This window comes from Macrosteles quadrilineatus, unplaced genomic scaffold (genome assembly GCF_028750875.1).
Source record: "Macrosteles quadrilineatus isolate MER2022 unplaced genomic scaffold, UCM_ALF_1.0 Scaffold_2__2_contigs__length_208266976, whole genome shotgun sequence".
NCBI classification, from domain to species: Eukaryota; Metazoa; Arthropoda; class Insecta; order Hemiptera; family Cicadellidae; genus Macrosteles; species Macrosteles quadrilineatus.
The window spans coordinates 169,412,170-169,556,348 of record NW_026542595.1 but is presented as its reverse complement, the minus strand read 5'-3'; the positions used below and the strand labels follow the sequence as shown (position 1 = coordinate 169,556,348).

The 144,179-nt window shown below is 34.3% G+C and overlaps 3 protein-coding genes across 6 annotated transcripts; 1 reads left to right on the top strand and 2 right to left on the bottom strand.

The window, feature by feature from the left end:
* Window positions 1–46,684: 46,684 nt before the first annotated feature.
* On the bottom strand, window positions 46,685–53,081 carry LOC128987277 (neuropeptide F receptor-like). The gene is made up of 5 exons (XM_054408036.1): window positions 52,872–53,081; window positions 50,535–50,827; window positions 49,893–50,010; window positions 49,214–49,466; window positions 46,685–48,226 (listed from the first exon to the last, which is right to left on the bottom strand). The coding sequence occupies exons 1-5, from the start codon at window positions 53,049–53,051 to the stop codon at window positions 47,868–47,870; spliced, it is 1,203 nt and encodes a 400-aa protein (XP_054264011.1). The 5' UTR covers window positions 53,052–53,081; the 3' UTR covers window positions 46,685–47,867.
* A 22,268-nt stretch (window positions 53,082–75,349) lies between these two features.
* Window positions 75,350–111,810, top strand: LOC128985836 (nuclear factor related to kappa-B-binding protein-like). 2 transcript variants are annotated; one of them, XM_054405763.1, is made up of 28 exons: window positions 75,350–75,437; window positions 76,454–76,595; window positions 83,602–83,873; window positions 85,130–85,323; window positions 86,224–86,468; window positions 87,447–87,670; window positions 91,669–91,821; window positions 92,997–93,169; window positions 94,152–94,366; window positions 94,668–94,776; window positions 95,718–95,959; window positions 97,115–97,398; window positions 98,160–98,334; window positions 98,557–98,764; window positions 98,886–98,976; window positions 101,569–101,766; window positions 102,120–102,800; window positions 106,160–106,259; window positions 106,871–106,998; window positions 107,291–107,515; window positions 107,670–107,819; window positions 108,679–108,819; window positions 109,003–109,135; window positions 109,400–109,555; window positions 109,929–110,032; window positions 110,461–110,649; window positions 111,002–111,227; window positions 111,611–111,810. In XM_054405763.1, the coding sequence occupies exons 3-28, from the start codon at window positions 83,622–83,624 to the stop codon at window positions 111,733–111,735; spliced, it is 5,121 nt and encodes a 1,706-aa protein (XP_054261738.1). In that variant the 5' UTR covers window positions 75,350–75,437; window positions 76,454–76,595; window positions 83,602–83,621; the 3' UTR covers window positions 111,736–111,810. The 2 variants fall into 2 exon arrangements, with proteins under 2 accessions (XP_054261738.1, XP_054261739.1); XM_054405764.1 differs by lacking the exon at window positions 76,454–76,595 and having other exon boundaries at window positions 75,375–75,437.
* Window positions 111,811–119,483: 7,673 nt separating this feature from the next.
* LOC128986199 (serine/threonine-protein phosphatase 4 regulatory subunit 4-like) lies at window positions 119,484–142,936 on the bottom strand. 3 transcript variants are annotated; one of them, XM_054406407.1, is made up of 22 exons: window positions 142,802–142,935; window positions 142,328–142,407; window positions 139,203–139,308; window positions 138,687–138,828; window positions 134,826–134,899; window positions 134,431–134,537; window positions 133,503–133,729; window positions 132,116–132,238; window positions 131,006–131,106; window positions 130,393–130,590; window positions 129,771–129,929; window positions 128,795–128,974; window positions 127,102–127,204; window positions 126,883–127,005; window positions 125,742–125,876; window positions 125,000–125,082; window positions 124,174–124,264; window positions 123,926–123,956; window positions 123,304–123,407; window positions 122,498–122,585; window positions 120,969–121,676; window positions 119,484–120,605 (listed from the first exon to the last, which is right to left on the bottom strand). In XM_054406407.1, exons 1-22 carry the CDS (start codon window positions 142,865–142,867, stop codon window positions 120,569–120,571), a joined length of 3,066 nt encoding a protein of 1,021 aa, XP_054262382.1. In that variant the 5' UTR covers window positions 142,868–142,935; the 3' UTR covers window positions 119,484–120,568. The 3 variants fall into 3 exon arrangements, with proteins under 3 accessions (XP_054262382.1, XP_054262383.1, XP_054262384.1); XM_054406408.1 differs by lacking the exons at window positions 142,328–142,407; window positions 142,802–142,935 and adding an exon at window positions 139,911–140,270; XM_054406409.1 differs by lacking the exons at window positions 119,484–120,605; window positions 120,969–121,676 and adding an exon at window positions 121,988–122,132 and having other exon boundaries at window positions 142,802–142,936.
* Between the last annotated feature and the right edge of the window lie 1,243 nt (window positions 142,937–144,179).

The window sequence follows — 144,179 nt, the reverse complement described above, 5'->3', positions numbered from 1 at the left end:
TGCTTATATGTGTAAAATTCTTCACAATGCCAATAAAAAAGCAAACTATTCAGCACATTATTAAGACAAGATATTTGCCATTGTTTAAAAAAATCTGCATTTGGAAATAAAAATATTGACGTCAATCATTTATCTTTCGAAACACTATAATGCAAATGCGTTAAGGTCCATATTGTATACAATTTAAAACTTAACGGTTTCTCATTAAGTAGTTCAAGTCTGTCTAAAAATAATAGCTATTGTTTAGCAATTAGGTAATATCGTTTTTTTCTTAAAACTGTTAGACCTGTGTAGGTATCCAAAACTGCCAAATTTTTATACAATATTAAATACCAAAATGATCATATACAATAGGCTTAAATCAGATTTTTCAATAAAATATTCTAAAACTAACGCTGATTGACGTAAAACATGAAAAATGAAAGTGTTTTTTCACGTAAAAATTATTTCCATCTGGAATAAAGGTATTTAGGTTAAAAGATAGGTTAAAAGATATATGCCAAACGTCTTAAATGTCTTAAATAATAATCGAGGTATAATAAATATAAGGTTTTTTTGTCCTAGGACGCTAGGCACGAGCCCGGAATTGTTTTTCACAGTACTTCAGGCTAGACCTAGGGGTTACGGCATTATACTTAGATAAAATCCATTGGTGATTTGGCGGGATTTGAACCCGGGACCCCAGGAACCGGAGTCTCGCGCTCTAACCACTACACCAGCTCGCCCCCCAATAAATATAAGGTATAACCAATAGATGGTATACTTTATACAAGGTATAATCAATACAATGTATAATCAATACAAGGTATAGTCAATACAAGGCATAATCAATATAAGGTATAATCAATATAAGGTATAAGCAATATAAGGTATAATCAATACAAGGTATAAGCAATATAAGGTATAATCAATACGAGGTATGATCAATACATGGCATAGTCAAGGTTTAAACTACTGCGTTTTTATTGAACCAGTGTTATTGCCCATATTTGTTTGTACCAGGTAATGGCAACATGAAATGGGTGTATTGAAATGTTTTATTAAAATTCCCCTGTTTCAGTAAACAAACAACGGAGCAATATAATAAAAGAAGTATTTTATAAAAACAATTTGATTCCAGTAATTAAATTAAAATTTCATCTGTACGATTGTTGTATTCAATGCAAATATGTTTTTCTAGTAAACAATTGCATGTATTTGTTATATTTATTTTTTGTTGTTATTTGTCCAATACTGCGAAACACATTTAATGTACTAAGATTTTATTTCATAAACAAAAACAATAATTGGATGTTAATCATAATGTATTTGACTTCTGTTTGTACGACTTCCAAAACTGTTTACAGACAGTTTCACTAGCTTGGTAACCATTTGATAAAATTTACATTTTTATTCATTGATTTAAAGTAAAAAAATAATGGATTAATATACAATAATGTTTAAATGAATTTGAAGATCATTGTTCATTAGGTCTTGAAAGTCATTTTCTTTATACTTAAAATTTATATTTTTTACGAGTTTCGTTCTGCTGTACGGTGAAGTGATGCAAAGGTTAGAGTTAATCTGAGGGTAAACCTATAACTCAAGAGAGTCATTTACATGTAAATTAGTTGACAAACTCGAGCAAAGACAGGATTGACAATGTTTATTGCCTTCCCATTTAATACAAGACCTTCACTGCAGCAAAACACCAACCTGTGAGATTCTAGATAATTTTATTTACGGATTTATAATAAAGGGGAGCTTAGACTTACATCTTCGCCGAGTATTAAAAGTGTTGGCTAAATATTCACTAAGTCGCATATTAAACAAATATTATGTTACATTCAATGGTTTACAACAAAAATAAGAGATTGAAATGGATGAAGACTTAATACATACAAACAAGCATGAAGACATTGCACTTAAGTAGCTCCTGCTTGTAATATACTGGTAATCAAATAGCAATAAAAACATATCATACTAAATATTTTTCCTTATAAAGAGATTTTAGTTTTGAATACAAGTTTTGTCAAATTTTGAGAATTTACATGTATTGTAGGTATATACACGATTATTGTAGGTACTTCATATTAAAAAAATAAAAGATCATCCTATCTTAGTATTGGTGAAAATGTGAGGACCCTTGCCACAAAATGTTCCCCGTTGAGTATAGTGGATCAAGAGTATAGAGAAATCCGAGCAGTTCCCTGTCCTGTTAGAGAGAACCGAGTAGTACCCACTCCCGCTAGAGAAATTCCGAGCAGTACCCTGTCCTGTTAGAGAGAACCGAGCAGTACCCACTCCCGCTAGAGAAATTCCGAGCAGTACCCTGTCCTGTTAGAGAGAACCGAGCAGTACCCACTCCCGCTAGAGAAATTCCGAGCAGTACCCTGTCCTGTTAGAGAGAACCGAGCAGTACCCACTCCCGCTAGAGAAATTCCGAGCAGTACCCTGTCCTGTTAGAGAGAACCGAGCAGTACCCACTCCCGCTTGAAAAATCCTAGCAATAGGCCTACCATTTTCCAGTACTGTACGGTCCCTTGGGGACAATTATAACTATCTGAGCCATGTACCCCCTTTTCCTCAAAACTAAGACCGACTTCAGACCTCTGGAAAGATCACAGCACACTCATGGAGCTAACCGCAACACAAAAATACCGGTTACACGTGAAGACTGAACACAAAAATATTTATGACAACAAGTAACGTTTGGAGGCAAAGTAAAAAAAAAATTATAACTTTATTTACCTTAGCATAACTCTATCTAACAATATTACATGTTTTTGTCTATTCTTAAATTAGTTTTACACTCTCCCCGTTTTATAGCATTCGCTGTATCACGTATATCAAAGTACTGCTGGTATTGACCTGAACACGTCACTAATCCATCACTCTTAATTGCCTGTGGATAACGTTTAAAAAGCCCCACTGTAATTGACCTAACCTTGTCACTGTTAGTCTTTACATCACTGTAATAAATACAGGTAATCTTTATAATTTTAGCGAATTTCCCATATAGGGAATAAGCTATTACCGTAGGTCTCATGGTAAGTCCTAGACCCGGGACCGATTTACTTTTTCATTTTGAGGTCCCCAGAGGCCTAAAACACCATCCGTTCAAATTCATATATATATATATATATATATATATATATATATTTATATATATATATTTATATATGTGTCCGTTAGCGCGATAACTCGAGCAAAATTGATCCGATTTTGATGAAATTTGGTACAAACGTGTAAACCTACATTTATTCGAACGAGTTCGCGAACCAGCGTAATCGGACCATGGGATCAGGGGTTTATGGGGTGTTTTATGGGGTAAAAATGGGTTTTTCTCATTTTTGACCCTAAAAACATTAAATTTCTAAATTTCTCTCTAGACCATTTTAAAGAGCTTAAAAAAACAAATAATTTAGTATATTGTAGTGTGTTTGAATGTTCATTGACTACGGAGAAAATTAAAAAAATTGTAAATTTAAAATTCCCATGTTATTTTTATGGAGAATAAATAAACTGTTCTAGTTTGCTTGTTTATGGATATATTTTAATCAAATTTGGCAATTTGGTTTATTTTATACTAAGCTATCAATATTTCAATTGAAAAAGCACACCTCAACATCTTCCCCGTAGCAGCAAACCTAACTACTCACTAAAATTAATGTTATTTAAATAGGAAATAAATCTGAAAATTTATAGGGAATATTTTAGTAGAAATCAAGCCGGGTAAATGGAAATTCGCTTAGTATGCAGGTTTGCTGCGACGGGGGTATTTGTATTATATCCGTATTTACAGCAGGTTTAACAAAACATCAGTATTGTTAAAGAAGAAAGTAATATCATTAACCTAAAGTTTTCACTTAATTTTAAATCAAGTTAATCATACCACCAGTTTTGATCAAGACATGCCACTATAACACACCCTATCTATATCATATAAGCACTGGTAATATTGACTCAGACCTCTTCTTCATCGTCACTATCAGCTCATCTATCATGTTACATAAAGCCCTGGTGTTATTGAGACATGAAACCTCTCAATCATTAACAGTGAATATTGCAGGATTGACGAAGGTGCAAACCTTTTTTTATATTTTCAATATGTTGTGTTTGAACTTTTTGTACTGTTACTGCTAAAAATATTTCATAAAAGTTATCAAATGTTTGGAAACAGAATCAAGTGCAGTATACTTGGTAGCGCAGTGGTTATAGCGATAAATGTAGATGGCTTGACTATCAGAAAATTTTGTAAATAATAAGTAATACCCTAATAGTATGTAACCCTATTAATAAATAGGGTTGTAAACTGGACCTAAGCTGTGTCCTTGAATGTTGGACAAAAAATGGTCCTGGCTAATGAAACAGCTGATCTAAGTCAGTAACAAAGCTACACAGATCTAACTTTATTCAACACTCATCCTTCACTCAGTACTGTATTGGGTTCTAAAATACGCACCGAGGTTGCGTATACATCTAATTAATTATGATAAATGATTATAGTGCATCATTATTCGTTTCTTGTAAAAGTCTGTAGTTAGTAGTAATATATCATATATATAATATAATATATATGATATATATAAAATATATAATATAATATATATATATATATATATAATATAATCATATATATAATATATAATAGTATATATAAATATCGCAAAGCTAAGAATTAAGTCTTAAGGAAAAATGTATATGTTTGCAAGTAAGATAAGAGAATGCTTACATGACTGACGTTGAAGATCTATACATGAAGTGTATTTTGTACCATTTGCTGTAAGTTTTAAATCTGAAATGCGTGTTTTAAAGTTCTGATAAAATATAATTACCGTAATTTTTGTTTAAAATCTTAACTTTTAGTTTTTTACGATAAAATATTGTATGTTTGTGTCCATTTGTTTGGAGCAGTTACGATAAGTCGTAAATAAATTAAGTGTTTGAATTTAAAACGATAAAACAACCTAACTCACATAATCATCACTACAAGAAATAGCCTAATTGAAATTCTAAAGCAAAAGAGGGTTGTTAATGAGTCATTAAATATTCAAACTGGTAATGGTATTGGACAAAAAATATCATTAGCTTAATGCACAATTTGGTCAAGGAAAGTCTGATTTTAACAGTCAAAAAAGATAAAAGAAATGTCGAAGCTTTTGCACAAGTTATTTGAATAGATAAAAAGTATATTAAACTGCATTTTAAAAGTTAGGATCATACTTGCTTGAAATTGTTGATGAAAATAATGAAAAACATAATTCAAGTTTTACGATGGTCAATAACAAAATAGTATTTCATTTGATAAGAAAGTGTGAACAAATAATGTAAAAATACGTTATATTAAAATTAAAAAACGTGTTAGTTTACAATAATTTAGTGGGATGTGTTTTTTTTTTATAATTCTCTTAGGATTACTACAAATTAGATAGTTGCTGCTATAAAAATTTGCATTAAGTGCTCTTGTTTTTTATCAATGTTTTATTTTATAAACACGACTTTGCTTTGTCTTTCGAGAAGTTTTTTTAATAAATAAATATAAATTATTGAGAAAATGAAACATGTTTAGTTCATATCAATTATCATTTCGTTAGGCTTTCCAAAAATGATACCTATCTTGTAATCTTTTTTAACAATCTCTGTCCCACGTTAATACACAGTGCTTTACTTTAGTGTGTTTGAAAATTCTTGTTAGGATAATATTTCCTGAACGTATCACATATACCACGAAGTATCAAGTGCATTGCTACTAACCTTTCACAAGAGTATATATTATCAGTAATTCAATTAACTCGAAGCTCATTGGGTACAATCTTCCCTTATAATCTAGTTGAAGCCACACTCAGGTATTTATTGTGCAATGCAATCTTGTTCTTTATTATCTGATTACATCCTCCACCTTACAATGGCATTTATTTGGCCAATAAAGATAATCCTAGAAATCCGTAGATGGTATATGAATATTAACATAGTACAGAAGATTTTATTTTGTAAAAACATATTCAGTATACAACTATGATATACACAATAGCTTTTGCCATAGACAAAAAGAATTAAATAATAGACTGTCAGCCGTGCTGCGGTTACCATGGTTACCACAGGTTCTGACGCACACCGATGGGAGCGCCGTGTAGTTAAGTAGCACGTACACCGTAACTACATTGCGCTCACAGCGGTGTATGCCAGAACCTATGGTAACCGCAGCACGGCTGACAGTATATATTTAATTATTTTTGTCTACGCTTTTGCTTATTTTAAGATTTCGTTACCCCCCCCCCTTCTTACTTTCAGTTTACAATAAATTTATAAACATCGTATATAAAACTGATTGAATGGTGTAATAATACTACCTAGCTTAATCACCCTATGCCGTTAAGTAATCGGATAGTTATTTTGTGTAACTAGTGTTTAAAGAGACTTTGCGCTCGTGTTATACATTATATTTTTCCTACATTTACTATAAAGCGTAAATTATGGGTAGTATGGTTATAACTTACAGATTAACTTTTACTATGCAGTTTCGAATGTTAACTTATTCTAAATAAATGTCTCACAAACAAATCGAAACCTAAATGATATTGCTGTACCTGTCTGGGGGTGTGAAAGCCAAAGGACTCAGTCCATATTCAAGCTTCAATAAAAACGCTCCCCATGTTATTCTTATGGAGAAAAAACGCCTATAGTGAGGTGTCTTCCTCATATTGCCTCTATTTTACATTTACACTTGTATGGGTCAATAAATAAAAAAAGTAGTTTCTTAGCTTGATTTTGAATATATATAGGGAATAGGTGACGATTAGTAATATTTATAAGGTTGGACAATTATATAGGGATATGGAGGCAAAGATCAGGATTTTTCCTATAGTGGCTAAAAAATTACCCCCATGTTATTATTATTGGGAAAAACGCCTAAAGTGATGTCATATTGCTATATTGTCCCTACTTGAGATGATAAATGTTTTAAACACGGATACATTTGCTTTTAATTTCAATTTTCTAAGGAAGTAAAAAAAGTTATAAAGTATACAACGAAAAGTAAACAGTTAAATTAAAAACAAATTGCTTTCAAATTACTACTATATTATCCTCTGTAATAGTTTCAAGAGAACAAAACGTATCCATACTTGTCCATGGATATCTTCTGAAAGGTCAAGTAGCTACACTAAACATTCGCTAGCAGTTTTCTCATACTCTATGAGATATCTTTTCAAGTGTCGTTGTACAACATAGTGAAATTTCAGTTTTCAAGAAAAAAGAAATCCTAGAAATACAGTACTCCTCAAACCTTTTTTGATGTTCAGATATAGCAACATTACTATGATTCAGACATCATATCGTCTCAAAATCAATCAATACTTCCTTGCAAAACATTTTTCTTTACAAACTTAGGATGGTAAATCATGTGTTTAGTTTTTTAATTCATCCATATTTAGCTTAACGTACTGACACGTAGACCTAATGTTCCATGAGCGACGTTTGGAATGGCCTGGCCATGACTGATCAAGGCTGAAATTGATGACAAATTATGAATCAGGCTTAAAATGTGTTATTTTTTTCGGCTCAGAAGTGATTTCGTTACCTTTCAAAACGTAAAAAAATGCCTCTGGCGTAAAAACGCACAAAATAAAATAAAATAAAAGAGTGTTTATGTGCCTTTACTATGATGCAAGTACACTCAGGTTGCGGTGAAAATACGAAGAAAAAACAAAATTTGTAAAAAAGAATGTGTAACAAAGAATTTTTGATGTGTAACTAACCAAGGTTAAGTAGGTGGCTGATGTTATTCATATTTATTTTTCGTTTGCTACAAGTGTTCATATTTTCCCAACATACTTGGCCTGAAAACAGTGTGTACTTGTGCACATTGTAGAATTATTACAGTAAAAATATGTTTTGACCCAAAAAAAATTAGCACAACCGGGGAATTTGGTACAGATGTTGGGTGTACCTTCCTTTTGAACATACTAAAAGTCCCCTAAAATTGAAGCTGTGCTACGGCCGCCATATTGGAAAATGGTGGCATATTTCTGTATTTTTCGCTATAGTGACTTTATTTTTAGAGATACAAGAAAACGCTAAATGTACAAAATGTAGGTCATCTAAAAATACACATTTTTTGTATTTACCCTTTTTCTCTAAACCCAACGGTTTTTGAGTTATTTGTTATTAAGTATATTTAGTTTTTTCTATTTATCAAAAATAGGTGAAACACATGGAAATTGACCGTTACTTTCAAGGATTATGATAATTTATCCTATTTAGTTAAATAGTGCGATACTATAAAATCTAAAAATTTAAGCTTAATTTATGAGTAAAACAACTCCACCACAGCAAACCTGCAGACTCAGCAAATTTCCATTTGATTGGATGTTTTATTTAAATAAAATTAGATTCAACAGGTACCTAGGTTTGCTGCTACAAGTAGGTTTTTATAGTGTGTTTTTTTTTTTTAATATCAATACATTACTATAAAATAACTAATTTTCCAAGTTTGATCAAAATATATCAATAAACAAGCAAACTGCAACAGTTAACTAATTCATAAGAATAGCATGGGAGTTTTAAATTTGCAATAAACAAATTTGAATATACAAATTTTGGTTGTGTTTACTAAAAAGATGGCGATTAGTCACGATTAGAATATTAACCAAATGGGGTTTCAAAAGGAGATGGAGCCTGTTATTTAAGTAATATTAATTCGTACCAAGCACCGAAAATATTGTATGCAGTAAGGTGATCTACCATATTTTGTAAAGTACGCAATAGTCATATTAATATTTTATCTTAATTTTTTACCCATTTAATAGTTAAAATTTTAGTATTTTGATAGCACCACCACACTAACTATACTTGACATCCCATTGTAAATTTGGAAGGGTGTTTTTCGTGTCTGGTTCATGTTGGTGACTAATTAAGTATGGTATAGTATAGTTAGTTTTATTTATCAAAAATCGGTGAAACCCATCGCAATCAACGGTTACTTTTCTAGGTTTACGACAATTATTCATCCCACTTAGTTTATATCAGAGTGATAGTGGTAGTGCCATCAAAATATTAAAATGTTAATTTATTAAATGGGTAAAAAATTTAGATAAAATATTAATATGACTATTGCGTACTTTACAAAATATGGTAGGTCACCTTACTGCATACAATATTTTCGGTGCTTGGTACGAATTAATATTACTTAAATAACAGGCTCCATCTCCTTTTGAAAACCCATTTGGTTAATATTCTAATCGTGACTAATCGCCATCTTTTTAGTAAACACAACCAAAATTTGTATATTCAAATTTGTTTATTGCAAATTTAAAACTCCCATGCTATTCTTATGAATTAGTTAACTGTTGCAGTTTGCTTGTTTATTGATATATTTTGATCAAACTTGGAAAATTAGTTATTTTATAGTAATGTATTGATATTTTACTAAAAAAAAAACACACTATAAAAACCTACTTGTAGCAGCAAACCTAGGTACCTGTTGAATCTAATTTTATTTAAATAAAACATCCAATCAAATGGAAATTTGCTGAGTCTGCAGGTTTGCTGTGGTGGAGTTGTTTTACTCATAAATTAAGCTTAAATTTTTAGATTTTATGGTATCGCACTATTTAACTAAATAGGATAAATTATCATAATCCTTGAAAGTAACGGTCAATTTCCATGTGTTTCACCTATTTTTGATAAATAGAAAAAACTAAATATACTTAATAACAAATAACTCAAAAACCGTTGGGTTTAGAGAAAAAGGGTAAATACAAAAAATGTGTATTTTTAGATGACCTACATTTTGTACACTTAGCTTTTTCGTGTATCTCTAAAAATAAAGTCACTATAGCGAAAAATACAGAAATATGCCGCCATTTTCCAATATGGCGGCCGTAGCACAGCTTCAATTTTAGGGGACTTTTAGTATGTTCAAAAGGAAGGTACACCCAACATCTGTACCAAATTCCCCGGTTGTGCTAATTTTTTTTAGGTTTATGGAATTTTTCTCTTATTTTTACTGCACTAAATGTGTCGGTAATATAAAAGCACTTAATACTCAGTGAACGGTTAGTAAAACAAGTTTTAAACTGTTAACTCCATCAAACTTGTCAGGGCTTCACAACATTGCTACAGTCCTTCCACTAATGGTAATTTTAGGCAACTCTTATAACATAAACACATTGTGTGATACTAAAAGGATCAAAACAAAACTGCTCGTGTAAAATGTCGTAATGTATTACTACTGTCATTTTAAAAACCTTTAAAAAAAAATATTATATTCTTTAAGTGTATGATAAGGAATATTGAAATCATCAATAAGGTATATTGAAATTTTCCTGAAAGCTTTCTTAAGACTCTTTTCTTAGTGAATACCGTTGTCTGCAATGAATAGACACCTTTCCATAATTAAAGAATTTCCCATATTTCTATCACCTCACAAAGTAAAAAATGAGTTAAGTGTTTACCAAGTTCAGCAGATATAAATCTTATAATTAGTTTTACAATTTTGTGACTCTTTTGACCCCTTATTAGTATAAGTATTGTTGTAACTTTACTATGATCCTTTCGTGTTCGTCATCGTGCAAAATTGTAAATTTTAAAATAAAACTAATTTGAGCTTGGAAATATTATTGGGTTGGTGGAGTTAAAGATTCTTTTTCGTAGAAAGAAATTTTAAAGTGTAGAAAATCATTCCTTTGGTAAATATATCTTACGAATCGATTCTTCCATATCTGAGAACCTTCAAAGAAACCGTTACAAACAATACAGTATGGGATTACATAAAAAGTAATAAAACTCAAAGCTTTAATATCTCGTTAAAGTTACCACGTGTTCTATCTTATAGGATTATTATTATATTTCTAGCTTCTTCAAGTTTATTTATGAAAATATTTTGCTAAGTTATTTATTTGGTTGTTTGATGCATAAATATTTCACTGTGATGATATATTTGTTTATGGTTATTGGGATTGTGGCTACCTCGTACTTTTAGCAGATTTCCACCTTTTGGCATAAACTTATTGAAAACATTTAGATTTTTAACATAATATATTATTTATCTTATTTTGTAATACATGAATTTGGCGTTTACTGGTTTAATGTAGTTTTTAACACATGTGAATAAAAAGCGTCCTTCATTAAACATTTTTCGAGACTGAAAGTCATTGTAAATAAAAGTCTAAGTAAATTACACCAATAACTAAAAGTGTGTGGTGTTTATTTATTCTATGCATGTAATCCAATTACGGTGAAATTTTCTATGTAGGTACTAATCCATAATATCTCCAGACATTTTTTAATTCTTTGAAATTTAGATTTTTTATGTGCATTGTTCCATAAAACCCAATTAAATAAAGACTTTGATAAAAATTTAGTATGTTGTAGTCCTTTAAATTCTAAACGAAACTGTACAAATCCTATTACTGTAAAAATTACGGTTCCAAGGTTATTGTAACGTATGGTGTTTTCCAATAAAAATCCGATAAAATTACCAAAAACTGTATTTTAGAAAAAAGCCAGTTTTGATTAATATTAGTATGTTATGGTCCATTAAAGTTTTGAAAAAATTTTACTAATCCCATTTCCGTAAAAATACAGTTCAAAAGTTATTGTAACTTATGTTATAAAATAAAAAACGTAAGATTTTAGGAAAAAACCTGATTTTGATTAAAAAAAATTTGTCTAGTCCTTATGATTGTAAAAACAAAAACAGTGCAACTACCCATTCTTGTAAAAATTAATCTTCACAAGTTAATGCAACTTTTGTGATTTCCCCTATAAAATATCATAGTTACTCACACAGCTTATCCTTGATAAAGGTCGTTAACAAGCTAATGGGATAAAGTATGTGTCAGATTGCTGATATCGTTTATAAGCAATGTGTGGGTATCCATGATCCTGTACGTTGTCGATAACATTCACTTAATCAACTAGGCATCTAGATAGTGTCTGAATTGTAGTTATGTCGCAGAAACAAGAATATAAATCATGCTGTAGAGCAAACTAATAATTTCCAACAAGGTGGTATGCTTCGTGGTATTTATATTTAAGCTAGCTTGGATGTTAGACACCTGAGGTTTGAAGAAGCTCTTGCATTTCTGAAATGAAGTGCATCTACTTTATTGGCCCATTTTAGCTGCTCCATAAAACACCGTCAACAATCATAGTAAAACTGTTTCCATGATATTGCTCATCATGTATTAGAGAATCGCTAAATAAGTAGTTTTCAAACTTTAATATTACGACTTTTACTAATGGTGTATACATAATCATTCTAAGATATAGAAATATACATGTTAAATTAAACTTTTACAAAAATTATTTTTAAAAGTAGTAGAAATAACTATCAGGTAATACCAATGTTAAAATATAACTTTTAATGGGGAAAGTTTTAGTTAGGTTTGATTCTAGCTTGTGTCAAGAACTAAACACGTTTCGACGTTTGCCAAACAATAATTCTATCATCAAACACCTCAATTTGACTACAGAGTTTAGTTGAGATTTTGAAAAATTTAAACTAAAAACTTGAAAAACAAAAAATTAAACAAGACAAAACTAACCCAAAGAAGTATGTTGATTTTATGAACATTAAAACCAAAAACATATCTTATTATTTAGATTCTAAAATACTCTTCCTTATTGAACTGTTAGAAATAAAACAAGTACATGGATATTCTGAAAAATTACCTATCGTATTTAAACTCATAAGAAAAGTTAACATTGGTCACATAAGATCTTCCGTTTAGTTGTTTGACTAAAATTGTTTCACAATTTATATTTCTAAGTTTAAATTTAATTAAAAGATATTAAAAATGTACAACGGTTTGAGAGAATGCCTTCCCAAAAATATTGTTACGTTAATTATTTTTGTATTTTACTGATACGGTCACAGAAAACATGCCGAATAAGTGAAGTTATATTTTCCTGAATTGATTTTCAATTAAATCTATTTAAATAACATTATTTGCCCTTACCGTTTGGCTAAAAAGCTAGTTTTTAGTAAAATATTAACAGCTTAGTAAAAATTAAAATAAATACATTTGCCAAGTGTCATTAAAATATATCCATAAACAAGTAAACTGCAACATTTTACAATATTCTCTATAAGAATATCATAGGAATTTTAAATTGATAGGTTTTTAATTTTCTCCATAACCATTAAGCGAATGAAAACACTTCAATAAACCAAATTATTGGTTTTCTAAGCTCTAGAAAATGGTTTAGAAAGAAATTAGAATTTTTTATGTTTTGAGGGTCAAAAATGGGAAACAATTTTTACCCCATAAAACCCCGCTCCCGTAGTCCGATCATGCTGGTTCGCGGACTCATTCAAGTTTATCCTGCCTTGCACATTATAACTAAATTTCATCAAAATTGGACAGAAAATACTCAAATTATCGCGTTCACACACATACCTAACGTTTTGAACAGATGGTATTTTTTGACCCTGGTGATATCAAAATGAAAAAGTGAATCGGTCACGGGCCTATAGGTCTTGCCGTGCCAGCTACACTATAGGGAAATTCGCTAAAACCAACACAAACATAGACAAAAACTCATTCCAGCATGAAATCGAGTATTTGTCCATTTCTGTCTGAAGAAATTAATGTAATAAAGACCGTGACATTGTTTCCAAAGCTGTTAACATCGCTGAGATGTTTGATAACTTTGTTACTTAGTTTGAATCATGTTGACGTAACTGATGTTAAATATTTGTCTTAGAAATAATGAATTTTTCACTTCAGTTATACGCTTCCGTTAATAATATACTTCCGATAATACTGATTAGTCCTCTCCCTTTTAAAATGTTTTTACCATAAATTCTAAACATAACACAGTTTTTAGAGCTGAAGCACATTCATGGCTCCTCACATTACATAACAAGACGGCAAAATGAAGACATAGGAAGGATTACAATGAAGATTTTATGTTATTCATGCTATAAATGAAAATGTGTTTTAAAAACTTTAAAATAACTCTTATACATTACTTTTAGCACAATAGATTGTGTTGCACTTAAGTGAGACTTATTGGCATTCTCTAACATAGTTAATAACATTAACACTTTCTGGAACACGTGTTGGACGGATGAGAATTTAGTTCTAGAAACAAAGCAACAAACTGTCTCGACACGTGGCTGACTGAGCTGGTGTCAGTCAACTAATTTACATGTAAACGACTCTCTTTAGTATGTTAACCTTTAGCTTAACTCTAAGACTTCACTTCAACTTACGGCAGAAAGTTAATGGTATAGCAGTGGTATGTGGAATTTTCTTTACGTCTCCCAACATTATACATGATCTCTTTAAAAGATTAATAACATGTCATAGTCAAGCCATCCTGTTACCAAACAACATACTGTGTTTGGGTTGTATCGGCCACATTCTAAAGTTTAAGTTTAGTTGTAATGTTTACCAAGTTTGTCACCTGAATGATCTTAACGTAAATAAATTAAGAATTGTTGACTATCATACTCAATGGACAAGTTTGGAATTGCTTCCTTGTTTTCCGATCTTAGTTCGTGTGATATTCTTCTTATAGGACAAGTAAATCACATCGACTATCAGACAAAATCCCCTCAGTTAACGAACTAAAAGTCATTTAGGGTTGCAATCCTTCAGGATTGCTTGGGGGTGAGAAACACTATGCTTGAAGATGTTGTCGGGAAAACTAGGATGTCAGTATTTTGGCTATTTATGTTTAACTTCAAATAAATTGAGGCTATAAAGGTATGAAATGAATATTGAACAAAATGGTGCAAATCCCATTTACGTAAAAATGATGGTTCAAAAACTATTGGAACTTAAGTTATTTTCCCATAAAAAAAAACTGTTTTAGGAAAAAAGCCGGTTTTGATTAAAATTTACGTGTTATGGTCCTAATAATTAAGAAAAAATAGGGCAACCCCCAATCGATGTAACAATTTCGGTTCAAAAGTTAAGAAGCTTTTGTAATTTTCCTTATAAAATATCATAGTTACTCACACGGCTTACCCATGATAAAGGTTATTGACAAGGTTATGGGAGGAGGTATGACAGATTGCTGATACCGTTCAATAATTGTAATTTAATCGCTGTAGAATTTTTAATCGTAACATGATTTTTTTCCTGTGCGTGGCGCAATGAATAGTGATAATATCTTATTTTTGTGATCGTTGGTGAAGCCACTACAGTTAATTATTTGTAATGGTTGTAATAATCTGTCTATTTCTTATGCTGTATAATATTTATGGTTATACCATCGCAGGCGAAGCTATGAGTACAAGCTAGTTGGTGATATTTGAAAGTAAACTAAATTATTTGGAAGCTTTAAGTAGAAGACAGCTTCTATACGACATAACATGACAAGATGTTAAGTGATAAAATCAGGCCACCGCTTTACTCGAGTGAGGTTAAAAGGCTGAAGTAACCAGACGAGATTCTCAGTAAAATGTTATGGAACGGAATTGTTAGTCAAATTTATTTTATTAGCGAATTTCCCTATAGGGAAGTAGCTATTGACGTAGGTCTCATGCTAAGACTTAAGCCCGAACCCGATTTATTTTTTTCATTTTGATGTCCCCAGAGGCCAAAACACTATTCGTTCAAATTTGGCATATATATATTTTTTTCCTTGAACGCAATAACTTGAGTAATCTTTGACCGATTTTGATGAGATTTGGTTTGAAGGTGTAATGCGTAATAAACTTAAAAGGTTTCGTGAACCAGCATGATAGGGCTATGGGAAACGGGGTTTTCCGGGGGATTTTATGGGATAAAGATTGGGTTTTCTAATTTGTTACCACCAAAACACAACATTTCCCAATTTCTCTCTAGACCATTTTGAAGAGCGTAAAAAGACAAATAATTTAGCATATTGAAGTGTTTTGTGTGGTGTTTTTTACGGAGAAAATTCAAAAAGTTGTAAATTTAAAATTCGCATTCTAATGTTATGGAGAATGTTGTCAAATGTTGTAGTTTGCTTGTTTTTGGATGTATTTTGATCAAACTTGTCTAATTTATTTCTTTTATACTAAGCTATTAATATTTTGTTTAAAAACCCACTTTATTTGCCTCCCTGTAGCAGCAATCCTAGGTAATCGTTTAACCTAATGTTATTTAATTAGATTTTAAATGTATATCAATTCGGACAAATGGAAATTCACTGCAGGTTTGCTGCGGGGGGTATTTTTATTTCTTATCGTACCTTATATTTAAATATAGAACAAATAAATACAAAGTAATAATTGTAACAATGAAAATCGATATATTTCTGCTACAGTGATATTTTAGTAAAGTTCTGTTATTTTAACAAACCTCCAGTTTTAGTTGGGCTAATTACTGATGTAACAAGAGACGAGTAGTAATAAAGCAAATCGAGAAATATAAAAAAAATTCTAGTTTTATGGAAAATATCAAACAAAATGTTTTTAAGAGACAAGACCAATAAATATAATCAAAGAAAATCATTAAAGTATTACTTTACTTTTCCATAAGGTCCAAATACGTACGTACGTACCTGAGGACCCAATGGTTGTCGATTTTGGGGGTTGTCGAGTTATCCAGAACATTGGAAGTTTTAATGGCTTGCAATACATAAAAACATAACAGACTAAAAATGTTCAGAAAAATTGTTTTTTTTAGATGCACTCTGTCAACTGTCGACTATCGAGTAATTTTAGATGCATGAGCGGTTGTGAACATTTTTAATACTAATCTATACATATCTTATTTATTAAAATTAGTATTAATTGAATCAAGATGTGTCCGCATCAGCGTAATAGTGCTTAAATAATTCGTTTTTTTACGAAAACGTTTTAATTCAACAAAAATCAGTTTTAAATTACCTTATCCTTCAGATTTGCTATTTTATCAACATTCATACAATAACACACACTTGTAAATTTCCAAAATGTTTAGAACATTGGTAAACAATCTGAAATTTTGAAACTATTCAAAAGCTTAGAGCAACGAAATAGCTTTGAGTACTGAAACCGCCTACACTAAATCTGACTCACACAGTTCAATGGTGTTTGGAAATCTCATAGACCATGGAATCACAGTACTTTAACATTTTCAATATTGGTTTAGATTGCTTGCGTAATGGTAGATAATGTTCACCAACACGCTGTCACAATATCACCCTTAATTACTGTGCAACCAAAGGGTGTTGTTTTACAAAGGAAACGTTGGACAAGAGTGATTAATTACAGTTCTATATCATCGTGCTCTAACTAGCTCTAAAGATTGACGAAATCAAACTTGTTGCCCTTAATATGTATGGTTGTACACAGATGTTAGTTTTAAAATAAATATGCTTTTTAACCGACTATATATCACATTTTTATCACATAAATATGGATAAGGGGTTGATGTAAGTACAATCATAGACAAAAAGAATTAAATATAGACTGTCAGCTGTGCTGCGGTTACCATGGTTACCATAGGTTCTAGCGCACACCGCTGGGAGTGCCGTGTAACTACACATAACTACATGGCGCTCCCAGTGGTGTGTGCCAGAACCTATTTAACCGCAGCATGGCTGAAGTCTATATTTAATTCTTTTTATCAATGGTACAATACATAATTAAAAAGAATTCGTTGACACAATTGTATTTGTCACTCATATTTATTTGGCAAAATTTTAAACATGATCAAATCAATGCGAGCTTGGCAAGATGTATTTTTGTACTATTGTTGCCTACAATCTACAATACTCTGCTTGCAACTTTATAACTAAAAGACATTGTTAAAAAATGTTGCCCCTTTGTGAAAATATATCAGGACACGTGTCAATTTATATATTATTGAACAAAATATGTTCTTTGTGTAAAAAAAGCGGCTGTGTTGTCTGTGGAAAAATAGTCCAAATATTCCAGTACCTTGCGTTGGCCATCAATAATACTGTCTCATATAATAGTACAGGTAAAATTATACTAAAAAACCAGTAGAAAACATAAAAATTAGTCCATTCATGAAACTTGCAGGAAACGTAGTAATTACCATTAGGTTTTGAAATCTGAAGAGTCCCTAGTGATCGTGGGGGTGGAAGTACCATTTTATGGGGGTTAAAGTTTATGGGGGTAGTGATTTTGAGAAAATTTTTATTTATGGGATCCAAGCAAGTGAGGTGTCGTTTTCTATGTTTCTTAGGATGCAGAATCGAAAAAGAACAAAATAAAAGCAATACAACCGACAGTTTACTAGAAAAAGACTAATTTATTAATGAAAAACTAAATATGACAAATTAATTAAGGTAAAATAATCCAGTTAATATCAATTACTGTATTACAAAATTGACTATGAGTCTGTGTCAAATGTTAAAGTTGTGAGGAAAATTAACCAAGAAACTGGTAGTTTCGCCTCTTTAACCACCACGTGTCATATTGTTCATCAGCTACTTATGCATTATCACCATCCATGGAATGGTCAGGGTCTCTAAGAAGAACAGCTCGTTCTTCTCCATCGTCGTCTTGGCTTAACACTGACGGCTAAGTATGGGTAGCAAAAATATTTCCGTTCTGGCGGTGATCCTGCAACTTAGGGTGAAGATAATATATAAGACCAAGAATGTAAACCCGCTCGGACCCCAATTTTTAAGGACCTTTGTCGCCCGTAATGACGTCATCAATATGGCGCTCGTAAGAGGATCCTGGGTCGCTATGAATTAATAAATGCCTGAACCGATTTTAATCAAATTTGGCATACAAGTGCTTGAATAGGATATCTAATCCCAGTTTGTCAATGGTCGAGTTTATTTCAAATCATTTTTTCAAATCAATTTTGGTCATTTCAAAGTGGCTGCCGTTAATCACTAAAATAATTTTAAAATGTTTAGTGTTTTGTTTTATCAACTCTCTCCAGAAATCTGCAGCAATCTTTCATTTTTCTTGCAATGACAGGTTGTGATGCCGTTTCTGCATATCATGGAATAGGCAAAATACCCCCACCGCAGCAAACCTGCAGATTAAGTGAGTTTCCATTTGCCTGACTTGATTTTCAATTAAATGTATTTTAATTATCTAAAATTTAATTAGTGTTAACTAGGTTTGCTGCTACGGGGAGGGTAATAAAGTGTGTTTTTAATTAAAATATGAATAGGTTAAAATAAATAAATTGTCCAAGTTTTATCAAAATATAACCATAAACTAGCAAAATATCCAATCATGGTATTCAAATTGGCTTAGAGAGAAATTCGAAAATTTTACGTTTAGAGGGGCAAACATGAGTAAACAAAATTTTTACCCCATAAGTCCCCCATAAAACCCTGTTCGCATGGTTCGATCATGCTGGTTCGCAAACTCGTTCGAGTAAACGTAGGTTTACTAGTTTTTACCAAATTTCGTCAACATTGGGTCATTTTTGCTTGAGTTATCGTGCTAACGTTCTTTAAAAAGTACACGTCTACAGTCATTAACGCTGTTAAAGTTTGATGTTATGTCATATAGAAAAATACAAAAAAAATCTTTAGATTGATTTTAACGAGTTCGCAATTCAGCATGATCAGACCATTTGAACGGGGTTTTTGGGGGATTTATGGGGTGAAAATGGGGTTTTGTCATGATTAACCCTCCACACATAAATTTTCCAATTTCTCTCAAAACAATTTTGGATACCATGATGATTTTGAATACCTTAAAAACCAATAATTTTGTTTATTGAAGTGTTTTTGTACGAATATTGGTTACCTACCGAAAACATTGAAAAATTGTAAATTTATCATTCTCTTTTTATTCTTAAGGAGAATAAGTAAACTGTTGTAGTTTGCTCGTTTAAGGATATATTTTGATAAAACTTGGCAAATTTATTTATTTTGACCTGGGCTATTAATATTTTAATAAAAAAAAACACACTTTATTATCCTCTCCGTAGCAGCAAACCTAGGTACTTATTAAACTCAATTAAAATATATTTAATTGAAAATCAAAACAGGCAAATGGAAACTCACTTAATCTGCAGGTTTGCTGCAGTAGGGGTATTTTGCCTATTCCAGGAAATACAGAGACGGCATCACGACCTATGATTGCAAGGAAAATGAAAGATTGCTGCAGATTTCTAAAGAGAATTGATAAAACAAAACACTAAACGTTTTTAATTATTTTAGTGATTAACGGCCGCCATTTTGAAATGACCTAATCAAACTCGACCATTGACAAACTGGGATTATATATCGTATTCAAGCACTTGCAAGCCAAATTTCATTAAAATCGGTTCATTCGTTTTGGTATTACAGTATAACCAATTCATCGCGACCCAGCACCCTCTTACGAGCGCCATATTGATGACGTCATTACGGGCAACCAAGGTCCTTAAAAATTGGGGTCCGAGCGGTTTTACATTCTTGGTCTCATATATTATCTTCACCCTAAGTTGCAGGATCACCGCCAGAACGGAAATATTTTTCTGCTACCCATACTCACTTAGCTGTCAGTGTCAAGTCAAGACGACGATGGAGAAGAACGAGTTAGAGACCCTCGCCATTCCACGGATGGTGATGATGCATCAGTAGCTGATGAACAATATGATACGTGGTGGTTAAAGAGGCGAAACTACCAGTTTCTTGGTTAATTTTCCTCACAACTTTAACATGTGACAAAGACTCATGGTCAGTTTTGCAATAATTGATATTAACTGGATTATTTTACCTTAATTAATTTGTCATATTTAGTTTTTCATTAAAAAATTCATCTTTTTCTAATAAACTGTTGGTTGTATTGCTTTTATTATGTTATTTTTCGATTCTGCATCCTAGGAAACATAGAAAACGACACCTCACTTGCTTGGATCCCATAAATAAAGATTTTCTCAAAATCACTACCCCCATAAACTTTAACCCCCATAAATAGGTACTTCCCCCCCACAATCACTAGGGACTCTTCAGATTTCAAAACCTAATGGTAATTACTACGTTTCCTGCAAGTTTCATGAATGGACTAATTTTTATGTTTTCTTAGGTGAGTTTTACCTGTACTATAAAACTATTTGAACCCATTGTCGTATTGTTGTAAAACTACATTAACAGATCATACCATAGCCTTCTCTAGTACAAAGGAGAAGGCCACCTCTAATTCTGTGAATGGCTATGATGGTGGCTATGATCATACACGAATGCACGGCCCGGCCTTAAGAGTCCTTGGAGTCTAGCGCCCTAGCGGACATCTTGGATAGTTTCAAACAGCTGCTGAATAGTTAATTATCATAAAAAAATAGTTTTTCAAACACGATGTTAATTTCGTTATTTTTAAACAGCCGCTGAAGAGTTATTTACCATCTCAAAATTTTTCAAATACCAAAGTGATTGTAATTTAAATAGGTAGTATACTGTGAGATTGAAAATTGTCTTCGTATTTTTTAAATGGTTTTATGTCATAGAATGTATAGGCTCCAAGGACTCATAACACGCTATTACATAACGGACACAGAGCAAACGCTTACAGCCAAACTTCAATTCAGCTGCTGAAGCAAACTCTTATATTGTACATGGTTAACAGTAGATGTTATCTTATATAACTTGTATTAGATACTTTTCAAGCTATGATTTAAGAAGAAAAATTGTCAAAGTTTGACATAAACTATGACTTGCCTTTACACCACCAAATCTATAGCCTTACCACCTATAACTATTGCCTTAACCTATAACTATCATGAACTGTTTAAAACCTAAATCTAACGCTGATATAGAAAAATTTTCCATTTTCATTGTGTAGGTACATTATCAGAATGTTATGTCTTATCAAGATTTTCTTTTCAAATGAGCATGTTTGGCTGCATTCCCACCCAAAACTGGTACTCTTTATTCCAACCTGACAGAAACCCTATGGTATATTTTGTTATTTTTTATTTCTTAACAATTATATCACCTATTCATATCATAACACATGCAAAATCGGAATTTTCAGCATCACTGGGCTACTGGTAATACATACAGGTTTGCTCTAGTAAAGTGTCTCAATTATTTGCCATCATAAGAAGCCTATAAGCTGTTTAAAAAAAAACTCAAACTCTTGGGAAAAATTATTTTTATTTGATCACGTACTTAACTCAAATAACTACAGTTTAAGTCAATAATGCAATACAAGAAAGATTACTAAATTTAGCTATAACTTATTTAAATTACATTCATAAACAACATTCTCATGACTTTGACAAACAGGTAACAATTATTTTCAAATACATGATAAAACATTTTGACAATTTAAGCTAGAGCGGAAACGATAATACAAGAAAATTGACTAACTTTTATTGTAACTCGTTAATCTGCCTTAATGTTAGAAGAGATAGAGGCAAAATAAAATAATTTAGATCGTATAAAGAACGATGAACAATTGACCAAAACCACAATTTTGAGAAAGTAAAACTGTGATGTTTATATTTTTCGAAATTCAAAACGAAAATAGCAGGGTTTTACATTTTGAAGCCAGAGAATAACGAGAACTTATTACACTGCTAATGAAAAGTACCTGGGGACCGAGCTTTGCTCGGGGGAAATCATTAGTCCACTCTGAAAGCAGTCTTAGTACTGTATTGGAGACACATAGATCCATTCCCAAACTCCACACGGCTTGCCTTTACTACGTCCTACACCATTTCCTACGTCATGGACCTGTTTCCCTCCATTTCCATAGCACTTTAGGATTGTAGATAAATTAATCTAATCGTTATTAACAGTTCCCACACTCCGGACAGCTCGTCTTTACTACGTCCTACACCATTTCCTACGTCATTTACCTGTTTCCCTCCCTTCCCATAGCATTTCAGAATTGCAGATACCTTAATCTAATCGTCATAAACAGTTCCCACACTACGGACAGCACGCCTTGACTACTTCCTTCGCCACTTCCTACGTCGCGGACCTGTTTTCCTCCCTTCCCATAGCATTTTAGGATTATAGATACCTTAATCTAATCGTCATAAACAGTTCCCACACTCCGGACTACTCGCCTTGACTACTTCCTTCACCACTTCCTACGTCGCGGACCTGTTTTCCTCCCTTTCCATGGCATTTTTGGATTGCAAATACTTTAATCTAATCATCATAAACAGTTCCAATACTCCGGCTACTCGCCTTGACTACTTCCTTCACCACTTCCTACGTCAGGGACCTGTTTTCCTCCCTTTCCATAGCATTTTTGGATTGCAAATACCTTAATCCAATCATCATAAACAGTTCCCACGCTCCAGACAGCTCACCTTGACTACTTCCTTTACCACTTCCTTCGTCACGGACCTGTTTCCCTCCCTTCCCATAGCATTTTAGGATTGCCCATACCCTTATCTAATCGTCATAAACAGTTCCCACGCTCCGGACTACTCGCCTTGACTACTTCCTTCACCACTTCCTACGTCGCGGACCTGTTTTCCTCCCTTCCCATAGCATTTTAGAATTGTAGAAACCTTAATCTAATCGTCATAAACAGTTCCCACACTCCAGACAGCTCGCCTTGACTACTTCCTTCACCACGTCCTACGTCACGGACCTGTTTCCCTCCCTTCCCATAGCATTTTAGGATTGCCCATACCTTTATCTAATCGTCATAAACAGTTCCCACACTCCGGACAGCTCGCCTTGACTACTTCCTCAACACCTTCCTACGTCGCGGACCTGTTTTCCTTTATTCCCATAGCATTTTAGGATTGCTGATACCTTAATCTAATCGTCATAAACAGTTCCCACACTCCGGACTACTCGCCTTGACTACTTCCTTCACCACTTCCTACGTCGCGGACCTGTTTCCCTCCCTTCCCATAGCATTTTAGGATTGCAGATACCCTGATCTTATCGTAAAAACAGTCCCCACACTCCGGACTGGTCGCCTTTACTACTTCCTTCATCACTTCCTACGTCACGGACCTGTTTCCCTCCATTCCCATAGCATTTTAGGATTGCCCATACCCTTATCCAATCATCATGAACAGTTCCCACACTCCGGACAGCTCGCCTAGACTACTTCCTTAACACCTTCCTTCGTCACGGACCTGTTTCCCCCCCTTCCCATAGCATTTTAGGATTGCCCATACCCTTATCTAATCGTCATGAACAGTTCCCACGCTCCGGACTACTCGCCTTGACTATTTCCTTCACCACTTCCTACGTCACGGACCTGTTTCCCTCCCTTCCCATAGCATTTTAGGATTGCCCATACCCTTATCTAATCGTCATAAACAGTTCCCACACTCCGGACAGCTCGCCTTGACTACTTCCTTCACCACTTCCTACGTCACTGACCTGTCTCCCTCCCTTCCCATAGCATTTTTGGATTGCCCATACCCTTATCTAATCGTCATAAACAGATCCCAGACTTCTCACTGCTACCCTTGACTACAATCATAGACAATGTATCGAATAATCTTCAGTATAATCTTTGCTAAATGGTGTATTTCCTTTTGTACTGTATTTGTAATTTGCTAGTATACTGTGGGTAGTTGGCTTATTATGAACACATGCTACAACTTCAAGTCTTTTGTTTATTTTTTCCTTGTTATTTAATTCAGCCAACAAGGTTACCTAGCAACCCATAAGACTAATGTTAAAAAAATGTGATTTTCAGTTTCATTTTTCTACGTAATTAGATTTTTGTTGGCTGTTCTAACTGCAGTAAACTCGTTTTTAGGCCAGAATTATACTATTTACAACATTTGAAGAAAATCGTCGGAACCGTTTTCGAGATCTTTGTGCAAGCAAGCATACATACATACAAGCAAACATTGCTCGTATTAGAGTATAGGATATATTGAAACAAACCCCGTTAGCTTAAATCTTTTGTTCACTCCTTGTAACATAAAAACTCAATGGAAAACAACTGTATTTGTAATATTGTAGACGCTAATTAGCTTGTTATCATCATTATTATTCATTTTTATTTAGTTTTTATAGTCGAAATTACTGATTTGTTACCTTCTCTTCAGGATTTGCAGAAATATTGTTTAAAAACAAACATAACCCGTCATGTATTTAAAATTGATAATTAGTCAGAGAATTGGATTTGTTTATTATTTTTGCCCGTGCTACGATATAAGACTATTTAGTTTTTAAAAACGTTTTATTTGTAATCTAATCAATATTCATTATAAAAAATAATTTACTGTTCACAACTCTCCTTCTGATTTCAGGCAGAGAAATTATGTTTACGTAAGATTTGGGGGAAAAGCTAAATGTATATAGACTGACGTAAACCAGAATAATTTATAAAAAGTCTTATCCACTTACTGAATGAAAACTAAGTGTACTGAAAATATGTGAATAAGTGTGTCTTGTCATTGTTTATTTCAGATATTCAATAGATATTTAAGAGAACAAACAACAATATTAAAATGTAATATTTAGCCTCTGTGTCCCCTTGGGAATGTTACAAGCCTGGTGGAATATTTTACAGAGAACTTGAAAAAGAACAACTTATTTCTTTTCTCATCCAAAATTTAAAAAAATACTTATAAATTTCAATTAGTTTTACAAACGATCAGAGGCTATATATCTCTAGCGAAAATTGCAGAATGTTCGTGTGTGATTTTTTTATGTTGTTGTGTGGAGACAACTCAAAAGTTAAAAACATATTTTCCTATGCATCAGGAATTAAATAAAAATATACAACGACATTGAATCGTTTTGATGAACTCACATAAAACTGTTTAAAATGTCGATTAGGATATGTTTGCGACAGTTCCGAGTATATTGGTGTCAAATATACATTGATTTTAGAAGCCTATGTAAGCTCCTAGCTATACCACTCATAAGCAAATATATACAATATACAATCGAAATAGGTAAAAAAAATTAAGTCTGAAAAAGTAAGTTTATTTCACACACAGTTACTGTTTAGGAAAATAGATGCAAAATTGGGCGGAAAGTGTTGTTTTCGTGTTCTCATTCTGTTTCTTATAGACACGCATTTGTCTTCGTTTTGTGCTTGTCATGTTCAGTAGTGTTTTCCAGCCATCACTAGTGATGTTGCTAAACATTTTGTTTACTCCTTTCAAAGCAACTAATGTATGTGTTTACTTTTAATAGTATGTACTGTATTAAAAAATATTATCTCTATGTTTATTTTACGTAGATATTTATTTCGTCCAAAAATTTAATGATAGGGTTTGGAATAAAAATATGTAGATGAGGTAATTATTGATAGAAGTGTAAACAACTTCGCAAATTTATTACTAAAATACTCAATTAATTAAATATACAAATATTGACGAATCGTCCTTATAGATTTATATGTGCGGAACATTAAATACTTTAGGTTTAGTGGTTGTTTACGAAGAATATTTTCTTATATGAATACTTTCGGTTTCTATGTCATAGCTTTACGGGATACGTACAAGACCCAATAAATTGATTGAACTTAACTAACTGAACCGCAATCGAAATTTAAAAAGTATAAATACAAACAATTACGTAAATCATCCAAATATAACTGTATAATATCATAAATATTAATATACGAATACACAAGGTGTATTGAGTTTAAATATAATTTGTAAGTATTTATCTTGAATTTAATGCCGTAGTCCAAATTTACCTATGTGCGGGTTTGGGTATAAATAAACCAGGAAATTAAATGCCTTATCACCACTTCATTGGGACTTTTAACTTAAACTTTGAAACATCTCATATTCTTATCTATATTTTACCAATTTGACATGTGCTATGTATCTTGACATTTTTTATTTTCTCACTTCCCTAGAAGTTTTCGTTGGTAAAAAATTGATTTTACAGCAATAATAATAGTAGTTGCAAATTTTTACAAAAGTAAACGTGATTAATTGATTTAGGAGGATATATTTTTTTTTATAAGACGACACTTCATTAATTACTTTGATCACTTAAAAACCTCAATTTACATACTGATCAAAAATTATGTCTGAAACTTGTAATGTATGTTTACAAGAATACATTTATGTAATCCATGTGTTTATATTTTACTAGTTATTATTTTGTAGCTATTCAGAGTTTGTAAAGGATGTGCAAGATTATTTTTAATTTTCGACGATATTATACTCACTGCTATCAGATTAATGGAACCTGTTTTTTACATCGAAATGCTCTCTCTCTTGGACTTAAGCCAGTCCGTAAGCTGCTTTTAGGTTTTCAGTTCCCATCGTATTTAAGTATAGTTTTAGACATCTCAAATACGGCAAGATCAAATGTGAAACGTGGTAGAAAGTTTTAAACAAAGAAGTATTTACAGTCATCAATCATGTGGGATATCCATTAAATAAGTTTTTGTTACAACAGTTTATAGTATGAAACTTAATGATAAAAACAAGAGTTTAAAAATATATTTTTGTGTTTTATTATACATAATAATTTTTTATTGGTCTAGTTTAACAAGCAAAGACTTATGTAGTTATTTCTATATAAATAATAAATTAAACGGCTCAATTTATATTAACATATATAAATACCCCCGCCGCAATAAACCGGCAGACTAAGTAAATTCCCATTTGCCTGATTTGATTTTCAATTAAATCTATTTCAATAGCTTTAGGTTTAACGAGAACCTAGGTTTTCTGCTACATGAAGGGTAAAAAGTGAGTTTTTTTTAGGGAAAACATTAATAGCTTAGTATAAAAAAATAAACTTGCCAAGTTTTATCAAAATATATTCATAAAGAAGCACAACTACAACAGTTGATTTATTCTCCATAAGAATAACATGGGAATTTTAAATTTACAATTTTTTTCAATTTTATCCGTAACCATTACCGTACAAAAACACTTAAATATACTCAGTTATTTGTTTATTTTAAGTTCTTCAAATGTTCTTGAGAGAAATTGGGAAATTTTATGTATTGAGGGTGAAAAATTTGAAAACCCTATTTTTACCCCATAAATCCCCCCATAAAACCCCGTTCCTATGGTCCAATCATGCTGGTTCGTGAACTCGTTCGAATAAATGTAGGTTTACACGTTTGTACCAAATTTCATCAAAATCGGATAGTTTTTGCTCGAGTTATCATGCTAACGGACACACATATATATAAATATATATGCAGTATAAATATATATATACTGTATATATGTATATTAATTTGAACCGATGGTGTTTTTGGCCTCTAGGGACATCAAAACGAAAAAGTAATTTGGTCTCGGGTCCAGGTCTTACCATGAGTCCTATGGTAATAGCTTATTCCCTGTACGGGAAATACTTTTTTTACAGGAAAGTATTTTTAAGTCGTAATGCATTTTCCATAGTATAAAAATCAGCACATAATGAGCAGGTCTTGAAAACAGATTACCTTTAACTTTAAGTAACTTGCACTCAACAGCGATAATAGGCTGAGCAAGCATTAAAAAGTGGCATTTGATTTGAACTTTAACCATTTGCTACTTTTATTCCCGGAGTAAACGAATAAGCAAAAGCATTATTGCTGTAGGGGAGGTTAACAAAGTAACTTCTACACGTTAAAAACTCTTATTCGGTAAAGTTTTAAGCCTTTCGACGAATAATGGTTGTATATTTTACACGCCAAGCGGTATTCTTTTTTCTAATTACCTGCCTTCCCCCTCCCCTATGAAAGTTTAACTTTAATAAACTTTGAATTACAGCAGTGGAACTCAACTATTTATTTACTTAATCAAATATATTAAAATGAAAAATATCATGTTAGTGAGATTTTGTCACAGAAGGCATATAGGTTGATTTAATTATAGGTCTTGGATCAAAATGTTGTATGATACATACCGATAAATACAAACTGATTTCATTTTTTTTAATATTTAATTTAGAACACCTCTTAGTACTGATATTTTAAAATGCACTTAATTTATTCGTTGAGCAAGCAACTGTAATTCCAAACCATCGGCAACAAGTTTTTTTTTTTTTTAGAAACCCTCCTTCTCTCTTTTTCTGACTAATAGAGACAAAAAGTGATGCATCATCAATATCAGTAACCTAATAGCAGAATGTTATCGCCTCTGATATCATGAATCATATCAAGGCCTATCGATCATAAATCATAAACAGCTGACGCTACTTCAAATACACGTGGTTAGAGGGGAAACTAACTTCACCTGTAAACTCATGTTTAGTCCAGGCGTAAATACATGTATAAGTTTAATTTAGGCAATTTTCGTATGGATTCTAAATAGATCTTAGTGGGTGATATGTAAGTAGGACGTATGAAATAGCATAACGTCTTTCATTGTACTTTTTTTTGCTACTATTCAAAAGGCAAAAATAGTTCATTTAAGCTGATGTTACATCAACTTCATAACTGTGAGCCTAGCTATGGGGGATTGTGATCAAAAATCTTTACAACTTTCAGATAGCTATGGATTTGTATTTCGACATGCAAAGAAGTTGTCAATCTACCGCCAAATCTACTGCCAATAGAGGGATTTCGCTTTGGGTTTTCGTGCTGCCGTGGCAGACAAGGTCTTGGGGAGAAACGAAGAAGGATTCATCATTGAGGACTGAGAACAAGGAGGCTCTACTTCACTGGTACTTATTTCAAGCTCGGAGGAACGATATCTTCCTTCGATCCCCAGTTCTAGTTACCCAGTGGATTTCACAATAGTCAGAGCATACATCCTGATTGATTTTACTGTATAATCTGAAAGCACAAAAGATACGTCAAATAACACTTATAATAATATATGTACACTCATACTGTTTACTCACAAGACGGTAAATACATATAAATTAAAAACTTGTATATGTATTTACCGTCTTGTGCGTAAGCAGTATAAGTGTAGATATATTATAAGTGTTATTTGACGTATCTTTTGTGCTTTTAGGTAAATTAATAATACGTACGATGCTGATCAAGAAGTTATTTTATGAATAATGAAAAAAAGTGTAATTGTTTATTTATTCCCCTTCATAGGTCGATTTAACTAATTAAATATTAACGACTTATAATGTACAGTTCATGATAATATTAATGGCAGTTAAATCAACAGGGATTGCCTCGTTAAATTATCAGTGTTAGGACATTCTGATAATTGCAAAGTGAAAGTTTCCTAAGTTTTGGGAATAATGTATGAACTTTGTTTGGTCAAACCTCTATTCAAGCTGAGCCAAGATGAAACTGTACTTTAATGGTACTGTATGTATCATTTGCTCATGAAAAAGAGAATAATAAATTGAAAATGTAGTTTGAGAATTAATGGATTCCCCTGAGATAAGTTCAGTACGGTGAATTTGTATATTACTGGTGGGTATTCTGGTGTTAACATAAATAAAAGAATCAACGTCCATTTAATAAAATATGTACCCAAAGTTTTCACGATTTGAATAAAATCTGAACTTTACATCAGGTTTTACTGATAAAATACCACACGTATTGATTTAATAAGTTTGAGTTAAAATTTGTTCTCATTATTACTGTTGTTAAATAAATTTAATTTTGATGTATAGCTTAGTCAGGGTCAATTCAGGGTATTAGAGGTTAAGCAAACAATGTTTTGTAAAACTTGTTTGTAAAAAGTTAGAGGAACGCTGTTGAACCGCGTTCGTCGCTTCCTAAATTAACACGATTTGCAGTGTTTGCATACACAGGGGTTGGAAACATCCATCAACCCCTCTTTTCGTTTTTAGCCTTAACCTTCGTAAGCATGTATTACGTACCTAACATTAATATACATGTTTAAGTTGAACAAATTAAAATAGAGCTGAACTTCATGTTTTATATAGAAATAAAGAGAAAAGTTCAAATGTGAATGTCTTCGGATTTTATGTAAATCCCTATTTCTGAATCATGGTAGAATTGATGCGTCGATGCAGTCAAGCAGCCTTTATTGAACAGTTGTATGACCTTTGTATAGTTTCGTTTACTGTATAACATCGTATTTCAGTATTGCACCTGAACTAAAGCATACATTGTGTGGGAAAAGCAATAACAGTGTTTTATGTCACAATTTTTGGGTACTTTTTCACCGTAAGTATAAAATAAAGTTTATTTTCAGATGTCTGATTATGAACTAGTGGAATCATCACAAAATGTTCAAGAATCGAATAACTAACTTACTTTTTCTATTTAACTTCCACACATTTGCACATTTGCTAAAGTTTTGTAAGGATTTTATGTTGCTCAGCGATAATCGTGTTAGATTATTTGCAACGTGAGGAAATTATCGGAGATGGCTTTCCCCTTAAGTGCTTTTATGGAAATTCCAATACCAATTCCGTACTCATCTTTGCCTCGAACGTATTTTGTTTAGTTTTTGTGTTTGGCAGCACTTCACTCATAGACCGACAGTGTGCTCAGGGAAATAATACTTACTATTGTTGTGCTATTAGTTATTTATGTTTAAAAGACTAGATGAACTGATTATTTTTTATTATAATTTACCTTTTGTTTTGAGAAGAGTTGTTGAAATTACTAGAAAAAATACTGTTCCAAAAATGTTCATTTTGATTAATTAAATAGTTTCTTTGCACTTTTAACATTACGTAATATTATAATAAACTTTTGAGATCAGAACTTGTTTATAAAATTGAAAGCGCGTTTAAAAATAGTTCCATAACATTGTCTTAGGTCAAATTTATTCATATACTATGCACTCATTAGGGAATAGATTTAAAAGCTGTACTGTATATTGGAAATAACTAAATGCCGTTTTGAATCAAAAATTTTGTATTTAGTACAATCTAAAATATTTGTTAACCCAACTGCAATATTTGTCAGATTGCTTGTGAACTAAAAACTCGTTCGAGTTCTTTTAGTCTAAGTTTGCGCTTCTATGAAGATATATTTTGAATTAGCTATTTTATAATTTGTACATTTCCAAGCTGCCACAATTTTGTCAACGTCAGAACCTTCTGTTACTAGCATGTATATGCATGGTGGATTTGGGATATAACACCTGTAAGGAGAGATGTATATCTCTATTTTTGTATTTGTATGGTGATTGTTTTAGTTCTTTCAGCGTGGCTAATCATTGCTGAGGGGTACTCGCCTTAAAATCTGAAGGTCGCTGGTTCGAATACAAGCGAGATTGTTTCCAGACCCAGATTCCATTTGTCATTTGGGCTATGAATCAATGATGATATCTAACAAAAAGGTCACCGTTAGATGGTAACAAGACCAGTGTTTCCCTTTCAACACATAAAAAATACCACTGGCGTAAAAACACACAAAATAACAACAACAAAAATAAACATGAATAAATAAAAACGGTATCATAACAATTATCGGGGTGCATGTATTTTCAAATCATTTAAGCTGATGAAGGATGGACAAAAAGGTGATTCATCTAACTTAGCACCTGTAATCCGAATCCACCAAACTACCACCATTAGGTTGAGTATTCAACATATCCCAAACTGTTCAATTTGTTTAAAGAAGCAATAATTGTTGAACATACTCATTTTACAAGGATTGACCATCATAAACCATTTCGCCGCAAAATTAAAACGAGTAATATCAACACCTATTCCATAATTAAATCTACGTTACAAACAAAATTAATTACATATTTCTGAGAAAACTTCAAAGTAACATTACATTAAAAGTCAATTCATGTTAAGTGACTTGAGAACTAATTACAACTAGTTTCGTGTCTTTGATATTGGATCTTGCGATAGTTCTCAAACAGTGTGTTCTTTTAATATTAAATAACATCAAACTACTATTAATCGTTTCTTAGTTCGAAGTCGCCGAGTAATCTTTTAAAGACAATTTAATGTTCATAAAAAACCTGGAATCTCCTGATGAATTATTGATTCTCATTCTTAAAAAGTATTGACTAACAAAGTTGTTTGGATATTTTAGAGCTAAACAATAATTATAATGTACAATGTTTGATCATTTGGGCTTGTATTTTGTGAGTTGATTGATAGTTAAATTACACGATCTATAATTGTTATTGTTTCGAACAAAAGGTAGTTTATGTTGTTGAAATAATCCTGGCGCATTTTTTCTATAATTCGCATGTTTTTTTATCAATTATATTTATAAATTGTAGATAAACTATGAATATGGTTAGACTATGAAAATGATTAAAGAAGTAGAGTCTTCACTTAAAATTAAACCACATTGTGAAGGTTTAAACCTCCATCAAGGCACTTTAATGGCCATAAAATACACTGTAGGAGTTAATGCGTTGTTTAAGTAAACGTGTAGTGGTTTTCTATACAGCGTTTTCAAAAAAAGGTGAGGACATAATTACCGTAGTAATTCCTTGGGTCAAAATACTGTCAAGAGAAAATCAAGAATATATTTCCCAAAGTCGCTTTGTTAACCAGATATCCGCCATTTTGTATTTTTACATACACTTTTTTATCTTAATTGCATCTTTAATTGCACTTTTTTCGTCTTTATCTAACGTCAGTAAATTTAAATACCCTAGAAGGTTGGGTAAAGGGGAAACTAGATTTTATTGGTAATTTAGTATGGTCAGTTTCTTTGGCTGGCTTATTACACTAACTTATGATCAATACACTATTTTCATATTCTATAATCATAACTATAACTATAAGAGCTCTATTAATGTGAATGTATAACACACATACATTAACTACATTACCACATAACTATACTAATGTTTAGTGGAGGCAAATTCTTATATAATACAAATTAATTTCAACTAAAACTATTGTAATAATTATTATTTATATTTTCTACTATACTCCACACTATTACTGATGAACTTATTATATTTTCAAGGTCAACAGCTGAAAGGATTTCAAGTATGAATGATGGTTGATGCAACAGGCAAAGTAATAGAAGCCGCAAAGCCAAAGTATAATATATCTGGGAAATTGGATTGTGCAAAACACCTTGTCGCAGTCGTGGTCAGACATTGTAATTGAAACACATAACTGACATTCATTTCAGGAAACAACAGATATATTGTATTGTACTGTGGAGCAAAAATTTTTACTTCGAGTAAAACTAAAGGTTTAGCTGTCCAGAGGGTTTTTTAGTATTTTACAGCAAAGGAGTAAAGAAATGTTTAACATTCTGTGTATAGGAGAAAATACAAAATTTAATAGCGTATGGCATAAATATTTTCAAGCTTCTGGTATATAATTATGTTTTACTTTTTCCCCCTATACATAATATATGGAGAAAGTATTGTTTTTGTCAACATTTTTGATTTTCAGTTTTGAGTGTCTGCCTGTTTCTATGTATGCGTGGATGAGTGCAGATATAGTCCGATTCTGATGAAATTTGGTATCCTAGGTATCTCCATGGTATCTCTAGGCGTTACATTTATAGTTTTTAAATTTTTATTTTTAACAGTGATTTTTTCATAAAACCCATAACACGAAACGGTTTTAACGAAAACCCGTTTTTTTTCTTTCGAAAAGGGTCAAAACGATTATGATGAAGATTTAGAATGTTTTACCCATTTAAATTCTAAACAAAATGTAAAAATTACGGGCTAAAAGTTATTGTAACTTATGTTGTTTTCCCATAAAATTAAATAAGAGAAAATCGGATTTTGGAAAAAAGGCCAAGTTCGATTGAAATTAGGGTGTTATGGTAATTGTAATTCGTAACAACATAGTGCAACCCCAAATTGCTGTAAAAATTACGTCTCAAAAGTTATAGAAACTTAAATGCTATTTTCCCATAAAAACCCACGAAAATGACAAAATTGATTAAAAAAACTTGTTCTAATTGAAATTTGTCTGTTTTTATAACTCTAAACAAAATAGTGCACTCCCCCATTCCAGTAAAAATTACAGCTCAAACGTTAATGCAGCCTTTGTGATTTAACATATTAAATATCAAATTTACTCCCACGGCTTATCTTATAAAAGTGGTTGACAATTTAATGAGAGAAAGCATGTGTCAGATTGCTGATACCGTTTATTTTAATAGTGAAAACACGGAACAGGATTACAAACCACTGAGTATAAGAGATGGATAATTAGAATCCATCCAGCTGTGATGAACTTCGATCGGTAATTTCAAACATGGCTACACTTAATGACAAGGGTAATATATTTAAGGTAGGTCATTGCACTTTAGGGTCTGATCTTGGCCTTAATTAATAAATAGAAATACAATTAAGCACCTATATATGAAAGAATCGAGTATAAAGCCTATATTTACAAATCTATTTACCAGTATTCATATTTTTAGTATTGTACGAGTAAGGTGAGGGGTTAAGAAAGATCTAAAAGTATAAACAGGTTAATACTTTGATGATCAACAGAACATTAAACACCATGCTGTGAAATATAACTACTGTAAAAGTTATTGACGGTTTTCTAGAAATAAAATTAATAATTATATTTTCTAAGGGTGTGTTTTTACACAATAACCACGAGCACAAGCAGTATAAATTGAATGTTATTACTTCAAGGCTTTTCCGCAGAGGAAAACCTTTTAAGCAAAGCACCAATTTTCCAAACCTCCAGCAAATGACTTGACCAAATGCTAATTGAGTACAATTCTGCTCTTGCTTTCCTCTAACTTTTTACCAGTAAAATTAAAAAATGATTTTAATATTTTATCTTAGAAAAAAAAACAAAATAAACCTTTAGAATAATTTGTTGCTTAAAAATCATACTCCAAATTAAACGCCAATCGCAGCACATATGTGCATTCAGAACCTTTAAATGCTCCTATATTAAATATGCAGATCTCTGTCAAAAGGACACCGGCCCAGAGGGTTTTAAGTTACAGTGTTACTCAGCGAATTTCAAATCAATATTTTAATGTTTACCACACGAACAAAGATCGAATATGAAATATCAATTACTATTATTTTATATTTCAACAATTAATTGTTTACTAAACTTAGACGTTGCTCTACCTTTAGTGACAAATTTTCATGTACTATGAACCCCTGATGACGACCTTAACGCGTGCCTAAAAATTCTTGGTTGTACTACGTTGAAAAAATTGCTCTGTACATTTACTGTGTTCTGTACATTTAAATGCGTGTACATTTACTGAAAGAAATGGTTAGAGAAACATGTTATAAACAGCTATCAGGCATTGGGAATAGACAAACCGCAAAAGATATGTTTTACAAATTTGTAAACTGCTACCAAATATTAAATATGTTGTAGAAAATGCATTCACAGACTTATCAACCTAATTCAAAGATGTGGCTTTGCGATTGTGAAATTTAGGTCCCTAAAATTATTATGTTAACAAGTTAAATCAACAATTCAACTGAAATTTGCACGGAGAGTTACTAGAATATAGATCAATTGACACAGTAATGGATGCGGAGCAAGTTTTCAACCATCCTATCGAATTTCTAAACTCAATAGAGCCACCAGGAATGCCACCACACTTACTGTCATTAAAAGAAAGAACTCATAATACCAATGCAAAACTTAAATCCACCCAAGCTGTGCAACGGAACCAGACTAACGATTAAAAAATTGACACGAAACTTGATCGAAGCAACAGTAATCAGTGGTGAGTTCAAAGTAGAAATAGTCTTAATTTCAAGAATACCGATGATTTTCACCAAATACGCTTTGAATTCAAGCGACTACAATATCCTTTGGCTTTGCTTTCGCAATCACCATTAATAAAGCACTAGGGCTTCCCTGACTATTGCCGGTTTAAATTTAGAAAATCCCTGCCTTTGACACGGATAGCTGTATGTTGCGTGCTCATGTGATGGTACCTACCCCTAAAACTTATATAGGTACCTAATGAAAAACAACCAAAACACATTGTTTATCCACTGGCGTTAAAGTAAAATACAACAAAATTATTTAGTAAGATTTGTTGTTTAAAATCACAATAAATTGAAGGAACGTCTGAAAATAGCATAGGATAGGGGTAAAAAAGGCGTAACATTTTGCGTATTGAAAAGTACAAAAACTGATAGCGTACGGTATTAATATTATCAAACTTCTAAGAGTAAATGTAAATCTTTTCCTATGGTTTTTGATTTTTCAGTAACAAAATTAAAAGTGAGCTTCTTCCTTGTAACATAGATTTTACCCATTCGTGTTAAATAAACGTATTCATCGATTTCATATAAACACCAACATTTCCATATTATGACCTAAAAATTCAGAAGTTGGCGTGTAATAGGTTCTGCATACTGAGAGGTGTGCAGCCCATATATAACGAAAATACAATTGGAATATACTACAATTTTTATAATTATATGAACAATTACCGGAACTTTACAACCTATGATTGTAGGTTTATACGCTTATCCATCGTTAGTGTACATGAGATCTTTGGGGGTGAAACTGCAATTAATTACAATAGTCAGATTGTTCCTTTGTAAAGTAACACCCTTTGGTCGTACTCAGTAGTCTAATCGTGCGAAGTATTTAACACGAAAATTGGTGCAGTCAATAAGCATACACATCCATACAGCCTGTGAATTAATCGTCAACTTATAATATTATCATAGTTTTAAAGCAAAGATTGGCCCAAAAGAAAAAAAGTATTTTGAAACTTATATAATTATAATTACTTGTTTTCCTACAGAAAGATATTTCGTACGGATTATTTTCTTGGTAAATCTGGACAGGTATTCATTTTCTGTAAAAAGTATGCATGTTTCATTGATCAAACCTTATCACGTTTTACCTTGTAGGTTTTGATAGGTAAAATTCACAAAGAGACTAAGAACCTATGCATTTTTTATAGGTTTTGATAGGTAAAATTCACAAAGAGACTAAGAACCTATGCATTTTTTAAGGTTAAAAGCCTGGTCATTAATTTATTTAATTAACAGATTTCCCCATTGCGTCTGATCTTTACAACTATGATTTTTCGGCTATTTATTTATCGATTTTTATGAACTTAGTGTTGTTTGATAGGAAATGTATGCAAAATAGTTTTCTTGACCTCTTTGAAAAAAACTAAACCTTATTTGTTTGATTACACAAAATAATTGACTGTCGTTTTAATCAATAAAGATTTTTCTTTTTGCAATTTGGTCCTATACCAAGTTTTATATGGATATGTTCAATAATTTAAAAAATACAGTATAGGCCACATTTTTAATTTAAAAATACAAAATGGTGGAGATTTTGTTATCAGGGAAAATCTTTGTTAGTTTTTTGATACATTTAGTTACGGGATACTCTTTATGGTTATGCTACTACAATAGTGTCCAAAGAGGATTAATAAGGTATAAGAGTGTATCAAACTGTTCAACTAACCATACTAACTCAACGACAAACTAATGTAATCAACTGTTTTAAGTTTTAATTAGGATAAGTTAACGACATATTCAGATACACCAGTGTCAAAGGCCTTTCTGATACTTGTTTGAAATTATTAAAGTTTCCTTACATGAATAGACCAAGGTGAATTAGTAGATATGTTTTTTATAAAACTCCAAGAGGATTTTAAAGTAAGCATTTGAATGTTATGTTCTGTGTAGTATGTTTTAAACATGTTTTTTTATAGTAAAAACCATTCTTTGCTTTGTTACACTTCCCTTTTACTTTTTATGATTTCAAAAACAATATACATTCTTTATGTATTTTTAATCATTCATTTATATATATATATATATATATAGGTATTCGTATTTTTTTTTCATTTTTGGACTTTTTGAATGGTGTGTATTATATTTCCAGTGACCCTTTTCTAGACCCTCATCACTATTCCACTCGGGCTTCACAAGTCCACATAGATGGAGAAGGATGTATCAACTGAAGCACCGTTTACGATTTATAGCTGAAGCGTTTCCTATTACATTAGTGCATTATTCTTTAAGCCTCACCAAAACATGTATGTACTATTTATTGAACTTACCTTAATATACACACGGGTTTCATAAAGTTCGGATGAATAAGTTCAAAAGAAAAATATTTATCTAAATAATACAAAATGGTGGATATCTTTTTAACAAGTGATTTTAGAAAATGTGTTACTCTTGAATTTCCTTTTATTTTGACTCAAGGAATCAGTACGTAAATTATGCCCCCACTTTTTATGAGCACCCTGTAAAGCTTAAAATACATCTTGGTAGGGTATTTTTGTTTTGTAGTTGTACGGTTCAACTTAAACATAACAGTCATCTTCTGATTTCCACCAACATGTTCATATATTAAAAGAGCCTTAACATTATGTATTGTTAATGTTTTTAGTATTCCCTGATTTTAGTCCTGTATTAAAAACAAATATAGAACACCTATATAAATCTGAGCCAAAGGCTCTTAAACGTGATATTATAATTTAATTGTATTGACAGTTCTAGTGTCGATCGTTAATAGTTTTATACAGGGTGACACAAAGGAACCGGACCTTTTTCAAACAGCTGTTCCATTGTTGTTGCACGTGGTAGGAAGATTGATTGTCGTTACCGTGAGGCTTGCCATTTTTGTTTAAATGGCTCAGTACACCCTAGACCATCACGATTTCGCATACGATACTTTGGTCCAAAAAGGCGAATCCGTCGTCAAATCCAGCGGGAATTTAGTCGACATTTTAATATTGAACGCCATGGAACGGTTCCAAGCCGAAATACACTATTAAGACGGGTTTCAGGGTTCCGAACAACTGGGAATATAACAAGAAAAAACCACCAGGCCTTGTTAGAACTTCGAGAACACCCGAAAACATCGCCAGGGTGAGAGCAGTATTGAATGAATGTTTCCTAACAAGGGTATTTCTCGCTTTGGTGACATACTGTGGCCACCAAGGTCACCTGACTTGTCCACTAGTGATTACTTACTTTGGGGGTTTCTTAAGGAGCGTGTTTATGCTCCCAAACCACGCACCTAGAGGATTTGAAGTTGGCAATCACAGAAGATATCAATGGCATTGAACAAGACCTCCTGACCCGAGTTTCAGATGATTTTCAGACCAGAATGAACATTTGTAGAGAAGTATATGGCCACCATATGCATGACGTCATTTTCAAAGAATGACTGTTTTGTAACAAATGGCAAATGTTTGCCTCACTATGTACAGTATTAAAATCATTTGATTCCTTTTAACTACTGTGCACTACTTATTTAAAAAAGTCCGCGTCTTTTGTGTCACCCTGTATAATCAAGAAAAGCAGGAAGCAGATTGCCCTCGATTAGCATTTCGGCAAGTCATTTAGTGGAGGCTTAGAGGGAAAGCACTTTGCTGAAAGAAATTCCCTCTGCGGAAAGTCTTGATTAATATTGGTTAATAATAATAAAATGCTTCTTATGGTGATTTAGGGGTTATTGTCACAAACAGAAAAACACTATTTATTGCTTCCTCTTTTAGTCCAAACTTTATTGCTATTGAAAACCCTGACAAATTAAAATAAAATTTCGTACAAAATTATATTTCTTTTTATTAGCTATAATTGTGCGAATAATACTTGACCTACATAGAAAAATGATCTTAAGGAATACAAGTATTAGAGATAAAAATGATATATTATTTCTAATATTTGTTAGGCCCTATTTCATAATAAAATATAAATGTTGTATAACAAATACGGTAAATTTACTAAGTGTTGGTTAAAGCATTTAGCATTTTGACTATGTCTAAGAACCATAATAAGCTGCAAATTCCAATGAACTGAACTTTCTAAACTATTTATAATTTATTTCCTCATATAGGGGTTTTTTTATAATAAAATGTTGAAAATGCAATAAAATATTTACAATGAAAATTGAATGTTACTGTAAACAACAGAATATTAATAACAAAACGGATCTAGTCAAACTATTTCCCGTCCGCCTCCATAAGTCCATAAGTATAAATGGAGTTCTAATTCCGTAATATGAAACTGTATATTACGTTCTTATTGAGGAATGGTGTGTTTTTGAGCCTCTGGCTTAAAGGTTTTGTTGTTTCGCTTATTTATCAATATGTTATCAGTTTATATTTCGTATTTTATGATTATACTATATTGTGTATTCATCAAGGCCTTTAAAAGATACTCAAAGTATGATAAACATGAATGCTTATTTCGAACAAATAATGGTACACGTTAAATGATGACAATGATTATTTTAGTCAACCTTTTCTACAATCAAATTAGAAAAATAAGCGAGGGATAGCCTTATGATGTGTTTTCTCTTGCCTTTCGATTAACGTATATGTCTTTATATCATGTCAACATAATGTGCCCATTGTCTACTGCACCTATTGTGTGGTGCCACCACCCTGCCTGAGACAATAATTATTTCAAACATGTGTTTTCCTACAGTTACCCGACAAAGTGGGATTTCTTGCACTGATTATAGCACGCCAAGTAGCAAATTGGTGCATTCACTTATTTTTCCGCACTCATTTTTGCCATACTAATGTTTTTACCGCACTCCAGTATACCAACATAACAACATAAAACAGTGTGCTTTTATTAGGCACCTAATACATGTACGCTTGAAAATAAGTTGGCAACACTTAGTTATTAGTTATAGTTGGCAACAAAGTTATTGCGACTACGATCAGCTGGTGCAGCGTTTACCATTTCGTTCAACGATTGGATTTAAACTAACCTAAAAACATGTTGTTTAGAGATTGAAAGACCAATTATTTATATGCTTTATGGTAACTATAGGAAAAATATGATGTGTAATACAAGTGCTAAATGCCACTTCGCACACTAGTTACACAAATAACTATTGTTCAAACCCCTAGCAACCAAAGTTACAGTAATAAAACAATCTAGCGGACCACACTAATTTTTTCTATGTAATTAAATTGATATTTTTACCTGATTGATTAATTTTAGTGTATCCATCCGCTAGATGTGTAGTATAAATAATTCAAACTTTAAAAAAATCATTTTAATATTTGCGTAGTTTATAAAATAATTTTATCTTACTAAAAGCTTCATTAAGCCGGATTTCGAACCTCAAATGAGGGACTTAGTTGAACTATTTTCAATATTAAATGCACTCGGATGCGAGTGATCCAGTGGTAAAACGTTAGCGCATCGAGAAATATTAGAATTTTTCAGTTAATTAATAGAACTTTAGACCATGGTGTTACGAATATAACGTAAAAAGAATACTCTTAACACCTTTAAGCGTTATAAGCTCAGTAAGAATATAAGAGGTTTGAATGTTGTATTTCTTACTTATATATATATTTCACTTACTTATTCTTACTTATCCTACTAATATTATAAATGAGAAAGTTTGGATGTATGGATGTATGTTTGTGACAAGTGAACGCGAAAAATACTGGTCGGATTGGGCTGAAATTTGGCATGATGATAGATCACATTCCCGATTAACATATAGGCATATTCTTATTTCAAAAATCCTTTCGGGCTCCGCCCCAGTGGCTCTGGAGTTTTCCATGTTAACCTTATGAGAAATGGAATTATTGAATCTTAACAGCTGTTTCAATTAAACAAGTTCGTTCTGTTCTATGATGTTCAATAGCATTAAAGTTACAAGGATTACCAACAGGGTGCAGCACTAGCACTATTATTTCTTTTACATTTATGACAACAGCTAATTTTCATATATTCAAGTTTCACATATTCAAGTTGTTAGTTATTTTCGTTCATTCTGTAAAATGTTTTAAATATATTTTTCAATAATATTCAACAAATATGTATTGATAAATCCCGATTCATTATGGCTCTTCTAAAGTTTTTAATAGTTTCCTGTGGATTGGATTCATCTGCGATTGTTTTCCCTCTAATATAAGAGCTATCTCCTTTTTACCAAATTTAATCCCAGCAACGAAGTGAAACAGTATTACTCTACCTGGTAATAAGGTTTGTTTCTTGCATCGCTGCAAGTTCATTTACCTTACTCCATATTCAATTATAATCGAACACAGAATTCAATAGACCTATGCATTAAAATTGCAAAGCATTTTGACTTACATTTCTATGCATTTAAATATCTTCCATTTAAAGTTATTTCAATCTTATTTGTGTGTTGAGTTTAAGTTCAAGTTTTAGGTAGTATTTAGAACGATGAACCGGGCTACAAGGTATGTCTAACTATTCAAAATTGTCACCTAGCTGTTATTGTGTATTATGTATTTATGTATATTATGGGAGCTACGTTCCGATGAAAATTTTGTGTTTATTAACAAACTACGTAAGTAGCTGAGTGAAAGCAAAAGGTAGTAATCAAATTATGTCATTTGATAAAAATGTTTGAAAGAGGATAGTTAAAGGGTGATGTGATTAGATGAAAAGCGCTCCGTTTGCACGATGTTATGTCAATGAAATGTGCCACAGGAGTTGAGGGAAATTCCTTTTTGTTGATGTGAAACAAATCTCGAACTTTTATCTTTATTTTTTACTGGAAATTTAAGAGTGTTACATTGGAAATGAGAGGATCTCTATATAAGATCTTCTTATTACATTTAAACAAAAAATGTTCATATTAAAACGACACTTTACGTTGATGCTTCTTTGAAGAGAGATGTAGTCCGGTTCAACTTTTTTTTATTTATAATTTAAACGTATGACACTAAGTTTGGAGACTCATCGTGCACCAATACCTTTTTGCAGAGTTTGTCAAAATCGAATGCTAGAAGTTTGTAGAAATTATAGGAAACGTACGTAGAGATCGACTAATAACACGTATGCAGTCTTAATTGTTTGAAAAGTGTTTCACTCCTTAAATATTGACTATATAAACATAAAACACTCTACAACTTTCATTTTCATTAGGTGCACCTTAAAGTAGTGTGTTAAGGTAGCCAAACATTTATATTTCCTATTGATACTTTGATTTTTAAATCTTGCACTAAATTCAAGAAAAATAAAATTATCTATTCCAAATTAATCTATATTTATTAAGATTTTCGACACAATACTATTTCGTGTTTGAAAGGGAACATACTTTGTGTAATGTATTATGTACTTACATGTAGTGAATGTACAATTTTGATATTAATCCAGCAATCTATTATCGAAGTAATCTTCTTGGACTATCTATCATGTAATAACCCCAAAAAGCAGCTTAAATCATTAAATACCTCTGCTTAAATTGGTGGTTATTTTAGGTTTTGGGTATGCATTTTACCAAAAGAGGGTTTAAATATGTTATTATTGGATCTTTAAATTCGTACGCCAACTCTCAGAGTAAAATCCGAGTACATAATCTTAGAAAAGCCATGAACTGCATCCGTAGAGTAAGTTATATGTTATGATATTCTTAGATATGTTCTAATTAAATCAAATTAGTTGGCAAGGTATATTTAACTCTACAGCTTAATTGGCTAAGTGTGAATATCAGTGAAAATAAAAATTGACCGAATGACTTTATTACATGAGTTTTAGATGGGGAAAAAACTCACCAACCATGCGTTTTTCTACTCATAATTAAGAAGAACATTGTTTCTGCATGTAAAAACATCCTGTCAGGCTAAGTGACTGTGGAAATGAGATATTTTCTCTCTGTCAGTAAAGGAAGAATTATAAGGGAAGGCCTAATGAAAAATTATAAGGAGGGCCGTTCTTCGTTTAATAAGGCTTATATATTTGCCTTACTCCTAAATTTCACTCTGGTGACATATTTTTCAAAACGTCTTCATAATATCTAAAAACAAAATTCTGAGCAAGTATATAATTCTGCAAATATCCGAAAGTTAAGATTTCATTTGGACCCAACCCAACAAAGATTGGCCCGATAGAAGTCTCAGACGAACTGAGGAGATTGCTGTTCTATCAACGATTCATACTACCTTGTTTTTTAATTCTCATGAGATGAATTTGGATTATGCTTTATTTAAGCTTTAATATTAAACTATATTTGCTAAATTTAAAATCCATAAATTGTGGTAATATGAACCCATGAAGTACGTTCTTATAGAAGTTTAGGAAGAACTACCAAAACGTATAAAAAAATCACAAAATCAGACACGATGTAAGATTGCAGCATGGAGAGTTAAATTTAGAGTTTTCAGTTTCTTATGCCACATACAACACAAATTGGAGTTTAGACTACATGAACTTGTTCTGCCATTTAAATATTATGGAGAAAATTTTATATTGCACATTAATTTTTTCATGCTTGAGTTGAAAACATTAAAAACAAATTGGATTTGTCTAGTATATGTAAGTATTAAAGACTTCAAATAACAATGTAGCTTCTATTCCAAGGATAACACCCTCAATTAGAATGTTTGATCAATGCTTATTATTGAACACTTTGCTCTTAACAATATCCGAAGATAATTATTTCCATTATAGAACAATTTTAACATTGATACCAACATTAAAAATAAATATCATAGAGCTCATCAACACTTACAGTAGGAGAGCTCAAGATATTTTAATCGCATCCGACATTTAATTACAAAGCCATCTGCTACGAACAGCTGTTGCCACTATTTGCCTTTGAGAAGAATATTTCAGGCATGAAGACTCTTCTAAGCTTTGAATATTCAAGCTTTTAGTTGGAAATGATAAATTATTTCTTTTTGTATAATAATAATTAGCAATTTACTAAATGTGCAATTTAAGTTTGATACTGCGATTTAGGAACGGTCTGTACTGTGGCCTTGTCAATAATTACAGTCAAATTTGAATAGTACCTATGTATATCTTTTGTCATAAGGGGCAAGCTGGTCTAGTGGTTAGAGCGCAGGACTTCGGTCCAAGAGGTCCCAAGTTCAACTCCCGCCAAATCACCAATGGATTTTATCTAAGTGATAATGCCGCAACCCCTAGGTCTAGCCTGAAGTAATGTGAAAAACAATCCCAGGCTCGTGTCTGGCGTCCTAGGACAAAAAACCTTTTGTCATATTCCCCAGGACAAATTACCATTGTATTGTAATACCATTGTACTATTGTATTGTATTCCAATGAAGCGTACTTACGTTTTCAAAATAGAAATTGTCACTATCCCAAGGTGCAGGTTCTTGGTAAATGCATATGTAGTCTAGATTATGTCAACAAACATATTTATTATTTACATTACAGTACTTATCTTAACATTATTCCAAAAAAATCAAAAAGAAAAAAATAATCCTTGACTAACATAATCATGTTTTAGGACGTTTATTTATAATTAATAAAAGTAATTAAATTTGTATGAAAAAGGCCATTAATATAATTTATAATGTACAATATAACGATGGATAAATGTTACTTTTAAAATTATTAACGTGTTTCCGATAGCCTCATTAATTTATATTGAATAAAAAATAACAACAATGTCCAAAATTGATCTTTTTTCGGATCGAATCTTCAACTAATCCATTTGACGATGAACAGTGTTACTCAGACAGTCTTAGACAATAGAACCAGCTCCTTAATCTTCTATCAATTTGATGCACTCTTTCAGTTAGTATCGAATACAACATGAAACTAAGGTAAATAAAAACACAAATAGCTTAAAGGACACATTTTACTTAGAATTATAGTATACAGTCTTTTACATATCTGGGAAATGTGCACAGTTTAAACCACTTACTGTTTAAATCTAGGTTAGATGTTTGGTTTAAGTGGTGGGAAAAGGGGCTCAGTCCTTTTCCCAGAACAAAAACCAACAATTTTCCACAGAACACACAAAAAAGATAATGTTCTTAACAATGTAACATATTGATACAATCTGACAACGGTCACACATTCGAAATTAGTACAACGCTTTTATGCTTGTAAACTTCTAAAACACATATTATTTACTTTGAAACACACTTAACGACTTTGTGCTTTTAGGTACTTAAACCATGACGAAGACTTAGTATTGTGACTTAATTTAAGGAAAATAGATTATTTACACTGTATATTCATTTACTCCCCAATTTTTAAGTGTTATGCGGTGTCTTAAATTGTTTACGAAATAGTTCATTGACAATGTATTGGGTTATTGCATCATTAACTAAGTAGAAATGAGAATCCTTTTCTAATAACTAAGTATAGAACTACAAACATTAGTTAATATGTATGTGAATAACAATAGCTAATGATAGACAAAATAAATAGTTGAGAGATTGGTGTTTCAAATATAAAAAAGATCTGAAAACTTGTAAACAAATGAATTTATAATTCCTGTTTATTTAGTTAAAACGGCGAATTTTACGTGGTGTTTAGCGTATTTTCTAGACATTTTCAAGGATTATATCTTTTCATTTCTGGGTTTTTGCCTTCCGAATTACTTAACCAATTACTAATCTAGAGCTTAAATAATTAATTTAAGGTAAGTTTTTTTTCAAAACTGGTATAGAAGGGGTTGTTTTACTCTGCATTATAATGGTGAGTATAAGATTTTAATTTTCTACATAAAATGTACAACAGTTAATGCACACTTTTTAACTCAATGGTATATCTTAACAAGATTTAATCGGTCCTTTACTAAGGCCTTAAATACATTGAACTGCTATCCATATAAAAATATATCTAACGCTACCAAAAATCACAGTCGAAGTCCTCAGATAGACGTATAAATAAAATATAAAGTGCCATACTATGGTGGCAACATTTAGTATAGATTGTATAATAAGAGGTAGTCCTAAACTGGGAGTCGATTTAGTAAGTATGGTCTTTGTAGGTGTCGACGACAAAACTCCTCAAATAAAATTTGTTAGGTCAAAATTACAAGTTGGCAGAGGACAACTCTCACCATTAATAATTTATTCTAGATGCCTGTAAAATTATTGACTAGTACGGATTGTATGATGTCTGTCAGCAAATCTCGGGCGGGCATTAATTGCGCCAACTGCTCTAAATCAGGTAGTCGGGTATTCCTGAATTGCACCAACTATTCCAAGGAACCATCCGATACTGCTCCACGTTGCGGCCCTCTTTGACTGTATAATTGAGTAGGTTAGGTTAGGCTAAGTAAGTTTAGGTTTTGAGTTAGGTTATGTTATGTTTTGTTAGGTTAGGTTAGGATAGGTTAGGATGACACGTAAACAAGGACATTCCTTCTGCCGGCAACTCGCCCCACCCTGGCTTGGGCATGGCACAACTAAGGAACATTTTTTGGGACCATTTGAGGGCTTTGCACAATTATGGAACTCTTTGGCGCAATTAATGCACGACCCAAGTCTTATCCTGTTTACATATGGAACAGGTTGGGACCTGTCAGGTCTCGTAGAAGCCTTATCAGTAAATGTTGCAATTCCGGTGCTATTAAATTTCCTATAGAACTATTGAATAATGAAGGAACCATAATTATAAGACCGTGATGGCAGTGTGGGGGTGTGGCAACAGCACGGTGACGCTGTCTCGCCTGTGTGTTTGTGTTGTGGTTGGCAGCGCTGTTTTCGTAGTACCCTCGTCTTGGCGCGCAGGGTTGGCACACTTGGAGGGCAGCAGCTGCAGGAATTCCTGACGAATATTGGTGTTGAGCCAGCCGTACACCACGGGGTTGGAGACCGCGGAAGACATAGCGGTTATGTGACAAACTGCTAAGGTGACGTACAGGTCCTGAGAGGTGACCTCAGTGTAGGACTCGCCGGAGTAGTAGATGTCCGCAGTCAAGGAGAAGATACCCAGAGGCAGCCAGCTGAGAGCGAACAGGATCGCTACACCTACAATGTGGATATCTGTTATATTATAAAACAGAGGGTTTTAATTTGTTTCGTTAAAAAATAGTACTGGGAGGTTTTTTTACTAAATTGAAATCGATGAACGTGAAAATAGGGCTCGAAATTGCCTTGTGCTCAAGTATTATCAAAGTGTAGTTTTTTGGAAGTAAATATATTGATCCGATGGATGTGTGTCATAGTCATATTTTACAGCTTGTTATTGACTAAATACACCTTTTCCAAAACATATAACTTATTACAAGCCTAACAATGGGTCCATTTTTGAACTATTAATCAATTGATCAAATTGGTAGAGCCTTTAAATATTTGTCAGTAATTCCGTAACTAAATAAACAGCCATCAGATATTTTATGGTAAAGGGGTGTTACAGAAGGTAAAGCAGAAGGTGAACAAGCACGTTCCATAAACTCCTCACAGTAAGTGATGGTAGGACCTGACTTATAACCGAGTTTTAGTATTTTACAAAAATACATGACAGTGAGCTTCAAACAACAGAAAATGCAGACTATAAAAAAGGTAATTTAAAGAAATAAGGCAAAATATTATGCATATTAATATTACAAAATCATAACGTATTTGTTGGATGGATAGTATAGTTGCAGCAAATGATTGCAAGTGTCACTAGTTACCGAGGATACCAGTATAATGTGAAACGGAGAAGTTAATGGAGTGGCTGAGAAGACAGGTCAGCTGAGCACGGGAGTTCCAACATCCATTAAAGTGAAGTAGGTAAACAAAACGTTTGTGAGCCTCACCAGTTACGGGTTATGTGGGATGCATGTAGGATATTCAAGTTATAGTGTTAGCAAAACGGGAGTGCCGATGGAGACCTGTGGGGGTGCGTGCGTTTGAAGGGACTTGACCTGGTCTCCATCGGCACTCCCGTTTTGCTAACACTGTAGTCACGCGTGAATATTTCTCGGGTTGCTATGATAAGTTTTCACAACAGTTCCTCCTAATCCTTGGTACCTGAAAGAAGCAGCGTGGTTCTCCTGTTCCTCTGTATCTCCCTGTGAGCTCTGCGCAGGTCCTTCTGTGTGCGTGCGTGTGCGTGCAGGTAGGAGGCGATGCGTGCGTGAACCACACACACTACCAGCGCCGGTATGACTGCTTGTACCAGCAGCACGGCTACAGCGTAGGCCACCTTCAGTCTCTGGGAGGGCCATCGCTCTATACACGTCTCGTACAATACTACCTTGTGGAACGTAACCGGCTCCAATACCTGAAGCCACAGTTAAAAATTACCAACTATCACATCTAGAGTAAAAATATGTAATACGAAATTAGCAACATAGTGGTTATAGTTTGTTGTATTTTCTTTGTCTTTGTCTTCACTTAAAAAGAGAGGATGAGGGATTGAAGCAAAGATATGTGCCTTGTACTTTCGTTAATTTTGTAGAACGATCAAACTGATATGTTTTATTTTTTACTGAGTACTTATGTAAACCTATAGTTTCCCGAGAATAGAGTACTAAAACTACCCAGTCGTCAAATTATTCACTCTTTACAACCAGATTGGTTGTATCCTGAAATAGAAGTGTTGACGAGAACTCTGTAACACCATAGCTAGAGTACTGAATGAGTTAACTTAAATTAAACCCCAATTTAATTACTTCTACACCTGAACAAACGTCCAAGATATTCTTACTTGATAGAAGCCCAGAGGAAGAGTAGCCAGAGCTGATATTAACCACACGAGGGCAATGGAAGTGATGACTCGACTTTTGTTGTTCGTTGTCTCCTGACCTCGCACAATTGTCAAATACCTAAAAGAGCATACAATATTTACTCTAGCTATCTTATTTTTATTTTGAGTAGAATTGCGAGATTGTCCATATACTGTAATTATAGCCCTTAATCTGTTTATTTCACACATCTAAATGGAGTTAACATTGAAAACCAAGCTTGCAATTATTTATAGTAATAAGTGCTAATCATGACGATGTAAAAAGTTAATGTAACAATATGACCCATAAGTACATTAGTTATGTACACTTCGGCACTGAATACTTGTTGGAACTAATCCATGCCAAATATTGAAGATATTAAACATCATACACTATGTATGAACATTTAACCACTGCAATACACTAAACAATAAAGATATACAACCATAATAGATCAAACAGTGCTCGAAAGGTCTTGAATTTGGATTTGAGTGGTTGTAGAAAAAAATTACTGTGTGCACTAGTGTGTGAGTCATTACCAGGAGACCATTCACACCAAACGGAACGAGCAAGAGGAATTTTAGAATACGTTATTATGGTTTTGCTGTAGAGTATATTATTACCTGTCAAGGGCAATCACAGTGATGGTCCCAACCGACACCATGATGTTGGCGCCCTGGATGACGGGTACGAGCTTGCAAAGGGTCAGACCCAGCGACCACTGTCGTCTCAGGATGGAGACGAGGGTGAACGGCATGCAGATCAGGCACAACGTCATGTCGGAGATGGTCAGGTTGACGATGTAGAGGTTCCTGGGAGTGTGCATCTGAGGACGACGAGCCACCACGAAACTCACTACAAGATTGGCTGATAGTCCGGAGACTATCAGAAGACCGTAGACACAGATCAGGATCACCTAGGGTATAACAGGTAATTAAGCGGGGTATATTAGAATTCCAGGTTCAGTCAATTGGAATCCGGTTCAGTCGGTCGAGCATTAATACGCCAAAGATTTCCTTAACTGCGCCAAGCTCTCAAAGGGTCCCAAAAAGTGTTCCTTAGTTGCGCCAAGCCCAAGCCAGGTAGTTGTGAGATGCCAGCAGAAGAAATGTCTTTGTTTACGTGTCATCTTTGACTATTCCTAAACCAACGTAATCGAACCAATCCTAACCTAACATACTCAATTATACAGTCAAAGAGGGCCACCACTTGGCTTGGTTAAGGAACGTATCAAGTGGCTCCCTAGTAGTTGGCGCAGTTCAGGAATACCCGACTACCTGACTCAGGTCAGTTGGCGCAATTAATGCCCGCCCGTTCAGTCAGTGAGTCGATAGCTTGTTGTACTGTGGAACAAATGCAGCAATTTCGTTAGTTTTCGTTCCGGTGTAACTTTTTTTAATTTATCATTACATTTAACTGTTGTGATTACTCACATTTCCTTGATACCTTAGGTGCACAGGCCCGAAGCCTATTTACACGGGCTTAAGCAGACCAAAACAGATTACCATTATTAAGGTAAGAAAACATCCCAACCTTAAAACGACCAAATGTTGGGGTATATTTTGCGTTGATAAAGTATTTTGTGAACCATTTGACAAACTATAATCTTTGAAATTTAACGTGGTGATGATTTATCATTTTCAAACTAGAATAGCTGTAAAGCTTCCGGAAATTTGGAAAACTACTATTGATTATTTTACAGTGAATAGACACCAATATCTCCAATGTATTCAGGTTATTAACCTGTTGAAGTTTCTATGAATATAATCTTTACACCATTTCACCATTATAAAACTCTATATAATAAAATATGAAGTTATTTATAAAGATAACAATGGGTTTAAACTCTCCACAAACAAGTCAAGAGAGAGTGGAGTGTTTGGATCCAATTATAAGTAAGTTCTACGATAAAAGAAGAATCTTTTCAAAACTTTTTCAACAATTGGTACACGAAGATAGAATAAATTATCAGCTGCCGCTCATTACGACATGAATGTAAATAGATCCTTATTCTATATTTGTATGACGCTAAAAATTACAAAGAAAGTGTAAAGTGGCTTTTAGATAGCTATTTAAAGAGAGAGGTGTCGGTTATCTCACCCTGCACAACACAAAGAAATTCTTCAGCTAATCCAATAACGTTTGAAGTGTTTGAATTTAATCTTTACTTAGTTTAAGAAGCTTTTGAAAGATTCTTCTAAAGGATCTTTTCATTGTTAAAAAGTGTGTTGCCTTTACAAACTTTCTTTAAAAATAGTTCTCAAATATCTACGTAGCAAAACGTAATAAAACTAATAAAGTATCCAACTAAGTACTATCCAAATCACAGCATGTGATTTCTATGGATTTCTACAGACGTGTTTTTTTATTTCTACTCGTTGGTCAATAATTCCAGTATTAAACAATGTTGAAATTAAGAGCTGTATGATTGAATGATCAAAAACTCTACAAATATATAACGAGTCGTGTTATATGCAGTGAATTCCAACACTGAAGCACAGCAAAATGAGATGGTTTTTTTAAATAGAATTTCAGATATCACACAAATGGGGTTTTTCAGATTACTATGAATATATAAAATGATAGGTTTTGTTGGTTTTTGAAAAGAGGTCACAATATCTACCTTACAATTTACCGTGGAGTTTTTAATATATATTTAAACATTAAAAACTAAGCTTAAACTTATTTAAGGTTTAAAATAAATTGAAATAGATATAAAAGGACACACAGTTTTGACTACGTACCAATTAACTATTTTTAGGTGGTTATTCACTTTTCCCTGCTTCTAAAATAGGCTGTTTCAAAGAAACTCAAATTTTTAATCCTGGGAAAGAAGTATCTAATTTTAAAATACTGAAATACAAGAATGTCATAAGGTAGAGGGGTCTTTAAATCCAAAATTAAGAGGTTAAAACATTAACTATATAAATGTAAACATTTCTACAGTAAACTGGAATCACCTGAGTTGCGCCATTGACATTTCGATCACGTGTCTTGTGTTCTTGAATAATCTTGAAAGCGTCAATGACGTTAAAGTTAAAAATGCCTGACGAATTGAGCTCCATCATCAGGCATGCTTCGTGCACGGAACAGTTCATAAACCAACAAATCATCCAGTCAGGTAGAGGGGAACTTGACATATGACGTCACATATGAGCTGAGAGGTCTTGGCACTCAACGGTGGACATTACCTAAAGAAAAAAATAACGTCAAATAGATGACATCAGAGATTTACACTAAACAAATCATGTATATAATGATGTTTTTCAAATAATTATCGGTGACATTTTCCAATAACTCGTTAGTCATAAAACAATACATAGTTATTTAGGAACATTTATAAAAATGTCCACAATAACAAACAACATAGATTTCAAGTCACCAACAACAACTCTTAACTAAGAAAATATTTTATTTAAATGTTAGAGGAGATTTTTAAGTTTTGATTATTTGATGCTTAATTGTAAATTATTTTAAATATTAAAATTTAAATACATTTTAATACCTTTTGGTAAAAATAATAACACTATTTTATGATAAAAACTATTAATGTTCCGCCTATGTTTATTTAAATCTTTCAATATATTGTTTTATCACAATAGATTATTTTTTAATACTACGTAACTTAAAGATGTTTGTTTAATCTATTTTAACCGTTTGTATAGTAACGAACGTGTACAAAACATAAAACTACCATAAAATTGAGTAATAGATCATATAGGAATAATATTATAGTATGCAACTAGTCTTACATTTTTTTATGTTAGGTTGTGTATCTGTTTATTTAATGGTGATAGTAAACCACAAATGTTAACTAAATAAAATAACAAAAAGCAAGACTGACTGTTCAGAAGGTTATACTAGTAGTAGTCTTCCACAGGTTGCTCTTGCTATAAAAACTGTTTGTTTGCAATAGAATTGCGGATGGCAGAGAATTAATCCCGACTGTCTGCAATAGACGGCTGCAAAGGATCAGTTGTCACTGGAAGTAATCGATTCAACTCCAATGTTGCCACAAACGTGATAGCGAGACTTGCTGTGGGATTTTTAGTGTATAAACACCCTCAAAGTAATCATTTAAAATTTGAAAACCTTTAAACCCAGGGTTTGACGTTCAATGATGGTTTTCTGATAGAAAACACTTTCATACTCATTTCTTAATACACCAAGGGTGTGTCCAATCTTAAAGTTTGAAAATTACAACATAAACTTTTTTATAGAAAAATATTTCCGAGGTTTTAGTACTATTCAGATCAGAGTTATTGGTCCTTTAATTTATTTTTAAATGGTGTAGATGAAGGTTCTAGGAATACACTGAGGAATCCTTGTTCAATCATGTTATTTTTTTCAAGAGAGTCTAATCAAAGATTTTGCTAGGCCAATTTACCAATAATACATTTTTAAGCCAGATAAATACACAATTACTAATACTATCACTAATTCTAATATTTAGTCACTGAAACAGGTTATATTTAGCAGTTTGATATAGCATTTAGAACGTTGAACTTAAGAGATATGGGAAAGGAGTTGAACAGTTTTATGCCATCATACAACCCTCTGCAAGACTGACGCTTTCGCAAAGAACAATAATTGGCCATCACGGCCATCTTTTGAATGTTGATAATAAATTTTGTCTTCTTGCTCTCGAATCCCCAAATTACACAACATTATGCTATCCATACTGGTATGTACGATAATAATCTCGACGGGTTTCACCTAACCTAGTTTAAAATAAAACAATATCTACATTAATTGTTTAGCTAAATGTTTTGGGTTTATGACTGACTTTCCATTATGGACCGTCTAAAATATAATTATTTTATATGCAAAAACAAATCTGCCAATCAAATAAGCAACCATTTACTTACATTGTACTCTACTTTTATCTTTGACATACCATCAAAGTTAAAGTTGTAGCCAGGTTTTTAATCAAATTTGTCTTAGTTGATGTGAGCCACCTACAGATTGCGCTGATCTAAATTACTGATTTCTGCCGATTAGACTATGGTTTTTACCAAGTCAAACTGATGGAATGACTTATTATGAGCTATAGCAACTGTTATTACCCAGCAACTATGTCAGTAACGAAAAGTAAGGTACAAAATAGAGTTTTAGACACTAGCGCAATCTGTGACTGGCTCACACAACTACATTCTTTTTTGGTAAAAATTGGCGACAGCTGATCCATATAGATGGGATGTCTTGCTTTTATACTATACTGTTATTAAATATTTATTTCATATTGGATGACTGAAAAGTGTTAAGGCACGTTTAATGCGCTACAAACCAATTATTTAGATAAAATATTCAATAAGGAAAGTCTAGAAGAACCTTCTTAGGATACAACGATGTAAGTCCCTACTAGGAAATCTATAAGTACAACTAGGAAAGCTGCTTTACGTTGTGGGGGGGGGTCTTGTTGGCTAAAAAAACTAAATCCAACCGAAAAGTATTGGAGGATTATTTTTATTGCGAACTTAAATAATAGAAAACTCTTTAGTATTTGACATGATATATATTTTTATTTGTGTAGCTAACATCAGAATGTGACTTTGAATCAAACTTTATTATTGTACTTTGTCTCAAATAAACTAAAAAACTATTTTTATAATCTTAACTTAATAATTTACTTATTCCTTACAAAAGTTTTAAAAGTGTGTCAGGCAAAATGTGGATAAACTATTTCCATCTTCTATTCATTTCAATTTTAAAAAGTGTTTTAATCCTTGTGGAGTGGTTGAAATAAATCTATTCATGCATCAAATTTCAGGCTAGAGATTAAACATGTCAGAAAAGGAAAATTTCATGTAAATATTTAAAAAATACTACTCGCCGTCTGGGCATTGCCTTTCTTTATTACTGAAACTTGTTATTCGACGGATTCCTTAAACAAAACCCCAGCTGTTCTTTAAATTGAGTAGGCAGAGTAAGCAACATGCGCTATGATCTCAAATATGACATGGACCTTTATTAGAATAATTTCAATGCAATGTGGAGTGAAAATATAGTTGTAAATAAAGTTACGTAGTAATAATAGGTAGTTGAATATTGTATTACAAATTGAACTACTTTTAATATTGTAAAATAAGGTATTGAATGACATAGTTTATTGCAATTCAGGCTTAAACTTTAGTATTAAAAGGAAATTGAACGTCAGACATATGATACACCTATAGTTATAGTCTGGAAGCTACAAATGTGTGGACCTCAAGTTCCAAAGCAATAAATTCATGTTATGTTTGTCCTTTACATTCCAGTGCAATTACATTAGCCCCAACTCAGTGTTGCATTTTTCTTATTTTTAAATATTGTATTTTCAAAGTTAGACATAGTCAAGAATTATAATGTTGTATGTGGTTTAATTTAATATATTAAAAATTAAAAACAATATGGCACAAGATGACTATTTTGTACCATGACAAAGATTGTCCATTATCAAATTCCCGTGACTTTTAGAGGGGATCCAATAGTATTTTTTTTTTTTTACCTGAGGAATACTTATCTCAGAAGTCATTATTTTCTTAATGTTAACACCAGTATATAGTCTTAACTCGTGAATTAAACTGAAGCCATTAGGGATATGCGTTAATGATAGTTGTATTATATATGCTCATGTGTTCTGATCTCTGTAAAGCCAAAGTTGAAATTTCAAACCAATACAAAACTGAGTACTTCAATTTATACGAATTCGCAAAGTTGTCAGTTTATGTCAAAAACCCATGAAAACGTTTCAGTTTTCTGTAAAGATTAAAAGTGTTAACCAACACAACTTCTATTTTATATTTTATTTACACTTTTCACGAATGGCAAAACGAAACATCAAAGAACTTTACCTCGTTCCAGCCCTTTAATCTAAACTTTTCAGTTAACTGCAGCCTCAGTCTCGCTCATTCATTGAGTCCTAAAGGTAAAGTGTGTTAAAATGTAAATTATTATAACTTTAATGGGGTGTTTGACTTTCAAACGCTTTTAAATCAACTCCATAGCTAATTTTGAAATGTAAAAAGATAAAAGACTATTCGCCAGAATTGTGCATTCTTTAATATTTTATTCATGTCAAAAAAAAATAGTTTTCAGGGTAAACTGTAAATTTTACGAGTGATATTTGAATGAAGTGCCATATGTATAAATTATTCCCACAAGAAGCACTCTATACCTCAAGTTGTGTGACATAAGCCAGACACGGCTTATAACTTGTCGATATGACTTCAACTGTAATGGGAGCCTACACAAAAAAATAACGAATTAACTAAAGCTCCATTACTAACTGTCTTAAGATCACACACACTATGAGTCTATGGTCCGAACGGTTGAAAAAATAATGATTTGTCAAACATTTTTATGATTTAAATTAGAATTAAATATTTTAAATGGATATTATCTTTCATTTAATAAAAATTTGGAACGCTGATTTCAGTCCCAAAAAAAACTTAGCAAAATTTATTTTAAGGGTTATTATTATATTGCTGGAGAATAGCTTAAATCGATCATATGTTTTAACATTATATCACTTTTTTATTTCCAACAATTTTAAATCTTGCCTTTACAATCGTAGAGTTTTCTATTAATTATTAGCAGTTACTATATAAACAGAGATATCTTGAAGAATATCTCTGATGAATTGACCAATCTGCATGGATTTAGCAAAATCTGACTTGTAGACGGTTTGCGACTCTGATTTGCCATTATGAAGGGAAATAGCACTTTTTCAGTCGACTGCAGTCGATAAAATGTTTACCTTAGAGCTTCAAGAGTTTAATATTTTCTAGGGTGGCTTGCATTGGTAACAACCATATGATATACCCAATAAAAAATAAACTGTATCAGCAATCTCGCCCATACTTTTTCTCGATGGATTGTCAACAACCTTTATCATGGGTAAGCTGTGGGCAAAAGTTGCAATAACTGTTGAACCATTGAAGCATTAGGGGATCTGCCATTTATTTTTGAATCATAACGTCCGTAGTAATATACTACATTTCAATCAAATCGTCTAGAAGTCCTTAAAATCCGATTACTCCGTTATTTTATGTATTTTTTTTAAGGGAAAATCATATAATTTACAATTACTTTTTAACCGTAATGTTTTTCAGTGATGTGAGTTGTAGGCCTAGCGTTTTGTTGCAATTTAAAAAAGGACTATAAAACACTAAATTTTAATCTATATCGTTTGGAACATTTTTGATAAAAACTAGATTGTCCATTTTTTTTGTGGGGTTTTATTGGAAAATCATGCTTTAAGAAAAAAATTTAAAAAAAATTAAACTTACACCTGGAGATACCATGGAATAGTGCCCAAATACCAAATGTCATAAAAATATGTAGCTCTGTACAAGGCCCCACTAGAAAAACAGGCCATGCTGCAGGATCCATGACGTCAAACTAGTGGATAGATTTTATTGATAAATTCCAACGCACAGAAAAATCACTTCGAAAACAATATTTTTGGATTCAGGGGGACTTTGACATTACATAAGTGATGAGATATATTTTCCATGCTCTCTACAAGGAAAATGGACAGCGCCGTGATATTCTTTCGACGCAATATCAACAATACTTGCGTGCGTCTATATCGCTTCACAACCGTGCTATTTGAGATGAGCTCATATTTGATTTGGAAGACGAGGAACCAAGAGTTGTTTTTTTCTCCTTATTACGATCTTCCGAGGATTTACGAATATCGCCTAAAGATTCAAAATAATTTCAAAAATGTAATAAATCAAATATTTAGAATTGAACTACTAAATATCAGCCTAAAACTACAAAGTTAATGCAATATATTACATTTTTGTCTGATGATAAATTATATTTTTTTCACAAAAGCTGAATACATTTAAGGACATAATTAAAGAACTCTTAAAGCAAAAATAGGTTTTGAACAAAAGCACCATTAAAAAATTTTAACGTAACAACATTTATAGCTATTAAAAACTGTTTACGATAATGATAACCGGAACTTAATATTTGTTCTGTAAAATCTATAATGACTGATGCTAAGATCCAGCTCCAGTGTCCTAGCCTCTAGTTTATTCTTGGATATTTAATCATTTAAACTGAAACACGTTCTCCTCAAATTCAATTTTATCTAACTTGGCATAGGATTTTTTTTAATTATAAACATTGGTTTCGAGTTAGCTGACTAATAATTTGTAATTTTTTCCTTGTAAAATTCAGCTAGTTTTATTAACAGCTTAGTTTTGTTATGAAACACTAATATTATTAATTAGTAGTTTGTAGCTTGTATTTTTTACTAATAATATTAGAATTTTTATGAAACGGGCCCCGTGTTATGTTCTTAAATCCTATTCTCTAATATAGGCAATGTCTGTTTGTATGTCTGTCTGTCTGTAATATATATCTTGAAATCCAGCGTAAGGATTTTGACTTTTGGATTTAGGGACTTACAGCCCTAAAAACGTGATTGGTGACAGCCACTACCTCAGGAAAATTTGTACTTCACTACTTAACTCATTTGAAAATAAAAAACTTAACATTGGCCTTATGGGTGGTTTGAAAATTGTTAGTAACGTTTAGGACAAAATTAATCATACGTAATCATACGAGTACCGGTAATTAAGAATAAATGCTATAATTTATATTATTTAACCAATAAACCATAATTTTCTTATAGCTTTTTTCATCAAATCAACTGTTTAGTTATTTATATTTATTGTTTTGATTTATACTAAAAGAAAAATTGGTTTCAGACAATCATTTGTAAGTCAACAATAAGTGAGAATACTCCAATCATCAGTTATAAATCTGAAATGGTACAGATCGGACCACCAGGGCTTTTCCCTACGTGATTTTAAACTTTTAGAAATTTAACATGGAATGAAGGATAATACTGTTTACTTACTTTCTTTGATTAAATTTAATAGTTTCACCAGGGTTAGACATTATATTTAAATATATACATATAGATGTACCACTTAGAATTGAATTGAAATGTTTACTCAATTACTTACATTTTTTTATCACTACATCACATGAAACAACAATACACGTCGAAACAACAGAGTAACTGAGAGAGAAGTTCGCGGCGTCGCGTCGGAGGCGCTACTGACACTAGCGATGCGTCGGGACGCGCAGTGTTGCCAGAACTAGGGAAATTATCGTATCATTGAGCAAAATTATCGTATCCTAAATTTAAATAATCGTATCTCAACTCAATTTTAATCCAATCTATAATTGTTTTGCTTCATTTCCAATAAAGTGAAATTGTTCTATTTCAATAATTCACCACCTTTCTCTACTATAAAAGCCAACGCGATATGTATGGAAAAGTTTAATGTATCATAAATTTATGTTGGGTAGAAACCGACAGTATTTGATCAATTAAGGCGTTTAAAGCTCGATCCTACCCAACTTGTTTAATTAGAGCAGTTCCCTAAGAGGTAAATAAAACAAGCTTATTCAATACTGTAGGTAGCCTACAAAGCTTTAAAATGCTACCAATAGTTTTCTGGTAATAATAAAAACGTAAGTCTTGTCACAAGATAACAAAACTGTTTACATTATTTTGTTAAGCAAGCGATGTCCGTGTAAAGGCAGACAGAAATGCTGAGTTTGAATTTCACCCGTTCATATTCAAAGCAGGGTGTGGAAACGTGCATGCTAAACCTAATGAAAAATACAGACAATATTTTAAATTCTTTAGAAGCAGTAGCGAAAAGTGAAAAATTATTGTTACAAGCCATTAAAAAACTAATGTGATTTTGTTTGTATCATATTTTATCTGCTGCTATTGGTGAGCATAAAATTTGAACAACGAGTTTCAATGACTAGAGGTCGTCCAATGGTCAAAAACTCGACCAAAAATATGTAATGTAAGCTACTGACTTCTCTATTTTCAACCTATGTTTTAAATCAAACATGTGATTGGAATTTCTTCTATTTGTTTTGGTTTTCTGTTTATATTGTGTTCATGATGGAATGGCCTCTAGATCGTCTGAATAAACTAATATAGGTTTAAATTACCTGTTTTCTGTCAAAACTAAACTGATAGTACTACTAAACTGATATTACTAAACTGATCGTTTTGACAGAAAACAGGTAATTTAAACCTATATTAGTATATTGTGTTGTTATTTCGTCACCAGCATGGCAACCCATTAAGCCCATGTTAAATTTGTTTTAATTTTAAATTAATTTTTTGTGCTTATTATTGAGTCTATTTTCATTTATAAAGGGATTCTGCACATCTACAGGAAAATATAATTCTAACAGTAGCCTATATGTAGATTTTTCCTGTGATGTACACGAGTTGAGAATTAATATTTAAGGAAACATGCTTGCCTCTTAATTTTTAGACTAGAGGAGAGAAATATTCTGTGCGAGTAGCACTTAAACTTAAAGCAATAGGAGTAAAAGTGTATCTTACTTTTTGTTTAATTGCATACTTTTGCATTAAAGAGTAGTTATTATTTCAGTGATCAAATGTCTTTGGTTTGTAATAAAAATGTTTTTGGTAAATTATAAAATGAATGTTTACGATATTGTGTTCAATCAACCCCACCCGAGCAAGGCTCGGTCCCCCGGTACTTTGTATTATGAGAACAACGTATTTATTCAACAAACAACGTTTACAGTAAACAACAATCAAATGGTTGTTTGTCTGTTGAAGCACCACAATAACAGCTTCTCCCTGATTAAATCCTGAGGGCTGTAGGGAAGGAGATAATATAACGGGTTGTGAACACAAGAAAGTACGAGAAACAATATGTTAATCGAAGTTAAAAGACTCTTTATTTTGAACAAATGCATTTGCGATATCTGTAGTCATGCTATGCCAATTGAAAAAATAGTTTAGGCGCTACTAATAAATTTAGCAAATGAAGTGTGTTTTCAAATTTAAGGCAAATTTATAAATACAACCACTACAGCAAACCTGCAGAATAAGCGAATTTTTCTTTGTCTGATTTGATATCCACTTAAATAAATTTAAATAACATGAGGTTTGACGAGTACCTAGGTAAGTGTGCTGCTACAGGGACAGTAATAATGTATGTTTAGGAAAATGTTTTTAGGTTAGAATAAAATAAATAAATTTGCAGAGTTTGATCAAAATATTATCCATAGACAGGCAAACTATAACAGTTTACCTACTTATTCTCTATAAGAATAACATTTATATAATTTTCTCCGTAACTAATAACCGTCCAAGGAACTGTAATGTAACTAAATCATTAGTTTTTAAGCTCTTCAAAATGGTTCAGAGAGAAATTGGGAAATTTTAACTTATGATGGATGGTGAAAAATGAGAAAAAATACATTTTTAATCCGTAACCCCCCCCCCTCACATAAAAACAAGTTCCCATGGTCTGATCATGATGGCTCTCGAACTCGTTCGAATAAACGTAGGTTAACACTTTTGTACCGAATTTAATATAAATCGGATGCTTTTTGCTTGAGTTATCGTGCTAACGGGCACACCCAAATATGTACACATGTGTATACATATTATATTTACTTATAACTTAGGCCTATATATAGATGAATTTGAACGGATGGTGTTTATGACCTCTAGACTCGTCCTTTGCTAATCCAAATCTCGTTTTAATATGTGTGATATAACTAATTTAATCAGCTTTTTCATAATTCAATAAACTAGTATTTCAATTCCAAGTCTTTGAGACTGGTGCTTAGGCAGGCTGTGCATACTAAAACAGGAAGATTTGTTATACCTTTAAGTAGAAACAGATTAACTTTAAAATCTAACTCCCCAGAATCTTTGAAAAACCAATTGAAACATTTTCGTTTGGTTTAAAATAATTCCGGTCACAATCAAAGCATAAGTATTGTTTTGTTTATACCTTTGGCCTGTTTTAGTCTATTAGTGTGAAATCTATAAGCTATTTGGCCTTCAAGACAAGACCATTGGCTTTGACACTCCGCCTAATGGTTTAGTGCTTGTGTAGTGTGGCTGGTTGTTTTAGGTCAAGTGACTGTAGCAGTAATGGCACTTCGCACGTAAAGCTAGTCCATAAGTTAATTTATTTTATTATTGAGATTATTCATGCCTCTTTTTAACTGTAAATATATTCTGAATGTGATTAACCTTTGCGTATAAAGTGTTTGTATATTTTATTTGTGTGTGTGTAATGTATTTCTTATTAGTTCTTTTGACATGGTAAATTTTGTCTATAGTATTTTTTTTACATTTATTTCATTCAAGGCCGGTAAAGTTATTTTTCTTGCAATTTCGACTAAAAAGGACTATTTTATATTTGGGTAGTCTCTATTCACTTTACATAAATTTAAGAGGTTAATTTACCTCAATATCGTCTTGTGATTCTTGGCAATCGTTTGGCGACTGAGTCACCTTCTTCGGATCCTTGTCAAACACATCAATCTTCACTCATATTGAGGTCCTCAAAACATGAAACACAGTAACACTATCGACTAAGTACACTGTGACCACAGGTACGCACTGCTCGGTTGCCGTGTTAGAACCGAATTGCCAGTAAAAGGTTATGCTTATGTTGCAAAGCAAAGGTAAATTAACCTCTTATTTAACAAGACTGGTGGTGTTATGACAAGATTATTCTGTACTGTTTAACATATTTCATACTCACCACAAACGTGCCACAAACTGATGGTTGGTTGGTTTCTCGACGAGTTAATTGAGCGTAGCGGAGCGAAGCTCTTTGGGATCGAACTCAATGCAAAATTTATAACACATAAGCTCTAAACGGCTGAACATTGAAAACTTACCAAGGTTGTTAATGTTTGTAAGGTTTAGACATAACCAATTTCAATTTTTGATAATACCTATTAATTTAAAAGTAACTCAAAGATTTTAATTTTTAACATTAGCCTTAAATGGTTCGCTATGATTTTTACAAAATAACGACGTAAATGTAAACAAAACAAAGAATCATAGCATATGATAAAATCAAGCCACGACCTAAACACAAAGGGGGAACATCGGATGATGACCACTGGTCAAATAATACGGAGAAAGTCTTAAGTTTATCTCTGATCGAATGGGGACAGTATTTTACAGATTTGATTTACGTAGCTAAATAAGGTTATAAACAATAACATTAATCTTATGTTATTGGGAATTAAAACAACTACATGATTCTGCAGTTTTAAATAACTAGGTAATAGGTATACTCCAATCAAGATTTTTATCTAAATAGGTTATTATAAACATGCTTTCTTATTTTTTATTTTGAAATATTTTTGATGATAGCATTGTGTTAGAAAAAACAATCGTGTTAGTAATTATTGTTGTGTTGGCAACGACTTGGAGTATATTATTGCCCAAGATTTGCGTTTTCGATTTACAATAAAATACCTAATTCGCATAAGACTGCCATATTTAAAAAATTTTCTGAATGCATTCTTAAAAACTTCCTGATATTTGTAGAAAATGAAGACGATTTATTTATTTATTGCTTTATTAAAGACCATGAAACGTGATCGCTCCGATCAAAAAACTGGCTTCCTCTGCTTTTGAAGCAATAGTTAACATAACCGACGCAGTTTTAATTTGTAATACAATTGTTGCGGAAACGGAACCAATTATTTTTCTTAATCGGCAAACCGGTATTCGTTGGTCATTGTGGAGAGTTAATCCCTGATTAATACAACGCATACAAAAAATTGTTTTACAGATTGCAATCACTGTTGTCATAAAGATGATGGATTAAACTGTACTAAATGTAGGTTTAAGTCCACGCAGAGTAATCATACAAACTCAAGTTAATTAAGGTTCTTTGTCAACGAACTAATGGCAGTTCTGACTGCAATTTGACCCAACTCAAACGCTACAGGGTAAAAGGGTTAACACTTGGCCAAATTTCTTATCACACTTTGTGTATTGAAATATATACTAGAGGTCGTCCAGTGGTCACAAAAAATCTACCAAAATAAGTAATGTAAGCTACAGACTTCTCTGTTTTCACCGTACACTGTAAAAAACATATGATTGGAATTTCTTTTATTTGTTTTGATTTTCCATTTTGTATGTTAGTTGTTATTTTGTCGCCAGTATGGCAACCCATTAGGCCCATGTTAATTTTTGTTATTAACAGTTTGTGCTTATTATTGAGCCTATTTCAATTTAGAAAGGGATTCTGCACATCTACAGGAAAATATCTTTCTACAGTATTCGTAGATTTTTCCTGCGATGCACACTAGCTGAGGAGGAAGGTTTTAAATAAACATGCTTGCCTATTAATATATAGATATCTGTTTTTCAATTATATGTTCGAGCTATTGTAAAATGCTAATTAACTATTTACATCGGGACTGCCATAATATTATGTTGTTGCCAGAAATTGAGAGTTACCTTGGTTCATTTGATATATACATATACTAATTGACGCTTTAATATACTTCCTCCCTCCCTTCAGCTGGAATCAGACTTGAACCGCTTTGAAGGACAAGAGTTACTACAGTGTCCGTGATTGTGTCGCTGATGGGTTTAGTTGGTTAGTTGTAAAGGAGTATGTCATTGGTATAGTTTTATCGAAGCACCATTTTTTTTTAGTCGTAAACATTTGACATGATTAATGCAAATTTTGCATTTGTTATTTTGACCGAATAAATTATTTAGTTAATCAGCTAAATCGTGAAAAATCCAAATAAAATCAATTTAAACACTCGATCCTCCCAACTTCAATTGAAAATTTCATTTAAGAAAACATTTTGGTCAATAAACCAGTCTCACATTTTTGTTTGATTTTTTTTATTGCCAATGTTTTGTTGTATAATCAGAAACCAAGTTACACCTTTTTTGTCCAATATACTGAGGTGATTCTTCAAATCGTGTTAATCTATGGCTAGTGATCTTAATTAGGTTCTTATGTCTAGTGTTATGGTTTGTGTCTCCCTGGAAATGGACAAATTGTTGAAAACCCTAAAATAATGCTTCTAAAATATACAGGTCGTATAATGTTATAACGTGAAAATCCTGAAAGATGGTTTTACTTGGAATTCTTCGGGAAGTGCCTTCTTTTGAAGCCTAAAAGTTCTTTTACCCTGGCAAGAATTTCTCCACACATGGTTTCCGTATGACAATAAAGATGAAACTTTTGAATGATAAATTGTTGATTTGGTTTTAGTGTCAAAATGAGTGTAAAAATTGGTCTGAGAGAAAAAATTGCTGAAGAAAGTGTTTTCTGTAATTTGTTAATGGGCGAAGGATTACACTGAAGATTAGATTACACGATATAGGGGAAAATAGTTCCGATTAAATACTGCTTGTTTTACTTGGCTCTCTAACCAAAACCTAATCCCCAAAGTACTGAGGCAATTGTTGGCAAACTTCGGTTAAGCAGTGAAATAAATATTTGATAATCTTAGACTACATTAATTTTATATGAATTATAATTTAAACAAAAATGTTCAATTAGCGGTTTTAACTTGAACAAGCTGTCAAAAAGTATAGGTAAATATAAACAAGTAATTTTTACTATTGACTGTAAAATAAACTAGGTGGCGTTTGCAGAGGCATCCACAAAATTGAGCGGAGTCATCAGGGGTTCATACTATATTGTTTTTGTCATACTGCAGTAAAAACAGTCGTTTTTAATGCATGCGTTGCGGGTCTAAAGTAGCATTTTTACTCTTTAGGGAGTAAAGATCGTTTTTAGCCTCTATGGAGTAAAAATCAGTTGTTGACAACTCAGTTGTAAATTTCTATTGTAAACGATTGCATGTATCGAAATATGTATCGATTTGTGCTTTGTAATCATTTTAACCTACAGTCTACAGTCTCTTCCCATAGCATTTTAGCATTGCAGATACATTAATCCATTCCCACACTCAACAATGCTCACCTTTACTACTTCCTTCATCACCCCCTACGTCGTGGACCTGTTTCCCTCTCTTCCCATAGCATTTTAGGATTGCAGATACATTAATGTAATTGCCAAAGGCAGTTCCCACACTCTGCACTGCAAGCCTTACTACTTCCTTCACCATTTCCTACGCCATAGACCTGTTTCCTTCCCTTCTCGTAGCATTTAAGTATTAGAATTGACTATATATTGGTATATTGACTATATAATGGTATTAGATACATTTATCTAACTGCCCAAACGGTTCCCCCACTCTCCACTGCCAGCCTTTAAAACTTCCTTCACCACTTCCTACGTCGTAGGGCCTGTTTCCTTCTCTTCTCTTAGCATTTTAGGATTGAAGATACATTAATCTAACTGCCACAGACGGTTCTCACATTATGCTCATACTTTACTACTTCCTAAGCTACTTCCTACATCGTGGACCTGTTTTCATCACTTTTCATAGCATTTTAGTATTTTAGATACGTTAATATAATTGCCACAAACATTGCCCACACTTCACACCGCTAGCCTTTACTACTTCTTTCACCATTTTCTATGTCGTGGGCATGCTTCCATCCCTTCTCATAGCATTTCAGCATTGCAGATAAGTTAATCTAACTGCTACAAAGGGTTCCCAGTTCCCACACTCCACACTGCTCACCTTACTACTTCCTCTTACCTCTTCTTACGTCGCGGGCCTGTTTCTCTCTATTCCCATAGAATTTTAAGATTGTGGATACCTTAATCTAATCGTCATAAACAGTTCCCACACTCCGAAAAGCTCGCCTTGACTACTTCCTTCACCACTTCCTACGTCTCGGACATGTTTCCCTCCCTACCCTTAGCATTATTGGATTGCAAATACCTTAATCTATTGGTTATAAACATATCCCACACTCTGAACAACATTTCCTTTACTACTTCCTTCGCAACTTCCTACGTCACCGACCTGATTCCCTCCCTTTCCATAGCATTTTAGGATTGCATATACCTTAATCTAATCGGCATAAACAGTTCCCTCACTCCGGACAGCTCACATTTACTGCTTCCTTCACCACCTCCTACGTCACGGACCTGTTTCTCTCCCTTTCCATAGCATTTTAGGATTGCAGATACCTTAATCTAATCGTCATAAACAGTTCCCAAACTCCAGACAACTCGTCTTCACTACTTCCTCCACCACTTCCTACGTCACGACCCGTTTCCCTCCCTTTCCATAACATTTTAGGATTACAGATACCTTAAACTAATCGTCATAAACAGTTGCCACACTCCGAAAAACTCGCCTTTACTACTTCCTTCACCTCTTCTTACGTCGCGGGCCTGTTTCTCTCTATTCCCATAGAATTTTAAGATTGTAGATACCTTAATCTAATCGTCATAAACAGTTCCCACACTCCGAAAAACTCGCCTTGACTACTTCATTCATCACTTCCTACGTCGAGGACCTGTTTTCCACCCTTCCCATAGCATTTTAGGATTGCAAATACCTTAATCTAATCGCCTTAAACAGTTTACACACTCCGGACAGCTCGCCTTGACTACTTCATTCATCACTTCCTACGTCGCGGACCTGTTTCCACCCTTCCCATAGCATTTTAGGATTGCAGGTACCTTAATCTAAGGGTCATAAACAGATTCCATATCCCGAACAGCTCGCCTTTACTACTTCCTTCACCACTTCCTACGTCGCGAACCTGTTTCCTTCCCTTCTAATAGCATTTTAGGATTGCAGATACCTTAATATAATCGTCATAAACAGTCCACACTCCCTACAGCTCGCCTTGACTAATTTCCTTCACCAATTCCTACGTCGCGGACCCCTTTTCCTCCCTTCCAATAGAATTTTAGGAATGCCTTTAATATTACCTTTATCTAATCGTTATAAACAGTCCCCACACTCTGGACAGCTCGCCTTGACTACTTCCTTTACCACTTCCTACGTCGCGGACCAGTTTTCCTCCCTTCCTACAAAATTTTAGGAATGCAGATACCTAAATCTACAGCTAAACCTACAGCTCGCCTTGACTATTTCCTTCACCAATTCCTACGTCGCGGACCCCTTTTCCTCCCTTCCAATAGAATTTTAGGAATGCCTTTAATATTACCTTTATCTAATCGTTATAAACAGTCCCCATACTCTGGACAGCTCTCCTTTACTACTTCCTTCACCACTTCCTACGTCACGGACCTCAAGCTAGTGTCGTAATTTGATTATATTTATGATCCATACCGTTTCAGTTCTAATATCTGTGGATTAATGCTATCAGCTATTTCTTTTCTACTGCATTCAAAAGTCAACAGCTGATCATATGTTTTTGTTTATGTGTCAAATACTGCTTCCATAAGGATTACATTGAAACTTTGAAACCCAGTGGGGCGGATTCCTGAGAGACTTTTTTAACGCCATATAGATGTTGGCACTCACCGATATGGTCTCTATCACCATGCAAAATTTGAAAACGATTGATTCATCCGTCTAGGAGGAGTTTGCGTATTACGAAATGCATAAGAGTCGACGTATAAGAGCTTCGCTCGCTTCGCTCGCTCCGCTCAATCAATGTTTTGTGGATTGCCAGGTTAATTTTCCATCATAATAAACTGAAAATCTGCTGAAACTTCAATAATAAAAGCCAAAATTAAAGCTGTAAATAAAACGTAAGTTTCTTTTGTATTGCTTTTACAATCAAAACAAACTATACCGAGCCATGGCTCGGTCCCCCAATACTATGTTCATAAAAAGCCAACTATTTGTTATATACTGTAGTTTACTAATTCTTTAAAAGAATTACATATGGAAATTTTTAATTTGCAATTGTTTTCTTTTCTTTTAGGTTCGTAACAACGCTTCTGTATATAAATTTTATATGGTTTATTAATCTCAAAAAAAAATTTAGAAAGTAATTAATTTTAAAACTTGACGTTTTTAGAGGTCAAAATTAGAAAAAACCCAATTTTATCACATAAAACCCCGTCCCCATAGTCCGATCATGCTGGTTCGTGAACTCGTTCTAACAACGGTTACCATTAACTAACTTTAAAAAAATCAAATCATATTTTCTGGGATAAAACCACAGCCAAACTGAAAAAAACTACTTGACACCGCCCATGACAAATATATACTCAATCGCATCAATCTCTATGGTAGTGAACAAGGCAAAACATCGACAGCAACTTCAAAAGAACATGTGACCTGTACATAAAAAGAAATAAATCCGAACATACAATGAACATCCTAAACAATGCCTCAAACAGGAACAACCTAAAGAACGTCGTTAGCAAAGAAAGGAGAAATACGGACAATAAAACGAACAATATCATCTTTATCTCGAATGGACGCAAATTAACCAACCGATCATCTATCTGTAACATCTTCAACAGCTTCTTTATCAACATTGGCAACCCATAATGAGCACATATTATACACATATTATATTAGTGGCAACCACGCAAACTACAAAACCCAGACCACAACGAAACATCGGATCCCACCCCACCTAGGATGACACAAATATCACATCTCTGCCTTCAAACCAATCACCCAGCATGAGCTCCACAAAAACGAAAAAGTAAATTGGTCCCGGGTCCAGGTCTGCCTTGATTTACGATTGAAGGTTTTAAAAATGCAAAAACTTTACGTTAAAAATGTCTTTGACCAAATATCATTTATATGAACTAATAGTAACCGGCCTCAGCAAACTTGCAGAATCAGCGAATTTCCATTTGCCTGAATTGATATACAATTAAATCCTACTAGTGTACCTGTTGCTCGAATTCGAGCAATTGCGAAGCATTACAGGTGACTCAAAGATTGTGGAAATACTCACGATCTACACAACAGTTGGATATAATAAAAATCTTTTGTAAATATCTTATCTTTTTTCAAAAAGCTGATCTTGTTTTTTTAGTGTTTTTAGGGTAAAAAAACGTTATTTCTATTTCTTCTACTTGGTTGTGTTCTATGACTTTTTCTATGTTTCCATTGTTTGCAAATCGGTTATTTCAATGATTGCTCAAGAAATGTAGCACAGTGTTCAGTTCAGTTTTATTCGGTTTTATTTTTAGCCTATATCAAATTGTCCAGGATTTCTCGCTCTTTTCCATTGTAATAATTACACCAACCCAAGTTTCGTCTACAGATTCAATATGCCAAAGAATTTCACCTACGTACAATCTCCAAGAAGTGGTAAAAAAAAGGCAGAAACCAACCCATACAATAGATATAAGTTAACTCCATAAAAAATAATTTTAAAAGTTACTGTGCTGATATTAGGATTTTCCACTGATTTGGTAATAGAACATTATATTGCAAAACATGACACGATGCAGAAGAAAATCAATTTTAAAATCAGAAAAATCCATTGCAAATACTGTACTTCATTTTGACAAATTCAATAAATCACAATTTAAATATTAACAGCTGTTGCATTAAAAAGTAGTGTAGAATTATGCATATGGTCGTAATGTAAACAAATCTGAAGAGGCAACTTTAAAGGCTTCTGGGGCAGAGCTCCAAGGGAATTTACCTCTTTCCTCTTTTGATGGCTCATCTACAGACCAAGACCTTTCTTCAGAGACCCCTACCAAGTTTCTACGCCCAACCGTTCTGTCAAATTAGCTGTGACAAAAACCCCGTTTTCCTCCATAAGAATAACATGGGATGGGAATTTAAAGGCCACGGGGGCAGAGCCCCAAGGGAATTCACCATGTTTCTCTTTTGATGGCTCATCTACAGACCAAGACCTTTCTTTAGACACCTCTACCGAGTTTCTACGCCCAGCCGTTCTCTCAAAATAGCTGTGACAAAGAAAAACAGTTTCAAATTAATATATAGATTTAAATAACATTAGGTTAAACGAGTACCTAGGTTTGCTACTACAGGGAGGCTAATAAATCTATCTATCTATCTATCTATCTATATATTAATAGGCAAGCATGTTTCTTTAAAACCTTTTTTCTCAGCTCGTGTTCATCGTAGGGAAAATCTACGCATACCGTTAGAAAACTATTTTCCTGTAGGTGTGCAGAATCCCTTTATAAATTTAAATAGGCTCAAAGATAAGCACAAAAAATGAGTTTAAAAATTTGAAAATATTAACATGGATCTTATGCGTTGCCATGCTGGTAACGAAAATAACAACGAAATATAAACAGAAAACCAAAACAAATGGAAGAAACTCAAATCACATGTTTTATTTACAGTGTGGGGTGAAAATAGATAAGTGAGTACATTACGTATTTTTGGTCGAGTTTCGACCACTGGACGACCTCTCGTACTTATTTAATACGCAAGCAGATTTTTTGTGACAATTACTCCTCCGAAACTACTTAACCGATTGACATGTTTTTGGTGACATTGGAAAGAGCGTAACGTGAAGTTGTGCAGGAAACTTTCTTTTTAGGGAAATAATGAGAGATTGAGGCCCTGGAGCCCTTTAAAGTTTCGTATTCCTCCATAAGGATAACATGGGAGATAGTTTTTATTTACAGAAACATATGTTTGTTACTTGAAAATAGTCAAAGTCTACTACATAATAATTGCTGTGTATTATGACTTTTAATGTATACCTACTACATTTCAATCAAGGATTGTGTACCTTAAAGTTTACCCATAATGGATCTTACTACTTTATTTAAAATGCTGGGAATAGTAAAATTTAGTGGAGAATAAGTTACCATGAATTAGAAAACTTTACTACAATAATTTATGTATTTAAATCGCAAATCTTTGACATCATTAATTCATTTGAAACTAAACAGCTGATCGACAAATCATCTACTTCATGTGAATAAGGTTACTGTATTACACAAACATAGTTTTTTTTAACCAATATCTTGATCCTTTTTTACTTGTGGGTGTATTTTGAGTTTGCAGTTATGAAAGCACCAAGCCAAGTAACTTTTATCATATTTTCTTTATAAACTAACAGCATTAATGAATTACTACATGAACTTGACAAGTAAGGTAATTAATTATCAGTATACCAAGGGGAAGAAGAGTTGGTCCTTGAAAACAGACGAAGGCGGAGACAACCATCTAGAAAATCCAACTGAGTTTTTAAATATTGAGGTCAGTGGATTGCCAAGACACAGATTATAATAATAAAAGGGGGCAGTGGTTTTATTGATGAGGAATATTAATACATCAAAAAGGGCCTTATTAATGGCACAAGGCTTCATGTGAGCAGAATGGTTAACAACTTAATATAATGTAAAGTCTTAAGGGAACAAGTGAGTGGGGACGTATTTTGATTTCGAGGATAAAAATTTACCCGTCTGAAACAAACTTACCTTTTAAAATGGAAAGATGCTAATTTCTGTTACCTTTGGCATTTGCAGCACTGTTCTTACCCAGACTAATTTCAGTCATGAGCAACTATATTATATGTTGTTTTAAGTAAGGCTATACATCTTTTAATAGGATACGCATATTCGTAACGGAAAACTCTGACTAATCTTCCTGAAGGTAACTTTAAGGCTAGAATCGTAGTATTCATGGAAGTGCTTTGAATTTGTTTTCTAAATTCATATGTTATTTTGCGGGGCGTTGAGCCGCACAGGTTCACTAGTAGTTTTTTTAATCTATATAATTAATACTCTACTTGAAACTTTGTCGGTTGAACTCCTCCGCCATTTCTTAACCGATTTTATCAATTGACGTCTCATTGGAAAGAGCCCGTCGCGTAGATTTGCAAACTGGCTTACATTTTTGAAAAAGTCCCTTGGGCTCTGCCCCAGTGGCTTTGAAAGTTCCCATGTTATCCTTTTGAAGAACATAATTGTTTACATTTTGATCAGCTGTATAATTTAATTGCTGTTATTTATTTTTCAATTCAATGAAACGCGTTGAGTACATTTATTTACGGTATTTACTCAGGGGAGGTATAGAAGAGGCTACGATGACAGCTGTGGGCTTCTTATTAGCTGAGGGAACGCCATTACCGTAACAAAACGATCAGTAGTCATCAGTCATCGGCCTCGGTGGTCTAATGGTTAGCGTGCCAGGCTGATATGCTAAAGGTACCGGGTTCAAATCCCGCTCATGGCATTAACTTTTTGTCCAAGATTTTTTTATTATCAGCAAGTTTGGTTGGTTTGGTTCGGTTATGACAGTTTAATTTTATTATTAAGTCATTATAAAATTTTAGTAGAGCAATTTCTAGTTTTATTTAATAAACAGAATTATTTTTTCTATTAATAAACTTTTGTTATATTATTTCATTATCAGCAAGTTTGGTTAGCTCGGTTAGGTTATGATATAATTAAAAAATAATAAAATTGAATTTGAGGCATTTATAATTTTATTTTATGAACAGAACTATTTTTGCGATTAGTAAACCTTCTTTGCCAAAGTACTCTCTACTACAGCGCTGTTCACGGAGGAATTTTGAACTAATGCCTCATTCGTACCTCCCCTAAGTCAGAGCCTTTATTTACTATTTGAGTTGTAAATAACCCCCAAGACGCATTTATGGGGGTTATGCTATACTACCCCATTATTTATTACCATTGTCCGATCATGCTGGTTCACGAACTCATTCAAGTTTATCTCACCTTACACCTTCAAACCAAATTTAATCAAAATCGAACAAAAATTACTCAAGTTATCGCGTTAAATTTGAACGAATAGTGTTTTTGGCACGGTCACCTTTAACGGCAGCGGCCTGGTAGAATTGGCAACGTTGCAAGTAGGGTTGTTTCATGGTGGAAGGCCTTCCTCCATGGGGTTGTTGAGTGTTAGACGTCCAATAAGATAACATGGCAGACAGGTGATTTGAGCTCATTGGTACGTACGGTACTTTATTGATTTAAATTTAAATTTATGAACATAAATTTATTAAAATATTGAGAATAAAACACACGGAATTTAAAACCAAAACAATAGCCTATACATTAAAAATTTAAATCTGTTCATTTAAAGCGGAGTCAATATTTTCATAGTCCAGTTACCAAGCTTTCGTAAATACACAAATAATACCATTAGCTGCTTCCAAGCAAAACAGCTGTTACAATCCTGTTTTTTTTCCTTTGGGGATATCAAAATTGAATAAGTAAATCGGTCCCGGGCTCAAGTCTTACCATGAGACCAACGGGAATAGCTACTTCCCTGTAGGGAGATTTGTAGAGAGATTAAAAAAAACTTAGTTATAATGGTTGTAAGTTTGCTTGTTTATGAATATTTCACAAAATTTGGCAAAATTATGTATGTATTTCATACTGTTCGGCATGGTCCGGCTTGCTAAGATTTGATCAAAAAAACTTTTTCATTCCCCTGTAGCAGCAAGTCTAAGTACTCATTGCAATTTAATGTTATTTTTAAATGGGGCATAAATCTATCATGTTTAAGGAAATATTAAGTACAGAGACAGTAGTGTAAGCAATCATGGTGGAAGGTTCCACCATGGTAAGCACTGGTACCATTCAAAATCAATAATAATCTCTTCCTTTGCAATGTTTTAAACTCAGTGATATTTCACCACGCAATTCCCTAATACTGTAACTGGTATTTTAATGATTGCAGTTTAATACATATACGTTCCCTTTGTCCAAAGTTTCAAAATGAAAGTCCGCAGCCGTTCCGCTTGTCAACAATAATCATCATGGTTCTTGTTCCGTCCGCTATGTCCTCCACCAATAGATCCTATTTTATCTGCAATGCAGAACGGGGTATCCATTTGAGGTGGACTCTGAATTTAGATAAAACTTGATTCAATACTGTGACCAAAAGTAAGTACAAAAATACTTTTTGCTGTACCACAATAATTTTCACCATCCCTCATTTTCCAACAATCCGGTATCTTCCCCCTGAACGTTGGGATATTATGATATTAAATGCCCTTTAGATTCGTTAACTCGCACAAGATTTCTTAAAATAGGATAATCAAACAAAGTCTGACCAAGCTATGTGTTATTTATATAATTCAGGTTGCTTGTTAGTTCTTTTGGACCAATTTCTGCATCGCAAGTGCACTGATAAAGCTAACCCCCACTTATCAATGCTTTGACAGCTAATAATCAAAACAAACCCTAATCGGTTCAGCCTAGGCCTAGTCTGCCCTGTTAAGTGTTTCTTTGTCTTGACCTATCCCGTACTAAGGGATATCTCTATTTAATGTAATTTGGAATAGGCTACCTAGTCTTCTCTAAATTTAGGTCTCTTGGTTTTTAACTTTCACCCAAGTTAGGCTTAAGTTAACTTACTGTAAGTAACTTAAGCCCATGGTTAAAAGGTTAGCCTATGGCCAAGGTTAAAGTAGGCCCAACGTACACCCTCAAATAATTGTGTTCATTCTTGGTTGCTGTTTTTTAGACATCTTGTGATGTTCTAAAACTAACTTAACGTAGGCTACACGTCAGGCGTAAGTTAGGCCTAAGTTATTGACTTCTAAGTCGGCAAAACTTTTATAAATGGACCCCATCGAAAAACTTGCACAATGCAGATATTCGTTAACTTACTGTATGAAGTTTAATTTTTTTTTTTTAAATAAGATAAATAAAAGAGATAAAGTTTATGGTAGCTTTTTAAGTTAATTAACCTCTAAGTTTTATCATTTTTTACCTAACTTAAGTTTAAGTACAGACTGTTTTTTCATGACTGAAATAACTTACAGAGTAACTACAGTAGCCTAACTTAAGTTACATAGCCGTAGGCTGTGCAGAAAGCAGCTGCTGACTTTAAAGCAGTGAGGCGAAAACAAATTTAGGTACTTAACAAGTGATTAAAGAACTTAATTTTGTTTCAGGATTAAACTTATGAGCAGTTTTTACAAGATGGTATATGATTTTCATGTTTGGTTCTACTTCAAGAAATTGAAATGAACTTATTCGTGTTTTATTCCCATGAAACACATTTTAAAGCCTATCTAGAAATAAATAATGAAAATGGTAAGTTTGTTACTGATTTCTGTTACTTAGGCCCTATTTATGGACTAGGCTATATAAATAAGTAGCCTATTAGGATGGGATGAACGTCTTATAAGTTATAGATACTAGCTTAAATCTCGGACACAAATGTTGCGGAAATGGTATGTGTATATTGAATAAGACATAAGACATTTATTCATCATTTTTTACATATGTAATGCATAGATTGGTCAAAATGTTGGTAAATACATCTCGTATTCAGTCTTGAGTAAATAAATGTATAAATATATAAATAACAAGGAATTCAGTTGATACAGTCAATATAATACGAGAGTTAAAATTGAAATTGAGCGACGAGCAAATAAATACAAAAGTTACAGACCATGGCAAGAGATTAAAAATTTGACAGTAATAAATTAAAAAATCGTACAACTTATATCTAAATCACAGTTAGCCTACATCCTATTTCAAATATTTTTTATTAACTTATCAGACATGCTAAAAAAATCTTCGATACGGTAGAGTGGGTTGTTTACTAAAAATAAAAACAGCCTTTTGTTAAAATTCTTAAAGTCTAAATCTGTCACAGCCAGAGGTAATTTATTTAATCGCCTGATACCCATCACAACATAACCAGATCTTGTTTTTTTCCAACCGTACCTGAGGCAGATCAATCTTTTTGCAGTTTCTGGTACTAATACTGTGCACTTCATTTCTCATTTTGTATTTAAAGCTATTCTTAAAAGTAAACAATAATAATTGATAAATGTATAAGTTAATGATGGTCAATATTTTTAATTCAATAAAAAGGGGTTTACCGTGTGCTTCACTATCCTCTTTACACATTATTCTGATGATTTTTTTCTGAGATAGAAGTACCTCGTGGATTTTAGGAGAGCTACCATAATAAATTAAACCATATGAAGCAATTGACTGGAATAACGCAAAATAAGCAGATTTTACATAATCAAAAGGAACATAGCTGCACTAATCTAGAGAACAAGAAAACAATTCTTGAAAGCCTATTTGTTAGTTGATCAATCTGCTGTGACCAGGTTAACTGTTTATCAATCAAAACACCCAAAAACTTAACATAATCTTGTGAATCAAAAACATCAGGTACTTTTCTTAAGCTAAATATGATAGATTTTGTTTTTTCGTTGTTCAAGAGAAAAGAGTTTGCTGCAAACCAGTCTGAAATGTTACCAACTACATCTTTAACATGCAAACTTAATAAATCTATATCAGAACCATGCACAAGAAAGGTCGAGTCATCAGCGTATAAATAGGTATCACAGAGAACATTATTAGGCAAATCATTTATCGATACTAAAAATAGAAACGGCCCAAGTATGGACCCTTGCGGGACTCCGCATACTACATTAGACATAGCTGACCGCTCGCCCTTGATACAAACCACTAGTCTTCGGTTGCTTAAGTAAGAATTTAATAGGTTAAGGGCAGCCCCACCGACTCCGTAGTGCTGTATCTTGCCCAAAAGCATCCGATGGTCGACGCAATCGAAGGCCTTGCTAAGGTCGCAGAAGGTGACCCAAGCAAAGCCTCCGCCCTCAAGAACATCATGTATTTTAGCAATCAACGCCCCAACAGCGTCGGTGGTGCTGCGCAACCTCCTAAAACCGAATTGTGATTCAGAAAGAAGGCCCAAAGCCTCAAAATGGTCACTTACCTGACGAAAAATTATGTTTTCTAACACCTTTGACAGGGCAGGAACCAACGAGACTGGCCTATAATTTGCAGGGTTTTTCTTGTCACCCTTCTTATGGATTGGAGTTATTTTATAAATCTTTAATAAATCAGGAAAAGTTCCTTCTTCAAAACATAGGTTAGTGGCAATGACCAGCGGTGTCGCTATAATATCACCAACACTTTTAATGACAAAATTTGACATTCCGTAGAAGTCTAATGCTTTGGAATTCTTTAAGTTACATATGACCTTTTTTACATCTACTTCATTCACAGGTTGGAAATAAAATGCTTGAGTTGCACGAGGCACATTAAATAATCAGGAGAAATGTATTAAGAATTAGGGACGTGGGTGGGGTAATAGGCCTACATTTGTCCAAATTAGGACTAATACCCCCGCCGCCGCAAACCTGCAGGCTAAGCAAATTTCCATTTACCTGGCTGGAATTCCACAGAATTATTAGACCTTAAAATTTCAGATTAGGTATTTCCCATTTTAATAAAATTATTTTAATTACCGGTACGGTAATACCTACAATTTATAAGGCAATTTATAAGTAAGTACCGTACTTGTTCTTTAGTTATTTCTGATGGGCCTGACCAGAAAAGATTTTTAAAAACATATTGTTTAACCCTCCAAGTGTCTCTAGTTTTGATCTTAATGTTCGCCCATTTATTGCGCAATCGCGGGGTTTTATTAAAATGTATCTTAGAAACTTGAAAACAATGTAAAGTATACTGTTTTATATATAATTTTGTTTGGAAAATTATGGGCTTCGATGTAACATATAAAACATTACAAAAAAAATGTTCAACAATTTTTGTGGGGTTAACATTTCTCAAAAATTATAAAATAAATGAAAAAATTTATGTTTGCGCTCAATAAATTGTTATAATTTATAGGTCATGGTGTCTACTCTCCGAGAAACTCGGGAAAACCGGGAAACCTCCGGGAATTTTATCTTACCTTGAAATGTCCTGGAAAACTCCAGGAATCCACCCAAACCTCCGGGAATCCGTAGCCCAGTCATCGGAATCGTCGCCTAACCGAAACACTACCGCTTTTGTTGCCACGATCGCGGGAAACGATTATCGGTGTTGCCGAAACCGCAAGATATGCTCACGGGTATTGCCGCGATCGCGAGTGACGATTATCGGTGTCGCTGAAACCACGAGATATGCCTACGGGTGTTGCCGCGATCGCGGGAAACGATTATCGGTGTTGCTAAAACCGCAAGATATGCTAACGGGTATTGCCGTGATCGCGGGAGACGATTACTAGTGTTGCCGAAACCGCAAGATATACTCACGGGTATTGCCGCGATCGCGAGAGACGATTATCGGTGTCGCCGAAACCACGTGAGATGCCTACGGGCGTTTCCGCGATCGCGGGAAACGATTATCGGTGTTGCTAAAACCGCAAGATATGCTCACGAGTATTGCCACGATTGCGAGAGACGATTATCGGTGTCGACGAAACCACGTGAGATGCCTACGGGCGTTGCCGTGATCGCGGGAGACGATTATCGGTGTTGCCGAAACCGCAAGATATGCTCACGAGGGTATTGCCGCGATCGCGAGAGACGATTATCGGTGTTGCCGAAACCGCAAGATATGCTCACGCGGGTATTGCCGCGATCGCGAGAGACGATTATCGGTGTCGCCGAAACCACGAGATATGCCTACGGGTGTTGCCGCGATCGCGGGAAACGATTATCGGTGTTGCTAAAACCGCAAGATATGCTAACGGGTATTGCCGTGATCGCGGGAGACGATTATCGGTGTTGCCGAAACCGCAAGATATGCTCACGGGTATTGCCGCGATCGCGAGAGACGATTATCGGTGTCGCCGAAACCACGTGAGATGCCTACGGGCGTTTCCGCGATCGCGGGAAACGATTATCGGTGTTGCTAAAACCGCAAGATATGCTCACGAGTATTGCCACGATTGCGAGAGACGATTATCGGTGTCGACGAAACCACGTGAGATGCCTACGGGTGTTGCCGCGATCGCGGGAAACGATTATCGGTGTTGCCGAAACCGCAAGATATGCTCACGCGGGTATTGCCGCGATCGCGAGAGACGATTATCGGTGTCGCCAAAACCGCAAGATATGCTCACGGATATTGCCGCGATCGCGAGAGACGATTATCGGTGTCGCCGAAACCACGAGATATGCCCACGGGTGTTGCCGCGATCACGGGAGACGATTATCGGTGTCGCCGAACCCGCGAGATTTCCTCACGGCTATTGCCGCGATCGCGGTAGACGATTATCGGTGTTGCCGAAACCGCAAGATATGCTCACGGGTATTGCCGCGATCGCGAGTGACGATTATCGGTGTCGCTGAAACCACGAGATATGCCTACAGGTGTTGCCGCGATCGCGGGAAACGATTATCGGTGTTGCTAAAACCGCAAGATATGCTAACGGGTATTGCCGTGATCGCGGGAGACGATTACTAGTGTTGCCGAAACCGCAAGATATACTCACGGGTATTGCCGCGATCGCGAGAGACGATTATCGGTGTCGCCGAAACCGCGTGAGATGCCTACGGGCGTTTCCGCGATCGCGGGAAACGATTATCGGTGTTGCTAAAACCGCAAGATATGCTCACGAGTATTGCCACGATTGCGAGAGACGATTATCGGTGTCGACGAAACCACGTGAGATGCCTACGGGCGTTGCCGTGATCGCGGGAGACGATTATCGGTGTTGCCGAAACCGCAAGATATGCTCACGCGGGTATTGCCGCGATCGCGAGAGACGATTATCGGTGTTGCCGAAACCGCAAGATATGCTCACGCGGGTATTGCCGCGATCGCGAGAGACGATTATCGGTGTCGCCGAAACCACGAGATATGCCTACGGGTGTTGCCGCGATCGCGGGAAACGATTATCGGTGTTGCTAAAACCGCAAGATATGCTAACGGGTGTTGCCGCGATCGCGGGAAACGATTATCGGTGTTGCTAAAACCGCAAGATATGCTAACGGGTCTCGCGATCGCGGCAATACCCGCGTGAGCATATCTTGCGGTTTCGGCAACACCGATAATCGTCTCTCGCGATCGCGGCAATACCCGCGTGAGCATATCTTGCGGTTTCGGCAACACCGATAATCGTCTCCCGCGATCACGGCAACGCCCGTAGGCATCTCACGTGGTTTCGTCGACACCGATAATGATCGCGGGAGACGATTATCGGTGTTGCCGAAACCGCAAGATATGCTCACGGGTATTGCCGCGATCGCGAGAGACGATTATCCGTGTCGCCGAAACCACGTGAGATGCCTACGGGCGTTTCCGCGATCGCGGGAAACGATTATCGGTGTTGCTAAAACCGCAAGATATGCTCACGAGTATTGCCACGATTGCGAGAGACGATTATCGGTGTCGACGAAACCACGTGAGATGCCTACGGGTGTTGCCGCGATCGCGGGAAACGATTATCGGTGTTGCCGAAACCGCAAGATATGCTCACGCGGGTATTGCCGCGATCGCGAGAGACGATTATCGGTGTCGCCAAAACCGCAAGATATGCTCACGGATATTGCCGCGATCGCGAGAGACGATTATCGGTGTCGCCGAAACCACGAGATATGCCCACGGGTGTTGCCGCGATCACGGGAGACGATTATCGGTGTCGCCGAACCCGCGAGATTTCCTCACGGCTATTGCCGCGATCGCGGTAGACGATTATCGGTGTTGCCGAAACCGCAAGATATGCCTACGGGTATTGCCGCAATCGCGAGAGACGGTTATCGGTGTCGCCCAAACCGCAAAATATGCATACGGGTGTTGCCGTGATCGTTGACGGTGTGACGTTTTGTCGCTGGTGTTGAAGATACTGCAAGATATGCTCACTGATATTCCCACAATCGCGGGAGATGATAACTGGTGTCGCCTTACCTACCAGTTATATTGTTTTATTATGTTGTATAAAATATTATTCTTTGGAAATGTTTTGTTTCAAATAATAATAATCATTATTATTAATAATAATAATAGCCTAATAATAATCATTTTCATTTATTAGCGGGTTGCGATTAGTTAAACGGGTTCCGATAGTAGCTCCTTAAAATTCAGGAATTTGTCTTGAATTCTTCTGGAAAACTCCTTGAATTTTTCAAACCAGGTTTAGTAGACACCATGTAGGTCTACAAATATTTTAAAATAGCCACTTTGTTCAGGATTTTATGAAGATTCCAAAAATATAATTATAAGGAAGTAGGTTTGCAAATAAATAAGTTATGGGCAAAAAACAGATTTCGGTACATAGCGTTTAGCTAAGAATGCATAGCCTAACCATAGCTAGGAATCTGGCTGATAATTTACATCAATATCAAACTACCTACTTCTTCAGGATCATCAACCAGCCCTTCAAAATCACTTAAATCTTCTTATAATGCACCACGTATATCACTACTTTTGATTTTAACACTAAAACAATGATAAACATAATAAAACACACCAGTCATCGGTGCGAGGTTAACCAAGCTGTTTACAAATACGCACGTCAGCTGTCTGCTACAATATTTTGGGAACTAAAATGAAAAGCGTATAGAGACAGACATCAGGAGAAAGCTCTGAATCTGCTGAAAAAAACGATACCTAACTCGATCCAGTTAAATCCGATTCAGTCAGTCCCAGAGCCGTCGCCGTAAACAGTGTTTGTGAGTCGCAAAAGCGACACATAACACTACAGCGGATGTGTTATGAGTCGCTTTTACGACACATAACACTCGGAGGGTTAAAACACTGAATGTCTTTGTTTGTATGGTCCCCACTCCCCTAGGTACTGCATTAAATGTTTTTGGTACGGTAACAAGGCTGTCCTTGGCAAGTAAACTGTAGGCCTTATCATTTGTTTTACTTGTTTAGGGCTCATTCATAATCTAGAAATTATTTCATAATTTAAGCCTAGTATTTAGCTGATGTACCAAGAACTCGTTAGGTAGGGAACATGCATAATGAACATATTTTTCATGCATAATGATAATATTTTTTAATTACCATTGTGAAGCAATAAAACAAATCAAAAACCCCCTTTACCTTTATCCTTTAAGCTGTTTGTCAATGTACAGTTTTTTTTTCATTTAAAAACTTCTTTAAATTTAAAAATGTTTTCTTAGGTTCTAAAATATTATCTAGGCCTTATGTCCTAGAATATACAGTACAGTATGCTAATCAGCATAATCAGCTAATCAGTTAAGTTAATTATGACTATCCTAACTCTTATTTAAATTTTAATAAAAATAATTTGTTGGCTCAAAACAAATCATAGCCATTGCCTTATTTGTAAAACTATTATTTTTTTCAGTGCACTGATGATAACCCTGCATGAACATGGAGTCTGAGATTTTTTGGGGCGACATGAATAACTTGGCCCAAAGCAATTGGTCATCTTCGGATGAAACAGAGTCATCGGATTCCGAAGGCTCGGAGTCTCCTCACAGGCTTGAAGAGGTGAATCTGTGTGGAACCCATTTGCAAATACCTCAGGGCCTGTGTGAAGACCGTCAGGCTTTTAATGAAGTCCTCTCCAAGGATACTTGGAATCTGTTTTCTGAAGAGCAGCGACAACATTTAATGGTATGTGTATCTATTAATAAATATTAAATCATTTACCTAGCCTACTGTACACTTATTGACTTATAATAAAAAAAAAACACCACCGGCATGTGATGTGTTAATTTGTTCACATTCTTAGTTAGTTGAACAAAGTTTTTCTTTACATTTGTTAGGGCTAGGCCTATTGTACAATTTTTTTTAAATATTTAATATTTTTGACTTAACTTATTTAGGGTATAAATTGTAAGGTATAGGCTAATAATAATGTGGCAAAACCTGTTGTTCATCCCAACGTTGTAAATCAAGGATTTATATTAATCCTTTACGATGCTTATTGGTAATTGTGCTTATCTAATCTTTGATTTTCTCTACCATCAATTTCACATTTTCAACCCCCCCCCCTCCTTCTTCCTTAAAAATTCTCTGTAACCATTTAAATTAAATATGTTTAACTGTCAAATCATGGCAAAAAATCCACCTTTCTCGAGCTTACTTAAAATTAACTTAGTCCCTGTTTAATATTTTTCACTTTTTTACATAGAATCTGGACTGCCCATAAAACTTCTATTGATTAACTTTTAAATAGGCTAATTTGATTTTCCATGGTTCAAACTGCCACCATAATATTAGGGAAATGCACTTTTTAAAATCCTTGATCAGGGTTTAGTACAGATGATTTCAGTTTAGTTTTCTGTTAGAAACCAAAACCGTAAATTTCTTTCACTAGTTTAGAAGAAATCAGACGATTTAAAGACTGCTTCTTAACTTTTAAATAGGCTAATTTGATTTTCCATGGTTCAAACTGCCACCATAATATTAGGGAAATGCACTTTTTAAAATCCTTGATCAGGGTTTAGTACAGATGATTTCAGTTTAGTTTTCTGTTAGAAACCAAAACCGTAAATTTCTTTCACTAGTTTAGAAGAAATCAGACGATTTAAAGACTGCTTCTTATTGATAATGGTTGTTATCTTAAGACAAGCAATTCATGTTTGCTATAAATTGTACCTGACGATGGCCTATACATTTTTGTAATGTTTTCGGCAATAAATGTTTCTGATTTCTGATTTCAGCTTCAAAATTAATGTTTTCTAAAAAAATAACATTGGATAGAACAGATTGCTTGCTGTACAGTAAATAATGAACCATTGTGTTAGTTATCTATGATCAAGGGTTCATTTACAACCCTCCCTGTTTTATGTATGCAGAACCGATAGAATAATGAGTAGTTCCAAATAAATAAAGCTAGGCCTATTTAATATAATTTTCTATTTTAGAATTTCCTGCCATCGTTTCCTAGAAATGACGCTGGTGAAAAAGAAAAGACTTTGGAATTATTATTTTCCCGTAAAAACATGAGATTTGGGAACCCTCTAGTAGATTTCTTTGATCAGCTTAAATCTGGTAACTTTCGGCCGGATATAAGAACTATGAGGAAGTTGATCAAGAAAGCCCAGTATAGGGAATATAGGTAAGAACTTATATTTGAAGGTATTACACATTAAGATTAAACTTAAAAAGACATTTTTTTACATTTTCTGCATCCTGGTTGAAATTTGAATGTTCCTGGTACACTAGAAAAAAAATGCTAATGACTCTTCAGCTGATGGTAAAAAAAATTATTTTTTGTCATGCTGCAGCAAAAACAGTGTTTTTTTTTTTTTTTACATAGGCCTACGTTGTGAGTCTAAAGTAGCATTTTAACACCCTCGGGAGCCTTTTCAGTCACTTGGGGGTAAAAACTAGCTGTTTGTAACAGTTGTAAATTTTGATTGTGTAGCAATCGCATGGATTGAAATTATTTATCAATTTACTTATTATGTAAGTTATGTTTTAGCTTATTGTTGTATCTTGTCAACAATTAATTTGACATTGATGGTGTAATGTACAGTAAGTAACACAATCGTAACAGACAAAATGATTGAATCACTTACTGAACATTATTTACTGCTTATTTACATTTGCAGAATTGAAACAAGCTGGAAGTCATTTTGAGAGATTAACATTACATGAAAAGTATTTTTGTTTTCCTGCTTAGTTTGTTAATGATATTAATGATGCAATATCACAAAAAATATAGTTTTAATCAGGGGGCCTGGGGGTGGGGGTATTCTCCAGCATACTGGATAGGCTAAATATTTTTAGCTGACTCACTTTTTAACATATTGTTTCTAGATTTATATTTAAACTGTTTGTAAAAAAAATTTCTTTTCCGAATTCCTTAAATAATGTATGTTCATTGTTTTAATAATTTTGGACAACTTTAGCTGATAATGATCCTACAAAACTTTATTTGGCTCAATTCATATCAAAACCTTGATCTAGCCTTGTATTTTTGTGTTTCTAACCTCTTTGTGCTATGTTTTCCAAGCAATCAGCAGAGGAGGTATTACTTCTCCCTGATGAAGTCTCTACTAGTGTCCAGACTCAGGTTGCTAGAGACTGCCTCCAAGGCTGGCCCTGGCAGTGTGTTGAGACAGGAGAAACTGACGTCGGCCCCCCCTCGACCATCACCCATCCACCAGAGGGTCAGACGGAGGTACTTCCAGGAGCTGGCTGCAGTGAAGGAGGAGGTCGGAGACACTAGTCAAAGCTCTGAGGATGAAAACTATCCAGGTATGTAGCTTAGAAAGTGGAAATATTTATAATTGTGATATGCAAGTTGTACTGGAGTTGTAAGTTTGTACTGGAGTGGTTTTAAGGATTTTTGTGTAGATTAATGTAGACATAACTAAATTAATAAAGGACTGCTCTGGTACAAGAAACACAAAAAACTTAACGCTCTACACGCTAAAGCTAGAATATTTCACAGATTTCCAGTGATTGTTTGTGTTTGTGTTTGCTACCTGCTCGAATATTTTAAAACACTACAGTCACCAAAAACTATGGGACGAAGTGGGAACTAAGTTTTCCTTAATAGAGAATTGTGGGATAACAACAATATTTTAAATACTTCTTGCGGGTCATCACAGATTGCCCTTTTCAACTAAACCTACTCCTACACCGGGGGAAATTTGATGAGCGTCATAAATGTGCCGCTTGTATCGTAGCCATCACCGCCGCTCAGGTTGCCGCTCAAGTCGTACTCAAGGCCATAAACTTTTACACTATAGATAGGCTATAAGCCACAATTTTTAGAAAAGAAACCTTGGTCTGAGGCTACAGCAGGTAACCTTTTTCTTGTGAAAACGTGATCCAGCCAGAGGCTAAATATTTTGTTTATATTTTTTTCCAATAAGACAAGTGTACTACTACACACCCAACGTCGAGGAAATCTCTTTAGTGCAGCATCACTCCTGATTGTGAAGACAGTAAAGAGTAAATATTTTTACATTTTTCCGTGAAGTTTTTTGTGTTTTTTTCCAGGGTGTACTTAAAGTGAGCTGGTTACAGCTATATGTGGCCTGAAATTTGGTTTCTCTTTTATATCCAATACATTAAGCTTTTTAAAATACCAAGGATTAGTAAAACGGCACATAAGCTTCAGCTATACAAATTTTTATAACTCTAAAATATTTGGTTTTAAATACCTCCTGTTTAGCATCCTCGTTTGAGTTATTTGTCTAGAAGTATCGAATTTTATAATTTTTCCAGAAGGCCCTCCTGCTGCGTTGAACAAGAAACAGAAGAAGCAGTTGTCAAGTCTGGAGAACTCGTTGAGTCCCGATCGGGCTCCTGTAGTGTCCACCTTGGCCAGTAAACCTTCTGGTCTGGACCTAGAGCAGAGGGTTACTCCCAGCCACAACCCTTTTGACATCACAGACGACGCTTACAGAGAAATGCTGTATCGCCACCGCAAGAGACGGCTACGTAAAGAGGTACCCACGGTTTTAGAAGTTGTCTACACATTTTATCCATTAATTTTGCCCCTCAGAATGTTTGCTTAGTTTGTGTATTGAATGATATAGTTCTTTAAATCACCTTGTTACCGTCGAATCGATCCTTTTTACTTTGTTAAGACTACAGCTGTTTTGTGCTTATACATCATAATCCATGACATCATTTCCTTGGACCCAAAGTCTAAGGCTCTGCCAACTGAGCCGTTCACACCCAATCATTGGTGGATTTTAGGGGTGTGCGAAGCAGCAAGAAATTTTCGATTCGAAGCAACGATTCGATTCAAAAGATTTTCGATTCGATTCGATGCAACTCGATTCGAAGCAATACGGTATTTTTCTATTCATAATTGTCAATTGAGTGGATTAACAATAATTAAAATTTACCACATTTGTGTAATGCAAATTTTTGTTGATGTGGTATTAGGCCTATTCATACTTAACATATGAATTTTAGGTGAAAAAATATTTATTTTCAATCATAGGGATTAGAATAACCTGTGAGCTGGTTTACTTGCCTATTTCATAATTTTTACTTGGAATTGGCTCAATTGCAAGAAAGAAGAAAATATTTTTTTTATCAAGACATTAATTCTCATTTTAATAACTGTTTAAATAACTAAATAGGTACCGTCAGCTAAATTACAACAAATTTGAATGGAACTTAATATAACAAGACCATTAAGAAATAAATTTAGCCTACATATCCTGTGGACCTGCTTCAGGACTGCAAGCAAGAAGAAAATAAAAATAATATGTTTCCACCATGCAATATGTATCATTCATTCCCTGCCTCCTAACCTCCTTAGTATAATAACCTCACACTTACATTATTTGTTACATCATCATAAATAAAGAATTATCTATTATTGGCATCAGTTAGTAGGCCTACAGCTTTACATAGGCATTATTTTTTATAGGACCTAAAAAAGTCCTAAAAGTGTACTAAGCAACATGACAAGTGGAGAACTCATTGAAGAAAAGATATTGTGTTTAAACTAATTTAGGCCCTACTATAAAACTAAAATACCCCCGCCGCAGCAAACCTGCAGACTTAGCGAATTTCCATTTGCCTGATTGGATTTAAACTAAAATGTCTCCTTAAAAATATCACATTTATTGACTATTTAAACAGAATTAGTTTAATGAGTACTTAGGTTTGCTGCAACAGGGAGGGTAAAAAGTTTTTTTTTATGTAAAATGTTAAAAGGTACTGTGGTTTAGTAAGAAATTAATGTATTTTCAAAATTTGATCAAGATATGTTCATAAACAAGCAAACTACAACAGTTGACTTATTCTCCATAAGAATAACATGGGAATTTTAAAATTGCAATTTTTTTGAATTTTCTCCGTAACAATTAGGCGCATAATAACACTTCAATATACTAAATTATTTGTTTTTTTAAGCTCTACAAAATGGTTTAAAAAGAAATTGTGAAATTTTGTGTTTTTAGGGTCAAAAATGGGAAAAACCTATTTTTACCCCATAAAACCCCCCATAAACCCCCATTCCCATAGTCCGATCATGCTGGTTCGCGAACTCATTCAAGTTTATCCCGCCTTACACCTTCAAACCAAATTTTATCAAAATCGGACAAAAATTACTCAAGTTATCGTGCGGATGGACACATATATATATATATATATATATATATATATATATATCTATATATAGATATATAAAAATTTAAACGAATGGTGTTTTTGGCCTCTGGGGACATCAAAATGAAAAAGTAAATCGGTCCCGGCCTTAAGTCTTACCATGAGACCTACGGTAATAGCTACTTCCCTATAGGGAAATTCGCTAAAACAGTAAATAACACACAAACATTGTTTATGGTATAATTATTAAGGACTGTAAAAAATGCATATCATGTCATACAGTAGTATGACATGATACAAAACCTACTGAAAGAGATTAAAATCCTAAAATAACTGATTTTGATAGCTAATGAATGAAATAAAAATCCATAAAATAAAGCCAAACAAAATCACAATTAATTAGGTACCCGAAAAGTAACTCTTAAATAATATATAGTAGATTAAAATAATATTAAATCAAGAGATAAGAAAGTTAAATGCTAACTTCTAATGCCCTTGGCAACACAGGTCAATGTTTTTAAACTACCCTCAATGTTTTTGGAACAGCAGGGTCTTTTTCTCTGAAGGAAGGGTAGTAGTATGTCAACAAAAACAATGAATCACTCTCCCCAGCCAAGCCCAGGCAACGATGTGTTCATTCAAGGTCATAGACCCTACCCCTCCCCTCTTACACCACCCGTTGCTACCCAGTTGCTTCAATTGCTGACAAAATGCAAGTGATGAAACAAGGAAGTAGAGACAAAAAAATATATTTCTTTATTCAAAAACAAAACTGTTACAGATCATTTTCAAAGAAATTAATTCATTGTAATTTGTGAGTTGTAAATATTGTATTGGATCTTAGAAATATATTTTTTTAACCCCATCTAACCAAGATACAGATCTGTTCACTATATCAGATATTTATTTTGTTTATAATTTATTATGTAAAATACTAAAATATATTTTAAATTAGGTATGGAATAAATAATAAATGATTAAACTAGTATGTCTGGATAAATAGTCTATTCTTTTGACTTTGTTTTCTTTGCACTGTTAGTGTTGCGTAACAGCTTTTGTCTTGTCAGTCTTGTCAGTAGACGACTAGACTAGCTCTGGCTAGTGGCAGTGCGGCAATTGCTCTGTTGTGTCTTTATTCGTGAGCCAACTTACTAATCTTTAATTCTCATTTGAACATTTTAATTCCTCTGTAATAATAGATATAATAATATAAGAGTGTTTCTTTGGAAATAAATTATTCTTTTTTTTCTCTTGCTTGAACAAAAATTGGGACCGGCAGACCACTAACAAAAATACCAAATGTATCAGTCTATAACATTAATCTTACTAGTTAAGTATTAAGTAACAATTTTTCAGACTTATTTTTAAAATCATTTTGGAGTGACCTATCTTGTTTTGGCTAAGTTTACAGTAGTAAAATATTTTTCACACTGCTTACATCAAGACAAAAAACAAAACCTCTCATCATTTGCAATGTCAAAACGAAAAAATATAAAACAATTAAAGCTATATTTAATGCAAAGAATGTATTAAATAAGAACGCCTTCGTAAAGGAAACGCAACAGCAACGCGCTCCTGTATTGCGGGTATTGCGTTGACTTTCTGCAGGCGTTTTTCGTATATGGATACTGACTCCCTCATGAATCGAATCGAATTTTTGACCACCACTGAATCGAATCGCGATTCGATGCATCGAATCGAATCGAAATTTCGATGCATTTTTGATGCATCGAATCGAATCGAAATTTCGATGCATCGCACACCCCTAGTGGATTTACTCACGCAATCATTTCAATTGCCGATTTGTATATACCGGTACTTGTTATCACACTTGCACGTTTTTTTACACTTGCCATTTCCAAGTTCTACCAAAATCTTTTTGATCTAGAACCACTAGGTCACAATAGTTTCTAAAACAAAATCTAATGTCTGCTAAAAATTGAATAACTTAAACATCTAAGTCTTTTTCTACTTTTCCTTTTAAAGGTTTTCTTCAAGGTGTCTACCAGGAATTTGTCAGGAAGGTGTCAACAGGAAAACCAGGAATTTGACTTAATTTCGGTCTGGCCATGAAATGTACGGAATTTGTCCTTAAACATCTAAGAAGTTCGCACGGTCAATATATTCACGCTTTTGACACGAACACGGATACATTGATTATGTTTCTGTAATCTCTGTAAGTGATATCTACATATCCACAGACAAAAAATTATGATGACGTTTCCGTGGCTGCAGGGACGATGATGATGTCTATTCCAAGCTATTGACAGACACGGTTCATGTCATTAAATCTAATTGTTAAATGTAATATATGCTATTAAGTTTTCATCCTACTAGCATTTGTCTTATCATTCAAAGTGTGGATTTTCATTTTCAGAACCATCCTGATCTTGAAACAAAGGGAATTACCGCAAACGATGTATTATATAGGTGTCAACTGAGAAAGACTTTTAGCGCTAGGGATTTAAAACCTCCTGCAAAGAAACCAAAGTTGAAACTTTCATCATCTTTACTCTTGGATTCATTACAGGTAACAGTCATCTGATTGCTACTATTATTAAATTGAATATATTTTTTGTATTTACTTATTTGTTTTGTAGTTCCCATTTTTATTTGGGCTAATTTGTTACCTAATGATGATTTTCCTTAGTTAAGGTGTTTATGGTAAAGAATCAAGACGCTTTTAGAATGTAATCGGTACTTTTGTACGGTGCGGATGTCTGGGCAGACGCTCTCAATAAGAAGGTATACGTGATGGGGCTCGCCTGCTTTCACGTCAGGCAGCACTAAGGGTAGCACCCAAGTGTCCAAGCCCTGGTGTTTACTGGAGTCATCACCGTCAAACTTTTGGTGACGGAGAGGAAGGCAATTCATCAGTGGCGTAGGGAGGACCAGACAAGAACAGAGGAACACATTTGCACCAGACACATTTGCAGTTGTGGCAGGAGAGCTAGGAACAGGAGACACGGGGATGCTGGACAAGGCAACTGATAGAGCAAGTACAACCTTGGGTTAATCGGCGGTACAGGGAGATGAAGTATTACCTCACCCGATTAATGATGGATTGTGGCTTTTTCTGGTCCTACCTGTTCAAGATGGGCAAAGCCAGATTGCCTCTACTGCCCGGGAACCCTGATGACACGGAACATACTTTCTTCCGCAGCCTGCGTTGGGAAGGGCCCCGCCTGGAGGCTTAACTGTGTGTAGGACTGCTGTCGATGGACGCGGTCATTTTGTAGACCTCCGGAGGGTGAGGACAATTAGATCTGTGTGTTTCACATTTCATCAAGGGTATTCTCTGCACCAACAAGCTCTATTTTGACAGTGATACGGTGTAGATCATAAAGAATCTAAATGCCAGAAACTGTTCGAGGGCTGAGGTTACATGTTGGCCTGACTTGAAGTAATTTGACAAACAATCTAGGTCTAAGTCCAACAGAGTAGAGGGGTTTTTTTTTTTATTGTGTATTCTGAAAATTCTGATACATTCAGGAGTCTCACACTACAGGCTGGCCACCTGTATGCGTAGTAGAATTTCCCTTCTCTCTCTTAAAAAATTAGTCAAGGACTAGGCTTGTCCTACTCAATAATAAAAATTGAACCCCTCTTGATCATAGATCACAAAATGGCGACACCAACCTTTAATAAGCTGAGGGTGGAATTGGAATACTGCTTGTGTTTGCTAATGTTACACTTTGTATACAGAGGATAGATGAGCCGGAAGTTGATGGGACGTCAGAATCAGAAGATGGAGACACAGATAAAGTGGATGTCGAAGGGGATGATGACAGTTCGTTACCTTACTCGTCTACATCCACACCAACCACCACGACCGTCTTCAGACCACTGGCTGTAGCAGTCAGTACACCTGGACCCAGGTATGACTTTTCTTTAGAGTTTTATTGTATTTGTATAAGAAAAAAAGTGTTGAAGACTCTCCATTCCAAACTAGTTTTAAGTGAACAGTGTTTGCTTTCAAGGACTGACAGTACTGAAACCTGTTTGAAAAATAAAACGCTCATCCATCTGAATATTGGTATACTTTTGTAGTTGTGCTCCATCTGAGGGATTATTAAGGTATATATTTTAATTTTTTGTATACAAATTTTACAATACACTATTCCTACGATTGTTGGATCTTGTATATATTAATCTGTAACTGAACCATGTAGTCTTGATCATCCGATCTCAACCAGTGTGCGGCAAGATCGGAAAACAACAAACAGAATAACTACTGTAGACATTTTAAAATCCATTGAATTGATAGGGTTTTTTGTCACACCTATTTGAGGCTTTGAGTATGTTTTTTCACAAACTTAGAGTTTAAGACCACTAACTTTTCCATGCTACAAAATTAAAAAAAGCAGGAGTGTAGTATAAGAGCTTCGCTCGCTTCGCTCGCTCCGCTCAATCATAGAAAATACCAGACAAAGTAAACATGACCACTGTATCAGCAAACGTCATACTCATCCATTCCGCCACACTTCTCAGGTCAAGACTAAGACAGTAGGGTCAGTTGAGAGGTATGCTAATATACATATTATATGAACTGTGTTGTACGCATCAAGCTAAAACCATCATTAAGTACAGTCAAGTTCAGGTGCCTAAAGCCCTTGGCACTAAACGTATTCTAAGTACAGACAAGGAAGGCAAAAGGGGTTTTTGTCGAACCCGCTGCAGTGTACTGTCAAACCAAACATAAATAGCATATGCTTACTTTTACTTAATCGTATGAAAGATTGGATAACCAAAGATCAAGATATAAAAACTATTGTAGCCTATTTTGAAAGTTTTTTATGTCTTGTAATTGATTAATATGTCCATTGTTTGCTTTAACATAACCACAACGTATTATTTCAGCTCCCCTAGGATAGCTAAAATATCAACTGCTGGGAAAACCCTGAGTACTCGAAGAATCAAACTGGAGCTACCGGAAGATCCTCCACCTACTCCTCCCGCCCTGCCTCCCCCACCGCCTCCCCCACCACCTCCGCCACCACCTCCCCCACCACCTGTTCCTCCCATACTGCCCCCACCAACACACACAATACTGCAGCCCAAACCACAGACTATCAGTGAGTTTCAATCAATGTACTTATTTATTTATTAACATAAGAGATGTGTTAAGATTCAAGTAGATCTACTACTTTTCTTAGGAATTTTTGTTATAGAAACTATAAGAATTAACATAATTTATAATATTTCTTTGTGTTCTCTGCTTACTTTTGAGTAATCAGTTTGCTAAATATATTTAACTTGTTATAATATTATTTACTACTTTAAATTTATGGTCTAACTTGAGACTAATTATAATGATTATTGTTTTAATAAACTTTTTTTTTTGCAAGTAATGACCAGAGTATAAATATTTTTCAGCTCGCATGTTAACACCAGCCACCCTGTCAGATTTAGATGGCATTGACATGATGGACCTCCCGGTAGATCTAGAAGAGGGAGAAATGACGTTCAGCCCTGAAGACATCAAGTAAGATTAACAATTTTACATTTTTTTTACATTAAAATCACTGCATATCTGTTGCAAATGAGACGTATCTGATCTAGTGGCTGGAACATGTACTTCTGGTGCAAAGCCCAGAAGATCGCAAAGTCCAGATGATCGCAAAGCCCAGATTGAAGATGTAAACTTATGCTCCAATTTGGTTAGTAAGCAATGAAATTTTGATAAATGATAAAGCATTTAACAAGTTGAGGCACAATGTGTTAAATAGCTAAACAAGTGTTTTTAGCCTAAGAAATTATAAGACAATCTGTACGGATGTGACAAAGTTACATTTTACATAACTTGGTCAAACCACAGTATTTATATGTTTCTGATAACGAATTATAATTTTTTTTTATATGCACACCCAAAGACCCAATCTTTTGTCCTCTTGGGAATTTGGATGTTTGGATGATTTTGACAAAAATTATTCATCTCCCTTTGTCTTACACTTGACAAAGTCTTCCGGGGGATGAAGTATTGTTTGTTTCATGTGTGCACTGTGGCCTACCTTTTCTTGGGTAAACTAGCTGCTATGCTACACCCTTTTTGACAAAGTCTTCCAGGGGACGAAGTATTGTTTGTTTCCTGTGTGCACTGCAGCCTACCTTTTCTCGGGTAAACTAGCTGCTATGCTACGCCCTTTTTGACAAAGTTTTCCAGGGGACGAAGTATTGTTTGTTTCCTGTGTGCACTGCGGCCTACCTTTTCTCGGGTAAACTGGTTGCTATGCTATGCCCTTTATCATAAGAATCTCAATCATGGCCTAGGGCCGACATTAAATTAACAAATTTGCCAATGAGGACTTTACCTCTGGCAAGCCAGCTACTATACCTTTAACCTAAAAACCTTGATCCTGGTCTAGAATCTTTTCTCAGTAAAATCTATGCTGTGATTTTTTTTCCTCAATTTGTTATTGTTTGCAGACCGGAGCTAATAGATAGGCCAGAGTTGATGCAGGAGACGCACGCTTGTTTCTTCTCCCTTTTGAGAGACATCATCTGCTCCACACCAGAACATCGTATGACGTTAGTAACACTGGAGGACCGAGTTAGAGCCTGGGCCGCCAGTCCCATCAGTCCTCTCAATGAGTGGTATAGTGCGACAGCGTCTAACTTGACAGCTTACCTGCATTCTGCTCTCGCTTTTCTGGCTGGAGAATACCCGGGTGAGTACCTACAACTTATAATAACCAGGACAGACCATGATGGATATATGGACCAGATGGGGCAAATTTTAATTTTTAATTATAACAGAGCATGATTGTTCTACGATTGACTATTGGATAGACTTCCCATCTATATGCACCAGCTGTAGCCAATTTTTTATTAAAAAAAGAACATAGTTATGTGAGCCAGTCTCAGAATGCCCTAGTATCTAAAATTCTATTTTATACCTTATTTTTTGTTGCTGACCAGGTTGATGGGTCAAAACAGTTGCTATAACTCATCTTAAGTGATTCCCTAAGTTTGATTTGGTAAAAAAGATTGTGTATTCAACAGAATTTCGTAATTTAGATCAGCGCAATCTGTAGGTTGCTCACATCAACTACGACGATTTTGATAAAAAATCTAGCTCCTACAAATTTAATATAGGGATGGAGTTCTACTTACTATTCTGTATTATACTTCAACATAGCCTACAATGATAGTTGTGTAATATAAAAGATTATATTTACAATAAGGTGCTCTTTCAGATAAAAATGTTCAACAGAAATCCGTAATCTTCATTCTTCATCTCATTCAATTTCTCAATATAAATATGTTCATAATGTTCTAGGCTGAAACTTTAACATAGGAATGGAATGTCAGTACTGTAGTCAGTAAGAGTTGCAATTATTATGTCCTTAAAATGTACTTTTTGAATTCTGTTGAACTATCATTTGGGGACTTAACTTTTTGTTAACTTTTAAAACACAAACAATTCATGGAAAACAAATTTTTTTAATAATTTAGCACAGTCTTGATTGATGTGATCTGGGCAACTGATTCTTATAATTTTATTCTGGATTTCCTTTGCTTAACATCTTACAATATACAAAATAGGGAATTTAAATTTGCCATTTTGTCTTTTAACATTATTTGTATTACTCTAAATCAGCGCCTATATCAATAATTATCATCTATTGAGATGGGTGCTCCACCTAGGTGAATGCATTTTCAACCCAAATATTAGCGAAGGATGAGTGTCTCACACCATCTGTGTAACTGTATGACTAATATCAGCTGTTTCATTAGCCAAGATCATTTTTTAACCCAATGATCAGGAACAGCTGGGTCCAGTTTTAAACCATCTCATGACTTATCAATCTACATTGTTTCAGAGTGGCATCCTGATGACTTTGTGCCCTACATAGACTACAAGGCTGCGATAAGCTCATACCAGTGGATAGGAGCGGGCCGAGACACTGACACACACCTGGTGGCTCTGTGCCGTCACTGGACGGAGAGGAGGGAGGACATGGCAGCTAGACCTATCAAGGAGGAGGAAGAAGGGGTGATGGTGGGAGATAGACAGCTGATGGCTTCCCCCCCTCCACCTCGCTGTCCTACACAGTGGACTGTTCAACTCTCCTCACCTGAAGACCGGGAAGTGTTTAGAGAACAGGTAAGATGACACTTTCCAGTTTGATCCTGAGAAAAGGCTGAAGCTTTTGATGGCTATGGCTTCTGGAAACTAGGTTCAGTTGTCCTTGATCATTGGGCTAAAGGACCAGATGATCTACTCAAAGCTGTTTCATCCTTCAACTTTACTGATTTTTGCCTTGAAATGAGTATTCTGATTTGTCGGCATCATAGAAATATAATCTGTTCTAATCTTTGAACCAAAATGTGTTATCTGAAATTATTTTGTGTATATTTGGTAAAAACAGTTTTCTCAGCATTTTGAAATGTGCAAAACGCTAATGGAGATCTTTTCTTTCAACGTAGGTAATTTACATGCTGTAGAAAAGTTTTGAATGGTTAAAGCATAATGCACACATACTGTACTGATGATACTATCTTGTTACACACTTACTTATATCCATTTGCCGATTACTATGAGTTAAATAGAGCAGGGTCAGCAACCTTCTCTCTTCTAAGCTTCAGATCACCAGAAGAGTGCTGTTTGTCAAGTATTAACTGATAAATTATACAAATTATATTCATATTTTAAAACTACTACATCTCAATCAAATTTGTTTACCTAACTTTGAAATAACTAAAAACAGAGGCCTAGCTAGCCTAGCTTCATAAAGTTGTTTTTGTATTTGTATATGTTAGTTAACTCATTGTATTCTATTGTAATCAATCATGTGCTATTACAGTATACTGACTGTTATGAACACTCCTACAGTTTATAATATGAAACACTCCCTCTGTCCACAGGAAAGAGTGAGGTATGAGAATCCACACAAGGCGTTCACATACCGACTACACGGGTACGAATCTGTGGTCGGCCCAGTGAAAGGGATGTACTTCCAGGCAGTTGGCAGCAACAAGGCCAGAGGTCACTCTTTGCTGAATGAGACGAGACCCAACTTCATCACCATTCTGGCTCTAGGTGAGAGGCTATACATCCGTCAGTATTGAGGGTGAAAGTTTTGTTATTGTAAATATTTACTATTTAGTTGGTCATTTTGTTCTCACCATAGGCTAGTATTATACATACTGATTTCTCTTCTGAAGTCTTTGTCTCCTAAAAAATTGTTTTAATCTTTAAGACCAAGTTAATTTGATGCTCTTTGTTGTGTTTTTGTACTAAAGTTTAAATTTTACTTTTCAGTAAGGGACGCTACAGCAAGGCTACCCAATGGCCAGGGTACGAGGTCCGACATCTGTACACTGATGAGGGACTCTCAATATATCATAGAGAATGCACCTGACAGTGACCTGAACTCTGTAGTTAGCGGAGCTTTGGACAGGCTGCACTACGAGCCTGACCCATGTGTTAAATATGATACCAAGCGCAAGATTTGGATATATCTGCATAGGTCAGTAACATTCCTGTCCGTCAGTTTTGTCTCAAGTCATCTGTTTTACCATTCATTTGCAGTCTTATCTTAAGTTTAGTAATTGTGTTAGATGTAGATTTTTATTTGAAATTATTTACAGGGCTCGTACAGAACAAGAGTTTGAGAGAATACACCAGGAACAACAAAAAGCAGTAAAGCCCAAGAACCCTCGCAAGGCCCATCGAGCAAAGGTTAGTATTAAACTAGTGATGGTCGGATCCGGATATCGGACTACCGGATCCGCCGGATCCGAGCTAGAACCGGCACCGGATCGAATCCAAAAAATTCCGGATCTTGGGCTGGATCCGGTTTTGATGGATCCGATTTTTTCAAATCTTTTCCCGATTTTTCCCTAACACAAAGCTGTCTGTATCACTGTACAACACCGATTTTTTTACTAACACAAAGCTGTCTGTATCACTCTACAACCCCGAATGTTTTTACTAGCTCAAAGCTGTCTGTATCACTGTACAACCCCGATTTGTTTACTAAACACAAAGCTGTCTGTATCACTGTACAACACCGATTTTTTTACTAACACAAAGCTGTCTGTATCACTGTACAACACCGATTTTTTCCTAACACAAAGCTGTCTGTATCACTGTACAACACCGATTTTTTACTAACACAAAAAGCTGTCTGCATCACTGTACAACCCCGATTTTTTACCAACACATAGCTGTCTGTATCACTGTACAACACCGATTTGTTTACTAAACACAAAGCTGTCTGTATCACTGTACAACACCGATTTTTTACTAACACAAAAAGCTGTCTGTATCACTGTACAACCCCGATTTTTAACTAACACAAAGTATTATTATTATATTATATAATAATTTATTAGTATATATATATATTATATTAGTATTATTATTATTCTATATGTTACAGTGATGTCTGTATCACTGTACAACCCCGATTTTTTACTAAGACAAAAAACTGCCTGTATCACTGTGCAACCCCCACTTTTTACTAACACAAAAAGCTGTCTGTATCACTCTACAACCCCGATTTCTTTACCAACACAAAGCTGTCTGTATCACTGTACAACACCGATTTTTTTTACTAATACACAGCTGTCTGTATCACTCTACAAGCCCCAATGTTTTTACTAACACAAAGCTGTCTGTATCACTCTACAACCCCCAATGTTTTTACTAGCACAAAGCTGTCTGTATCACTGTACAACCCCGATTTGTTTACTAAACACAAAGCTGTCTGTATCACTGTACAACACCGATTTTTTTTAACTAACACAAAGCTGTCTGTATCACTGTACAACCCCGATTTTTTCCTGATTTTTTTACTAACACAAAGCTGTCTGTATCCATGTACAAGACCGTTTTTTCCCCGAGTGTTTGTCTCTTGATGCAAACAACTTATATGGCAAGGCCACGTCTCGATGTTTGTATCTAGATGCAAATAACTTATATGGCAAGGCCATGTCTCAGTGTTTGCCTCTTGATGCAAATAACTTATATGGCAAGGCCATGTCTCAGTGTTTGCCTCTTGATGCAAATAACTTATATGGCAAGGCCATGTCTCAGTGTTTGTCTCTTAATTCAAATAACTTATATGGCAAGGTCATGTCTTAGTGTTTGTCTTTTGATGCAAATAACTTATATGGCAAGGCCATGACTCAGTATTTGTCTCTTGGTACAAATAACTTATATGGCAAGGTTATGACTCAGTGTTTGTCTTTTGATGCAAATAACTTATATGGCAAGGCCATGTCTCAGTGTTTGCCTCTTGATGCAAATAACTTATATGGCAAGGCCATGTCTCAGTGTTTGTCTTTTGATGCAAATATCTTATATGGCAAGGCCATGTCTCAGTGTTTGTCTTTTGATGCAAATAACTTATATGGCAAGGCCATGACTCAGTGTTTGTCTCTTAATTCAAATAACTTATATGGCAAGGTCATGTCTTAGTGTTTGTCTCTTGGTGCAAATAACTTATATGGCAAGGCCATGTTTCAATGTTTGTCTCTTGATACAAATAAATAACATATATGGCAATGGCATGTATCTTTCCGAACTGAATCCGACCCGATTTTTCGGATATCTTCACACCTCTAGTTTTTAGTTTTGTACCTGGATGATAAGCTAACGGCCTATAATTTCGTCAAAAAAATATCCCGTTAGTATTTTAATCTCACCCGATGCTTCGTGATAAAAAATAATAAAAGTATGATTTAAATTGGCATTCTGTTAATTACGTTTTTTTTTAACCCGCCCTTATGACAGTGTGTATCTGGATCCGGATCCGAAGATCCGAAGATCCGGATCCGAATTTTTCAAGATCCGGATCCGGTACCGACATTTTCTTGGATCCGCCCATCACTATATTAAACTGTTCTACAGTACCTGCACCTTTTAAAGTTTCTATTGACATTTTTAGCCTAGGAGAACCCTGCAGGTGTGAATGATTGGAGAACCAATATCTTAGATGTATTATTGATAGCCCTAGTGGAGGGGGGAGTCATATTCTGTACTAAATATGAGTGCTACTTTTTTTAATTAATAAGAGGTAATCTTTTTTCTCTCAAGTTCACTCTAATTATTCAGGCATAAATTAAATGCTAAGGGGGTTTTGTAAGAAAACTATGACACCATTTTCTGTTAACTTAAGTCAATTATACAAATAATACGATCCAAAATGCCCGTCATCTAAACCATCACCTTCTTCAATTAAGTATCGCCCATTACTTTGCTGTAATTTTTTCAATGTTTGTGAATCTTATCAGCTTAGACCCTAGATTTTCACCCTGCACTGTGTAGGTACTGGCTGCGGCAGGGGTAGCGGAGGTTAAGCCAGAACCAACTCCCAAACCTCCATCGAAACGGGCGACCAAGGCAGCCACCAAACCCACAAAGACCGCTAGTACTGCCAACACAGCAAAGAATGTCAATACCAATGTAAGCGTCAGCTTACCTCAGCAACAGTCGTCTTGGGTGCAACTTCACACTGTTGATAATGTAAGTACAGTGTACATGGTTTGCATACAATTCTCAACACCAGTAGCACTTTTAACTTTTCCTGTGAGGGATTGGTCCAATTTCTAGACTTGTTACAGTTAAATGTCGTCCTGTATTCATAAATAATTATAACATTTTTTTACAATTGTTAAAAGCTTAAAGTTATTAACTTAAAAAGTGTGAGTACAAAATTTATATCTTCTTCCAATCCTCTATTAATCTCATTGATTCTTCAAGAACTTCATTCAAAGACAGACTTGTGTGTTAGAGTTATTGAATGTTTACACTTCTTCATTTTCTATTCTTTCTCTCAAATTGAAAAGGTCTAATCGTTCTATACCTTCCTGTTTCAGAGCCAAGTTATGCCGGACATAAGTAGTGTCGAAGTAAAGTCAGAGCCGCTAGAGAAGGTGACACCGACGATAGCTTCAAACCCTCCTGTAGTAACATCCCCGTTGGTTGTACAGCAACGTATCATTGGTCAAGGTGTGCAAAAATCACTTATAACTGCTGCCAGTTTTGCGCCTGCAAAGAAACCTGTTGCTGCCAAGGCAACAGTTACTGCGAAGACCACGCCTGCACCGAAAACTGTTCCGGCTGTCAAAACCGTCCCAGCCGTGAAAACCGTCCCAGCTGTGAAAACTGTTCCAGCTGTGAAGACCGTGCCGGCTGTCAAAACTGTGCCGGCTGTCAAAACCGTCCCGGCTGTCAAAACTGTCCCGGCTGTCAAAACCGTTTTAGCCACCAGACATGAAACTCCGGATGCCACCAAATCGATTTTGGGTAAATCAAACAAGCAGAAACAAGCTGCCAGTGCGAAAGTTGCGAAAACAACAAAGGCTGTGAAAGATCCTGCGCTCTCTGCTATTAGAAGGATAGTTGACACACCGGTCAGTGGTACTAGTGCAGTGAGAAGGATAGTGGACACGCCAGTTAGTGGGTCAAGTGCAGTCAGAAGAATTCCCGACAATCCTGTCCCTCCAGTGGTGCAGAGAGGCAAGAAGGAAACTTCTGTGTTGGATCCTTTGGCTGTGGTATGTACAGTCTGTACTTTAATTCATTTTTAGCGAATTTCCCATATAGGGAATAAGCTATTACCGTAGTACTCACGGTAAGACCTGGACCCGGGACCGATTTTTTTTTTCGTTTTGAGGTCCCTAGAGGTCAAAAACACCATCCGTTCAAATTCATATATATATAGCCTATATATATTTATATATATATATGTGTCCGTTAGCGCGATAACTCGAGCAAAAATGATCCGATTTTGATTAAATTTGGTACAAACGTGTAAACCTACGTTTATTCGAACGAGTTCGCGAACTAGCATGATCGGACCATGGGAACGGGGGTTTATGGGGGCTTTTATGGGGTAAAAATGGGTTTTTCCCATTTTTGACCCAAAAAACATAAAATTTTGCAATTTCTTTCGAAACTATATTGTAGAGCTTAAAAAAACAAATAATTTAGTATATTGAAGCGTTATAATGTGCCTAATGGTTACGGAGAAAATTCCAAAAAATTGTAAATTTAAAATTCCCATGTTATTCTTATGGAGAATAAGTAAACTGTTGTAGTTTGCTTGTTTATAAACATATTTTGCCAAAATTTGGAAAATGTTTTTATTTCTTACTAACTATTAACATTTTACATAAAAACACTTTTACCCTCCCTGTTGCAGCAAACCTAAGTATGTTTTAAACTGATTCTATTTAAATAGGGAATAAATGTGATATTTTTAAGGAGACATTTTAGTGTAAATCCATTCAGGGAAATGGAAATTCGCTTAGTCTGCAGGTTTGCTGCGGCGGGGGTATTATAGCCTAAGAACTGTGTGAAATGACAAACAATAGCTTAAAATAAACATACCTTGTCAGACAATCCTTTATATTTTAGTGATGTAGCAGGGTGAAATAGAGCTTGCCAAACTTGCTTTGTATAGCAGTAGTCAGGGTACTTTTTAATCCATCGTCAGAATAATTTAAACACACATACTGTAGGCTATATGAAATCGAAAAATATCCTAGAGGCGATGCATAGAAAACTAATCAAAATTCCATTAGATTCTATGGCAGTTAATGATTTGATTCATGCCGGAAGGGATAGATTATAAGGCATATTTAATGTGACATTGCCAAACCATACAAGTTTTTTTTATGACAGCATATATTCTAACATTGCCTAGCTATACAAGTTACTTACTTACTTATGTTGGCATAAGATTAAACATTGCCTATCCATACAAATTGTTTACATCAGCATATACTGTACCATTGCTCAGCCATACAAATTATTCATGTCGGCATAATTTTGTAAGTTTATTATATCATTATTTATATAGATAGTACATTCACCAACTAGATTCTGAGTCATCATTTAGTCATTAACATCCGAAGATACACCTTCAATGTATTTGTTTTTTACCTCACTAAAATGAATTAGATAGGTACTACTTGGGAAATACCTCCTCTCATTCCTTTCTCAATTAGCATAGAATTAGATACCAGTACCGGTAGCTCATAATCAGCGAGTAAATCTAAATTTAGACCTGTCAACTTTAAACTCGCCAAAGTTTTAAGATTACTTCCTTTACAAAACACCTTAAGCTTGTCCAAAAGTTTTCAAATAGGCACTAAATTTAGTTGTACTTTGTCAATAAAGAGTTGATCTTGAAGTTTGTAAGTCTTATTCTATCGGTGTAAACCAATTGAATGTTTCAGTAAAAACCCTAAAGTCTTTATTTGTTGACATCAATCTTTAGCTGTAAAATCAATTATATAAAATAGGTAGGTACCATGCTCAACAATAGCCTATGCTGTACATAAAAATCATGTAGTAGGCAAGCTGACTGTCATTTCCAGCAGTAGGCCTATAGGTTCTTCTAATTTTTGATTAAAAATAAATATGTTTGCACCTAAAAGTCATAGCCTACATTTATGTAGGCAGGAATACATATAGGTCAAATACCACACCAACAAAAATTTTCGGAACAGAAATCTGGTAAATTTTAATTGTTCACTTCATTGGCAATTATGAGGATAAAAATGCTTCGATTCAAATTTAAAATTCTGTGAACTGAATGGTTACCTCGAGTCAACAGATTTTTGCTGCTTTGCAAGATAGACCTACTTATTCTGTTTTTAAAAACCGTCAAAACATTTAACAAGTTTGAATTATTTTCTGTTTTATCAGCGTACAAGTCTGAATGAGTTTTGTTGTATCCAGCGTCAAAAGGCTATAACCAATTAAAGGCCTGTTCACACCGGCGTAGCCAGACGTCTGCAGACGTATTCGGTACCTATATTAATACGTCGCCAGTGTACTGTTCACACCGCAGCTACGTCTGACGGCTACGTAGCCGGTGAGCCGGCTGTTGTTTGTTTATTTTGATATATTATTTCATATTTGTTAATTTATTGTTTATTTTTATTAGTGTTTCACGAATTTCAGTTAAGATTGACGGTTCAATTGCAGCTTTTAGTACCGTGAAAAGTCTGTTGATTCATGTGTTAATCTTGACAAAAATATTTCACTCTAATTTTAGGACGAATATAGTAGACTATAAGATTTGCGCTATATTATAATATAAAAAAAATTACCAGAAAACATGCAATAATTTTGCTCATCCATAGGGATTACATAATAAAATAGTCTATGGTGTAAGTAAGACGTAGGCCTATATCTAGAAATAATTCATTAATGTTTCATAAATGTCAGCCCACTATATGAACCATGATAAACCATATTAAAAGAGAGACATTGTTTTTGATAAGGAGATTTGCAAGCGCTCATAGACAAAAAAAATTTGTGGACATTAGACTTGTATAATGAAGTATTATTATATTGATTATCTAAAGTTGTCTTAAGATTGTTATGTTATAGTCTAATTTGAATGTAATAGATTATGCGATTTAATGATTTTTAAGTGATAGTAAATTTGTATGTTTTAGTCCAACATTTACCACGTATAAATTAATTATGAGGTGGAGGGAGGGTGGCGGTGATAGCCCGGTGTGCTAGTGCGCATGCGCGTATTCGGCTATGTGAGCTACGCGTAGCGGCAGCGCCGTAGCTCACGTATTAATACGCCGGTGTGAACACTCTCTATGAATTACATTAAGAGCTACGTCAGCTATGTATTTCGAAAAAGTATTAATACGTCTGGCTACGCCGGTGTGAACAGTCCTTAAGATGGATAGAAATAGTACAAATTAAATTTCTTTAACTGTGTTTTTGTATGGTAAAAAACATTGTAATGTCTTGAGGAAATCATTTGGAGCAAATTTGAATGAAGTGGTCATTATTTTATGATTCAAGCCAAAAACTAGTGCTTAATTTATACCTACACTATTTTGTTGTCATTGTTTATTATAGAGTTTATTTATTTTACTAGGCCAAAAAGAAAGGAACTTTACCTGCATCTCAGACTACTGAAGCTGCAACAAAAACTCCAGCCAAATCACTGATGAAGATGCTCACTTCTCAAGCCGGTGGTAAGAACTTAAAAAAAAATTCCTAATCTGTCTTCCATCTGAAGTTTTATTGATGCCTATGCTGGATATCAGAAAGGTTTTTACAAGCGTTTGATATATCCATCCTACAATGAATTTGCAAAAAGGTTTGGTGGCAAATAGTACTGTTGAAAATAAGATTGTATAAAAAAAACTCCTGCATACACCCACAGACACACACGCTAAGTAATTTTTGTATATTTTGAACATTTTTTCTTGACTTGTCTAGGCTAGTAGCCTATTTCATTAAGTTGTGGTTTTTAAACAAAAAACCTTACACAGTAGGATGTTTTACCATAGACTCACCAACACAACTAGACTTCTCATCCCAATTGTAAATTTTGAAGCTCGTTTATCGTGTCTAGTTCATGTACGGTGACACTGGGTACTAGTGTCGACAAAATTTAACTACAAACAAATTGTAAATAAAACACAGCCTCTGCAGAACACCGTTCAGAACTAACAATAAAATTGTCTTCAGCTGTTCCATAAGGATGAATAATCTACTAAGAGTTATCATCTGCTTATATCTGGTTTTATCTATGGTCTGGTTTTGCCAAGTATAGTTCTGTATACTGTTGTGTTTGTTACAGTAAGGACTGTCCAGAGTCCATCTCAAATGACTCCTCAGCAGGTGATGCTAATCAAACAGGGTCAGCAGAGTTACATTGGAGAACCTGCTGTCACTACCAAGGCTCAGCAGCAACAACAGGCTCTGCAGGTATGAGTACACATTGGAACATGACAGTTACACAAGTGAAAACGTGCTCATTTGTCAAACATTATGCATATTATTTAAAGGCAATTTTTCACTTTTTTTTTCATTTTTCTTGGATATTTAATTTGATTAAAAATCAGTTCATTATTAACAAGGACATTTAAGAGGTTAACGGTAAAATTCTTATTCGTTTGTACTTCTTTTAATCTAGAAGCACATGTAGTCTAGCTGAAACCTTTTTGTTCCCAATTCCAAAATACAACTACATAACATCTTGCTCTCTGATTGGCTGCAGGGACAACAGTTGATTGTGATGAAGCAACCAGCAGACCCTGCTTCAGGACAGACACAACCACAGATGATAGTCATCAACCAGCAGCAGATAGTGACTGATCAGCAGCTAACTGCCAAGCAACAGAAACAGCTTCAGCAGCTGCTCAACAAACAGCAGTTCATGGAGCAGCAGCAGCAACAACAGATCCAGCAGCTCCTTCTGGCTAAGCAGCAGCAGTTGTTGGCGGTTAGTAACCTCTACTTGGTAGGCCTACTTAAATTTATTTAGCTTCAAGATTTCAGGATTTCAACCATCCGGTCAACATTAAAGCAGAGAGTGTGGGTTAAGTTAGGGATGTATCCTTTATTGTAAATCAACAAACATCCTGTTTTGTAATCAGGCAGAGCAGCAGAAGAGTGGAAAGCAAGCAGCTCAACAGCAGATGATTGTGGTAAAGCAGCAGCAAGGTGCAATCAGCACAACAACTGCCCAGGAGCAGCAGAAACCCCAGCAGCAGATTCAGCAGATGATACTAGTCAAACAGCAGCAGGTAATACAATAGAATGTAATCAAAATGAGTGAGTGACATGCTGACTATGATTAATTATAGTGGAATTTGTTTAACTTGTTGGTGAATACTACATACAGTATGTTCAGTTGTTGATTAAGATAAGATGGTTTACTGGAGATAGTCAAATAAAATGGGTATGTTTGGTCTGAAAATATGGAGAAAGAATCCCCCACCATTTCTCACCTTTTACTGCTCTTCTCCAGCACCATTTATGCTGGAGGTGATATTTAGCTGCACCAAAAAATCTTGGGCCACATTTTCTCACTTTTTCCTTATTATCACCAGTATTATGAGGTTTGAGTTAGTTGCTAGTTTTCCTACATGTGGTAAATTTAATTATGATAATTTTTCAGTAAAGAGTCAGAATATACAATTCTTACATGATGTATTAAAACAGGTTTTAGCTCCTCATTGAAACCAACTTTTTTCACCAATTTTTTCCTTATACTTTTATCCTCCATAGACATCCTTAATTTGTCCTTAGTTAATTAAGTACGAGAAAATTGTAATTTTAAACTTTTAAGTTTTTTTAACTGAACTGAAGTTAATGACTTTAAAATATCATAATTGTGCATTAGTCTATTCTGTTTATGTCAAAATCCAAATTATGACATTAAATATCAATTTACAGTGTGTTTTTTTATGGATTGTTTATGGACATGTTGGACTAACCGTGGTTTTCAGTTATCACTAGTATCCCTTTCCCCAATTACCCCGAGTAACCTAGGTTCTACTGTAATTTAATCAATATTTTTGATAAGTTTTAATGATGTGCAGTAGTTTAAGAAACTGAAAATTAATCATGAATTAAATTATCTGGCAATTTGTTGTGCAACAGCAGGGACAGCAATTGCAGCAACAACAACATGTGATAACAACAGAGACTCAACAGATCACTCAGCAACAACTGCAGTTGTTGATCAAACAGCAACAGCTACAGCAGATCCAAGCATCTGCAGGAATATCAACACAAGCCAAGGTAAGACTGTTGGCTTCATATAGGTCTGTTCTCTAAGTCAATTTGTTATTCTGTCAATCGGAAAATGGTAGCCCATATTCTAATGGTCAATTGTCTATAATTTGTCATTGTGCATTTTTGCAATATTTTACACAATGTATTAGTAACTAAATCCCTGTTCAATGTTTGTTTTGCGTTTGTCAGGGTCAGATCCAGACGCAGGCTATCTCGTTGGCTCAGTTTCAACAGTTGCAACAACAACAACAGCAGCAGCAGCAGCAACAACGGGTTGCCTCCTCCGGAAGTTTGTTAAATCAATCCAGAGTTGCTCCACAAGGTTTGTTTCTGTTGTTTTATCGTGATGTTTTTATTTGCATTTGTGCAATTTAAAATACATCTGTAAATTTAAGTTAAGGCTTATGAGTAAATTTTACCAACCCATTAATGCTTAATTTTTTTTTCTTTAGCTATATTTTGTTACATATTAGTGTGTATGGATTGCACACACACACAGGAATCTAACTTGCACATGTAACATACCTTAGAGCTACTACACTGGTAAGTGGAACTCATTAGTCAACAACACTGTTTGCTGTTGTAGCCACACAGTCCATGAGCACGGGAGTGCAAGTACAGTCTAACCTACTCAAGTCTCAGCCCATGGTGGCCAAGGTGGTGACCAATGCTCAGGGTCAACCTGTTATCTCCATGGAGAGTCTACTGCCTCAACAAAAGCAGCTCACCAGTATGCCTCAGAGTGAGTGATGACAATTCTAATATTTTTTCTTGACATTTTCAGATAGTTTTTATTTTTATCTGGTTAGTTTGCACCCAGAAATGCATGTCTAGGGAGTAAGAGCTTTCCTTTGATACACAGTAAGTGAGGTTAGTCAAGTAAACAAAACAAATATCAAACAATTCTTTTATTTATATAGGATTAGATTATTTAAATTTTACTCCCAAGATATTCAATTTATCCTCGAAGAAAATATTGATCTTGGATTTTCAAAAATGTACAGGGTACTGTAGTACCTTCAATATACTTATGATTCATAATTCGAAATCTCCTAGTACTTTTTTAACTCCTTGTTTGATTTTGTTGTGGACCAATGATTGGTGTTATTTTGCAGCATTGCGAGTAGCCACAGCCTCTAGCAAGCCAGGGATGCAGCCTCAGTACACTGTAGTCTCTGTGGCCCAGCCCAGGGTTATACAGGCCTCTCAGCTTACCCAGGTCTGTTTGACACGGTTGCTAGTTTTATTTTTGAGATTTACTATTGTTACTCCATGGTATTACTGTGCATATTTTTAACAGTACTGTATCACTCAAAATCCCAGGGGGTAAATCCCAGTTATTGGAAAAATCATCGAAATATGTTTCCTCTGTTTTTCTAAACTGCTCAAAAATATTGAAAAACCCATGTTTTACTAAAGTAAAACATACTTCAAATCTTTAGGCTTCAGAAAATAAAAAGATTATTGAAAATGTTGTTGTAAATTGGAAATGTTGTATCTTAATTCACAAGGCCCGATCTACTGCGAAGGAAGCTATTTTTAGGAAAGTCTGCGCCTATTTTAAATTTAGTTGTCTTTTCGTTTCGTTAATAAAGTAATGAAAAAATGATGAAAAAAAAATTAATCACCTTACATGTCTGTATGCAGGCGGCGGCTAACACGGTGGTGACAGCGAGTGTGAGTGTAAGCGGATCAGCAGTTGGTACAACTGCAGCCAGCAAGCTAATGTCTGGCACAGCCACTGCTGCCAACCTACGCATGAGTGGCATCAACCTGGCTCACATAGGTGGCAAACCTGTGTTACTGGCCAGCAAACCTCAGGCATTACAGACACAGGTATGTGGATATACTCTGACCGATGTTTGGTCGTTATGTTGCACAAATTAGATAGGAGACAATGTTAGAGATTTTGGTTCAACCACCTCAGCAACACTTAATAACCAATACTAAATAACTAGTCTAGTCGTACTTCTTGATAGTAGATCATCCATGCATGTCCAGCACCAGTGCCCTGACATATAACAAACTGGTAAGGGTATAAGTACAAATATTTATTTGAGGGTGCAGCAGACTGTTCTTCCTATTTCAAGAATACTTCTCTTCAATGTCTAAACAAAAAATCCTAACACGAAAGAAATTTTGCAGTGAAAACATAGTCTTTTATCTTGACATTTGGTATTGCCGACAGAACGTGCTATTGGCCTCACAAGGCAGCCTGGGAGCCGGACAGACAGTGCTGCTAGCCTCTCAGAACATCAACTCTGCAGCACTGCGAGCTCAGCAGCCTCTCACAGTTCTGCAGCAAGGCAATCAGCAGATACTGTTGCCTCCAGGGTTCAGCACCTCAGCTCTAAACATCAAGGGGCTGCAGGGCCTCAAGGTCATACCGATCAATCCTTCCCCTTCTGCCAAAGGTAAGATATGTAGCTGAACCCTTACCTAATTTTCAAAGTTTAAAATTCCTTTACAATTCTTTATTTGCTTACTATTTCTGAAACATTGATAGTGTTAAGATCCTAAATCGCTGATCTTTAACGGTTTTTAGTTAAAAGTAGGTCTTTAATAATAATTTCTCTCTGAGCCCTGAATTTTTATGGGTTTAATAACTTATTGTTGAACCAACAACGTTAAGTTAAAACAATCAGGCATGGTTTAAAATCTGCTAATGACAGGCCTATGTTATGTAACTAGTTCAATTTTGAAAGATTAATGTTTCTTAGAAATTGTAATTTTAAATATAGTTTTCCACCACAAAAAAATAAAATTAGAACAATACTGATTCTGTTGGTTCTAATAGGAGTGCAAGGGAGACAGCAGGTGTTTGCTAGAATCATTAACCCCGGCAACATGAGGCCTGTAGTAGCAAACCTTGTACAATCTGAGCAGCCCGGACCCTCTAACCCTCCCTCTACGTCTGAGTGAAAAAATGTGACACATCATTGAATTGTAATTGTAACTATTTTTATTATTGAATTGATCATGTACAGTTGTATATCATATTGTATATTTAATGTATTTATATGAAAAGGTTGTACCTCATTTCTCCATCTATACCATAGTTTATAATTATCAACTGATATAGGAAGGCCACCTATATGCGTTATATTTAAACCAAATATGAGAGACGCATGAGTTTAGAATGGAGTGAGATGATCTTCGTTTGAGGACTAAGTTCACCTGTTTTATTAGTCAGGATCTTTTATTTAAAGCCCACAGGTAGCTGTCTAGTTTTAAACCATTAAAAAGCCTTGACATTTCTCAGGATCGATCTGGCAACCTTTTGATTGTTAGGTGTCCACGGTATCTCAAGGAATTTTTTTTATTGGTGATTTTCCCATTAGGTTCCATAAAATAATAAAATAAAATGTTTCCAAAAATGGCCTGAACGATTTTGATTAAAATTTTGTATGTTATACTCTTCTTGACTCTTAACAAAATGGTTCAACCCCCATTGCTGTAAAAAATTGGGGTTTAAACGTTATTGCCACTTCAATTTTACCGCTTACCCATGTGCCATGCGGATTGTTGAAAAGCTAATGGTAGAAAGTATGTGTGAGACTTCTGATACCATTTATTGTGTCTTATGAGTTAGCTTGACTTTTTGTACACTGGGTAGTGGTTGTTCGGCTTGTCTAGTAATCAAAAGGTCTGGTTCAACCCTGATAAAAATAAGGTGCTTTTTGATGGTTTCGAAACTGAACCCAGCTGTCCTTCATCATCTGGCTTTAAATAAATGCACCTGACAAATGAAACATCTGGTGTTAACATTTAACAAAGCTAAACAATAAATCTCACTCCATTCTACACTCATATTTAGGTTAAAATTAGCATCCCAATCTAAAATTGAATGCCAAAAAATAATCAGTGGTAGTACTGTATTGAGGAATTGAGACCGTCATTTTCATAAGTCCCGCTGATTAAAACTGTATTTGTAGGTATATGTTTTCATACATTTCAAGATCTTGCCAATCTGTATAAAGCAATAAGCTTAATATAATGCTTAATAAAAGATTATGGAAGAATCTATTTTCAAGAAACCAATTAGTGCTTGGATATTAATTTGGCTTCAAGAAGAATTTCTATCAGCTCATTTCCAGTTGTGATCAAAAAGTTTTCTTCTTTATTAGTTGTTTGGTACTGTTGTTGTGTTGTGAATAGCTCTACTTTTTAGAATAGATAGTTTTAAAGTGACTGAAAATTGTGATTTTATTTTGTACGAGTTTTGCTCTATATGAGGTATAATTAACTAACACATTTTAGAATTCTCTTCTCTAACACACGTCATGACGAATTAAATTAAAATTATAGTAAAAAGTCTAACGAATCCTTGATTATTTGATTTTCTTATCAAGGAAGAACTCTTTTCTGTACAAGGTTATTATTTTGCAAAAACTGTTGTTAAGTTACTAATAATATAGCTAAGTCATTATCCTAAATCGTGTTAAATAATGTGATCCCTAATACAGTAGAACTCCAATATTATCCGAACCAATTTGGACCGAATGTAGGACATTCGGATACTTGGATTGTTGAATGTAAGCAATTTAGGTGGTTGACAATTTGTGTAGTTAAGAGTTCTATTGTAGAATGTTTTCTCGTTTTCTGCTTAAATTATTTAAGCTCAAACTCTTCTGTTTCTTTAAAAAAAAATGTAAAATGATCATATTTGGCATTTCATATGATATTTTTCTCACAAATACTCTTTCCAGAAATGTAAACACAACTAAGTCCATTTAAAGAAATTTATCATGTTGGTTTTGTGTTCCAAGATGTCACCAGTCTCCTGGTGAGACGTTAGCTACGCTGGATTTAAACTAAAAAGAATGTAGAAATTTGTTAGTTAATGTTAATATACTTTAGGACATAATGAGATACGAATGTTGGTTTTGATTTTAAAGCTTTATTGAAGGGTCTCATGTTATTAACGATGTTACCATTTTTACTCAATTTTATATGTTCCCAAATGACTGCGCTCTATAGACAATTTAATAAACTCTTACAAGAACAATACATGTTTGTATGGATTTATGTTGTACATGTAAATAGTATTATTTATTAAAAACAAGGTCAACTAATTTTATTAGCTGACTAATATAGAAATGAAATACAGTGTGTTTTTAAAAGAATGCCGAGATTTAAAATGGTGATTTGCTTGGGTACTATTCAAGGTAACTAAATGTTATATACGTCAAATTGAAGCTAAAACAACTAAGTTTTGTTTCCCGTGCAAGGGAGGAAATTTTGACCCAGGCATGCGCAAAACAGGTGCGCGGTGGTAGGCCACTATTGTGGTGACTCATGCTTGACGTCAGTCTCCAGTACGAAATTTACGGCACAGATTGTAATCTGTGGTTCGCAGAGTTTATATCCATTACTAAATTAAACTAAATTTAAATCTACTTGATGATAAAGAAACTTGAAGCTGGTTTCGTGGCACCGTAGTGTTTTGAAAAGACATTCACCTGGCCGGCTAAAAACAAGCAATGACATAGTCGAAGAAATCTGACAATTCTGCATCAGAAGCCCGAAAAAATCGGTTGCCGGCGAGGTCTTCAGTCGAACAAACCTAAATTGGTAACTTTATGATGTTAACTGTAAAAGATGGAGTCTTTGTGCCTAAAAGGATTCAGTTAAGAATCAAATAAACCCGCCCGATCACCCTAATCATACAGGCTTTGCCAGTTTTACGCTCATATAAGATAAATGAAAATTTGCATTTCATTAAATCATTCCGAATTAAATTAACTAATGAGACAAAAACTTTGTTTTTTCCCTTCAGTTTGACGTTTAAATCGTTTAATTATCTTCAATAGTCCCCGAGCAACGACCGTTTAAAATCCCGGCATTCTTTTAAAAACATCCTGTTTAATGATAGAATACTATTTATTTTTTATTTTTTTTTACAGAATCTAAAGAAATGTGTATAAACATTATATTAAAAATAAAAACATGATTGTACATTTTAGATTTTTATATAAGATTTGTAAATAATATATGAAAACAATTATTTGTAATTGTTTTCTTTCATTTGTGTATAGTAATATTATGTGACGAAATAATCAATAGATACAAAAAACAGAGTTTTTCTACTTATTAATTTTCCCTCTCAATGTTTAATTAATGTTTTATTATTGCACCTAGAATACTTTGATTTTTTGGCACATCGGTTTCTCAGAGACCGCTCATTTTACAGATAAATTATTATTGCAATAATTGACCTGCCTGTGCCTGTCTGTCTTAACTGTAGTCAGAGAAATATAGGATATGACCATTAAAAAAATTGCAAGAAAACGTTTTATGGTTTTATTTTGTAGTGTTGGGTTTGCTGAATGACATACCAAAAGTTGCCATAAATCGGTGCACGAGAAAACCTCCTAAATCACAATTTAAAATGGCGGCTTTTCCCAAGATTGGACAAAATAAAAAAAGATTTCACGTGCATTTCTTATGCACATTTTTTGAGATATTGACTTGGGACCACCGCCAGTATTTATTGGGTGGATAGTACTTCATTTTAATAGGGAATGCGTTTTTGGTCGCCATCTTGGATCCGCCATATTGGACATAGATAACTTGTTTGAAATGTAATGATAGTGTTGTGACACATTACACACATTACAAATTACATTTTTACACTGATTTCAGTGCCGAAATCCGTTTTTAAATATCTTTTTTCGTTTAGAAGATATATTCAAACGAAAACTCTCCCCCATACATTTCTTAAGAACATTTCGTAGTTTGATAATTTTTTTTAAATTATTTTTCTTATATCTCCAGTTCTTATTAACGCTTGCAGTTTGTTCTAGTCTTAAAATATTCAGTAATGTGAGGGTTTTCATTTGAGTAAAATTAAAGACTAGCTACAAACCTCAAAACAAAATTAAATTTAACTTTTTAGAAATATACTTTTATTAAAAGCTTTGTAACTCGGGTTGTTAATATGTCACCAAGTTCTTTCTGGTCTCAAATTACTCAGTAAATTTTAGGCTTTGATTTTATTAATCATCAAACAAAATCTGACAATTTTAAGATGAGTCATGTACTTTAATTTAACATTAAATTGTATTTATTTCGAAATTTGTCTTTAGTTAAAGAGTATATCCCCACTTCTAAATAACACTCCCAAAACTCTTTATAGTCTTAAGTAATTCACCAAGTATTGACTTTTATTTTAGCTATGGATTACATATTGGGAGTTATTTAGAATTGGGCATATACGTCTTTAACTAAAGAAAATTTTTGAAATAAATACATTTTAATGTTAAATTAAGGTCCGTGGCTAATTTTAAAATTGTCAGATATTGTTTAATGATTATTGAAATCAAAGCCAAACATTTACTGAGTAGTTTAAGACCAGAAAGAACTTGGTGACGTAATAACAACCCGAGTTATAAAGCTTTTAATAAAAATATATTTCTAAAAAGTTAAATTTAATATTATTCAGAGGTTTGTAGCTGGTCTTTAACAGGTCTGACTTTAATACTCAAGAGCTCAAATGAGCCCTTACATTACTGAACATTTTAAGGTTAGAACGAACTGCAATCGTTAATTAAAACTGGAGATATAAGAAAAATAATTTAAAAAGAATTATCAAACTACGAAACGTCCTTAAGAAATGTATGGTGTAGATTTTTTGTATGAATATATCTTCTAAATGAAAAAATATATTTAAAAACGGATTTCGGCATTGAAATCAGTGTAAAAATGTAGTTTGTAATGATGTGTCACAACACAACACTATCATTACATTAAAAAAAAAATTATCTATGTCCAATATGGCGGATCCAAGATGGCGGCCAAAAACACATTGCCTATTAAAATGAAGTTCTAACTGCCCAATAAATACTGGCGGTGGTCCCAAGTCGATATCTCGAAAAATGTGCATAACAAATGCATGTAAAATCATTTTTTTATTTTGCCCAATGATGGGAAAAGCCGCCATTTTAAATTGTGATTTTAGTGGTTTTCTCGTGCACCGATTTTTGGCAACTTTTAGTACGGTATGTCATTCAGCAAACCCAATGCTACAAAATAAAACCATAAAACGTTTTCTTGCAATTTTTTTAACGATCCCTGTGTAAGTTTTTTTAGTTTGCTTGGACTACTGCCTGTTTAGTGTTTTTTAGAATAACCAACCGCTTCTTTGTCAGGAAAAATAGGGGTTGGTTTAATTACCCTGACTTCAAAGCTGTGGTTTTACCAACCTTTTCTAAGAATTTAGACATCTGTTCCCATTTTATATTCCAGTAATCAAATACATTAGACTCCCTCTTATCCGGACACCTTTTAACCAGACATCGTATTAACCGGACTACACTCGGCGGAAATGACATCTTTTTAACCAGACAATTTTTATCAGCATATTGGTTTAACCGGACTAGATCGGCAGGAAGTGGGCTGTACTGAAACGACTATTGTGGGAAAGATTTGAGACCAGTGATCACGTGTCTAAATACAATGCTATCCTAATTTTAACTCAAATACTGTATACAGTATGCATTTTTACAGTCCGTTTCAACTAGTTTTTAGGGACGTCGGTTTCTTGGTCCCGAGGAGTCCGGATAAGAGGGAGTCTACTGTAGTACAGTTACAGTTGTCACCAACACAACCACTTTGCATACTTCCATTGCTTAGGTTATACGCAGTATTTTACATGGTTGTCCGTTTCAACTGGCCTTTTGCCTTGCCCAAGCTAGTCTGGTCCTGTGCAGGTTGGTTGAGAAGAGAGTTTTCTGTAAAAATCATGTTCTTTGGGTATTTTGCCTGGAACCATGCCACCTTCAACAACACCCTTAATACCTTGTTCACAATTTTATGTAGGTTCCTTAGTTGCCATTATGGGCATTAACAGCTGTGGCTAAGACCATAAACAAATAGAATGAATATAGACTGGCAGCAGTGCTGCAGTTAGCATATGTTCCGGCGCCCACCACTAGGAGTATCGTGTAGTTACAGCGCACACCGCTACAGTGTGGTGGGCGCCAGGAAACTTCCTTTGACAGTCTTTATTTGTTCTATTTGTCTATGCTAAGACATGTGTCGGTCTTCGTCACTAACAAGACTACAAGATCGCGCCACTCATCCTTCACTCATATTTGGCTTAAAATACCTACATTCGTATGGTTTTAAAGTATTAAGTAAGGGCAGTTTTCTGTAACTGTGAGGCAAGCAGGAAAAGAAGAAAGAAGAATTTCACCTTAAAGAAATTTTATTGCATAGAAAATTCTGAATTAACAAATTAATCAAACTTCACTGTTTAACTTTTAAAACACACAATATTAGTAACTTTTATTAGCACCTTAGTATTATTGTAACATAACAACCTATGAAAATTTATCTTTTTAAATGATCACTTGAGACTGATAAGAGTATCATTAAGGCCGTTTAACAATATATTGTTGATGTAATTGAAATTAAGTTTTACGTGCTTTAGTAGTAAAAAACCATAAGCATTTTTTTTCTTATTTAGATTAGTAAACAAAATAAATATGGTTATGGTATGAGAAGATTTTAGATCAAATTAATCAAATAAAAGTACAGTACTACAGTAGACTCTGCTTTATCTGGCAGTATCTAAGTTATAGTTTAGATTTACCTTTGTTGTTGCCTGGGCTCTTGTAGGATATAGGATATCAATTTATTATGTGTTGCGCTATGAATTTTGTCACCTTGTGTGGCATAGGTAGTCGCTATTCATTCATGCCTAATGCTTGGATAAAATAGATACAAGCCTGTCGTGGACTCTCTAAAACCTTAGACAATGTTGAAAAAAAAAGGAATTGGTGTATAGTTGTCTTAGATACCGCTACTGCCTTTTTTGGTAACACAAACCACTTACCTAAAATATTCAGGCAACAACAACAAAGGTAAATCTAATACAATTCAAGTTCTTTAAACTGGCATAGCAAAAATATTCTATAGAAATTAGAAACTGTTATCTCAACTCCTTGCTAAACAGATAAACCTAGTAATGGTTTTCTGAGTTTAATTTTGAGTAGGGCATATATATTATATTTCATTACTGATCCCCAAAGATCTACATGTCTCATTTTAAAGCAAGGTGAAGTTGAGCGCATAGACAGCTATTGAGCCCTGAAATAGGACTTTCGCGATAAGTAGTGAGCAATACTTGGTTAGTCATATCAAATCATTGATAATAGCTATAGAGTAATTAATTGCATTACAATGAACAGAATTTTTTCTTATGATGCAAAGTTAGTGAGAGTCTACTGTGTAAATGTTAAATATGTATTTGAAATACTAGTTGTTCTTACAGTTTTTGGTTGTTTACAATCTTTAAACTCAAGCCCAGAGCCGGCCTTAGGCACGAGCGATAGGTGCAGCTGCACAAAGCCCCTTTTTTGTAAATTATAAAGAAATTAAAAGCAGAAAGTATAAATCGTAAAACATTGAGATTTTTGTTAGTTTGTTGGAATACCACCTTTTTGGGAGTAAGAGTCTCTGATTAATGTTTTATGTTTTAGAATAATTAAGGAGGAAGGACTGACAAACAATTTTTAAGAAATCAAGACGAAGCACCTGTACATGTGATTTTCACGAGTTTGTATGTTATGTGCAAATAAATTATCATTATCTTAATGTTGCACTGGGCCTGCGCCACCCAAGGACTGCTCTGCTCAAGCCATAAAAGTAAATGCATGAAAGAAAAATGCAATGCAGTAAAAGTTTATTAAACATGCTTAAAAATAACAACATTGTCTTTTAACAAATATCACAAAAACTTACAAAAATAGATTAAATGTCACTAAAAATAAAATTGATTAAACTTAATGGCACAAAAACCATGGATGATTCCATTTTAGTTTTATAGAGTATTTACCTTTGTTTGACTGTCACTCCAGTATTCCAAACTTGCTTTGACACCAGCGATAATTGACACAAATTCATAATATATTGTTGTAAAAAAATATATATATATATACTCTTAATAAACTGATTCCCAAAACTGTAATGCGGGGGCATAAATTCTTAAATATTTAAGTCATAAGTCTCTAACTATACATGGTGTTCAAAAACGGTTGGGACATAATGTACGTAGTGATTCCTTGGGTAAAAATTAAAAATAGAGAAAATCAAGAATAACATTTTTTCCAAAATTTCTTTGTTAACCAGGTATCATTTTGTATTTTTTACATAATTATTTATATCTTTGAATTTTTTCAACCAATGTTTATGACACTTGGTGCGTATTATGTTAAGGAAGAAGAAAACCATATTAGAAAAAAAACTCATCTTGATTCAACTCAAAATTTCAAAATGGTGGCCATTTTAATTTTTTAAAATTAAATTACAAAAAAAGTTGATTTTATGATAAAAATGTCAAGAATACTTTTTTAGAATTTTCAATTCCCTATCGAACGATATTAAGTTTTAAAAGATCTTATTCATAAGGATCAGTTAAAAGAATACAAAGATAAAAATTTTTATGTAAAAAATACAAAATGGCGGATATCTGGTTAATGAAGCGATTTTGGAAAAAATGTTATTCCTGTTGTCTCTTTATTTTGACCCAAGGAATCACGACGTAAATTATGTCCCCACCTTTTTTTAACATCCCTGTATTAATTACTACTGATAATGTACAGGTATACCCTGCTATATAAATATTTCCAATATATTAGTATAAAATTAATAAAATCTATTTGTATGAAAATAAATAAATATGTTTAAGTACTACCGTTACTAATCCTATTATCACAGGTGCCATATTGATACTTCAGTTCCATCGTTGGATTCATTTTGGCTTGGTTTGCTTTGGGTCGTTATTTGCCCTGAAATATAAAAAATACATGTAAGAAATATGTGTTATAAATGTCATGAATATGTTTATTATTATAGAATAAACATTTTTAAATCTTAAAAATTGTAACTTTTCTATATTGGCAGGCGTGATGCTAAAACTTTGTTATATTTGCTTTCAACAAAATACATCGCTTGGGCAGGCAGGGCTAAAGTACATTCTTTTGTCTATTGGTAAAAAAGAACCAAAGTTGAGTAAATGCTCGGCTTTGCCTTGGTCGTTAAACTTGAGCTTTTATCAATAAGCAACACACGCATATCGTTAATAAAATATATTCTTAACATTAATATATATTTTATTAAAGCAATCTAAACATTTAAAATGAAGAACTTACCTGACTGGTAGCCTGCTGGCAAGTCTTGTAACTTTGGGTGGCAAGTTTTCCACTGACATTGACCTTTTTGAATAGTTGACTTTTTCTCCCTGTAGAACACACGACTGTGGACGAACAATTCCAGATCTTGTTGAACCCATTTTAGGGGTCAAAAAATTGTTGTTCAAGTATGTTTTCCTATTTTCTAAATCCTTTTTAGAATCAACATCCATGCTCATGCGTTTGTTTAGGTTGGAAGATCGTGTTTCCATTCTCGAATAGGCGTAGGAAAGTTCAGTCGGGTCAAGGCTTAGTCTTTTGTTCTCTTTCTTGTCAAGTTTGTTAGGTTTAGGAGTGTTTTTCAATCTGGATCTTGGAGAGTAGGGTCGTGAATCTGTTTGCATCAACTCTTTCTCAATCTCCTCTTTGGTTAGCGGTTTAAAGGTTAGCGGTTTAAAGTTCATCTTTTTAACTGGTAAACTACTCGGGCGGTTTGTAACATTAAGGTTTTTATTCGTCAGAGTTGAGCAGGCTCTCTCTGGCATTGGTGAATACTGTAAACCCTTCTCGATGCCATCCCTAGTATCACTTTTGTGTTGTGTGTCCTTGTATGTTTCAACAGCATTCATTGGTTTATGCACAGGACGGGGAGTGGGGATGCGTTTCATCACTGCGGTCGTTGACTTCAAAGGGATTCCTGCATCTACTAAGAATTCATCAGTTGAGAGCCTGCAAAAGAAAAATGTTGTTGGATTTTTAAAGATAATTTAGAATCTGAGTCTTATGAACAAACTGTCCCTTACCCATTATATAAATGCAAATAAAAATAATGTTCTGTTAAAATTATGTTTGTATTGTTTTGTCAAGTTTTAAGTTATTTTGATCACATATAACAACTTCAAAAAGTGAAGAAACAATTTTCAGTTAACAATCACACATTTATCAAAACTTTGTATGCCCTACATAATTGTTAACCTAATATGCCTGTACAGTAAAATATAATGAATAATATATTCATGTTGAATAAGAAATAAAAGAGCTTGTATGAGTGAATATTTATTCATTTACAGTTACAGAGGACGAAGCAAGACATAGGAGGGTCTTTGGTGAGGAGGGTTCGACTGAGAGGAGATTGGGAGGACAATCAGTTTTAGATTCATCCATTTCTCAAGATAGAAACATTACCTGAAATTACACACAAGTTTCAACTATTTTGTTTAACAATTAGATACCTAACAATGAGAATCAGTTACTCCTTATTGTATTAGTAAAATATACAGATTCATGCAGAGATATAATAGAAGTATTAACGCAAAACTCTTTGTAAAGAAATTGTTAAATAATATTGCTGATTATTGTAGCCCTAATCATTAATCAATATGTTACTTTAAGCCGTGGAGTTGATGGCTCTTGTCATCGTATCTGCATGTATTTTGGGCAGAAGTGCCTGTATCATTCAAAGGGCGGCGACCGTATACAGGGCAACGACTATACTGAGACGTGTTTATATGGTTCATGAATAACTTATATAGCTCACACGTTTTACTCACTTATTCAATCCAGGTGGCTTTTTTATGCTGGTTGATGGTCTAGGGGTTCGTGGGGAAGGCCGAGCAGACTGAGCTCGTGTGAACGGACCTGATGACGGATAAATAGGTTAAACAATCGGCTACACTTGGTGACAGACTTACTAAAAATGAAATAGAGTAGCAAGTTTAACGGAAAGCAAGATTTTAAATGTGACTTCATCAATTATAATTATTTATCAACCAATTTCCCAAGCAATAAAATGAATGCAGAGAAAAATAGGAGCCCAGGATTAAAAACCAAATTTTTTTAATTGATACAATTTGTGAATTAAATAGCGCCTTCTTGAGGGCCGCGAAGACAGTTAATGTGACCCAAACAGTGATTAACATTGTTTTTAGTAATTTGAATAGCACGGCTATCTTACATAAAAACTGTACTACAAGGTGAATGTAGATTTTAGTATAGACAATTGTAACTGACCCTTGCTGGTATTCTACTTTTAAATTGCATGCATAGGTGAAATGCTCAATCGATCATTATCTTATTTTTCAGGACTCTTGTTTATATATGGAGACAAACAATAATTCTAGAAAACTAAGTTTGTGTGTCTCTTTGTAAATATATAATGTTCTGGGGGAGAAACGGATAGCCTACCGTAACAATTTGTTTGTTTTGATTAATTTTTGTATTGCACTTTTTCACAGTAGTTTTATTTTAGAGATGCTTGATTTTTTGGTAAATCCAATACAAAATAATCATTATATTTTGGTTTCAAAACAGGTAAGCAAAAATATTGTGTTATTATAATAACACATGCGATATACACCTGAGTTAGAACTGGTAGAGTTGAGACTAGAGATTTGTGAAGCAGCTGGTGATTGACGAGCTACACTGTACGAGGACATGACGGTGTTTCTGCCTCGACTGTTCCTGCAATCATCATTAACACCGTTGAATCTAACATTTACAACCACCAAGGTAAGGATTGCCACAATCTGTATTTTTCCAAATCAGTCAGTGTCACTGGTACTACTGATGGAACTAACTCAAAACTCAACAAAGTGACTTAACTGTCTCATATGACCAGAATGCAGGTTTTTATTTTACTTTTAAGTAACATGAACTTGAATATTTTTAAATACAGTAGACTCCCTCTTCTCCGGACACCTTTTAACCGGACCACACTCGGGACCGAACATGGCACAACCTTATTGATACTCTCCATCTTCAATCAAAAACTCACAGGAAACTTTGAAAGCATTGCTGAAGTTTCTCCATTTTGAATGGAGAAGCATAAAGTTTATCCATTTATTGCGAGGATCAAAGGAAATCTTTAAAACAAAACCACAATGATCATTAAAATTTAACTTAATAATTTTGAGTGTGTTAAATTTCCAAACTATGTGTTTAGCTGCAAAAGTAGTATAAAATTTGTCCACAATACTTACAAGCTATCAGTACTCCTCATATCCGTCAAGGCTGAAAACAAATGATTCATTAAACTTCTAAATACTAAAACAACTTTACATATTTGAACAAAAACCAGTAGGCCAAGTTCCAAAAACCTACAATATAGGCTACAGATTACTTATTCTAGGGTAATTAATATAACTGAATTTTGTGCAAGTTACTACCTATTCTACTCAATATAACCCTTTTTAAATTTACACAAATCAAATAACCAAAGAGAACTTACGTGTGTCTGCTTTCATGATGTTTATAGATGGCACCTGAGAAATATTCATATTCACTACTTCTGTCGGTGCTGGTGCTGCTTTTTTAGCATTCTGGGAAAAAAATCAAGATTCATTGTTATTATTAGGAATACAGCATTTTAAGGGTTGTGTCATTTTTTTCTTGTTTTTTGGTTTATGTTATTCCTTTATAACTGATGTACAAGTGTAATTGTACATTTTATGATTAATCAACATGCTTTATCGAAAGAATCAATTCACTGTAAATTTTTTAGATTACAACCAGAGTAATTGGAAGTTTTTAAATACAAATTTCATTCAATTAAACAAAATGTTTGAGTAAGTAAATAGTAAAACTTAAAACAAATCAATAGAGACTAGTGCATATAATAGAAAAAGTTCAGAAGTAAAGAGATTTTAAATTATTAATAGGCTAAGCTTAAGTTCCTGTTCACAATATCCATCAATGTTTTTTTTTTTTTTTTTTTACTGAAGAAGACTCATCTGGTTAGATTCTAGGAACTAGAGTAAAAATTAAATTAAACTTACTACTAGTACTAAATTAGTAAGCTAATTATTAACCCCTTGCAGTCTAATGGTTAGTATAGGATAGGTTGCCGCCCACCATTTTCCCGACTGCTCAAAAATGGCAACCTATACTAAAAAAATGTAAAATAAAAAATAAAAAAGTTTATCTTTGAGTCCAATGGCGAGTATAGGTCACCGGGCGCCATTTCCACAAAGGGTTAAACAAGCACTAGTGATTTTTTTTAGAATAAAACTAATAATAAGCAATATTCAAAAATCAAGTGAGAAGTTGCTACTTACCTTCTTAAACATCCCAGCTTTACACTTTTCTATATCGTCCATCTCTCGTAACGCAGATCTTAGTTGAGCTAATACATCCCTATCTGTAAAAAATAATTTATAGATAATTTCCCCCAACATACAATAATTTTACTGTATTGAGATCAAACCACAAGACCTGGTTTTGTTAGTGTTTGGTTTTGGTATAACATAAACGCCATTTTAAAAGTGTAGATTTGAATATGAATAAAGTCTAGGCTTAGGCTGAAATCTTAACAAATTTAATTTAGTATTCATGCATTAATCTTCTGTACTAATGTCTGCATTTTGGCTAGTCACCTGACTGAAAAACTAACCAATAATTTGATCAGAGCAATTTAAAAAAAACTGTTGTTGGGAAGCACTATTAAGTAAACTGCTTCGTGGTTGGTTCCTTTGATAAAAAAAGTATAAATAACAATCATTATTTTTTTTTATAAATCAACTTTAAAGTAAAAAAAACCACTAAAACAGCTATGACTTTTACCAAGATGCTTTCAAAAAATTAAAACAAAGATTGAACAATCAATTGTCAAACTATAAAGAGTATAACATTTCTGATCGGACCACAATCCAGAAAAGTTCTACTAAAACACAATAAGTACATAAAAACTAATCAGTGCAAAGCTTAAATAGGCAACACAGAAAAATTATTCAACAAAACTACTTCTGTCCCACTTTTTATAACAATCACTTTGCAGCGTGCAGCTAGCGGAGGACTTACCAGTCTCATCACTTAGTGTGTTGACACAAGCATCTACGCAGGCCAGCAACTTGCGATCTACAGGGTCACTGGCTAGGCCCTTCAGCTTGGGAAGCAACTTGCAAACCATCAGTCTGATATTGGGCACCTTGTCCTCTGTAACATTAAGTGGAGGAGAATGACTTCAACACAAGAAGCTGAATATGAAAGTGTGAGTGTAGAATTTAATGAGACTACCTGACGTTTTTCAAAGACCAAGTTAATTCTTCAGTCAGAGCCATTTATGAAAGACTAATCATCAAGAATAGCTATGTTCAGTTTTAAACCGTGATAAGCAAATAACTTTTACTACCATAAAATCAACGACTTTTCGATCATCAGGCAAATACCATAACCACTCAGACTCTTAAAGGTCCGTCTCTACGTAATAAAAGCTATCTTTTGTCTGAATATTGCTTCGATTAACAAAAATGAAAAATGTTTTGAATTTTTTACCATTTCATCCCCTAAAACCAGACTTGGCGTCTCTTGGTCTGTTGGTGCCGCTTGGAAACCAATTTTATTTTACAATTTACAGCCAAGACTGTTCTAACAATTACCATAAATACAGTTAATCACAGTAAGGTCCCATTATTTCAAAAATTCACCTATTCTAAACTTAAGTTTGGAAATTATTATTTTTGTTATACAGTACATTAGTACAAGTTAACCTGCAATTAAGAACATCTTCTGTGGAAACAAAAAAATTATAACATCTTTCGTGGTTGCAGAGACATCATCGTGGTCTCCCACAATTGCACCGAAATCATGAACAATTGCAATGATCAAAATTACAGAAATCCACTCATTTCTAATTCTTCTAATCCGACCAGAGTACAGTCCCAATTAGTTTGATATAGCAGGACTCAAGTATTATGTAAGTAGGCTACTTGGCTACTTCAAACTAAAATTCATCTTCGAGGCTCAGAAGTTACAAAACAATATCCATCCTATCCTACAAATCCCTTATTGAGGGTATAAGGTTAAAGTAGTATTGTTGTACATATGAATTGTTGGATATACTTTTACTGAGGTGTGATACATAATTTATCACTAAGTTCCAAAAACTTGTCATTAAATACTGTTATTTAGTTACCCAGCTTATTATTCTTATATGATTTACCAGCCATAGAGATGATGTGATGGAAGAACAACTCCTTCAGTACGTCAGGTGATAGGGTTTGCAGTATTTCCATTCCTCGGAGAAACAAGAGACGGCAGTGAAAACTCGAGTTGTTGCAAAGTTCTGAAAAACATTAATACAGTAAATTAACTGTGAACCCAGAAGGCCGAGTGGAAAAGTCTAAACTGAAACAAATCCAAATAAAATTCAATGACTTACCAAGAATTTTATCCCGTATTCTGTGTTTTTGCTTGGATTGGGATGGATCAACAATAATCACTGAGAGTGTGTGCAAAGCTGCAACGCGACAGGGCAAGATTCTCTGTAAAACAACATTATTGATTTTAAAGGTCTAGATTTTTTTTAAAGACTTCTCAGCAAAAAAGTATTGAGCCTGAAGATATCTTCTTCCCAAGTATAACATGATAATTATAATAGATTATTTAATACGCAAGCAGGATTTTTGTGACAATTACTCCTCCGAAACTACTGAACCGATTGACATGTTTTTGGTGTCATTGGAAAGAGCGTAACGTAAAGTTGTGCAGGAAACTTTCTTTTTAGGGAAATAATTAGAGAGTGAGGCCCTAGGGCCCTTTAAAGTTTCGTATTTCTCCATAAGATTAACATGGGAAACAAACATTGTTATGAAACTCCAGCTGTTCTACTATTTAATTTAATTTGTTTACAAGGAGAGTAATTGTTTCTTGGTGCCATGTGGTCCATGAATTATACTTTTGCATATATTTTAAATGCAATACACTATATAAAATTATAGTGATACATTAAGAGATCTTCATTTAAATAATCAATAAGAACGATTGAGCCTATATGTTTCCTGGTAAGTGTGTTTCTTATAGTATCTTATTGTTATACTGATTCTTGTATTGTTTGTTAAAAAAAAAAATCCAGCAAATTTAGTTATAGTATGTAAGAAGCATAATTGATTTATTTTAATTGTTTGTAGTGGTAACATTGTTTCTTTTTTCATTTCCCTCACAAAGTTTGATTTCATTCATAATTCTGTATCTCATGGCAGGCAAATCTCGTAGACATTGTAAGTACAAAATATTATTATCCATTATAATCTAGGAAAGTTAAATCTGAAATTAAAATTTGTATTGAAAATACTATTGAACATGGATATGGGAAAATAATATTCACTGTTGGTTAACCTCAAATACTAAAATATGTAAAATTAGGTTATAAGTATGTTAAATTGCAAAAAGCACATTATACGAAAGAAAATGGTAATTGAAATTTATTTTTAGAATAGTTATATTAGTTATATTTATGCATTTGTATATTTTTTTTACAGACGAGTTCCTGTATTAAAATAGAGCTCTACGGAAGCCCATCATAAAGTAAGATTGTTTCAATTATTTATTTAGGACTGAGATACAGAGGTATAATTTAACTAAATGAAAAGTATATATTTGTTATGATTTCATTTATTTTATTAATAAAATGTCAGTGGTGTACATGGAAATGAAATGGCTTCTTTTTAACTTAGGCTAAATCCTATTGAAGTTATATAGTTCTGTAGTGTAAATTATTACATTTATACTTGTTTATTGGACCTTACGAGTATATTGTAAAACCGAATTATTCTTTTCTTCATTCTCACCCCGTAGCGAAGCACGGGCAGAGCAACTAGTTATAATAGATACCAGATAATAATTGTTGCATAACCGATTTTACTAAACTCTACAAGGATAAAAATTCAACAAACTAAATCCGGAAATTGTTAGGGGTTTATTTGAAATACTCTCCCCATAAACATTGACTAATAACAATTTTGTTGAACCAGTTTCTATTTTTAATAATACTTAATTAAGGTCTACATGGATTAAAAGTAACTTCTTAAATGACTTCCAATTTGTAATTTAGGCTACAAATAAGCCAATCTTACCCCATTGGAAGCTCTGGTCATTAGAAGAGGCACAAAGTACGTGTAGACAAACTCATGGTGGAAGATTTTAGGGACGGCTCTGAATGCAAGCAGCACTTCCTCATGTAGTCTCCAGCGGAATGAATCGTTCAGGTTCTTCTCACAAATGAACAATGCTTGACCTACATCTTTACCTGATTCCTGTAACACATGATTATTGAATACAGATTAAAGTAATATAACAATTTCATTCAACCAATGTTGTTTAGTTTAGACAGTTTCTTGGACTATAGGGCAGAAATAAACACATTCCCATGTCACCAATTTATAATAAATGTGAATGTAGTTGAATTGAGCCTCTAAATTAGTGCATTTAACTGGTATTCGAATACACCAACTTCTTACCAAGCCAAAACTAAGAGAAAACTTATTGTAGCTCTTATTATAGCTTCTTTTGCGTCACATAAACTAACAAATAATATGAAACAAAAAATAAGAAAGAAAATTTTTGGAAGTAGAATTTTAAACTTAAGCAGTGAGTGGTTCATTCCTCTAGGTTCTTTCACAGAGAATTAAGGTACAGAGGAAACAATCAATAGTGCTTTCAAGTGGTTTCAATCACTAGTCGCTGGTGTCTAGGACAAAGTTCAACACTGTCGTTTCTCCTAATCCCACTCATCATTTTGTACAACAATGCTCTGCAGGAAGAGCCTGTGACTTTTGTGATAAAAACTTCTGCTCGGGCTCTTCCTAGCTCGTCACAAGAATACTGCCCTTGTGCATATGTACACCCACGCGCAGCTTAATAGAGATGTACATGGGTATCCCATTAACAAGTTTCATCCTTACCTTACATCTCTGAGGCTTTTTTGATCAAATTTGGCTACAGCTAGTCCATAGTATCTAAAAGTCAGTGGTAGCAGTAGTAGTACTCAATGGCTGTATACAAACCGTATACAAACAAATGTTAAGTATACAAACTGAAGATTCTACTTACAGGTTTATCAGCACTAATGTTGCCGCTTGCAGCAAACCCCAGCAAAATGTTGGAAATATTCGGTACTAAACCTTCCAAAACGATGTCTATTCCGTCTTTGAGCAGTTTTATAAATTCAGTCTTAAGTGCTGAGTGCCACTTCGGCATCATTTTCATCACCTGCAAACCCAGATAATTTTATTTTTCTGTAAAAGGTAATGTTTTGAGTAAATTATCTTAGTAACCATGATCAGCACAAATTCTTGTAATGACTCTTTTTGTTTCAGTTTCTTCTGATAAATAACATGTAAAGTAAGACAAATATCAGTTGCCTGTGCTGATGACAAGGTCCTAAGGTTATGTGGCTGATATCTTAACAATAAAATACAATGTAACCAGGTTATGGAAAAATTTAGATTGTCTTCCACGTCCACAGTAACATTATGGTAATCAGCTGCAAGATCACATTAGTGATCATGCGGAGGAATCAATTTTTTTTCATCGGACAAATTCTGGATGGACTGAGTTGAGCTTTTTCTTTAACTTATTCCCTAGTCAAAATACTACAGATATTTTCAAAAGATAGGCCTGTAAAAGATGTAGTATGTTTGTCCCTTAAAGAACTAGGGGAAATCAACCTCACCTCATAGAACCCAGCAGCAATCTTTTTGCGGACTTGACAGAAGCTGTCACTGGCAAGACTTTTGAACACAGAGAACATCATTTCCAACACCTCTTGCTTCATGTCTGACACAAACACCATCATGGCAGGGTAGTTGTAGGCGCAGTTGAGACGACATTCTGTCAGTCGCAGGGCCATCTCTTCTTCATCCACCACTATCTGCAATCAAGATTACAGTTTACAAACCAAATTTAACAGAGCCTGAAACATTTCTGACCAAATTGCTAGTGTAAAGGATGTTTAAATATAAACAATATACCAGCCTGTGGCATAAAAAGGTAACTATACCAGGTTACATTTAAAGTTGATTTGAGACTCAAAAATTCTGGGGTTTTTATTTTGGAAATGTCTTATATCGAGGCAGGATTTTTTTAATGGTAAATACAAAATAGGACAGGCAATGCATGTCTCTAGGCCAACCTTTTTCAATGTTATCTGACTTATGAAATGTTAAAAAAAATTTTAATTAAGTTTGTAACCAAACCAACTAATGGATTTACAAGCTAAAGCATTATTGTTCCAAACAAATAGCCTATTCAATATTTATTTTAAACAACAAATTAAAGACACTTACTGGTTTGTATGGGTTGAGTTTCTGCTTAGTGTTGGCATTGAGCTGAGACAGCTGAACGTATCGTTGTAAAAACTGTGTCTTATCTGGACCTGACATGACACCTAAGAACATATAAAGTGTTAAAAATAATTGTATTCCGACTAATTACCCAAATAGTAATTACTGACATTCATGGACCGCCTTACTTTTTATAAAGGATGCTGACAAAGATTTTTTGACATACTGCAGCAAAAACAGTCATTTTAATATAGGCCTACGTCTTGCAGGTCTTAGCTACAAGGTCCTAAGACCTTCTATTCTTATTCTCTCGGGATTAAAGTCAGCTGTTGTAGGTAATCGCATGTATCAAAACTTACTTATCAATTGATTTAATTGGTAGTAGCTTAGGCCCATTCTACGAGTGTTAAAACTGCAACGGGATTCTCGCGTTTGACAGGGGAACTATGAAGTGTTAAATTGGCGTGTCTACACGAGCAGGATTCACAACGCGGATGAACCCGTCCAGCTATTCTACACGTAAAGATGTCACCGCGCACAGCAGTTCACTTCTTATCTATTGTCTGTGGGTTTGTATTTAACACGGTGCGGTGGGATGATCGACACAAAGAAGTTAATTTGTGAGATAAAGGCTCGGTATATGCTGTTTAATGTCAAGACCAAGGAATATTCTAACTGTGAGATTAAGGCCAAAAATTGGAATGACATTGGCAAAGCAATGTACCAACACTGGAGTCACCAAAACTGGAAAAAATATTCTGGGTACTCCGGATGGTCATTAAAATGCCATGGAGTGTCCCTCTGCTGGTGAGTCTTTTCGATAACGTCGGATGCGTTCACAACCACCTCTTTTATGTTTCTTTCTCAGCAGTTTGAATAGCTGGAGTTGGAAAACCCAGCTATACAACCACGTTCACCATGACCATCCAGCGTCCAGTCCGATGGGTTTCATGCAGACTCCACGTGACGGCAATCCCCCCACAAGAGCTTTCACAAAATGTTGACTCGGTCACGTGACATTCAGTTAACTACAACATTTGAACTGTTGACGTAAATATTTTACAATGTATGTTACTAATTGTCTTGATAAAATTGAACTCAGGGAGCACTTACCTCTTAGTCCAATGGCATACTGTCCATAAAACTTAGAGAGGACTAGAAGCAGATTGTCTTCATTTTTCATTATTTCAGTAAAGACTTTTTTAGTGAGAGGTATTATTGTGTTCTTCAGAATTTCTGAAAAAAAACATAACATTATATATAGTTAACATTATATATATGACACTTGCAGTGAAATTCCAGATTGGATAACAGAATTGAAAAAAATATGTAATGGGTAAAGTAAAGTTGTATAGATTAATGTTAGTTTCACGATTTTAAGTAGCAGCAGGTTAAAAACCATTGGTGATAATCATATTTTCAACTATTTATAGGTACCAAGACTACACAGTACACACCCTTATTGGATTATGATGTCTTTAGGCTACAGGCTTACACATATGCATTGTTTTAATACAATTAAAGTGTCATAATAAATAAAATAGTTCAACAAGCTAGTGTCGAAATTCTGAAGTCAAAGTGTTTGAATTATTTAAAAGTATATAGCCTAATTGCATAGTTTCCAAATCGGAGGAACCAAAAGTAGAGTCAGTGTCAGAAAACACAACTCCTCGATGAAACTAGGGACAACTCTATGGCCTACAATATATTCAAATACCCCCGCCGCAGCAAACCTGCAGACTTAGCGAATTTCCATTTGCCTCATTGGATTTACACTAATACGTCTCCTTAAATATATCACATTTATTCCCTATTTAAATAGAATTAGTTTAATGAGTACTTAGGTTTACTGTAACAGGGAGGGTAAAAAAGTGTTTTTTAATGTAAAATGTTAATAGGTAGGCTACTGTAGTTTAGTAAGAAATTAATGTATTTTCCAAATTTGATCAAAATATATTCATAAATAAGCAAACTACAACAGTTGACTTATTCTCCATAAGAATAACATGGGAATTTTAAAATTACAATTTTTTTTAATTCTCTCCGTAACCCTTAGGCGCATAATAACGCTTCAATATACTAAATTATTTGTTTCTTTAAGCTCTACATAATGGTTTGGAAAGTAATTGTGAAATTTTGTGTTTTTAGGGTCAAAATGGGAAAAACCTATTTTTACCCCATAAACCCCCGTTCCCATAGTCCGATCATGCTGGTTCGCAAACTCATTCAAGTTTATCCTGCTAAAAAAATGTGATGACCTTTAAACCAAATTTCATCAAAATAGGACAAAAATTACTCAAGTTATTGCGTTCACGGACACATATATATATAGGCTACATATATAAAAATTTAACAAATGGTGTTTTTGGCCTCTGGGGACATCAAAATGAAAAAGTAAATCGGTCCCGGGTCTAGGTCTTACCATGCCACCTACGGTAATAGCTTAGGTACTTCCCTATAGGGAAATTCGCTAAAAAGATTTCCTAAAAGGCTCATTCACCTTGTGAGAAGCTGTTGAGCATGTTTGCCACTGCCTCTATGGCAGCCGCCCGCACGATCACTTCCTCGTCACTGATCAGGTCCAACACATGGTTCAGCAGACAGTTGCCAGTCTCTAGGCCCAGCGTGGTGGCGACACTGGGTAGCAGCTTGCTCATCTCCGCCCTCACGTCCCCACTCACGTCCTGACACAGCGCAATCACCACTGGCACTATGTCTTTCTTCACTCTGTCAAACAAAATCAATAACCGTAAATACATACTTTTGTTTAGTGTGTAATACATAGTCTATTGTAAATTGAGAATGATGGTCCGTAAAGAAAAATATGTAAAAAAAAATAGTGATGGTGAATTAACCGAAAAGAAGTTTTTTATAGTAATTAGTAATCCTAAAAACTTATTTCTTAAGTCTTCTTCTATAGCATCAGAGTACAGCTGTAGGACCTAATTGCACCTATCCTTGGGCCTCATTTTAACCTACAAAATCCCATACACAAGTTTAGGAGCACCTTAAATTAGAGTTAGAGTTAGAGATATATATTTGGTAAATTTTAAAGTGTTGTAATATTTAACTATAAACATTTATCTTAGTTGAAGTTTAAAAAGTGTATAAGCTTCCTGATATCCGATTGTCGAGCTTTTACAATAAACCGGCATCGGTCTAAAAATCATTAAAAATATTTTTTAACACTGTTTTAAGTTACAATAGCTTTCGAGAGTTGAAAGTGATTGGCAGATCTCTGAAGCGATTGGCAGACATCAGGATTGGCAATAACGGCTGCTTTTAGAAAAATCCCGTAATCTGTCATTTTCAATATCGAGCACTACCAAAGTCACAAACATTCCCAGATAAGCGAGCGTCTACTTTACCTAAATTAATAACAATAACCCAATTAATGTGACGTAATATAAATATTTTGTTTTACTTACAAAAAAGGAGAAAATGATAGAGCAAGTTTCCCCAATATCTTGCAGCTGGTAATTCGTACAGGAACTGGCTTGGAGATATGTGCTTTGTTCACAGCCATTGGAAGTACCTGAACAAACAAAAACAAATAAAGTCAGAAAGGTATAGAGAACTTTTACTTACATGAAATAATTTAATACACATATTCAATTTGGTATCAGGTTGTAACATGCATTTAACATGCAAGAGTTGATCGTTCTCAAGGAATCCTGCAGTACACTAAAAAACTCTTCTCGACCAGAGCATCGTACTTCACTCCTACCCTAGAGTGATAGCCAAGCTCATAGACTTGTTATATATTTTGAATATATTACATGTACTCCTGAACAATATCAAATCATAAAATTTTTGTACTTGCCTCATTCTGAAGCATGCTGACAGGTAAGACTTGTATGATATCCAGCAACACGTTAAGCCATTCTTCTGCAGCCACTGTAACATCAAGTGATCAATTCCACTAGCCAACATTGAACTATTAAGTAAAGATACATATTTGGGTTCAACCAATAATTATTTTTTCAATTTAAAATATGCCTTGCAAAATATTTAACAGTTTTGGAGAGCTGAAAAGCCCAGTTTGGCTGAAACTCCGTTACAGATGTAAGGAGAAATTACACCATGCATGATCGGTAGGCCTAATAAAAAAAAACGTCAACTTATCAGAGAAGAAGCATAAAGCAGTGTCACAACACTACAATAGTTATATATTTTATTAAAATGAAGGAAATGCAACATTATCTGTAGTAACACACTAAAAAGTAATTGAATATAGCCTAAGGTATGTTTAAAGTGAATTTAAAAACACAGAAACCAAGTGACCCAATTTGAAACATGCAGCACTCAGCACTGATGTAAAATATTACAGTAAAATAAATTATCTATCTATATATTAATAGGCAAGCATGTTTCTTTAAAACCTTTTTTCTCAGCTCGTGTTCATCGTAGGGAAAATCTACGCATACCGTTAGAAAACTTTTTTCCTGTAGGTGTGCAGAATCCCTTCATAAATTTAAATAGGCTCAAAGATAAGCACAAAAAATGAGTTTAAAAATTTTAAAATATTAACATGGATCTTATGCGTTGCCATGCTGGTAACGAAATAACAACGAAATGTAAACAGAAAACCAAAACAAATGGAAGAAACTCAAATCACATGTTTTATTTACAGTGTGGGGTGAAAATAGAGAAGTGAGTACATTACATATTTTTGGTCGAGTTTCGACCACTGGACGACCTCTCGTTATTATTAAAATACAAGCAGATTAGCAGTGTGAAACTGTTTGATATGACAGATTGTAATATAGAAAAAACACAGAATTGAGAACACCAGGAGCACATTAGGACTACCTTTGGACCGATTTTGAGTAAAAAGAAAATCAATCACAACTGAACAATTCTGATTTATTCTGATGAAATTTTGAACAATTACGCTACAGTAGAGTCTCAATTATCTGACCTAAACCGGTCGCAGCAAGGTTGGATAAGCAAAAAGGTTAGATTTAGATAACACCGAAAATTATAAACACGACGTTCGCGCTGGCGCTGTGACCACGGGATGAGCTGATAATCACGCCACGAGCATTGGAAATGTTGACAATTGTGATGCGATAGCGGGACATGTTCAAGATGGAGTCGTGACCATGGTGGAAGTAAATAAGGTGTGCTACTGCGCATCGTAGCCGGCTGCAGGCGGTGCGGGGGAGGGGTATCGTGACGTCACCTTGGGGGCAAACATGCCTCGCGACCATATAGAACAGTGACGCCGCTCTAATAAAATTGTAATTTTTAATAGTAAGAACCGATAAAAATTTCTGAAACTTTGCATAGTCTTGGACTATTAACATAGGATGCTTATGGTTTAAATTTTATTAATTTATTTGAATTAAAAACCATTCAACCACCGATCAAACTTCAAACTTTTTCATACTAACACAAAAAAGTTAGTCAGCTACCAAATCACGTATTATTTGGTCAGGTTTATGAGACCTGCGGGAAAGTTTTAGGGAAAGGTTCTAATTTAACTGTAGTATCGGTTGGATTTCGATAAAAGAATTACTTTTTTAGCTACGAAGAATTATATCAATCGGCAACGGAGCGCGCGCTCAGCCGATGCCACCGTTTATTGGATAATAAAGCCACGCATTTACTATCCAAAACACTGTAGCTACATGTTATAAGGATATACTTTGTATTCTACATTTTAAATGAAATATGTAATATTAACATGTGACAGATATAATAAGTTTTACATTAAAATGCGTTGCAACATCTTCGTTTTTATACAAACTAACTCTCTCTGATAACAGTTGCCATAAAATTTGTAGGATCGGAAATGAATAACATTTCCTTAACCAAAAACATAGTTTGTTACATTTTGCAATCTTATAAAAATATTTACGACCTGAAAGTAAACATCTAAAAAATTAAACATTTCATCACCTCTGGATTTTCTAAACTTTTTTAAGTTTCTTTAGAAATTTTATTTTTTTGCCACTAGCAAAATTGCATTGTCTTAGCCTCCTGTTGATGAAAACTAAAATATCGCACGTTTGGTTGCATTTTCTTATTTTTCGAACTATTACAACAGCCGTACAATGCACAATGGGGCATTTTTGTAGAAAGATTGGGGAAAACTGACATCTACTGCAACTCGCGGTGAACACAGAAACGAAAACAAAACAAACAACACGTGATCATCCTCCGCACACACCCCCGCACCCGAGCCAAAGTTGCGAAATAGATAACAACCCCAGTGAAATAGGATCCTAGCTGTCAAATTAAACTGGAATATCACATTTTATTATCATGGTATTGCAAGAGTGAAACAATTTTATATTTTACCCTGATTATAAATACAATGATCACCAACTTTTTTTTTAACAGAGTACATTTTATTTTATATACTACGTTAAATACATTCCTTTGCGTTAAAGATCATTTATTATTTAAACCACTATTTACAAACTTAGGTTTCAAACTAATCAACAACGATTTTCAATACTTTAAATGCAATTTGGCAACGTTAACCCTATTCACCGAGGAGACAATATTATATATTCTCTGTGAACTATTACGAAATAACCCATATTCAAACGGGGAAAAACACACTGAAGTTAACAGAACAACAATTTTTCACATAAAAATATAAATACAGGAATAAAAATATCAATGATACTATATTCATGAAACTACATTATTTGTTGGATGGCAATGTGTGATTAATACTTGGCAACTGACTCGACTCGCAGCACGCGCTCCGATCACGCGCTCATATAACTTAGCATATCTCAGGAAATAACGCCTCTAACGGTATATAGTTTGAAGGAAAGTTAAATTTGGATCTTTATCTAAAACTTTCCCGCTGGTCAAATGTGTCTAACCAAATAGTACGTGATTTGGTAGCCGACTAACTTTTACATGTTTAGTTTTAAGAAAGGCCAAGTATAAAGAGTGATTTCACGCTTAAGTTTTTAACAATTACAAACAATTTTTTCACAACACGCATCGTCCACTTATAATTGATGTCCATGTCAAGTTTCATAATTTTTCCTCAATTCTAACAGTTCAAAATGTTGATGTTTATAGAGCAGTGTCACGCTGAGCTATATACGCGCGCGAAGCGGTTTGCCCCCAAGGTGACGTCACGTCGCGATGCGCAGAACGGTCTCAAACTCGTCCGGCTGAGTAGCACACCTTATTTACTTCCACCATGGTCGTGACCACAAGACATATTGAAGATAGCGTTGTGACCACAGAATATGTTAATGATTGCGCTGCGAGCGTGGTACATGTTGGCCGTGATCCCGGAAATCTTGTGCTGGCGCTGGGACCCTAGGATATGTTGACGCTCACGCCGCAAGTTTGAGACATGTTGACTACGGTGCCATGATTGCGGGAGATCAGCGCTTCACGCTGACACTGTGATCGTGGGATGTGTTAACAATAGTGTCGCGCTCGTGGTTGACAATTCTATCGTAATCCCAGGAGATGTTCAAGATGATGCTGTGACTGATTGTTGCCTAGTAAGGTCGGATAAGGAAGAGAATACATCTGGAACGTCGGATAACTCGGTACGTCGGATAACTCGGAATTTTGGATAACTCAGGAGGTCTGATAGCCGAAGGTCGGTGAACCGAGACTCTACTGTATAAGATCTTAGGAAGAATCTTAAAATTTAGCGTCTTCAGTAAGTAGGTAATGTATTAAGGAATCTAGATACCTGTATCTCTGCTTTCTAAGGAGACGAGGATGTGGTGTAGGAAGACTTTGGTGTCATCTGGGGACACCATACTCTGTGTGGTGATAGTCCGCACTGCCTCACAGGCCCCCATGTTGTACTCGGTTGTGCCATATAGTAAAGTCTGCCAAAAATAAACACAGAGTAAAGTGTAATGTTATTTTTACAATTACTAGGTGCTATTTAGGGTTAGACGATTGTAGGCTATTCTTGAAAAACATCTTGTATCAAAACATTGATAGCTGATAGCCATCATACAATAATTCAATTAATCCTGAATCATGACTAAACATGTAGGCCTATGCTATCTCAATTAGCTTTTTAATCTTATCATACACTGGTAGTTTTCATGGTTAGTAACACTGATTTCAACAGTCAGAGATATACAGGCTCCATTTGGGATTTTGAAGTAAACCTTAACTTATTAGGTAGCCTACCGGTACATGAAAAATAAATCAGGTTTAAATTAACTGGTACGCAGATTAACTAGGTACTGACTTGTTGCATCCGAGGTATTACTCTTTGAAGACAAGCTGTCAAATCCTCCCTTATGAGGTTGGGAAGATTTTTCATTACGCTTATCTTCTGAAGTTCATCTCCAACCCTGTAAAATTAAAACAATAATCTAACAAAATCAAAGGATATTGAACAGGTAACAGTTTATTTCACAATTTAAATATTTAATATCCACTAGTAAGAAAATTAACTCTGGTCCATAAGTGAATTGTTGAGTGACAATGATTGGCTGATTAAAAGTTGGATATCTTATACTACGGTACCAATTTAATTACTTTAATTAAGTAAGTCTACTAATTTATCACTTCAAACTTCATGCAAAATCTCCCCTAAAAACTTGGTCAAATCATGTTTTGTCTGGCAAACAAGAAATAACAGGCAACACTGTATCTAGTTCAAAACATGAAACAGCTTGAATATGAAGATATGTTTTAATAGCTTGTCTATTATTTGACATGTGAATGTGAGATAAAAAGATGTTAAGTTAATACTAACAAAACATATTTTACCTAAATTTAAAACTTGTTTTAATTAAAGGCCAAACTAAGTTAAAACATAAAGATGAGTAGCCTATGAATGAACTTGTCTAGATTGAGCTCTAGGTTGAACTGATTACCCTAGCCTAATAATTTCAAATATCTTTAAATACGAATTGTTTTTGATTGGGTATAGATACAAGAAACAACTTACATGTTGGTGTCATTAGTCATCTCTGTAAATTCCAAACACGTCACTTCACTAATAACCTACATTATGCTAACCAACCAGCTAGCTTAGCCTATTCAGCAAATAACTAACTGCGAAGTGCCATCCAGTCCAGCCAGAATAAAATCCTAGAAATACATGCACGGACACGATGAATTGTAAATAGCTCCATTCTCAATAAATACTGTGAATAATAATACACATACTAACTGCACCATAGGCTGGCATAAATAAATAATAATGGTTAACCAAATCAGATCAGAACAGAGACGTATATAAACAAACAATAATGAACATTTTTTACTGTCGGGTGAAGGAGATGTAGGTTACCTTTTCTTTTCATGACATTGGCTTTGGCATTTGGCCAGGCCAGACAATTCTATGTCACGGTCGTTTGACTATGCATACCTAATTTCACATTCACACATTTCATTTCCAAGCTTTGAACATACTATAAAAAAGTAGATGTTGTTTCTAACAGGTATTTTAGCAGCAATCAATTTGATTTCTATTTCTATACCCCTACAGTTCTACAGGAGTGGTGTGGTTCACTCTCACTGAGTTGATTAGATTAGAACAACAAAGATCTTGTACAATCGAAATAACATTATTGATCAAATAAATGTGTACTTGCTTTTATGAAGTGTATTAAAAAGTTACTATGGTATGTTCTATTTTGGATTGTTTTAATGGCTACAGCTAATCCATTTAGATGATTTCTCTTTTGTTAACTTAGAGCACAAAATCAATGGTGGGACGTATCGAGCCACGGCCACTTTTAACTACAGGCCACGGTAGAATTGGCAACGTCGCAAGTATAGGGTTGTTTAGTGTCATACGTCCCATAAGATAACATGGCAGACAGGTGACTATCAGCTCATTAATTCGCACTTTATTGATTATGAAAATATTGAAAATAAAACATACAGAATTAAAAACCAAAAAATATGAATTGAAAACCTATATCTGTACATTTGAAGCGGAGTCAATATTTTAATAGTCCTGTAACCAAGCCTTTGTAAATACAAAAATACCATTAGCTTCTTTAAAACAAAACAGCTGTTTCAACCCTACTTACGACGACGCCGCTTCGAAGGCCCCTGCCTGGAGTTAAATGTGGCCGTTATCGAGCAAAGAGGTCACCGTCAAGGGGCAAGGTGCCACCACAAGCAACAACAACCACGGCCGCCTTTAACTCCAGGCTGCGGCCTTCGAAGTGGCAACGTCGCAAGTAGTAGGGTTGTAACAGGTGTTTTGTTTGGAAGCAGCTAATGGCATTTGTATATTTACGAAAGCTTGGTTACTGGACTATGAAAATATTGACTTCACTTTAAATGTATGTAGATTTTCAATTCAGATTGTTTTGGTTTTCAATTCTGTTTGTTTAATTTCATAAATTTAAATTTAAATGAATAAAGTGCGAATTAATGAGCTGATGTCACCACAAAATATTATCATATGGGACGTCTGACACTAAACAACCCTACTTGCGACATTACCAATTCTACCAGGCCGCGGCTTGGAGTTAAATAAGGTGGCCGTGCAACAACACGCCAACTTGGTGTTTCAATGAGAGGGGACAACCCGCTACCTTGCAAGATGGTGAATGGGTGCCACCATAGCCTTCTTAAAGTAGTTTAGAGTACCAAGGTGTTAAAATGTACACTTTCTTGCCTGCCTCCATCAAAAACTTGGTATTTTAAAATTCAAACATGTCTTTAAAACCACTCTAACCCAGGCTTGTCTGTACGTACAAGCATTAAGAGTACTTTTTGGTTCAGAGTTTTAGTTATTTTAGTTTTAATACCAGAGCCATCTTGATTGTTTTGTTTTTCTTTTTACGATTGTCATGAACTTTTTACCTAGTTTTAACGACAATAAATCATTCAATAAATCTAGTACACAAGGCCGCGGCGAGTGAAAACTGGCAACGTCGCATCTGAGTCTTGGCGTGCGATCGTCTTAGGTCTCGGGTGGAAACGCGGTTTCCGGCATTGAATTTCACTTAACCAACCCTTTGAAATGATGTGCATATCAACCTATGCTTACGTTAAATATTTTATACTTACCGGTACCCCTCATGAGCCGTCCCCCGTGGAGGTAAAAAATAACAATGCTAGTAAAAATTAGTTTTTACGCATATGTAGTTAGTTATGCAAAGTTTGCATTTTCTAACCAATTTGGTAAAAAAGAGGTGTCCAGACTTTTTGAACACCCGGTATATATATCGATGGTGAGATGTCGTGTCTTGTAAATTTGTGATAATTTGCGGTACCTTAGATTTCAGAATTGGATGATTATTGACTATTGAATTTGAACTAATGTGAATATAAAATGTCATCAATTCTAACGACTGTTTACTGTAAATACTATAGGCTATGTGTATTAAAATATAAACTTACGTTAACAAGTGCATAGCTCTATCAACAGATCTAGTTTCCAAATAGCCTTCAATTGTGTGTTTCGAAATTTCTTCATTAGACTGTAAGTAAAGTTGTAGTTTACAATGTGAATTTGAACAAAAAACTTTGTATTTACTGTACTATCTGGCTCGTCAACCAGCTACCATTTGTGAAATTCCATAATCAAAAGGCTACCACATAATGTAAAGAAACTATTTCCATAACATAGACTACATAATTATCTCAAATATCAAATAAGTTCCACACTTAAACGAGTTGTGTTAAATTTTCCAAGGTTTATATAATTTCTTTTAGAATGTTCTTTTCTTTATAACTACGGATGAACAAAATTTAACTGGTAACCGATAAGTTTAGTAATACGAGAGTATGTTTTATCTATGGAAATGCTCAGTATTCTAATTACCACGTTCAAATTAAAATTATAAATTATGTGATTGTATAATTAAGCCTTACCTTTAGTTCACGTTTTGTAAGTTTGTCAAGGTTTAAATTACGAAATTCATCAGTGGTCGATTTCATCGTTTCTTTTATGAACCTGTTCTTCAAAATCGTCAAATCTCATTGAAGGTTAAAAAAAACCAGAGTCCTCACAAGATAACTTTGCGAAGATTAAACGGTTATATTATAAGCACTGTTGAATTTCATAGTAGTTTCAAACTAAACAATGTTTAATTATAAATTTAGATTGCTTAATGATTTAAAGTTCTAATACTGTACAAGAACACTAACCAAAATTGTTGAATTTGTATCTGTTTTTGTCGTGTGTTTTTAAACTGTCAGTGTTTACTAACATTACCACATGGACAGCTGATTAATAAGCAAACCGAAGCAAACCTAATAACATTGAGTATACACGTACGTATATACGTGTATATATAAAAGGCAAAGACCTCACTGTTCTCCCACTTCCCATTTACCTAAGAGGCTTAAATTCGGTACACCGATTCTTTGGGCATTAAATAGGAAAACTAAGTAGTTTTTATTCTGATCGGGCTTTCGGGCTCCGCCCCAGTGGCTCTGGAGTTTCTTATATTAACCTTATGATTTTTCATATTTAATACCCCGCCGCATCAAACCTGCAGACTAAGCGAGTTTCCATTTGCCTGATTGGATTTACACTAAAATGTCTCCTTAAAAATATCACTTTTATTCCCTACTAGCTGTACCCGCGGGCTTTGCCCCGCTTAACTTCATAAGTATTCGCATGGCTCAATCACTTCCTAGTTGAAGTTCGTTCGCTACGCTCACTCACCTTCAGGTTGGAAATCGTTCGCTGCGCTCACTTGTTTTCAGGTTAGCTCGTTCGCTACGCTTACTCGCCTCCAGGTTGATGTTCGTTCGCTACGCTCACTCACCTATTGGTTGCAAATTAGCTGTTGTCATAAATTTAAAAAAGTCATCCCTTTAATTGTTTATAATACTTTGATAAAGGTTTTTATGTTTTAATATTTAACATTGGAGAATTTAAACGTTGTTCAGTGCACAGGTGTGCTGCGATTGGGGTTTAATACATTTGGACTTATTAAAAAGTAAAATAGTTTTCTGTGATGCACTCTGTAGAAACACTGTGGCACTATTTCAAATCACGACTAATGCTAATACAGAATGTTGTGATTATTCAAACCTACAAAACACAGTTGGTGAAAGTAACTTTTTGACCCCCCTTGAAGGCCCTTTTGACGGATCTGCACCAAACTTCACTCGAACCATCCTTGAAAGATGCTTAACAATGCCTGAAAGTTTCATTACAATCTGTCGAGCGGTTTCGGAGTCCATAACGTATATACACACACACACACATACATACATAGTTCCTCTTTTATAGATATAG

Excerpts from the sequence above, each read along its gene's own strand:
- LOC128987277 (XM_054408036.1), bottom strand. The coding sequence starts at position 53,051 with ATGTCAAGTTCCCCTCTACCTGACTGGATGATTTGTTGGTTTATGAAC. Across the intron at positions 49,467-49,892 it reads TTCCTCTGGGCTTCTATCAA|GTATTGGAGCCGGTTACGTT; the intron begins GTAAGAATATCT and ends CTGTGGCTTCAG. Across the intron at positions 48,227-49,213 it reads AACCACGCTGCTTCTTTCAG|GTGTAGCGATCCTGTTCGCT; the intron begins GTACCAAGGATT and ends TCCACATTGTAG.
- LOC128985836 (XM_054405763.1), top strand. The coding sequence starts at position 83,622 with ATGAACATGGAGTCTGAGATTTTTTGGGGCGACATGAATAACTTGGCC. Across the intron at positions 98,765-98,885 it reads ATTTGGATATATCTGCATAG|GGCTCGTACAGAACAAGAGT; the intron begins GTCAGTAACATT and ends AATTATTTACAG. Across the intron at positions 106,999-107,290 it reads AGCAACAACAGGCTCTGCAG|GGACAACAGTTGATTGTGAT; the intron begins GTATGAGTACAC and ends GATTGGCTGCAG.
- LOC128986199 (XM_054406407.1), bottom strand. The coding sequence starts at position 142,867 with ATGAAATCGACCACTGATGAATTTCGTAATTTAAACCTTGACAAACTT. Across the intron at positions 132,239-133,502 it reads GCTCAACAGCTTCTCACAAG|AAATTCTGAAGAACACAATA; the intron begins GTGAATGAGCCT and ends GTTTTTTTTCAG. Across the intron at positions 123,408-123,925 it reads ATGAGGAGTACTGATAGCTT|GAACAGTCGAGGCAGAAACA; the intron begins GTAAGTATTGTG and ends TGATGATTGCAG.